Below are 144,179 nucleotides of genomic sequence, written 5' to 3' on the forward strand. Positions count from 1 at the left end.
ATTTTGATAGTGGAGTCAGAAATCACTGGTTGAAAGAAATCTCCCTAACAAACAGTTTTGTAACAAAATATCCAGTGAAATCACTTTCTTAAGAGTTGGAGTTGGGGCCGGTGCTGTGGTGTAGTGGGTAAGGCCACCGCCTGCAGTGCCGGCATCCCATGTGGGCGCTGGTTCAAGTCCTGGCTGTCCCACCTCCAATCCAGTTCTCTGCTGTGCCCTGGGAAAGCAGTAGAAGATGGCCCAAGGGAAGCCACGCAAAGCTCCTGGCTCCTGGCTTTGGATCTGCGCAGCTCCGGCCGCTGTGGCCAATTGGGGAGTGAACCTGCAGATGGAAGACCTCTCTCTCTCTGCCCCTCCTTCTCTCTGTGTAACTATGACTTTCAAATAAATAAATAAATAAATCTTTTTTTTAAAGAGTTGGAGTGGCCAGCATTGTGGCATAATTTGCTAAGCCACTGCCTGCAACACTGGAATCCCATATAGGCACTGGTTTGAGTACCAGCTGCTTCATTTCTGACCCAACTCCCTGCTAATGCACCTGGGAAAGCAGTGGAAGATGGCTCAAGTGCTTGGGCCCCTGCACCCATGTGGGAGACCTAGAGGAAGCTCTTGGTTCCTGGCTTCAGTCTGGCCTGGCCTTGGCCATTGCAGCCATTTGGGGAGTAAACTAGTGGATGGAAGATCACTCTCACACTCTCTCTCCCTCTCCCTCTTGCTGTCTCTCCCTTGGTAACTTTGTCTTTCAAAAAATTAAATCTTAAAAAAAAAATTGGAGCCAATTACAACTATTGTAGGGCACGGATGTCAATCCAACCTCAGATGTAGCAATTAACACATCCCTCCGCTTGAGACTATAGTATCAATGAGTGAGCTATTTTGTACAAATAGTAAAGCAATTACAAAGATTATCTTGAGAAAAGCTGTAACCCGTCCCTTCGTATCATTTTTATGTGAGAAACATGGGAGATGCTGGCTGTTGAACTTCATCTTTTAGCTCAGATATATTTGATGTTTAAATCAAACCCTCTTCCAAAAATAATAGGGTTACCACGAAAAGTCGAACTTGCAGCACTGGAGCTATGAGCACACAACTTTCAGCACATAAACACCATTGCTGCTAAGGAGACTAGAGGAAAAAAGAGACCTGTTACTGCTTTTCAGGGACATTTTAGTAAGCATTTCTCCCTGGTCAACAGAGCCCCAAATGCACTGAAATGCATAACCCATTAGGAAGGGTTAATCTCTGGCAAGACCTTTCGAATGAAGCCATAGGCAAACCACACACAGGCGGAACAGGTTAGACACACTGCCCAGCACCTGGATACACCAGATCATTTGCACAACATGTTCTTATCAACAGCCTTCTCCAGTTCATCCTTGTCCTACTTTCAGTTCTCCTGGAAGCTGCTTTTGAGTAGGATCTGTCTTTTTATACTCCACCTCACTGTCGTTAGAAAGAGATTGAAGATTTCTGTTAAGGGAAAAGTAAGGCAGTGATAAGGAACATCTATTAATTGTATGCACCAAAAGATGATCCCACCGCCACAAGTTTTTCTCACTCTTTAGAAAAGTTAGGGGGAATGCCAGGATTTCCACATCCAAGCAAGGCCTACCTTGAATTCTCTTCCTCGTAGTTCCAGGTCTTCTGAAAAGAAATGGGAGTCTTGAATTTTTACACGGGAATGTCTAAGACAATCCAAATACTAAAAATATCTGATATTCAGTCTGCACACCTCACCCTGGCTCTTATGCCAGCCTAATCTGGGCCCCAGATTTGTAGCTTACAGGGGCCATGCACAGCTGAATAAAGAATGAGGCGAGGCCAAGAGTAAAAGGCATGAGCTAGCAGAACACTAAGGAGTGACTTTTGTACTGGACATCAGTTGAGACTGTTCCTAATGGACTTCATTCAACTCTTGGAAAGGGAGTTTATGTGCATGTTTACGTAGGTCTGAGAGACAATAAGGCTTGAAAAAGATCAACCAAGAATTTTCCCATGTCTCCATTTCCACTTTCTCTTCACCCTTGTGGCAATCCAGAATGCATTATAAATTATAACTAACATTTGTTCACTTTAGTCTGGTATGTTTTATACCTTGACTGTAATGTCAACCAAAAGCAGAGGTCAAATCTTAGAATAACCTGATTAAAACACATAAGATTATGCCATTCCAGTTTATTGAAATGAGTAAGTTCATAGCTTTATTTGCATACAGAAAAGTGCACAAGAAAATAGGTATTTACAAAACAGTTGTGTGGCTGATCATCACTTTAAAAAATTCAGATACCTAGAAATAGTTCCCTTCAGTTTTGCACGTTTGGGTGTTTGGACATTTAATGTACTATTTCAAGTCTGTGTTTGTAATGACTGAAGAGGAAATCAGATGGGAAAATATGCCCTCTGTGATAGACTAACACAAAACCACAGGACTTCCGCTTGGACTACTTGGGGCTAACCAACAGAGAGGCTCATGAGGCCACCATCTTGTTTAGGTCCTGAGCCGTCATCCTCTTCTTCCACTTAAAGGTAACATTGTATGTGATTAACACCCACAAGAAACCTGAGCATTAAGGGTCAAGACACAACACTAAAAAACCCAACATAAACAAAACAAAACTCAATTTGGCAAGAACAAACCCTTCAGAACTGTGCTAATAATAGAACTAAAAATGAATTGGGAAGGGTTCCAAGGTTATAAGGAAAAAAAATTGCAGTCATCAGATTTTTCAATGATAACCTCAAATCTTTGTTCTTTAGCTCCCCTCCCCCCATTTATCTTCCTATTAACAATGAGATTGTGGCTTCAAGAAAGTTTTCCAGTTACTTGATAAAGGTCTAACATGATCCCCAAATAAGCACCCATTGTGTTTGGCACAATCACATTCAGCTGTGTGACAAGTTACTCTTCAGAATACAGTCTTCATTGCTGAGTTGAGTTCAATTTCTCTTCAACATTAACTGCTTTTCTAGAACTTCAACTTAAAAAAAAGATGGTGTCCTATTCCATAGGAAGGATTCGGGTTGTGCCCATTTGTAATTCTGGTTTCTGGGACTAGCAGTTACTAAAATGGAGAGAAGCTCCAGATCTGTGACTCCTTAGACAGTTTTGCCCATGAAAGTCTGTTGCTTGTGGAAGGGTCCAAAGGCTACATGAGCGCAGGAGCAAAACTGACTGAAAAGAGAGAGGGAGAAGGAGAGGAGAAACGAATAATGCTTTTGCCTCATTTGCAATAGCTAGAAAGGCTGGAGAGGGGATAATCGTGGCGTTGGGGGGAAAGAGAGGTGGCTTTCAGAAAGAGAAATAGCACCTTTAAGAAGGTTTACAGTTGTATTAGATTCCAAAGTGTCCCAAAAGTTGGACTCGCTTTAGTTTTAAAATTTTCTGTAAGTGATGGTCTGATGCAACATTTCTTTTAAAAAGGTACTTTGTTTGACTATAATCTTTAAGTTTATGCTCTAAAATAGAATGGCCATATACCTTTGAACAGTAAAGACTTGAAAATTTACTCAAAACAGTATGATGTAAGGGGGTGTGATGACTGTATCTTCCAATTAGAAGATAGAAGGTAGAGTGTTCTAGAACGTTTTAGGGATATAGGAGGCAAAGGTTCAGTGGGGAAACTACCTCATTTACTTTTAAGCTAGAGCATTTAGGATCTTAATTTGTTTAAAGCCATAGATTCAGTTTATCTTTAACCTAGACAGAAAGTGAAAGGCATTTTACAAGTGGAAGAGGCAACAAGAAATAAGGCAACAGATAATATGCCAAAGCTGGAACAATGACAGACAGGACAATCTGGCCATTAGCTTTGTCCTTGATTCCTAAGGCCAACCCTTTTGTTCCTCTGGATAGTCAGCATATCAAGTTCCTAGAAAAGCATGGAGAAAAAAAAATCTGATGTTAGAACTTCCAGATTGAATATCAAGTCATTATCAAAAATGTCCGTGACAGTATTTCCTATTGCTGACGTGAGGATTGAATCAGCAATCAAAGTAGGACATGTAATGAAGTGATTAATAAAGTACTCAATAATTTTAGCCATTTTCTCCTATGATCATTCTTCACACTCCATCTATTAATTTAACAAGTTGACCTAAACTATCCCTTCATGACCCACAAAAGACAAGGCCTCCAAAGAGAAGTCCAGTTAATTTAGTGTGAGCAATCCTTCGGGACTCCAAGTGTAGTTCATTCTTTCCTGTTCAGTTATGTCTCCCAAATGAGAATGAGCCTTTGCTAAGATTTCTAGTAGTATCTACTACATTGCTTCATTACCATTAGAGTCACCCGTATTCTTGTTAAAGAATGCTTCTTCCCAGCCACAGAGGGGAATTTGTATTTTTAATTATTTCATCCAGTTCTCTGAAGCAGAATTTACGGAATAGGTACTTGTAAGAAATATTGTCATTGTGAATGGAGGTGCAGGAGAATGATCCAATTGCACGTTGCAGGTCACCCTGAGCAGCAGGATGAAATCTCATGGCATCATGGGCTATGGTCTACTAAACTCCCCAGAACATAAGTCATCCTTTTGTATAACATCCACATTGTATATGCTCCCTGGCTGCTAGTCACTTAAAAGGCATCTCTGTTATTAGATCAACTAGGGTAGACTTGTATTAAGTAACCCTTCTTTTACCTAATAATGGCCCCAATGTGCAAGTATAGCAATGTTGGCTATTCAGATTATGCCACAAAAAAGTCATAAAGTGCCTCCTTTAAGGAAAAAAGATTCCCAACAACAACAACAACAACAAATTCATGCGCTAAAGTGCTCTATTCTTTGGTAAGAACAAATCTTCCATTTGTGAAATTGTGAAGAAGGACAAAGACATTCATGTCAGTTTTGCTGTTACACCTCAAACCATAAAAGTTTCAGCTATACTGTGTGAGGAGTACTCAGGGAAGATGGAAACGTGGGTAGAAAAGAGAGGGCATGTTCTGACTCCAGCAACATATTGCATCAGAACACACTGAGCCTATACAAAGAATTCAGTAAGAAATCCCCTCCAGTCAATGGCATTCGGTCACTGTAAGTAAAGGACAGTTACACAAATTCAGGAATAGGTTAGGACTAAAAAATATAAAAATTACTAGAGAGGCTGCCTTTACCTATGAAAAAGTTGCTGCCACATTTCTAGATGAGTTTATAAGTTAAAATGAAAGGCCACTATTCCAGGCAATTTCAATTTTAATAAAACTAGGCTCTTCTGGGAAAAGACACCCAGTTGAACCTGAGTTCATGAAAATTCAGAACACAACATACGGGAGGATGGATTCCCAGTGGTACTATGTGGCAACATTGCAGGGCAGATTCCCAGTGATACGATGTGGCAACACTGCAGGGCATATGATAAAGCCAGGCACAGAGTAGTGTGAAGAATCCACACATCCCCAATAATGAAAATACAAATAGTCTGCCTGTGCTCTGAGAACTTAATCGGAAAGTATGGGTGACAGCCATGACGGAATGGTTGCACCAAAGCTGCATCCCAGAAGTGAAGCAATGCTTGGAATACAAGAGGGTTGGAATCTGAAGAAGGCTAGGAGGTTCTGTTAATAGTAGAAAAAGGACTTGCACTACATCATAATTGCTACGTCACTCACCTCACTTCACCTCATAATGTAGGGATTGTATCACTTCACACATTCCAAGAAGCGTGGGACCACACTCATGTAACTTTTATATAGTATAATTACTCTATTTGTTGTTAATCTCTTACCTAACTTACATATTTAAATTTATCATATGTATGTATGTATTAGAAAAAACAGGGGGGCTGGCGCTTTGGTGTAGTGGGCTAAGCCTCTGCCTGTGCCACAGGCATTCAATATGGCTGCTGGTTCAATCCTGGATGCTCCTCTTCCAATCCAGCTCTCTGCTAATGGCCTGGGAAAGCAGTGGAAGATGGCCCATGTGCCTGGGCCCCTGCACCCACAAGGGAGACCTGGAAGAAGCTCCTGACTCTTGGCTTTGGGTCGGCCCAGTTCTTGCTATTGTGGCCACTTGGGGAGTGAATCAGTGGATAGAAGGTTTTTTCTCTCTGTCTCTCTCTTTCTCTCTGTCTGTCTGTAACTCTACCTCTCAAGCAAATAAATAAAATCTCTAAAAAAAAAAAAAAAAGAAAAAAAACACAGGATACAGAGGGTTGCACTTTTAGATGCCCACTGTGGGTACTGGAATGTATCCCACACAGCTAAGGATGGATTACTATCAATTCAGTCTATGTCACATTAATATATTTATCTATTTAAAATTAAAATGATAGAATGGGTCAAGGCATAGTTTAGTAGTCTTAATAGTCCTGCTTGGATGAAGGAAGACTGAAAAAACTGGGTTTGGGTTCTTTTCATTCTTTCTATTGTTCTAACCCTACCAACTGTGCCCCATTTTCTCTAACATGGAGATAAATCTCCCTGTCCTGTACTTCAATCTTTTAAGATCGGAACAGAGTTGCTACCACTTACTTTTGAGAAAGAACAGGCTACTCTGAGCCCTTACAGGGTCTACTCATCTAGGATTTATCCATTAGAAAAAGAAGAAACAATATTCAGAATGATTTTGAACTTCTAAGACTTATGAAGACAATATTATTTATAGCTTCCACCACTTTTAGATTTAAAACCATCAGGTTTGATAAGAGTGTGCACAAAGCAATAAATGGCAGAAGGCTTGTGATCAACAACTGTAACTGATTTGTTGGTATCTGCTGGAGGTTTTCAGAATTTGAAACTTTATAGGAAATCAAGTAATAAATAGGATATTTGCAATCACTTAACTATGAAGATAAAAAAGCTAGAAAGCAGTTATATATTACATTGACATTTATTCCCATAAAAAAACATGGGATAAGATAGAAGCCCATATCCCCATGGAGGTATTACTATTTTAGCTAAGTATAGATTTTCCCTTCTTTTATTCCTAAATTAGAGAAATTTAACCTCTTCCCAACTCTAAAATTAAAATTTCACCTTTTACCCTTTGAGCCACCCTTTTTCACCAAACCACCAACCACCCAAGGTAAGCTTAATAGGATCCCCTACTTACCGAAATTAGGCAAAAGGATTTCCAAAAGGATCCCTATATTTATCAGATGTAGCTTGTGAAGAAGCCATCTAAGGAGATAAAACCATCAAGTTAACAAATATAACTATAGTCATCAAACATTTTATATTGAAGTCTTCTCACATTCTGTTAAGAAGCACTTAGTTCATAGACCAATAAGACCTGTGTGGGTCTTTAATCATTTGTGCCTACCTATTAGTAGATTGTGGGTACATCACTGACATCAAAATCAAGATTCAGATAAATTACATTTGCCTCCCCAAAATGGGAAGTGTTATTTTTACTAGCTATAGAACCATGAATGGGAAATTAAGAACTTAAATCTTCGAAAGAATTTTTTAAGACAGTATTCAACTCAATTTTCTCCCAAAATAGGTTCATAAGCTCTGTTAAGTGAGCTATGAAGGACATTTTATATCTGATATCATTTTAATTCAGGAGATAATAGTTCCTGTAAATTCCCCAGTTTGAAGGAATGTTTATAGTGTGAAGGTTCTCAATGATAAATCTTTGTCCAACATATTTTACCATAAAATATTACTATAAAAGCAAGGTTAACTCAGGAAGAGGGAGTTCTATGTGGAATGTATTTTGCAGAAACAGCTTCTAGCAGTTGATACTTACAGGGGGTTGTGATGAACTGAAGGAATCTTTAGAGAAAGGGTTCTCAAATGCACCATCAATAGCTTTGGTACCTGGCCGGATACCTTGTCTGGGAACTGGCTTTGGTGGTTCTAGAAGATGAAAAACCCAAGCAGTCAGTAGACAGGCTTTTGAAACTTAGTTCCATATTTCCTAAATTCACCTCAGTGGAACAAAAATCACAACCAAATACTAGGGCACAGCCATGCCTTCTCCGGAGAGAAGTCAATATGTGTATTTATCTGAAGTGGGTGAGATTCAGAAATCCCTCATTGAGAGTCATGAGGCTTTGGTATACAGTCCCCAAATGCCATCACCCAGCATATTCCAATAGCTCTTGGCAACCCTTTTAAGAATTGTCACTAGAGGGCAGCATTGGGTTAGTGCTTGTTACCAGTGAAAAGTAAATGGAGAAGTCTCAACCAGTGCCAATTTACAAGAAGCAAGAGCAAGACTATTGGTGGATGGGAGAGGGTTCTTCTGAGGGACCCTCTGGGACCAACTGACAGTGGAACTATTACTATTGTATTATAGTGGTACGGTAGGCAGAGAGTAGCTTACCGTTGATCTTGCTCAACAGTTGATTAGCATCAAAATCATCGTGGTCTGCATTCTCTTGAGGAATGCCAACTTTGCTGTTGAAGTAACTGGAGAAGGCACTGGAAGTCCCAGAAGCAGGTTGCTCTCCCTTCCTTGCGGGAACAGCAGGTGGCTGCCGCAGTTGGAAGTCCTTAAACATTTCTTTCACCTCCTTGACTTCTGTATCTCCAAGTGGATCTAAGGCAGTAAAAGCATCACTTGGGATGTCCTTTGCAGGGCCAGTTCTGGGAGGTGGTTGAGGAGGAGTGGCCACAAGAGAGGACAGCACAGGTGGGGATTGAGTGGACATGGTAGGAGCTGGAAAAATATTGCTCTGAAAAGGGTTCCCCAAAGGGCTTGATGATGACCAAGTACTGGGTGCCACAGATGCAGAAGCACCCCAAATGGCAGGGGCTGGAGGAGAATTTGAAACTGCAAAATTTGAAGGCTGGTTCCAACTTGGAATAGCTGGGCTTGTACCAAAAATGATCGGATGAGAGAAACCTGAAGGTTGAGCACCCATGATGGCTCCTGGGACCACTGAACTGGACTGATTGAAGACCACGCATGTTGGGTTCCATGGTCCTGCCTGAGGGGGTGTAACCGGCACACCACCTGATGGAAGAGGGAGAAAGTGCCTATCAGGAGCTAGGTTTGAGCAGGATTCCTGAATTTCAGAAAGTACAACTCTCCAGCGAGTATGTACAGGGCAAACACACTCATTAAGCCTTAAGGCTGACATAGACATCAAGGCTCTGTGAGATTAAATCACTCTAAAGGTTAATTAACAATTATGTGCAAGGGCTCATTGCATCCTGAAGCTCTTCTCCCTTCTTTTACACTTTCTTCACTTTCCTCATTAGAAGGTAATACCATTAATGAAAAATATGAGCTCTTCGTGTATGTGTATGTATGATTTATTTATTTGAAAGGTAAGGAGAGAAAGAGAGAGAGAGAGAGAGAGAGAGAGAGAGAGAGAGAGAGAGAATCTTCCATCTGTCTGCCAAGTCACTCCCCAAATGGCCACAACAACCCAACCAGGGTTGGCCATGCTAAAGCCAGGAGCCTGGAACCCCATCCAGGTTTCCAACATGGGCCATCCTCTACTGCTTTCCCAATGACTTTAGCAGGAAGCTGAATCATAAGTAGAGCAGTGGGACTTGAACCAGTGCTCCAAAATGGGATGCCAATATCATGGTGGCAGCTTAGCTTTCTGTGCCACAATGCTGGCCAAGGGAACATATTCACATACATGAGCCACAGAGAACATGAAGCAGCTAATTAAGATCATTCATTGGACTCTCTGTATGATTTGATCTTTGCATTTGGTAGTTGGCTCAGGCCTGGAGACTTACTGGAAAGCAGCTATCTTAAGTGTGCATAAGGACTCAACACACTTGTATCCTAAAGGAATCATTTCATTTTTCTTGCTTTTTAATGTTGCCAAGGTTGACATAGCTCTATAAAGGGAAGATATAATTTGGCTAATGCCAAAATAGTTTTAGACTTTTCTATATAAAAATGGAAAGAAGGCTGTTGTCCTGTGAGACCTATTTCAAATAAAAGTGCTTCCTGTTATGTGTCACTCACTAAACTTTGCCAGAAGTGAGAACAGAGGATTTAAAAGAGGAAGGATAGAAAGAAAACAACAGGAAACAACCCCCTTCCAAGGTAACTAATGGCCTGTGTCAGGGCATCCGATCTTTGTGAGTGAATGGCTCTACCTTGTGCATCCTTGCCACGTTCATCAGCAGTCAAAGCATGAAAATCCAGGACTCTCCAATGACTGTCCCCACGCCCCCAACCCCTGCTTGTGTGGTTCCTTCCAGCATCTTGTTCTAATACACAGGGCATGTCCTGCCCTGCCTCTTTCCAAGTGTACTAATGATTTAGTGAAACTGTCACCACCTACAATAAATCTAAATTCCTCTTCATACTTATTCAGGGATGATGCTCTGTTCTCAAAACCTACTCGCCTTGAGTCTTGGGGCACAACATTCCTTAGTGATGAATTTTTATAATCCAACTAAGAAAAAGTCTTCAAATTGAGGCTAGAAATGTTTTTGTCACCAGAGTGAGAAATACTTTGAAAATGAATTGAAGGGCTGATAGGACAAGATATTCTATCCTAGATCTTCTTACAATGAGAGCTTGGTGTGATTTGGTCCTATCCATTATCATGAATGCTAGCTGTTTGATGCTGACTACAGACAGTGCAGTCACAGAGGGTACTGAGTTGCAGAAAGAGCTATCTTTCTGTTTGTGACAGTAGAGACTGAAATGCAGGTGCATCGGCTCTACACCTGGCACATGTCCTTCCATTCTGCCTCCTTGGCAGCAAGCTACAGGGCTTTCCCATGGTATGCTAATTTGAATACTTATTTCACAGATACAGAAATTAGCTGCCATTTGCATTAAAAATATACTCATTTCATAATAAATAGAGGGGAAAGTTCTTTCAGATTCTCTGAAGTTACTTCAAAAAGAGTATGGAAAGATGGAATTAGAAGACTCTGGTGTGGGGCCGGTGCTGTGGCATAGTGGGCTAATCCTCTGCCTGGAGCACCAGTTCATGTCCCAGCTGCTCCTCTTCTGATCCAACTCTCTGTTTATGGCCTGGGAAAGCAGTGGAAGATTGCTCAAATGTTTGGGCTCTTGCACATGCAAAGGAGACCTGGAAGAAGCTTCTGGCTTCTGGCTTTGGATCAGGTCAGCTCCAGCCATTGTGGCCATTTGGGGTGTGAACCAGCACATGGAAGATCTCTCTCTCTCTCTGTCTCTCCCTCTCTCTATCTGTAGCTATACCTCTCAAATAAACAAATAAAATCTTAAAAAAAATTTAGTTCAAAACAAAAGAAATGAAAATCCATGCAGAGTTTTTTCACAACATGCACTTCCTGTGAACTTTTAAAAGACTCTTCACAAAATATTTGGACTAAATTATTGCTAGCATGAAAGCAAATATATTTAAATTATATTATTGAATCAGGGCCACTCACTAATAATTTACACCAACTGGATATGCACAAAGAGGGTAAAATTGTATAATTACTCATGTGGAATGACATGCCTTCCCTTAGGAAAATGCATGGCTTTTCTCGTAGATTCAATTAGTGGGAGTGGTGTTTGTAGAAGAGAAAAATAATCTTTTTGCCAGGAATTCAAAGCTTTCCCAGTGTGTACAGATGCCAGCTTTCATTCTCACCCACCAGATTCTGCTCGCTGTGTCTCTAAGACACTGCAAGCCAGCTGGACAATGTAGGGGTAAGGACTAAGGGACAAGGCAATGTGGGCAGAAAACAGTGATTTTATTACCTTCAGAAGCTACATCAAAATACAGGGAAGCAGGTCAAAGCCGAGGACTCTGTTTTTTCTGCAACCCCCTGTGCCCACACCACAGCTCCAGAGGAGACAGTGCCCCAGCTGGGTCCGGCGGAAGCCAGACCTAGCACCTTCCATGGTTTGGCTGAAGCCCCTGCTCGTGGACAGGGGCTATACTGTAGAGCTCCGTTTGAGCTCCATGTCCAAAGTTGGAAGCATCATCAGTATTCTGAAGTTGTATACCCCAAGGCCTCAACAGGGGCATGAAGCCAACAAGCTTCCCTTCGTCTGCATAAATTAACAGTTATAGGGTCCAGCTGTATTTTCAGGCTGACTTGTTAAATATTGGCTGCAAAAATTCCTCAGGGCATTGATATGAGGCTACAAAGCCCTGTGATGTGATCTAGTCACAGATGCTGTAGCAAGTCCGCTGCCCTTCTGTGAGGGAAAGACGCCCACCAGCTCCACTTGACAGTGCAGGAAAAAGAGCAATGGAGGAAGCAGACGCCCACGAGGGACATGAAGTGTCTAGGCGAGTTTCTTGGTGGTGTCAATGCAAGCAGAGACCTGGGACTTACTGGCTTCTCACAACCCCATGAATTTAACATCCATCGCCCCTGCCTTGCCTCCCTACTCAAGATATGATTGAATAGATTTATTATAACAGAACCAAAATATTTTCCCTTGCAAGAAAACAGCAGAGAGAGAAAAAAAAATGGGATCCTGGTGACTGACTCCGGAGGCTGAGAAAGCTAAGATTCCTGGTCAAGGTTTAGCAAAGAGAGAAGAGAGTCCTCCTTCATCTGTCATCCCACCCCTCCCAGGCCAAATCTATTTGGAGTCCATAGAGAGGCCAAGAAACAGAGAAACAATGAGAGTCCGCAGCAGGACAGCAAAGACTATCATCATGGTTTCTGAGAACTGTACCATGGAGGCCAAGAGAACGGGAGGCTGTGGACAGCAGCAGCAGGCAGGCCTCTGTCCAGCGGTCTTCATCCAGCTATGGGAGACCCGGGACTCCCATGAGTGAATGACACACCTGGGTATCTGCTAAAAATTCTGTCTCTTATACCTCTGTGTCCTCTAACTTCAGCTTCCCAGTGCTTATCATCTAATTCCATCAAGACACTCAGCGAGCCAAAATATCGTCAAGGAGCTGCTAAGGCATGAGTGTTCAGAGATAGATCAGGACACATGCCTGCCCCACCATTACCATGAGCCTAGGAACATTGCTGGGCTCAGAACCTTGGACTTCCACTCCATTTACACTTGCTCCTTGGGCTTAACTGATAGCCCTCTTGAAGTTTATTTCCCTTGCAAGAGGGATGTAAGTGTTGATAGGGGATAGGCCTTCAACTTAGTTATAGCAAATGACATAGAAGCTATGCATGGTGCAACTTTTTGCAACCCAGATGACAAACGAGGCTCTCGTATCTCAAACCCTTTTCACCACGGAAGCAGGTCGAGCTTCAGAATCCCTTACACCTGCCTTTCAGGAAGCCATTGACAGGTGGCTCAGGTATGTGCCATGTTAAACATAGATTTCTTACTGCACGCCAACTTAAGGAGCCAAATTTCAGTTACAAGTCAAGAGTACCAAATGGGGTGGGATTGCACAGGAGTACAAGTGGAGGAAGGATGCTTAGGACGTTAAGGTTTTATGCCCATGGAACCCTCAGGGAATAGGAAGTGCCTTCCTCTTATGCATCATTGTTTTACCAGCAAAAGCAGCAGAGCCATTCATTGCCATGTCTCCAGGCACCTACCTAGACCCGCAAGGGGCCCAACCGGGGGAGACGCACTTGCTTTGAAGAGATCCAGAGGGTTGGTCTGTAGGGTTGCAGATTGTCCTGTGGGTGACGTCTGCCTGGGAGGTTCTGAGGCGGGAGGAGCAAAGATGTCTGATGCGAGCAAGTCATTTGCTGGAGACTGACAGGACAGGGAGCGAGGGAGAAGCGTTACTCAGCAGCAGGGAAATATGGCATCGCTCTGTCTCCTACTCCTCCCCCGAATTAGAAAGTCACAGAAAGAAAAGCATTTTCCTATTACTGGTAAATAACAACAACAACAATAATAATTTTAAGAAAACCCAAACAAAACAAAGCCAAATGGCAAAAATAAGAAAAAGACACAAATCTCTGCCATGAACAGACTATTGGGTCTTAGTGACTGATACATCCTCAGACTTGCACAGTGACATTTATTTTGCTTATTCACACATTTGCATCCATCTTGTCTGGTTATTGGCTAAAAGCTTGAAGCTGAGAAAGAAAGGGCAACTATACATAAGTAGGCTGAAATTCTTAATCATCCCATTGCATTTAATCAGTCTCCATATAGTTGATATAACTTTTTAATCATTAAGCAAGCCCACATATATTCCTCTTGGAGTTTTTAAAAGATGCCTTTAGAAGCTGCGTTTTAAATTGCTTTTGAATAAAGCTTGTGATATGTAAGTTTCTTCTAAGACAATGAATTATTAAGTTAGCACTTCCAAGTGGAGACAAGCTTGAGAATTTTACACCACCACCTTGGACATTAAGGCAGCAGGATGGGTGTGCAGGGTGTGTGTTAGTGTGGCGAAAGTACAAAGGAATCACAAGAACCCCGACCCTCCCATCCCGGAACATGACAATTAGACTTACCCGAGAGGTACAGAAGCATAGCAGCATTAAAAATGGAAAAACTTGTGTTTAGTATAATAAGCTTCAAGACATGCAAACGGGCAGCAGGGTGCAATAAATACAACAGAAGAACTTTAAAAGGGTAGAGATCAGAGGAAACTATTCCTGGAGAGCCAATGTGCCTCGTCCCTCCTAGCTCACAGCCACACAGCAAACTACAAGAGCGGCAGCAAAGAGAGCTTGCATCACACAACCCTTTGGTACCGCACATGCACTCTGCTAACGGATATGTGGAGAAGACAATTCACCTTAGCAGTCCTTCTGCCTCTTCCTGGTTTGGTACTTTGTGGAGGTGGGATAATGGCTATGGAGTCATGTGGTGAGGACTGGACAGGGCTTTCCAAGTCCTGCTTTACGCCATTCTGTACGGATTGTCCTTGGGGAGGGCTTCCCACAAAAGGGTTCGGGGAGGATTGGATATGGAAGCCGTTCTGTTCTTTTTCAGATACCCCATTGTGAGTTCCCACTGCTGGCTGGGTTTGCGTACTCGAAAAGGGCCATGGGCCTGCCTGAGATTCCTGTTTGCCAGTCCGGTTAGAGATCTGGTCGAATTGCTGACCAAAGTAATCAACATCGCCATTCAGGGGCCCGTTACTCAGGGGAGCAGGCAAGCTACTCAAATTCTCTTTCTTCTGATCTGGAGGTCTGAGAGAATCAAACGAAGAGGGTGTCGATTGGTCGGACTGTGCAAAAGGATCATCACGGAAAGGATCAGGATTAGGGGTGGGAAAGAAGTTGAGATTGGCAGAAAAGGCATTTTCAGGCAAAAAGGTTGCCTGAGGCTTTGGTCGAGGAAGAGAGCAGGAGGTGATGCCATTTGTTAAGAATGGATTTTCTCTTAAAGAATTCTGATTGGTGTCGATTTCAGAGTTTAGATCCACTAACAGGATATCTTTGCTTTCCTATCACATTTGGAAAGAAAAAAAAAAAAAAAGAAAGTGTTAGTTCATGTTATGACTTCAAACAAGAAAACTATTTTAAGATGACCAGGGCTATCAAAATTCCCAGAATTTGGTTGTGACAAACTGGTTGACCATTACCTCCTCCCATCAACCTGCTGAGTGCATTTACCAGCCATAGACCTGGTCTCCCCCAGCCCCTTTCTTGCTTGATTAAGTCTCATTTTTATTAAACCTCAGCTTTCCGGCCCTTTATTGAGTGAAATCTTACTGTTGTTTCCTTCGATGTCTCTGCTTACTCTGGTCCACATATACAGACTGGCTGAGTTTGTTATCAGCATTGTTTTAATTCTTGCCTTTTAAAGTCTTAAAGGGACTGGATTGTGAGTTGCTCTAGGTATGGTAAGCTTGAAAATAAGAAGTAACCTGAGCAGCCTGGCCTAGTTTCCTGTCTGATGTATACATCTTCCTATTGTAACCTCACAGTCTGCTGTACCATTGCCTCACTAATTGAGAGAATTCGTTGGTTAATACATTCATATTTTATAGTTCTGAAGTTTAAGATCAAGTACATTTCCCTGTAACTCTTCCAGTTCTTCCCTCTAAGAAAAACAGTATGATTATCCTTTCATACCTACAGGTAAACCTCTTTAAAGATCTCAGACTCCAAGGGAATGTGTTAGCCAAGCTGGATCTCTCATTCTTATCGCCTGAGTCTCTCCTCTGGACACATCCTTTTAGTCTACGTCCTTCTATCAGATCGACACAAAATACTAGTCTAATCCAGCAGACATCAACCTCTCCCATGTGTGCACTTTCTTCATAACAGAGCTTAGAATGGCCTGTGTTTTGACAGTAATATCATCTACTTAGTGGCTAAAGTCGAAGAATCACTAATCTTTATATATGTTAGAAACGTGGCTGTAAAAGTGTATTGGAAAGATAAATCAAATGTTTAACTACCAGTCCTGTTCCATCTCTAGTATTTCTTTGGTGTGTTAATTGGCTTCTCAACTGTTAGATAAAAAAATCCTTAGCATAAAAGCAACCAATATGATGAATCTGGCATGTCATGATTCCTAATTATGACGTAACTCAGTATGACTCATCGAGGGATAGAGTTCTCATACTCACAAATGCTCCTTCTGACTTTGAGCCATTAACTATTCAATTAAGCTCAGCATAGAAGAATATAGACAACAAAAACTCCCTACTGGAAGTAGAATCTAGACTAGACATTTGACATTACCCCTTGCAGAGTAACACATATTTTGATCACTGGGAGAAAACGAACCTCAAGAAAAGAGGAGATTCTCAAAACAGGTAAATACAACAAAGGGCTCAAACAGGCCGCCTCAGCTTTTAGAGAAAATAATACTTTTGGTTTAGAAAGTTTGTGGCCCATAGAAGAAACTGCAAAAATCAGAACTAATTGTATTACATTTTTGTGCTTCCTTTATTGTGAGGCATAGAAACACATTCTTAAAAGCCAGTTTTTCTCTTTATAACAAGAAGAATTTGTCACTAGGAAGAGTTTATAATTTAAACTTTTTTTTTTAAATCAAAGACAGGGATTGGAAGACCTCTTAATGCATATATCTTTATACAATCTTACAAAAGCTTGTGATTTCAATATTTATTCCTTTGTTATGAGCCACCTCTGGGTTAGAACCGTTGGGTGTTCACAGCTGGTAGAGTTCTCCTTTTCAAACACTTGAGAAGAAGTTCTTAGGACACCAAACAGGAGGCACAATGTTAGACTTCTGAATAGTCACCCTATAAGTAAAATGTATAAGGCTCTCCTCAGGTTGGGTTTGTTGGTAGTCAAGACTAAGAGTCTACTTCACAGGCTGCAACTGCAAGATGTGAGACCCTCCGCACCTTTCCCCTTGACCAGAGCTTCATGGATTCCTTATTGGACTGTCAATCCTTGCATCTACTTGGCCACCCTTTGGACACCTGAGAGACAGGCACTGGAGACTGGAAAGTGAAAGACTCTACTCTTGAGGAGTTGTCCTAGGGGGTACAGGAGGCAATAGCATGTGCCACACTGACTTCCACAGCTAGCTCTTCTCTGGGTAGCCAGTCTCTACTAACCAATCAAAGCCTGTGAAATCTGACTCTTCCCTCCTCAAAGCCTTTGATGGCTTCCTGCTTCTCCTTATATGAAAACAAGCTTCATTAGGCCAACTTCCAAAATGATTCACAATAGAACCCAAGTTGTTTCTAGCTTAATTACTGTCTGATTTCATACACCCTTCAAAGACCCAACTCAAATTCAGATTCTTTACACAATCTTTTCTCATTGATCTTTCAACTTCACCTGTTCCCATTCCATGGCGTCTTATGGAGTATATACGAGTGCACACAATGTTTGAACTTTGTGCTCTGATCCCATCCCTTGTACCAGATTTAATCTCATGCATCACACTGTTTTCTCATAGTAACTGCGCTCTCACATGGTGAAGGTTCATAGGTAGAGATTAGGTCTTTTTCTCCCTTCTCCCTTCCCTCTTTTCTTTTCTTAGACTGTCTCCCTCTCTTCCTTCCTCCTTTCTTCTCCTCTTTCATTCTTGGTACGATGTGGAAGGATAATGTCCAAACATTTTTCCAATAAAAGTTATGTTCTAAGGGATGTCACTTAGTTTGCAATATGAGCATTATTTAAAAGGTGTGAAACTTTCCTGTATAAAGGTGAGGGGAGTGACAGCCATCTGGAACCACTAATAGCACCTGGGTGATTTAGAGTTCTCTTTCTCATCACATCTTCCAAAGCAGTTGTTATGAGTTGAATATTTCTGAACATGCTGATTTTACTAAGAAAAGATAAATATCTACTTGTGACCTTTGAATATGTAACATATTGTCAAAGTCTCAAGACCACCGAATTAGCCCTGTTAGCTTTCTCTTTCTTATCAGATAATACATATTTTGATATTTACTACTTTAAACGTATTAAACTAAAACATGAATTTCTATAAAGCCATGTTTTAGACTATGTGAAGTGTAATCAAAATGAGACTCAAGATTATTCATGTTGTTTTTCATTTCCTTTTTTCAGAGTTTTCTGAAGTGTACAAAAGCAGATTAAACAGTTTTTCTTGTCCATTTCTCTGGAATTCCACTTTATATCTTGAGTGCTTTGCTCTTTCAAGGCACTTGCTTGAATGTCAGTCAGATATCAATTCACTTTGGTGAGAGGGTTACTAATGGAGGGAGGGCAAAGTTGTCTAGAAATAAAAAGGATCTCAAGCAGAATGAAATTTTCAGTCATCTGATCTGGTATTTCAAGTTATCCTTTTTTTTTTTTTAATAAAAAGGTAATGAACATGATGAATAATGAAAAGTCTTATACACAAGTGAGTTAGGGAACAGGCTTCTCTATTGCAGGTCTTGAAGATGCTCCTGGGTCCTGTGATTTGCCTGTGGTTGGGGGCGGGGAAAGGTGCATGTAAGCCACTGCTTCTCCCCATTGCTTTTGATCCAGAGGTGTGCTATGCGTGGAGGTGTTACTGGCCTGGTATTCTCGGCAGTCTCCTGGGAAGTAAGAATCTAACCTGTCTTTGACCTGCTGCTTGAATACCTATGAACTTCTTGGTCTTGTATACTTGCTTCAGAATTCCCTGATACAAGAAATTCCTAGCTAGACATTTCTTTCATTATTACAGTATTTTTTTTTTTTTTTGTCTAGCTATTGCATTCTTATGTTTCAAGTATAGGAACTCAGGACCTCAGAAACACTATCTGAATCTGTAAACTTGAAAAACACCCTGTAATTATTGACAATTGATAGCCTTTGTGACCAATTTTAATGCTGGTTTATGTTCTCGACAATAAACTTGATATTATTGATATTATACATCTTATGCTGTACCTTGCAAATAGGGACAGTTAAGTAAATAAGAGAAGTTGCAAGAAGTCATTCAAAATTACACAACTATTTCCATTTGAGGCCTGTTTTAGAAAGGCATGAAGACTTGGGCACAAGCCTTGAGTATAAATGTTTTTCCAGGGTACATGAAGGTTTTTTCTGAACTATCAGTTTCTTGTCTACAAAGGAAAATATTGCTCCATTTCCACAGGGTTGCTATAGATCAATCGATATTGAGAATACTCAATTTACTACAATAGCTTGTATAAAATAAGCAATATTCTAACAGGGGCAGGCTTTAATTGAAGATAACTGAGCCTCCTACTTGAAATCATACTTCATGCCAATCTGCTAAACTGTAACGGAAAGGGTGGGGAAAAGATGAAGAGGCTAGGAAAATTTGATTAATCACCTAACAATTATACTTTCTTCAAGTACACTTATGCAAAAGAATATTATTCAGCCCCTTCTTCTGGATCTAAGTAATAGCAAGAAAAACTACAATGCCTGACCTCTTGCTCAGATTAAACTTCTAAGCAATATTAATATAGCAATTGGGTTCCCATGGTGACTTAAAATTCAGTTTTATTCTAGCTGCCATTTATTCTTTATCTGGAAAAATCAGCAGTCACCTTCCAAGTTTCAATGAAATGCTCAAGACTTCTGGTTAATTTCAATTTGATTTACAGATGTCATTTCCATTACATTGCAAATTTAAAAACAAACACTTACTGTTGGACTATTTAGGTCAGGAGGTGTAGACATGTCCCCAAACAAATCCATCTGGTCAACACCCTTAAAAAAGTATTTGGATTAGATTCAGATGGTCTACTAAAAGATTATTTTGTTGTAGTTGTTTGATTTCTAATATTCAGGAAAATAGTTGTCACAATTGGATTTTCATTATTAACCAATACAGATTTGATATTAAACTATTTAGTTCAGGAAGTGTAGACATGTCCCCAGATAAATTCATCTAGACTATCATTAAAAAGTATTTGTATTTGATTCAGTTGTGTCTACTAAAAAAAGCTTACTTGGTATATTGACATGTTACACTAGGAAAATAGTTGTCACAATCAAATTTTTACACAAATTTGGTATTCTCAACAACTACAGGAAGTAGAGAACATGGTCAGGCAAGGAAGAATCATAAAATATCACACACATACCAATTTCAATTTGTTAGCTTGCTCATCAAAATTCAGTAGGGTTTCAGTCCCATTCTGAAAAGATGGTAAATATTTAAAGGATTAGTTGATGGATTTTGCCTACAGAATTTGTTTTCCTACACTATTGGTTTGCTAAACCATTATGATTTTGGCATTGATCCTTTAACTACATATCTTCCATGACCAGAGAGATCATAAATACACGTAATGAGTTAGTTGAGGAGAGTGCTTGGGCTGGTGACAAACAAGGGCATATACACATCTCACACACAATTCACAAGAAGTATAGATGCAATTTTACCTCTACTGCTTTGTTGGCTTCTTCTGTCTAAAAAGAAAGACACAAATTCAATGATCTTGTATTTGTAGGTAAAGGGAGTTCAATAATATAACACAAACATTTATTAGTTCACAAACATATGTCTGCTGCACATTCACCTCCCCTTTCCATATCAATACCAGATTAAATAGTTACTGAATTTAAACTTGGTTGCCCTATAAAGTTCCTATGAAGCTTTTAGGGAGAATAGATAAGATATAGGGGACTGGAAATTAGAAGTTTCTAATCATAACATCCATCCTTTGCCCTATGGAGAGAAACAGGCAATAAATACATTTCTGTACTTTATATACTTTGCAGAGTCACATAGAAGCCAACTCCCCAGGCAGGCCATATACAAATAAAAATATTAAACATTGTCCTGAATAGAGTTTACATTCAATAGGTCTTTTATCAGACTGTACTTGCCTTTTTCTTTTCTTCTTCCTTTTTCTTTACATTATATATCACTTGAAAGAGATCTTTAAGATCAACAACTAATGGCTCAGCCTGGACAAGAGAAAGCAGCATTGTCAGAATTTTAATCTTAATTTTTCTTCCCTTTGTCTCTCCCAACCCCGTGAATTCTACTGGCTTCTTTTTTTCTCTTACTACCCACCCCTGGCTTGTAGGGGATCACCCCAACCCCTGTCCACATCTCAGGATACATAAGAAGAGGGTTAATAAATATTTAGATAAAACAAGAGGTACCACAACTAGTGTTGAAGTGCCTTTGAGTTCCTGAGAATAATTTCTTACTGGTCTAAATTCAGCACTGACCTTCTAAGAAAGTCTGTCTCACAGTTCTTTCACCACACACATTCTATAAGTGCTACTAACATTTGAAAAAGATTCCTTAGACCAGTGATGAGAGTTACTCTAGGAATCATTTAGCCCTCCTATATTCAATTCTTTCCAGGAAATTTTCCAGTTGAGTGACAGACACTTGTGTTCTCAGAGGACAAGACCCTGGGTATACCATGAGGCTTTGGGCTGACACTTGTGTTCTCAGAGGACAAGACCCTGGGTATACCATGAGGCTTTGGGCTTACCTGTTGCCCTGTTTTTATGGCAAAAAACTGATGCTGGCCTTCTCCTCCACAGACATAACCAAAGGCCCGGTTGTCAGTCACATCACGGGCAATGAAAGAAATCTTATTTACTGGATGTTCATGCTCTATTACCTGGAAAAGGAACACAATGAATGATTTATTGAGAAAACTAGAACCAATTTTAGATGATCACAAGTGAGCATCAGACACATATAAGAAAGCATATTGAAGAAGGTAAAGCATCTCAATGAAGACTTCTCTAGTCTGTTTGAAAGCTAGAGCTATATTTATCCTCTCCAGACAGAGCTCCACAGGAAAAGAAGAATAGAAGCAAATGAAAGAATGTTCCGTCTTAAAAAGTTGGTATTTGCTTCTCCCTACTCCAATGATATGATGTCACATAGCAAGGAAAGGCCAAGGATCAGGAGAATGAGGATTTCTAAAGCAAAGGAATCCAAATTGATCCAAGTAGACCTACTTTCCTGACTAGAGACACACTTCAGTGAACAGTGTAGCTAAGCTTTGGGAGCAAGCGTTCCTAGGAATCCTTTGATGATGGTTCAGAGTGATCCAGGAATCATCCTCTATATTATTATAGCAGGTGTTCTAGTACATTCTGGAGGTTACCGAATGATGCCATCAATCATTTCTCAACATTACCAAGATGGTTACCGCAGTTTGAATGGGAAATTGATGGTACCAAGAGACTGGAAACTATCCAATTATAGTCTTTAAGATTTGGGCCTAGTGGGAAGCCATTAGGTTATTGGAGACATGCCCTTGGAATGTATTTCTCAGGAGAGGGTTGGTTATAAAGGCTTGAATTGGGGCTGTCGCTGTGGTGCAGTGGGTTTGGGTCCTGGCTGCTCCACTTCTGATCCAGTACCTTGCTATTGTGCCTGGGAAAGCAACAGAAGATGGCCTAAGTCCTGGGGCCCTTGCCACTCATGTGGGAGACCCGGAAGAAGCCCGCTGCTCCTGGCTTTGGTTTGGTCCAGCCTCAGTTGTTGTGACCATTTGGGAAGTGAACCAGTGGATGGAAGATTTCTCTCTCTCCCTCTGTCTCTCCTCTCTCTGGAACTTTGACTTTCAAATAAATAAATAAATCTTAAAAAAAAATAAAGGCTGGGTCAAGCCCAGTCACTCTCCCTGTGTCCTGTTTTGCCAGGTGATCCTTCATCTCCACTCTATTCCCTGTCACCAAGTGGCTCGTGCCACTTGGGACTCTGGCAGAAAGAATGCCACTACCAGATTCTAAAACAACAGAGCAGCCCAATCTTGTACTGTGAATCTACAAAATTGTTGGTAGAAATAAATGACTCTCCTTTAGAGCTTATCCTAGGTATTTCATTATAGTAACAAAACAGTTGACCAATACAATGGTCATGTCATTAATCAACAGTTACATGGAGCAGAGAGCTTACTAACTTTCTAGTGCCTCCCCTTCTACTTTTCTCCCCTTCTTTTGAGCCTTTAAAGGAACAACATTCAACTTTTTTTAGAGAATTATGTTTTATTTATTTATATTTATTTATTTGAAAAGCAGAGAGAAAGAGATAAAGAGAAAGAGAGAGTAAGATTGAGAACAAGAGTCAGAGACATCAAAAGATCAAGGATTTCCCATGTTGGTTCACTCACTAAATGCCTGCAACAGTTGAGGCAGGGTGAGGCTAAAGCCAGTAGCACAGATCTCAACCTGGGTCTTCCAAGTGAGCGGCAGAGACTCAACTACTTGATCCATCACCTGTTGCCTCGCAGGATGTGCAGTAGCAGGAAGGTGGACTGGAAGCAGAAGTGAGACTCAAACCTAGGCACTTTGATATGGGATACAGGGTGTCCCAGGCGGCATCTTTAACTTCAATGCCAAATGCCTGAACCAGTGTTCAATTCTTCAGGGATATCTGTTAGTGGCAGAAAGTGTCTTGGACTTTTGTTCCCCAATGCCTCACTTTCCTGAAAAGTTTATATTGAGTATCTTAAAAGATTTGCTGAGTGAGAATGCTAGTTGGAGAAAACTGCCACTATTCTCAGACAGACTTGGGCAAGCGAAGTTCAGAGATGAGGGAGAAAGATAGCACCAGTGGTGTCTGTGGATCTGAGAACCAGTAAGCTGAGCAAGTTTGCACTGAGGTGCCTGCATCCTAAGATAACGGGTATCTCTAGAAAAGGATGGATACCAACTGGAGGTCTCCCCATAGCGTTTTGATTATATTGTTTCATAGCAATGAAAAAGAGCTGCAATCAACATTAAGTGGATAAATCTTATGATGTATTGGGTAGATAAAGAAAGGACCAAAAGACTCAAAATATGCTAACTTTTAGATAAGGCTCAAAAACAACAAAAAAAGAAAGGGTGTCCATATGTGATAGAAAACAGCAACCACACAAATATGAATAAGGATACATCTATAGGGTGAGGGGGCAGGGAAAAGAAATGAAAAAAAAAAATGCTAGCTTGAGGTTAACTGGTAAGTTCACATATAAATATATTAAAATAAAAGCAACCCATAAAGCTATGAGAGCATCACAAGAAGGAGCAAGGAGAAACCTAGTTTTGTAGATTCAAGGTCCAATGAAGAAATACCAAGTGAAATGTATAGCATACCTGTGTTTAGTCTCAGACTCACATCTCTTACAGGAAAGGAACTTCAAAACAAAATCTCTTGATTCCTTACCTTCTCTTCTGCCTACTACTTCTGGAGAAGTAATGTTTGCGTATGCTATTTCTGTTTTGTTTTCACACAGAACTTCAAGAAGGAGTAAAGGAAGGTGAAATTGGAATAGCAAATTGTCAGTCAGACTCAGGTAGTCAAATAGGTGTCAGCAAATGTGAATTCTTACCCCGGTTTTCTCATCAATTATTTTTATCCCAGAAAGTGAAATGTTGACCCAGATCCTTTGTTTGTGTTGTCCCTGAGACCGGCCCGCTGCTGCCATTCCCTGAGAGGTTGAAGAGGCAGGAAAAAAAAAAAATCTTAATTTTAAAAAGTACCCTATATGCTTGCAAGACTTAAAAGTTTTCAAAGACAGGTAACTGTACTTTCAGCTTGATTTAGCATTTATGAAAGGATTGGACCCCTTTCACAAGGCGACAGTAGGATGGACTAGAAGACACTGGCCAGGGACATCTCTCAGTTGTGCTAACTGTAAGTATACCAAGCTGGACAAGTCACTGTAATTCTGCTGGCCTCAGAACAGTCACTGGTAAAGCCAAGAGGACTGGATGAGAAGATCTTTAAAGAGGTTCTTCTAAGCTTTGTATTACCTAACAATTATTACGTATTTAATTAGCTTCCCATACTAACACAGTACTAAACTTTAAACATTTAAAAAAATAATGAAGAGCTAACACAATTAACATAAATTTCCAACTAGAGCTGTGAATTTTACTTGAGTACTACCCAGATCTAAAATAAGGTACAAAGTAGGGCAAAAATGCACATATCTGTGCATAGCTTTTATAATCACTGAATGATAGACATAGGCTTGGTTCATTCAAATGCTGAGTCTGTCAGATGGAAAAAGCTTCCAGAGTCCTGCTGTGCTTGATTAAATGAGGTCTCTAGAACACTCCTGGAGGGAAGCAAAACCCTGGCTTCTCGGAAATGAGCCTCTACTGGATCAACCCCATGATTAGATCCATTTTTCAAATGACTGAGAGACAGGTAAATAAGTGTTCCTAATACAATGGCATTAGACGTTAGATTCAGAGACACAGAGAGCATTCTTCTCCCTTTTACCTTTAGTTTCATCATAGAATCCTGGCTCATTTTATCCCCTCTTGCGTCTGGCACATCATCAATACCAATCAGCTTGGCCTTGTATTTTACACCGTCACCTTTGAACCTGGCCAAGAGATACTCATCTGTCTTTTCAGAGCCTGAGAAGAGAAACAGAGGATAAACTTTGTATTCAGTACCAGACGGAGGTATGACAACACGTGCTCCAGCATCCCCATTGGAGAAACACAAATGTCAATATACTATAATTACCATATATGTAATATTCTACCCTCTCTGTTCTTGGTTCCTTTGAGCAAAATCACACTCCAGTGTGTATGGGACTGGAGTGAAGAGAAAACTCTTAGAAGTGAAAATCTGACTGAATTATGGCAAATTTATGGGCTGTAGGAAGTGAGAGTTGGGAGATTCTTCATCATAAGTGACTATACAATTTACTATCAATAAAGCAGAAGGGAATTACAGATTAAGTAAATTTCCTTGAAAATCACTAACATAACTAATCTTTATAACTTCTTATGAGTGTGGTAGTAAAAGGCAAGAAAGTCACAGCATATTCTCAAACTATGAATAACAAAGGACCCTTCCAGTGGTTCCTCCTGGTAGAACTTCACAGGAGGTTCTAATAAAATACAAGCTTGGGGGCCGGCGCTGTAGCATAGTGGGTAAGGCCACTGCCTGCAGTGCTGGCATCTCATATGGGTGCAGGTTCAAGACTCGGCTGCTCCACTTCCAATCCAGCTCTCCGCTATGGTCTGGGATAGCAGTGGAAGATAGTCCAAGTCCTTGGGCCGCTGAACCCGTATGGGAGACCCGGAAGAAGCTTCTGGATCCTGACTTCTGATCAACACAGCTCTGGCCATCACGGCCAACTGGGGAGTGAACCAGCGGATGGAAGACCTCTCTCTCCCTCTTTCTCTCTCTCTCTCTCTGCCTCTCCTTCTCTCTCTGTGTAGTTCTGACTTTCAATTAAATAAATAAATCTTTAAAAAAAAGTAAAATCTTGACTTTTAAAAATCACCAACTTCAGTGAAGCAAAGTGGTACACACAGATTACTGGAAGACAACCTTGGAGTAATTGATGGTTCTGTTACCACCTGAAGCTCGAGGCTGAGCTGAGCTGGAAGGCAGGCAGGAGCCAGCTCTGACTTTACCTTCACCCAGACCTCACATTTCTGCAGAGGAATCTACGTCTGGCTCTCTTCCTGGTCTCCAGAGGATTTCTCCATACCTTTCTTCTTCTCCTTCTTTGACGGTGCTTTCGGAGCAGCCTGCTGATCAGGCTGACCATTGCTTGCACTTGTTTCTACTTCGTTAGACATGGCAGGAGGGCAGACAGGAAACCCCAGCACCAGAGACACTTGTGACACCAGGCGATCCCCGATGGAGAAGTTCTCAAATAAACATAACCTGGGACAGATACCTGCAGACAGAGTTTATAGGCATAATGGGATCAGAACATAGCAAACCCAGACTTTGTACCATAACAGCCTACAACTAGTGATTGTCTTGTGTAGTTCCTGGGACTCGTTTTGTTCCTTCTCCTCTATTAGACTGAACTCTGAAAGCAGGGAGTGGGTAGGACTGTTTCCTTTGTAGTTTCCAAAATGGAAAGAGTGTGCTTAATAGATTTTTCTTTAAGCACTTGCTATCTGATAACATGTAATGATTATCTAGCTAGGCAGTTTAATATTGGCACTTTGGCATAAAAATCTAGTATTTAAGATAAGGATCAAAATCTTGCTAGCTTTCATTGCAAAATAGTTATAAATTGAATGCTGAGCATTGTAAAATTGCAACTGGCCTCTGAAATTGGGCATTATAAATATCAGTTTTTTATATTTTATTTTATTTTTTAAGATTTATGGGGCCAGTGCTGTGGCATAGCAGGTAAGGTCACTGCCTGTAGCGCTGGCATCCCATTTGGGTGCCAGTTCAAGTCCTGGTTGCTACACTTCCAGTCCAGCTCTTTGCTATGGCTTGGGAATGCAGAAGATGGCCCAAGTCTTTGGGCCCCTGCACCCGCATGGAAGAAGCTCCTGGCTCCTGGCTTCGGATCAGCACAGCACCGGCCGTTGTGGCCACTGGGGAGTGAACCAGTGAATGGAAGATCTCTCTATCTCTCTCTGTCTCCGTCTCTCTGTAACTCTGCCTTTCAAATAAATAAACAAATCTTTAAAAAAAAACAATAAAAAAGATTTATTTATTTTCTTTCAAGAGTTACGGAGAGACAGAGAGAACCATCTACTGGTTCATTCCCTAGATGGCCTCAATAGGCAGGGCAGGGCTTGGCCAGGCTGAAGCCAGGAGCCAGGAGTCAGGACCCAGGAGCTTCTTCCAAGTCTCCCACACAGGTGACAGGGGCCAAACAACCCAGGCTATTTTCTATTTCTTTTCCCATGCCATTAGCAGGGAGCTGGATCAGAAGTGGGGCAGCTGGGACTTGAATCTGTGCTCATATGGGATGCCAGAGTTGCAGGTGGTAGCTTTACCTGCTATGCACAATGCTGGTCTGAAGTCTTTAAGATTTTACTGTCAGCTAAAACTGCATTTAGCTTGCTTCATCAACGTGGACACGATTTCCTGGAGGCCAGTCCTCAATGCCTCCCACTATGAATTTTTAAACAGTCTTAATAGTCCTTTTATTGTCTTAACAGCCTTTAAATACATACATATGTATGTGCAATCTATGTCTGATTAATGTTACTTGAATTGTTTCCAGGGAGACTTAGGAATAAATTTTGCTCAAAGATACCTGACTGTAGGCAGCCAGGGAGACAGTCTGTTTACAGAGGAAGTCTTGCACCATAGAAGTTTCTAAACCATACTGAACTCAGGACTTAGCTGGGATCAGGCACTATTAGTCTTGCACTTATATTCACTGTAACAAAATTCATAGTAGCCCTGTGAGTACCATGATACAGCAATATTTCATGTTCCTGAGAAAATGCCAAGGCAGAGGTTTGACCACTTATAAAGGTGCAGAACCAGGTTTCTAACCCAGAATATCTGGCTCAAAGCCAGAGCTCCTCAACAGCTCAAGAATCAATCTCACCTAAAAAGCTACATTCCAGCTATAAAGATGTTTTATTATACACCTGTAGTGATACTTCCATTCGCTGCCCCCAACTATGCTCCAGTCCTAACCCCTTGAACTTTTGAATGTAACCTTCTGTGGGGAAAGAGTCTTTGTGGTTACAATCAAGCTAAGGATTGTGAGATAAGATCATCATGAATTTAGGACAGATGTCCTGATAAAAAGAAAGCAGAATGACATGAGAGACAGAGATAGATACACAGAAGTAAAGTGATATGAAGACGAAGGCAGGATAGACTGCATTGATGCACCTGTAAACCAAAGAAAGCCAACACCTTCGAGAAAGGCAGGAGACAAGCTTCCAGAAGGAACCACCCCTGTGACATCCCAATTTTGGACTTCTTGCTTTCAGGACTGTGAGAGAGTAAATTCCTCTTGCTTTAGTCCACCTTGGTTGTGATAATCTGTTGCACTCCAGTTACCTGTTTGTCCCTGAAGTAAGACCTCTCCCTGCACCTTCCCCTTCTACCTTTCAGAATACCCAGGGCCACCGCATGGCCTTCACACAAGCCCCTTTACTGTCTGTGCACCAACCGGATAGACCTACACCCTGGAAAGTAGGAGACTTCTCGGTGTGCAGCCTAAGGAAGTCATTCGTGTGAATGGTAATGAAGGCTGTTGCATAGTTTCATCCTCGCATGTTTTGTGCATAACTTTGTATACATTACCAATTTTCTTACCTCTCTATCGTCCCTTTTAACTGGAATTTAAATATACAATTTCTAAAAAGATTTGTGCATTAATTTAAAATGAAGAGTGACCGAGAAGGAGTGGAGAGAGAGAGAGAGAGAGAGACAGAGACAGAGAGAGAGAGAGAGAGAGAGAGAGATCTCTTCTATCCACTGGTTCATTGCCCAGTTGTCCACAACAGCTGAGGTTGGGCCTGGCCAAAGTCAGGAGTCACCAACTACATCCATGTTTCACACGTGAATGGCATGGACCCAAATACTTGAGCCATTATCTATTGCCTTCCAAGGTGCATTAGCACGAAGTTGAATTGAAAGCGTGGAGTAGCTGGGTCTCAATTTGGGATGCAGGTATCCCAAGCACAACCTAACCCACTGCACCACATTGCCTGTCCCTGTGCAATTTTGTGTTTAGGCAGGAGATTATTTATATGGGACTGCGCATGCATTCTAGGGCAGCTAACAGAGCCCAAAGACACTGTTTTCCTGCAATGGGTGCTATACCTATTGGGGCTTTGCAGCTTCCCAGCTGGAAGAGAGAACATCTTCCTTTGAATGAAGAACGGTTGCATCTCAGAAGCTGGAAACACTTGCTTTGTGGTACAGGAACGGCAAAATGCACAGAAGGGGTATGTGGATGGTGAGCAGCTAACGGGATGCTCTGTGCCAGTGGTTGGGCCGTCAGCTTCAACACCACCCTCCTATGTCTGACTTGTGATGCTGCGTGGGACTCAGGGAAGATTTCTGCGCTTCCGGTTGGCTGTACATTAGGTCTGCCAACAGGGGGTGCTCAAGGGAGCCTGCCAAGCTGCAGAAGGGGCTGTTTGCCTCACGTGCACTTCCACGTGAGCGTGACTCACCAGCACTTCTTCACCCCAGCAGCAAAAGTTCCTTCCTACAAGAGCAGCTGAATCCTGTTGTCAGTGTTTTCTGCACTTGCTGAGCCAGCTTCACCGTGTTCCCTTTGGAGATGCCAGCCCAAGTCCCCTGGTGCTCCTTCTCAATTCCCAGGTCTCCGAAACACAGGGGAACCAGCCTGAACGGAGCAGCACCCCTTTCTCAGAGGTCTGATCCCAACTCCTTCTCTTTGGCCCCTCAGCCCTCAGAGAAGCAGCTCTTCTGGAGGTGCTTCCCTGTGATGATTTGCTCTTTTCCCTTTACTCTCCCAGTTTTCAAGCTAGAAAATTTATATTTGTTTAAAGCCAAACATTATGGACTTTTTTTTTTTTTTTTTTTTTTTTTTTACTTTTTGACAGGCAGAGTGGACAGTGAGAGAGACAGAGAGAAAGGTCTTCCTTTGCCGTTGGTTCACCCCCCAATGGCCGCCGCGGCTGGCGCGCTGCGGCCGGCGCACCGCGCTGATCCGAAGCCAGGAGCCAGGTGCTTCTCCTGGTCTCCCATGGGGTGCAGGGCCCAAGGACTTGGGCCATCCTCCACTGCCTTCCCGGGCCATAGCAGAGAGCTGGCCTGGAAGAGGGGCAACCAGGACAGAATCCGGCACCCCGACTGGGACTAGAACCCGGTGTGCTGGCGCCAATAGGTGGAGGATTAGCCTGTTGAGCCACAGCGCCGGCCACATTATGGACTTTTAAAATAACTAATGTGGACTCAATGCCAACCAATAACACTAATCTGTTGCAATTTCATGGTTTAAAGAACTGTCCTTTAGGCAAACCTTAAATGTAACACTCCTAAGTTTCATTTAAACATGTATCCTCATGTCTTTTAAAACTATACTGCTGGGTTGGGCATTCGGTACAGTGGTGAATACAATGCATGGAATATCTGCACCCCAGATCTGACTGCCCAAGTTCTTGTCCTGGCTTGGTTCCCAACTCCAGCTTCTTGCTAGTGTGCACCTGAGAGGCAGCAAGCAATGGCTTGACAACTGGGGTCCCTGACACCCATGTGGAAGACCTAGATTGAATTCCCTGCTCCTGGCTTCAAGAAAGCCTAACCACAGCTTTCACAGGCATTTGGGGAGTGACTCAGCAGGTGAGAGATCGCTGCCTCGGATTAATTTAATTAAAACTATATTGTTTTGGCTTTCAAAGTTAAATTTATGTACCTTCATATATCCACCTTTAATTTCTTCCTCCAAGCACATTAAGAATGTATTCTAGGCCGGCGCTGTGACTTAACAGGCTAATCCTCTGTCTTGCAGCGCTGGCACACCGGGTTCTAGTCCCGGTTGGGGCGCCGGATTCTATCCCCGTTGCCCCTCTTCCAGGCCAGCTCTCTGCTATGGCCCGGGAAGGCAGTGGAGGATGGCCCAAGTGCTTAGGCCCTGCACCCGCATGGGAGACCAGGAGAAGCACCTGGCTCCTGGCTTCGGATCAGCACAATGTGCTGGCCGCAGCGGCCATTGGAGGGTGAACCAACAGCAAAGGAAGACCTTTCTCTCTGTCTCTCTCTCACACTATCTTCTCTGCCTGTCAAAAAAAAAAAAAAAGAAAAAAAAAAAAGAAAAAAAAAAAAGAAAAAAAAGAAAAAAAAAAAAAGAATATGTTTTATGGGAGGCGCCCAGAGTGTTTGTGTGGCTATACCTGCAAGCCATTGCTGAGATCATATGAGATGGAGTTCAATAATGCATGTACTGATAGTTTTAGCAAGATGATGCAGAATTGGGTGCGGTTATTGGCTGAAAAATGTAACCTGGACAGAGGAGTTCATTGCCCATCTTTTTTTAAAAAAAGTATTTATTTGTTTATTTATTTTCATCTATTTGAAAGGCAGAGTGAGAACATGAGTAAGAGAGAGACCTTCCATCAGCTGGTTCAGTCCTCAAATATCCACCACAGCTAGGGCTGGGACAGGCCAAAGTAAGGAGCCCAGAACACAATCTGTTCTCCCATGTGGGTAGTAGGGGCTCACAATGATTTGATCATCTGCTGCCTCCCAGGATGCATAAGCAGGAACCAGACTGGAAATGGAGTAGCCAAGACTTGAACCAATACTTTGATATGGGATATGAGTATCACAAGTGGTGGCTTAACCTGTTGCATCCCAACACTTGCCCAGCTTGGAAGCCTGACAACTAGCTTTCCTCCAAGTTATTGTTTCTGACAAGAAAAGACTTACCTCATTAAAATTTGGCAATTCTTATTCTAATGTGAGAATATTTTAAAGGAAGGTGAGAATGCCAGCTTGGGGAGAGAATGGTGGTAGGTTTAGACATGAAAGTAAAATAATTCCTTACAACCTCACAACTCAAGTGCAGGTATCCAATCTCATGTTGGCAGGGAAAGCCCAATGGAAGGGTTCTAAGGTAAGAGGTATTACCATGCTATAAGATTTTATAAGAAAAAAAAAAAAACTCTCTCCAGACACCTAACTACAACTTTTCACAGCATTAGAACTGTTTTAAAGATACTTAGTTTTCTTTGACTATATCCTTAAACTATTGGGGAATGAGCAGCTAGAAGGAACAAGGGAGAACAAAGAAGAAAAAATTTCTTTAGCATAAATTCTGTGAAGAAAATAGATGCATATTGAATGGCAATGCTCAAGTGCAGGTCTCCATTGCAGGCCTTACAACTGAAATTGTATCTATTGAAAATGTGATTTCTGGGGCTGCCGCTATGGTAAAGCTACTGCCTACAATGCTGGCATCCCATAAGGGTGCCGGTTCAATTCTCAGCTGTTCCACTTTCAACCCAGCACCCTGTTAGTGGCCTGGAAAAACAGCAGAGAATGGCCCAAGCTCTGGGCTCCTGCACCCACATGGGTGGCTCCTGGCTTCAGCCTGGCCCAACTCCAGCTGTTGTGGCCATTTAGGGAGTGAACCAGAGGATGAAAGATCTCCTTCATGCTCTCTCTCTGCCTCTGCCTCTGCTTCCCTATAATTTCATCTTTCAAATAAACAAATCTTACAAAAAAAAAAAAAAAAGAAAGAAACTGTGATTTCCTAAAATGATCAAAAAGATTGAGTATGCCCATGGGTCGCAAGACTCAAAGGAAAAATTCTTCACAAAAGAAATGTTCAAGGCTTACTGAAAGTTTTTAACAAACACGTACATCAGTTACGCATATACCAAAGTGGTAAACATTTGCCTGTGTCTCAGGGTTCAAAGAACAAGTCCCTCATCACAGACTCTCAAATGCTCAAGTCACCACTCACCAGGCAGTGGATGGAGGAAGCTTTCCTCCAGACCTAGCCCTCTGTAGAGAACAAGCAACACAAATCCAACAGCCAACAGTCAAGAGATGCCCAATCCTACCAGCCAGGTCACACAACTGTCACTTGTACCCATTAAACCTTTAGAAGTTCTTATAATACATTGATTTTTAGAAAGCGATCGGGCCTAGAAAGAGATCTGAGGGCCTTTACAAATTAAGGCATTGGTGAAGAAAGTGACTAGAGTTTGTTCAGCTATGGGCTCTGCTGCAAAGCTCTGGCATGGTAAGTTTCTTACCAAGGGAACAAGTGCATGGAAGATCAGGAGGACGTATACACATTCTCTTTGTTGGGTTTAGTCCTGGGACCCTTCTAGCCATGGAGCACAGAATTCATTAGGAAACATGCATAAGAGCTATGTGTTATCATGAGAAGATTATAAATTAAAGCTCAAAAATATATATTGGGGTCACATATCCCATAGTCCCTCATCTAATCACAGCTGGTTTGTTATTCTGGTTCTCAAGAACCAGGAAAGAGGAGTCAGTGGGTTAAGCCACTGCCTACAAAGCCAGAATCCTGTAAATGAGTGCCAGTTTGGGTCCTGGCTGCTCCACTTCCAATCCAGCCTCCTGCAAATGCACCTGGGAAGGCAGTGGAGGATGGCCCAAGTGCTTGGGCCCCTGCACCCACTTGGGAGACCTGCACAGAGCTCCAGGCTCCTGGCTTCAGCCTGGACCATCCCCCATCCTTTTGGCTCCCTGGGGAGTGAGCCAGTGGATGGAAGATCTCTTTTTCTCTCCCTCTCTCTGTCATTTTGCCTTTCAAATATATAAAACAAATCTTTAAAAACAAAAAAAAATGAAAATAAAAATAAGATGTCACATCTGGAAACATAAAAGATTCTCAAGTTTTCTTATAGTCCTCTTTCCTCCTTCCTCCCTCAGGTAGAACAGCAAATCATAAATGAAACTTGGCTAAATCAAGGAAAATCAGCTTCCTTTTGAGTGAAGATATCTAACTTGGACTTTGGACTTAATAAGAAACCTCTCTGAAAGAATGTGGGGAGTTCCCCATTCCGTGGTACTAGAATCAGATGACTAGGAGAGATTCTGGAGCTTGCAACATCTTTCTTGGTTTCTGAGAAGGGTCTGGGAGATGGACTCACATACGGGAAAAGTTCATGAGTCATCCCAGAATGACCAAGTCCTCCACACTAACAAAGTCAGCTATAATTGCTTAATTCTTAAAGTGATTCATGAATGTTATCTGGTATTTTGAACCCTAGAAAAGCCAGCGTGGGGGACAGTGATCAGTCTAGGCTCTACAGGAAAAAAACACCAACAACTGTCTGGCGCCTTCCTATGCCTGCTGACACTTTCCACCAGTAGGAAAGAATTCCAGGGTACTAAAGCAGTGCTGGGACAAACATCCAGCTAACCTTTTGCCTCCAGCTCCCAAGATTACCTTCTTACCTAAATATACACAACAGGTAGGTATTTGTATGCTCGGTCTTAAAATATTGGTAAAGGAATAATCTGGATTAAGGACTTAACAGTAGCACCATTGCACAAATGGCAGAGAACCTGCTTCTAGTGGTACGGGATAGGGGACAAGCAAGTGACGTATTTGGCCCTCTATAGTCAAGGGATCTGCAGCCATACTTCCAACCAACTACAGATGGGAAACTTGAAAAAGAAATTATATCTACATGCAACATGTACGGACTTTTTTGTTGTTCAATATAGTGTATAATAAATTGAAAATCAGCCCTTGGAACAAGGATTCGTAAAAGGAAATAGAGATAGGGAAAAATAAGGAAATATGATATATTTACATAGCTTTCACATTGAACAAGGTATTATAAGTGATCTAGACATGATTTAAGATACATGGAGAGATATTTGAAGGTTCAGTGCAATACTGTGCCATTTAGTATAAGGAACTTGTGTATCCTCAGAATTTGGTTATTTGCAATGGTGTCCTGAAACCAATCCTCTGTGGATACAGAGGGACAACTGTATACCAAGCACTTAAAACATTTATCCTGTATGCCTTATGTAAACAGATGTGTCTGCTTTATGAATAAAATGGCCTCAGCAACACCAGTGCAACCTCTAACAAGCTGCTGAGTTCTAAACTGGGCCAGTATGGACTCCTATTTCTATTAGATGTTCTCTTTCTCACTGACTAAACTTGCATTTAAAAAGCTGCTTTCAGAAAAGCCACTTTCATTGACTTGGCCGTAGCAGTTAATTTTTCAGAAAAAGCCATATGAGATAGACACAGGGGAGAGAATTCAGGAGCTGCAAGAACACAGCAATGTAAACGTCTTTGCTCAGAGGGTCCAGGACTTTGTCCTGGACAGAGAATGTGCTTCCTTGTCCTTTGAAATGTTATGCCTGCCTCAGCTGAAGCGCTGAGTTAGGACACGTGAAATATTAACCTCTAAGACAGACTTTAGGTCCAAGGGGGCAGCAAGCAGCCTTCACCACTATCTTCAAAGCAGCCTTTGGAGGATCAAGGACTTTGCAAGAGATGCTGCAGCTAATTCAGGCTGTTTCTGAGACTGTACGCAAAGCCCTGTTCCCTCAAGTGTTTGGATTCCTGCACTTTTCCGAAGGCTATTCGACCCTGCAAAGGTCAAACTGAGCAGACAGTAAGATCTGCACAGCCTGGTTACCTGGGGAATGAGACTGCAAGTGCCTCCTGGAAAAGGGTTGCCAGACAATTTTCTTGTAAGTGCTGACACCGCACGAGGGACCATAGTAACAGAACATACCCAGGTCGATCACTATACACAAGGTAGGCATTTACAGCACGCACGTACACCACTTTACCCACTGGGATAGATGCTACAGGACCCAGAGGACAAATCAAACCCTGACTCAAGGTTCTTTCCCCTATTTGTGGAGCCAAGTCAAACCAGAGTTAAGAGTTCCCCAATTCTTTAGGGTAGGAGGTAAAGAACAGCTGTGAGTATAGACCTGGAAGTCCCAGACACACGGACTGGCCATTTAATGCCTCTATGGCTTGTTGGAATTTAGAGTCAATGCTCACTTCTTTGTTGGTAAAATGAAACTACAGTTTGCTGACCTATTGGGGAAAAATCAGTGAAGACTTATGTGTATTCTACATGAATGTCAAAATATTTTGCACCAAAAGAAACTTATTTTCAATTCCCACGAACTTTTTGAATGACCATCATAAGTGGCAAACAGTCGTGCGTTCCAAGCAAGTTTTTAAAGCACTTTCAGAACAACAAAGAGCGATAACTATATGACCAGAAAGCAGAAACATGGGGAGACACAGTCATTTCCTTAGTAAAGCCTAGGTGAAAACATGAGAGGGTTTGCAATGGTGGCGTCACTTCCTCCCCAACTCTGGCCTCTGAGCCTACAGAGGGCAGGTGCTGATGGGAACAGGACTCTGTGGACCAAATCTACTCAAAGCTACCCAGAGAGGCATGCTGTAATGGATCCTGAATCAAATCCACGCAGACATCATTACCATGGACAGTCTAGAAGATCTACTGCACATCACCCAGCAGACTTTTACTGAAGGGCTCTTTTAGCAATGTCCACACACACCCAGATCCATTAAATCAGAACTTCTGAGGGAACAGACTCGGGCTCCAGTATACTTGAAAGATTTCCAGATGATTCTAATATACTGACAAAGTCTAAGGCCCAGTGGTCTACCTTAATAGCAGCCCTTTATCCCTGTGGACAAACGCCAAGTGGGTTAGACTACTGAGATGGAAGAAATCAAGGGAATTACTTGGCCATATCCTTTCACTACAAAGATTAGGAAAGTGAGGTCAAGAAAGAGTGCATGGTATGTGTAACTGTTCAATATCTGGTTGAGGTGGCACTGGTGCCAGGAAAGTTCTAGACAACAGAATGAGACTCTACCTCCCTAGTCCTGGAGATTCCACATTAGATCTATTTTTTTTTTTTTAAGATTTTATTTATTTATTTGAAAGGTAGAGTTACAGACAGTGAGAGGGAGAGACAGACAGAAAGGTCTTCCTTCCATTGGTTCACTCCCCAAATGGCCGCCACAGCTGGTGCTACACCGGTCCGAAGCCAGGAGCCAGGTGCTTCCTCCTGGTCTCCCATGTGGGTGCAGGGGCCCAAGCACTTGGGCCATCCTCCACTGCCCTCCCGGGCCACAGCAGAGAGCTGGACTGGAAGAAGAGCAGCCAGGACTAGAACCCGGCACCCATATGGGATGCCGGCACCACAGGCAGAGGATTAACCAAGTGAGCCATGGTGCCAGCCCCTCCACATTAGATCTTTAAACTACTTTTTAAACAAGCTGTACAAAGCCCATTACATGCACAAAATATTTTTTTGAAGATTTTGTTTATTCATTTGAGATGTAGAGTTACAGACAGTGAGAGGGAGAGACAGAGAGAAAGGTCTTCCTTCCGTTGGATCACTCCCCAAATGGCTGCAATAGCCGGAGCTGCGCCAATCTGAAGCCAGGAGCCAGAAGCTTCTTCCTGGTCTCCCACGCGGGTGCAGGAGCCCAAGGCCTTGGGCCATCTTCTACTGCTTTCCCAGGCCATAGCAGAGAGCTGGATTGGAAGAGGGGCAGCTGGACTAGAACAGGCGCCCATATGGGATGCCAGCACTGCAGTTGGAGGATTAACCCACTGTGACACAGTGCCAGCCCCATGCACAAAGTATTACACGAACAAAGTATTTTCTCCATTTAGTAGAAAGAGCAAGCAAAAGGGTAAGAAGATAGTCTATCAGAGAAATTTGAACCTGGTTATTTATAGATATTTTCTGTACCAAAGCAGAAAAAAATGATTTTACATGGTCTATGTAGACATCATCACTGGATTCTCTTTTTGCCTGCACAGCAGGAACCATAGCTGGCCTAACTGGCTTATTAATATTAATTGGGCTGCTTTGGCTAGATCTGAGATTCAACTCACAGATCAAAGAATTTGAATCTATTTCGGTACATTCTCTACTATTCAGTGCTTGACCTTTTAGTTTTGGTTGAAGTCTGAGTTCTTGGGTTAGAAACTGTCAATATTCTAAACTCATTATGACCTCTTGTAGTTTTGTGCCCACCCCCACCCATTTTGTTTCTAAAATAATTTTTTATTAGGAATATCTCCTATTACAGCTTCAGAAACAGTCACCATCCTGGAGTGGAACCAGACTAAGTTTTAAAGAAGCTTTATGCATCCGAATAAGGGCCCACTCTTCACACAGCGCAGCGTTACCCAATTCCCTGAAAGTGTCACAAGCTGAACTGGAATACTAAGTTTCTGATCAGTTTTGTAATCGTAGTTTTACTCAATTGCTTCAGGGCAATGGCTATTAGTTTCAACACTTGACTCTACTAGAGGAGGAAAAAAGAGAGAGTATGGTCTTCATAATCAAAGTATGTTCTAGCTTCTGGGCAAAATTGCATAAAAGTTAATACCTTTGTGTGAACAAAGACACACATGGAAGCTTGATTCTAGAATCCTTCCCTATGCTGACACGGGTTCCAAGAACAGGGTAGTGCTGCGATATCCCAGTAGTCTTTTGATCATAGGAAATTTTTGTGCACGTGGACACGTTGAGACTCAGCTTTCACACTGCTGCCAACCATTTGTGGGAGAAGAAACTTGTATTTCTCCTGAGTTCTTGAGTAGTGAATAGAAGAGGAAAACTGGAATCCAAATTTCTTATTTAACCCTTCCACAGGGGAAGCAAGTATCTTTCAAACTTTGACTTATGGGAACTATGCAAGTTCAAGAATCACATTTCTGTCATTGCTTTACACTGCTGGTATGGGATCATCTGTGTTACATTCTGCCATGGCTACCCTTATACTGGGGCCCACCTGGTTATGGTCCCACAAGGCTATGCAGCAAGTGCTCAGTGAGCTGGACAGAGTAATGTAGCAGGTGCAAGTCGACATGGAAGGGAGAAGGAGGAATTTCTGACCTAGTGTTCTACTGTATGTTTCAACGCAGCTTTGCCAGAGCTCTGCATGTAAGGGTTACTGGGCACTGATCCCCCAAATGCTGATGTCTGTTTCCTTGTCTGCTGTTGTCTCTTTTGTGCCATGCTAGGAAGACAGATCAACTACACCCTTGAGCCCCAGGTCATAATATTAAGTGCCATCTTGAATCATCATCTCAATGGTTTCTTTTTCTATTTACAGAGAAATCAAATTACCTATGAAAGCAGCCATGGGTGGTTGCTATTCATTTTGAGGAAAGGCTATAAGGAACACATAATTTGGGGAGAAAAGATAGTACGGCTATCAATTTTTTTGGGGTCATCTATCCCAGGAGGTGCTTGAGAAAATCTGCCTTTCCTTTTATATTTTAGGCCTCATAGTTCAAAGTTGGCTGGAAACCTAGTGAGCAGGTTTGTATAGTGAGTCAAGGCAGTTCTGAGAAATGGCCAAGGGGCTGAAGTGTCTGATATGGGAGTGGGGGTCCAGGGAAAACCCCTCATGGGCAGAAGTTGAGCAATGCAGACCAAACATCAGCTGGGCTCATACGCCAGTGCTGCCATCTAGCCCAGCCAAGAAGAGCACTTCTCCCTGACTCCTGGGACACAGCTGCAGGACCAGTGAGGGTGGCAGCTGCCTTGATCACCTGAGCACTTTCTTCAGTGGGTGAAGCTCTCCCATTTTAGTGGCAGCAGTCACCTGCGCTGGGCACCCATGACAAAGCAGGAGACGCCATGCCACAGTGAGTGTCAGAAGGTGACGTGCATAGGGTCTGGTATTTCTAGTTTTGAAGTGATAGCAGCCAGAAAGTATAACAAAAAAGCACATGGAAGGACGACTGGATTTTAAAAAGCTAAATATCCGGGCCGGCGCCGTGGCTCAATAGGCTAATCCTCTGCCTGCGGCGCCGGCACACCGGGTTCTGGTCCCGGTCCAGGCGCCGGATTCTATCCTGGTTGCCCCTCTTCCAGGCCAGCTCTCTGCTGTGGCCAGGGAGTGCAGTGGAGGATGGCCCAAGTGCTTGGGCCCTGCACCCCATAGGAGACCAGGAGAAGCACCTGGCTCCTGGTTTCGGATCAGCGCGGTGTGCTGGCCGTGGTGCGCTGGCTGCGGCGGCCATTGGAGGGTGAACCAACGGCAAAAGGAAGACCTTTCTCTCTGTCTCTCTCTCACACTGTCCACTCTGCCTGTCAAAAATAATAATAATAATTAAAAAAGCTAAATGTCCATCAGTAACTGGAATTAGTGAACATAATAAACCAGTTTTAAAATGTGAATTTAGATTAACTCTAAATTGAACTGTATGGCGGTTTCCATACAGATGAGCCCTGACTTATGATAGTTTGACTTAAAATTGTTCAACTTTATGGCATGAAAGCAACACACAGAACTAAACTTCAGCTTAGCTAGCCACATGCAGTATAACATACTCCTTTGGTCCTGGGAAGCAATAGCAGCAGTAGCAGCAGCAGCAACTCCATGCATAGTTTTTTATAACACACATTTCAATGAACTTTTTCAAGACTGCTTATATTACATGCATTTTGGATTTACAGTTTTCAGTTTATTATGGGTTCATCTGGACATATTCCCATCATAAGTCAAACAAGATCTGGATTTCTTTCTATTTTTCCCCTCATCTTGAATTCCAGAGAAGAAAGTATTCTAAAGGATGAATAATTAATATTTAATACTTATAGCTTTTGAAAATATTTTTTTTTTTACACAGGCAGAGTGGACAGTGAGAGAGAGACAGAGAGAAAGGTCTTCCTTTGCCGTTGGTTCACCCTCCAATGGCCGCTGTGGCCAGCACGCTGTGGCCCGCGCACCGCGCTGATCCAAAGGCAGGAGCCAGGTGCTTCTCCTGGTCTCCCATGGGGTGCAGGGCCCAAGCACTTGGGCTATCCTCCACTGCACTCCCGGGCCATAGCAGAGAGCTGGCCTGGAAGAGGGGCAACCAGGACAGAATCCGGCACCCCAACCAGGACAGAATCCGGCACCCTGACCGGGACTAGAACCCGGTGTGCCGGTGCTGCAAGGCGGAGGATTAGCCTAGTAAGCCACGGTGCCGGCCCGAAAATATTTTTAATGATAGAAGCCTCTAAAATTTTTCTAGTGCAAAGTCTTTGGAGCAGTTATTTGAGGAGAAGCGCTGTGGTAGCCATACAAAAACACAGTGAACACATGAGTTTGCCTTAAATTTGGCCTCCAAATGTATAGTGGATAAAAATACATGATCATTGAAGGAAAAGATCGTCAAAAGCTAAGGAGTGATGGTAAAAAAAAAAAAAGGCTTCATTATTTTTCCATTTACTTCCTAGGCCAATATACTGACCTTATTCTTCCTTTTCCAACAATCCTCCCACATTTTTTTTTGTATAGTTACTCAAATTGACTAGCAAGTAGTTTATTACTTTTAAGTCTATCCTTCCTACATTAAGTTGGCCACTTCCACCAAAACCAACTCCTTTTCTAAGTACCAAGCTAGTATTTATATGAAGTCACATAAATAAATCTTAGCTATTTGTTTCCTAAAATACACATCAAATTGTGCTTTCTCATCCCCCTATGAAATGGTATTGAGTTGAGTCAACATGGATATGCAGCACATCTACCACTGAACTTCAGGATACAATCATTTATTGATGTGAGTCCCTCTGTGGCTTCACCTCTGATGTGAATGCACATAAATTCTAATTGTTAAAGACTTCCCACTTTCTACTCAAGCACCATGACAGCAGTTATTGCGTAAGTCTATGTGATGTTAGAGGAATTAAAGAAAGCACATCATTTAGAAACATGTGCGTTTTGAACATCTGCTATGAGTGAAGAGCTACATATACCAGGAGAAGTATTTTATGATACTACATCAGGTTGCTCTAAAAGCAGGCAGGTAACCTTAAACTTTTCCTCCTCCAAAAGCCAGTGCAAGAAATACTGCCTGATATTTGGTTTCTTCTTTAATAGCCTGGCTGAATTATATAAAATCCCAGTGTAGTTTTTCTTCTGGGCAGAGCCCCACATTTATATAATCCTCAAAGCCATTGCTTCAGTGTTGCTGTACCTTTCTGCAACTCATGTTTCAGAGACACAATGTGTTTCAAAGAATTTAAAGAAGGAAGAACCCAGCTGCCTTGTAACATCAGCACAGGAAAGTCAAACTGGGGTGTAGATGGCAAGTGTATGACAGACAAGTGGAACTTATTTATTATTTCATGTCTATATATAGACCACAACCATGATAAAATTATTATACTTATACAGACTCAACACAAGATAAGCTGCAGTTACCTGATTGTAATATATTGTCTCCGCATCCTAGTTGGCCTTTTGGTAGAATACACCCTTTGTTTTGGTGTTCAATCTACCCTTTAGGGTTGGCATTAACCATCCATGAGACACTTGCCATTGGTTCACATTTCCGTGTCTGATAAGATCTAGTCTAGTTGGGCAAGACATACACAGCCAAGAGGACATTTAGGCTTCATCTCCAAGAATACTTGGTGACCCTAATGACCCCAATAGTTAAAAATTATTATTTTAAAACTTACTTGATATTTCCTATTATCTTGTATGCTCAGTATATGAATTATCATGGATAACTGATGATTAATGGATGGTTCTTCATGATTTAGCTGCTTTCCCTAGGAGTAGACTTCAATGCTTTCAAATAAGATAGAGGAAAAGGAATCATTTAAAAATATCAAGGGACATTCTATTTATTTGTTGAAGTTAGCTTTATAGAAAACCAGTAGAATAGCCCTCTCTCTTTCCAATACCAATGTTCTAGAATGTTGAAACTTAGCAAGTTTCCAGAATGCTATCTAAAAGGCTAGGGCAGCCTTTCCAGAAGAAATAAGAATATAAAGCTCATTTGCTTACCCTGGTCTCGGGCCAAATTAGATAGCTTGATAGGTAAGAAATCCCTAGTGAGGATGAGACAGATTTCAGATTTTTATATACAAGGGAAAACGGTGACTCTGCACACTTATTTTGCTTCCTAAGGTAAAATATTAATTTGTTCAAGTCTGAAAAATGTAGAAGATTCCAAAAAGATCCTGAAATAGTTATCCTACTTGCTTTGAAATTGTGTTTATAATTATGAAATAAACTCTGAAGAAGTTCCTGCAGTGGTAAGTGCAAGATGAGCAATGCCGGCAAACACACAGAATCAAGGAGGAATAACTCAAGAAATCGGGCAGGTAGTAGAGATTTCAGCAAAGAGCCACTCCTGTTCGATCCCAAACACCAAACATTGCTCCTAACCTAAAGAAATTTTCAGGAAGTCAATTTCTATACTGCTTCTGGCAAGGCATCTGTGACCTCCACAAGGAGGATTAACATGGAGGATGGTGCTTCAGGGCATTACGACTTTGGAATATACAGCTCGCCAGACTTTTCTTGATTGTAATAAACCAAGAACAAAAGATCTCAGGTATCTCTTTAATCTGTACAGATTTTGAAAAGTTTATTCAGAATTTAAAGAGTGGCTTTGTAGATCTTTTAAGATAGAGCTTCCATTGGATTGCTTTCGTAAGTCGACTCTTCCCGCATTATAAGTATTCCAGGGTTGGGAAGAGAAAAACAAAAATTTTACTAGCTGCACAAAAACAAGATGTCCAGGAAAACAGTCCTGGCTATGTTCTTAGAAGCATTTTAAGAAGCTCGAGTCTTGACTATTTCATATGCCCCTCCCTTTTTAAGATAAGCGTCTGAGAGTATTAACCAACAACTTTGAGGATCCTAGAAAAATACTAGTTTTCTTCCTCAATTTCAACATAATGTTAACTTTTGACCTAGATACCATTTCTATAAGACTGAAGTAATGAGTGCTTTCAGTTTATATTAATATTAAATAATATTCCATGAAACACGTTTCTTCTTATAAACCTTTTAACTACTAGCCATGTAAGTCAGTTTGGATATTTTAAAAGGTGATACATTAACTAAACAAATCGTCACATCATAAGACATCAAGTGAACTGGCTAATCTCACTTGATATGATAAATTTATATACTAAGACAATCTGGTTTTTCTGGCTTTCTAGACTATAAAGATACAATTACTGGGTCTAAGAGTCTTTTAAAATGTGTTATTCAGAATCATCTCAGGTTACAGTCGTTAATTTCTTCCCAAAGATTCATTTTATTTATGTGAAAGAGTTAGAGAGAGAGAGAGAGAGGTTTTCCATCAGCTGGTTCAGTCTGCAAATGGCCACAAAGCCAGGAGCCACTAGCTTCTTCTAGGTTGCAGACATTCTGAAAGTAAATCTAGGGCCAGCATTGTGGCTTAGCAGGGAAAGTTACCATCTGGGATGCCAGCATCCTACATGGGTGCCAGTTTGTGTCCCGGCTTCTCCACTTCTGATACAGCTCCTGCTGATGGCCTGGGAAAAGCGTGGAAGAAGGCCCAAGTTTGGGTCCCTGTTACCCATGTGAGAAACCTGGAAGAATTTCCTGGCTTCAGCCTGGTCCAGTATTGGCTTTTGAGGCCAACTGGGGAGTGAACCAGCAGATGGAAGATCTCTCTGTCTCTGTCTCTCCCTCTCTCTCTCTCTCTCTGAAACTTTGACATTCAAATAAATAAATAAATCTTGAAAAAAAATAATCATGTGAATATAATACTGGGTAAACTCTAAAGAAAATAAAACAAAAATGGGGTAGGTGTTTGACCCTGCAGTAAGACTGGTTGGAACACTCACAACTAGTAGCGAGGAGCCTGGACTTGACTCCCTGCTCTGCTCCTGATTTCAGCTTCTTTTTAATGCAAACCCCAGGAGGTGGCAGGTGCTGGCCCAAGTAGTTGGATTCTGGGCATCCAGATGGGAGACCTGGATTGAGTAATGGGCCTTTGAGAAGTGACCCAGCGGATGAGATCTCTTTGTGCTCTCTCTCTCTCTCTCTCTCTCTCTCTCTGCCTCTCAAATAAATAAATAAAAGTTTTTCAAAAACACTTATGATCTATATTCTATTTTCTAGTTCCAGAACACTAGCTAATTTTCCTAAGTTACCCTGTATACACCTGACTTGTCTGGCACTCAAGAGTTTACACAAAGCATTTAAATGGTCAAGGCTTGACTCCAGGTCAAGGGTTTGGTCAAAAATCTGTCTTAACCCTGGAAGGCTTTTCTAGAGGAAGCAGAATAGAAGGGATGAGGGTCCTCTCTTCTTTAGGCCTGTGGAATACATAGCACTTTTTTCATTACATTTCATTGTCTTTGTAAGACGACTGATGATGGGGGTGCCACTCTGGGATCTATAAGGTTCTAGCATGCAATAAACTAATGAGAACTGATCCTCACTGAATGCCACTTTGCTGGGCTTCCACTGAGATTTCTTGGCCCTTTACCACATAGCCCTATTCATACTGCACCACAAAAGGCTTCTGGTTAGATTGCACAGGATTGTCAACATCGGTGACTCCCTACAAAGGATGTTTCCTTGGTTCATAAAAACGTAATATTTAAGCAATTTGTTTCATTAGATTTTATGTTCTTTCAGAGAAATCTCCTCTACTCTGGACCACTAATGACCTGTTGCAAAATCCTGTCTCTGCTAAGCAACGGGCACCCTAACACTTAAGGAAAACAGGGATGGACACAAGTGATTAGATAAGGGCATTATTTGTAGCCTGTCTTTATGATCCCTGTTCCAGTCATTGAATAAAAGTAGCTTGAATTTGTTCCTGAAGCTTTAGAAGGATTCACTCCATGGTGACTCTACTATTTTCCAGTCCTATTATGTAGGGATTTTTAGCATTAGAAAATGCAATTAGATCATTTGTTTCCTTAACTGAACTCTATAGCCCTATACAGAGACAAGTCTTCTTTGAAAGCCACTATTAAGTTCCTAATCCAATCTTTATTAAAAAGACTCAATATTGCAGACAAGAAGGTTAAGACTAATCCCCAAAAAGTAGTGATCAAGCTCTTCCACACCACACAGCGGCATTACATTACAGCAAAACTTGAAGCCGGGAAAATATTGACAGTTGCAGTGTTTTTTTTTTTTTTTAAACTTAGCAATGTTTTCCTTAACTCATACACAATAAAAACATGTAAATAATTAGTTTCACCAAGAAAAACAAAGAGAAAAACAATATAAGTTTACTTAATCCCTTTAAAACAAGCAAAGACCCACTTTTAAGTCTAATTATTAGATGTGAGATGTGAATAAAGTTCTTTTCTCAGAGGCATCGAGAGTCCCTACCATAACTTCCATTCTTTTTTTCTTTAATTTAATTTATTTGTTTGAAAGGCAGAGTGACAGAGGGAGAGAGACAGAGACAGAGCTGATTCACTCCCCAAGTGCCTGCAACAGCGGAGGCCAGGCCAGAGTGAAGCTAGGTGCCAGGAATTCAATCCAGGTCTCCCACGTGGGTGGCAGGGATTCAAGTCCCTGAGCCATCACCTGCTGCTTCCATGGTGCTCATTAATAGAAAGCTGGAATTGGAAGTGGAGTCAGGACTCGAACCCAGGCACTTCAACATGGGGTGCAGGCATCTGGAGTGGCGTCTTAACTGCTGTGCCAAACATCTGCCCCAGCCCCAACCCCAACCCAAGCCCCTAATTTCATTCTCTATTTGCACCTCCATCTAAGACATTCTTTTAATACCACCCCCCTTGATTAATAAGAGCTTGTCATCTACTTTATACTGTGCCTAGCCAGAATGACTCTGCATTAAGTCATTAGCTTAAAGTCACTGGGTAAGCCATTAGCAAGCTACCCTGTTTGTTCCAAGCCTATGAGTATCAGAAAGCTAAACAGGTCTTCAATTACTGATGGTCTTTTTTGGTTCAGTGCACATAGGGTCTTGCGATTGATTCCTGCTCGAAGCCATTATGATTAAAGATGGAACACAAATTTTATCCTTGAGTGCCAGTGATCTGTACCAGCAAATGAAATCGTGCAATAAACCTGGGTTCATGCTATGTACCTGTCATCCTTCTAGAGCTTGGGATGTATCACTGAGAAAAACCAAGATCGATTTTCTTACAGGGTTTAAATTCGTGCAGGGAGAAAAACATAAATGGATCATAGTCTTCTGGAAGATGAGAAATCTCTGGGGGAGAAGAGGGGAGCAGAGTCAGTTAGATTTGAAAGTGCAGGCTTGGACAGACTCCCGAGAGACTGTCCTTAGATGATATTTGTAAAAGGTAAATTTGCTGAACATGTATCATCCCCAGGTAGGATGAGAAGACTCTCATGTAATTCTCCGGGAAAGGTGACATCATTCCTGTGGCAGAAGCTGAAGTCAAGCACCCTTCTGCATCTCACACGGGTCCAAGGTCTGTGCCTGCCCTCGCTGCTTTATAACAACACAGGCCAAACCAAAAATGAGCTAGTTTTTAAAAGAAGGGAGGGATAGGCACTAGCCAGAAAATATATTTGGGAAACAGGAAGACCTAGCAATGCATAAAGGTTATTCGTGTCGATTTGGCTAGAATACAGAGGCTGTGGCAGGTTACACCAGGCGAAAGGGTTGAAAGGTGGGTCAGGCTGGACTAGGGTGTGTTCACAGCACTGCCTTGAGTCTAGACGGCCCTGGGAGGGAGAGTGGGAGGTTTCAGGCCATGGTGTGGAGGCTGGGGTGGTGGCAAGCCTGGGCACAGGGACATGGCACCCGAGTGTCACAGAGCTTGTAGTTACAGGGACTGGCCATGTTGAGTGACTCAATACCGCTGGTTTCTGTCGTCTAAATACTTGGCTAATCTTCTGGAAATGCATCCTTTTAATTGAAAGGTTAAGGTCTAACAATCTCAAATGTCAGGTCCAAGGTTTTCCCATCTTGCCAAGCTAGGATGCTCAATGACCCTCAAACTTCAAGTAAACAAAGTGTCTTATACATGTTTTTTTTTAAAAAAAAAAAAATCAAAGACCATTCTATCTTACACATTTCATTCTAAGATCCACTTCATCCTAAAAGAAAAAGACTATCCTAATGTCAGTTTCATAAATATTTATATAAATAATTTATAGTACATAAATAATTTATATAAGTGATATAAATATTTCACATAAATATATAAAATAATATAAACAGTTTATAATATATTATGCAAATATAATTGTAATATATTATGACAAATAATTTATAATATAATGTGTTACATAAATATTTATATAATTATTTTATAAATAAAATTATATTTTAACATGTAAGTATCTTAAAATAATGCTAGAAAAATTCTTTTGTAAAAGGCAGGTAACTATTTTTTAAGATTTATTTTATTTATTTGAAAGAGTTACAGGGAGAGAGAGGGCAAGACAGAGATATCTTCCATCTGGTGGTTCACTTCCTAAATGGCCACAAGGGCCAGTGCTGGGCCAGGCCAAAACCAGGAGCCAGAAGCTTCTTCTGGGTCTCCCAGGTGGGTGCAGGGGCCCAAGCACTTAGACCATCTCCACTGCTTTCCCAGGTGCATCAGAAGGGTAATGGATCAGAAGTGGAACACCTGGGACATGAACTGGCACCCAAACGGCATGCTGGCATTGCAGAGGGCAGCTTTACCTGCTCACCACAGTGCCAGCTCCAGCAGCTAATGATGGACTTTAATAATGTCAACACAGTTTCTTTTTTGAAGCAGAATAGATAGCAGTTTCCCATTTTATGTTTCTTCACATACTTAGAATCTAGAAAGATAGTGCCAAGGAAATGCTGATTAAGCAGGGTGGTGGCAGGATGAGAGACCAATTTCTGCTTATACATTTAGAATAACTGATAGTAGGGTGACACGTGCCTTGCTTTATTCTAAAAATTGAATTATCAGATTTAAGTGGAAATTGTGGCACAGCTGGTTAAGTCACAACGTGGTATGCCCCAGCTTCTGGTCCAGCTTCTTGCTAACACACCTTGGGAGGCAGCAGGTGATGGTCCAAGTACTTGATTCCTTGCCATTCACATGGAACACCTGGCTGGATTTCCAGGCTCCTGGCTTCAGCCTGGTCCAGTCCCAGCTGTTGAGAGCATTTAGAGAGTAAACCAGCAGACAGAAGATGGATCTCTCTCTGCCTTTCAAGTAAGTTAATTAATTAACGGTAACAATTAAATTCCTTAGAGACATGCTAGTTTGTCAGTAACTATTTAAAGTATAGGTAAATCTATAGTCTAACCTGGGCTAAAGATAGAATCATGAAAATACTCAGATTCATTCAAGTTCATTTAAACTCTACAGTTAAGGGAACCTACAAGGAGAGCAGGCATGTATAGGGTTGGAGTTGGTGTTAGGAGTTGAGTTTGGGATAAGGTCCCTAGTGAGTCTTCAGTACAACTCTCTTAGACATCATTAACATACTTAACCATCCAGTGTTGTCAAAAGAAGCTCTTACTAAACACCCAATAGTTGTGCTGTTGCCATGGCTCAGTGGGTTAAGCCATGACCTGTAGCACCAGCATCACTTCAAGTCTCAGTTGCTCCACTTCTGATCCAGCTCCCTGCTAAAAGATCTGGGAAAGCAGCAGAAAGTTGCACAAGTCCCTGGACCCCTGCACCCATGTGAGAGACCTAGAAGAAGCTCCTGGATCCTGGTTTTGGATCTGCCCAGCTCCAGCCATTGCAGCCGTCTGGGGAGTAAACCAGAGGATGGAAGACTCTCTCCTTTTCTCTGCAACTCTGCCTTTCAAATAAGCAAGCAAATAAGTCTTTTTATAAAAAACTCAATAGTAAGCTTTAAAACGAATGACAGCTAGGATTGGAAAGAACTTTTATGTTACATTTTGAAAGCTGGTCGGGGTATGACCCATCTTCCAGCCTGGGGTACAGTGCCACGCTGGGGTCTGCATACACAGAAATGAATTAACAACCTAATTTCAGTATTTTAAAGAGTGCAAAGGATATCACATATTTTTAAGCTCTACTTACTTGAAAGACAGTGTTACAGAGAGGGTGAGAGAGAGAGGGAGAGAGAGATCTATCCAATCATTCACTCCCCAAATGGCTGCAATGAACAGAGTTGGGCCGAATGGAAGCCAGGCACTTCATTCAAGTCCCTCATGTGGGTGCAGGGACCCAAGCACTTGGGCCATCTTCTACTGCTTTCCCAGGTGCATTAGCAGGGAGCTGGATCAGAAATAGAGCAGCTGGGACTCAAATCAGTGCCCACATGGGATGCCGGCATCACGAGTAATAGCTTCACCCACTATGCCACAACACTGGTCCCGGATATCACATTTGAATCCATAATATAACTTCACAGTCAAATTTAACAAGCAGGTGTCTTCGATTTGGGCAGAAACTGTTAAGTTTGACCATCCAGCCTGAGCCCAAAGATCTCATCTATTTTCTCAAATTTTATTTGTTACTTGAGAAACAGTTTGGTGAATACTTTTACAAGGAAAAGCAGAAGAAAAACAGGAAGTTATCCTTGGATGAAATATTAGGTTGAAAACGATGCTGAAATAGTAGGCTGAAACTAATTATAGTTAGCTAGTTGATTACAGCTCTCAGATAGATGTATGAGCAACAGCTTCTCGAGTGGTAGAAGTTAAACCAATGACTTGGATAGACCACACCATCTGGAGAATTTCAGTAACAGCTTGTCTGCCATTCTCAGGCCCTGAGCAGATATAAACTCCAAGAACATATGGATATGGCTCATTATATAGAAGCTTAAAGCTAAAAGGGGGAGGTAGGGCAGGGACTCAGAACTGTTTTACTTACAGCAACATTTGATAAGGCAAGCTGAAGTTTTCTGTCCTGTTCTCTCTATAATAAGTTACAATTAATATTGTAAATGAGGGTGGCTTGTGCTACTCATTCACCTGGCCGTCTGGTTATTGCTTATTGAACACCTACTATGTACCACACACTGACTTATGCTATGTCTACAATGATCTCTACTCTCAGGGGGTATACAGTCTAGTCAGGGGAAAAAGAAGAAGCAGGTACTAGAACCGATGCTAAATGTCTTGAAGGAAATATTTCTATTAGGGTAGAAAGCTTTATTGTCATTAATAGTATTTAGTAAGAGAAAGCACAGTTAGTACTATTTTAAGAAAGTCTATATAAATTGCTTTGGGTACCACGCATAGAACAATGCAAATTCTGTTTTAAAGGAATGATTAGGCTTTTCAACATTTTTTATAAACGATTTACTTATTTGAAAGGCAGAGTTACTGAGAGAGAAAGGAGAGACAGATCTTCCATTTGCTGGTTTACTCCCCAAATGGCTGCAATGGTCAGGCCGAAGCCAGGAGCCAGGGTCTCCCACGTGGGTGCCAGGGGCCTAAGCACTTGGCTCACCCTCTGCTGCTTTCCCAGGCGCGTTAGCAGGGAGCTGGATCAGAAGTACAGCAGTTGGATCTCCAACTGACAGCCATATGGGATGCCGGTGCTGCAGGTCCCAGCTTAAACCTGCTGAGCCACAGAGTGGGACCCTCTTCAACAGTTTAAAATGATGACATTGGCCGGCGCCATGGCTTAACAGGCTAATCCTCCACCTTGCGGCGCCGGCACACCGGGTTCTAGTCCCGGTTGGGGCACCGGATTCTATCCCGGTTGCCCCTCTTCCAGGCCAGCTCTCTGCTGTGGCCCGGGAAGGCAGTGGAGGATGGCCCAAGTGCTTGGGCCCTGCACCCGCATGGGAGACCAGGAGAAGCACCTGGCTCCTGCCTTCGGATCAGCGAGATGCGCCGGCCGCAGCGGCCATTGGAGGGTGAACCAACGGCAAAAAGGAAGACCTTTCTCTCTGTCTCTCTCTCTCTCACTATCCACTCTGCCTGTCAAAAAAAAAAAAATTAAAAAAAATTAAAATGATGACATACACTTAAACTATTAGTGGGATGAGGGATGTTTATGTTTAATGTTTCCAAGTCTCTTGTAACCATATTGCAATGTGGAAGAGCATTTTCGTGACTGTTCCAGGGGAAGGGAAGAATTGTGTAACACATGAAGTCATTAAAGAGTATCACTGATGTTTCCTGCAAGGCTATCTTAAAATCCAAAGTTCTGAATCAACGCTCTCTTCATAAACACCAGAAGGAAACACTAGGCTCATCTGGCGTCTAGTTTCGCCCCTGCAGAACAGCAAGCAATTCCAAGGGGACATGGATGTCTATATTCTGGAACCAAACAAGGTCTGGTGTGCTCTAAATTACTCGATTTTATATGAATACAATAAGATCACTTTCAGATCAGGCCAAACTACTGAATCTCAGATTTCAATGAAACAATCTTATGAAAATGCAACCAGGGGCCTCCGCAGCTGGCTTTGGTTAAAGAGCACTACCTAGTAACAAGAGTATTAACAGGGGAATAGCAGGTAGCACTTGGTTAATGTCAACCTTCATCAAGAAAATGGACTTGATCATCATCCCACATAGTTACAGCCCTCCACCACTGTTGGTTGCAGGAAGCATGAGTTCAGATCCTTTAACAGACCATGGTTGTGTCCATTGTTTCTATGAAAGAGTTCTTGTGTAAAAGCTAGACATCTGCTTGCTATACAGTAACTAGGAAAAGAATTAGAGAATTTATTTTGTAATGGATATGCCTAAAAGACCCACAACAGTACTGTCTGTAGCTTAGCTTGAAGCTAAGGTTTCCTCCTAGCTTATTCACAAGTCTGCTGAATCTGGCCAAACCTCTATTTTTTCATAACTACCCTTTATTTTCATGCCTCTCCTCCCTCCCCTCTATGTTCGGACTGAGTTCCAGCATTTCTCCCAGCCTAGCCTCATTGCGGCCCCACATTCCTCCCCTCCGCAGAAAGCTATACCAACCTCATATACACTGTCCCTAACAATTTGCCCACCCATATTATAGTGGTTTTTGGATCTTGTCTACACACATACCATAGTTACTCCTTAATATAGTTAAAATGCTTGCAGTGAAAAACCCTTTTTTGGAGGGTGGGGGCTAGCATTGTGGCTCAGTGGGTTAAGCCACTGCATGCCATGTCGGCATTTCCGTATCAGAGTCCTGGCTACTCTGCTTTCCATCTAGCTTCCTGCTAATGTGCCTGGAAAGGCAGAGTAAGACATCCCAAGTGTTGGAGGCCCTTTCACTCATACAGGAGACCAAGATGGAGCTCCTGGCTCTTGGCTTCAGCCTGGCCCAGCCCTGGCTGTTGTGCCATTTGGAAAGTAAACTAGCAGATAGAAGATTCTCTCTGCTCTGTCTCCACCTCCCCATCGCTTTTCCTTTTAAGTAAATAAATAAGTAAATCTTAGAAAAAAAAAAACTTATTTGTGGGAAAAATTCTTCCTCCCATCTTCTTGAATCAGTCCAGGGAGAATATAATCTGTGAGGCACTGCATCATACATTGTAACTGACCTGCCTTGATGGCTCAATTTTTCATGATCAAGGTATCTCCCCTGCCAGGTAAGTATTATGGCTGATTTTTTAATAAAATTTTCCTCCTGGCCTCCCAGCATTCTTTTTTTTAAGATTTATTTATTTATTTGAAAGTCAGAGTTACACAGAAAGGAGAGGCAGAAAGAGAGAGAGAGAGAGAGAGAGAGAGAGAGAGAGAGGCCCTCCATCTGGTTCACTCCCCAGATGGCTGCAATGCCAGAGTTGCGCCGATCCAAAGCCAGGAGGCTTTGGGGCCCAAGGATTTGGGCCATCTTTCATTACTTTCCCAGGCCTTAGCAGAGAGCTGGATTGGAAGTGGAATAGGCGGGACTTGAACTGGCTTCCATATGAGATGCCAGCACTGTACACAGTGGCTTTACCCATTACACCACAGCACTGGCCCCTTCCCAGCATTCATAATTTTGAATAAAATCAGGCATCAGTGTCCAGTTCCTGCATCCACACTAAGCTGTTTCGAAGCCCTTCCTAAACAGGCTGCAGACTCTACAAACACATGTCCACCACTTAAGCTGCAGAGGAGTTGGTCAGATGCATGGACACACCACGTCTTCTGGGTGTTGTCACCCTAGCCCGCAGAACCTACTATGGTCTCCTACTTGCATTCCTACCTCTCATTCAAAATGCACTCAACAGGTGTGTTCTCAAGGAAGTCGCCACCAGCCTCACACCCAGTCAGACCATTTCCCCACATTTGCCATGAATGACTGTTGCCCTGTGATCCGTACGGAACTCTGCTCAGCTTAATAAAGCTCTGAGGTCAGGAAATTTTGCCTGACATTTCAAGGCTCTATATTGTCTGCTAAAAAAAAGCACTGTACTTAAAACATTAGGGATAATATATATTTCCCCTCTGCTTCTTCATGTTAGGCTAGAGAAATGTTGCTCTACTCATTAATGATTTCTAAAAATTTTATTTATTTTTCTATTGATTGACAGAGAAAGAGTGAAAGAGGGAGAGAAAGAGAGTACACTCTCACACACTAATTCACTCCTCAAATACTAGAAATGGCCAGGGCTGGCCTGGAACACATTTTGTCCCCGACATGGGTGGTAGGAGCCCAGTTAAGTAAGCCATCAGCACTGCCTCCCAGGGTTTGCATTTGCAGGAAGCTGGAGTCAGGAGCTGGAGCTGGGAATCAAACCCAGGTACTCTCTTGTGGGTTGTGGGTATCGCAATCACTAGGCTAAGCACTCTATTCTACTTTGGTGATTTTAATGAAGTACAGATTTTCTTCAACTGCCATGCAATCTCTACTCAAATTCATCCTGCCAGTATGGACAAGTTAACTTATCTGAGTGAACATTTTGTTTTGTTTTCCTGCTTTAAGGAAGAGATCTACTTAGAAAATAAACATCTAAGTTCTTGACCTGCTATCCATCTCTCCTTTCCAAACTTTCACCTCTTAGCTCTCTGCCACCTGCACCCCCTTCTTGGAGAAACTGGCCACTGTATTCTTTGGCCTGTCTTATACTTAGCCATGTGCACGATTTGCTTATGAGCTTCTACTTAGAATGTATTTCTCTTCCTGCTTTTGCTTATCTGACTTCCATTGTTCTTTAAAGACCAACTCCAGGGGGCCAGTGCTGTGGTGAGGCAGGTAAAGGGGCACCGGCAGTGCATACGGGCATTGATAATAAAAGTCCCAGCTGCTCCAGTTCCAATCCAGCTCCCTGCTAACACTCCTGGGGAAGCAGCAGAGGATGACCCAAGTGCTTGAGCCCCTGCATGCACTTGGTAGACCCTGAGGAAGCTCCTGGTTCCTGGCTTCAGACTGTCCCAGCTCCAACCGTTATGGCCAACTGGGGAGAGAACAAGTGGAAATGGAAATTTCTCTCTCTCTCTCTGTCTTTCCCTCCCTCCCACTCTCTGTAACTCTGCCTTTCAAGTAAATATATATATATATTATATTATGTATATTATGTTATATATTATACAATATAATATATATATTATATGTATTATATATTATATTATATATATATAAAGACCTATTCCGTTATCATACTAGTATCTTATTCTTTCTCTGGAACTATTATAATAAAATGGTATATTAGTTGAATAGTTGTCCTTTTCTCTAAATTTCTTTTTTTTAATTTTTATTTATTTATTTATTTTTTGACAGGCAGAGTGGACAGTGAGAGAGAGAGAGAGACAGAGAGAAAGGTCTTCCTTTTGCCGTTGGTTCACCCTCCAATGGCCACTGCGGTTGGCGCACTGTGGTCGGCGCACCGTGCTGATCCGATGGCAGGAGCCAGGTGCTTCTCCTGGTCTCCCATGGGGTGCAGGGCCCAAGGACTTGGGCCATCCTCCACTGCACTCCCTGGCCACAGCAGAGAGCTGGCCTGGAAGAGGGGCAACCAGGACAGAATCGGTGCCCTGACTGGGACTAGAACCCGGTGTGCCGGTGCCGCAAGGCGGAGGATTAGCCTGTTGAGCCACGGCGCCGGCCCTAAATTTCTTTTTTTTAAAGAAAAGATTTATTAATTTATTTGAAAGTCAGAGTTACATAGAAAGGAGAGGCAGAAAGAGGGAGAGAGAGAGAGAGGTCTTCCATCCGCTGGTTTACACCCCAACTGGCCTCAAAGGCCAGAGCTGCACTGATCCAAAGCTAGGAGCCAGGAGCTTCTTCCTGGTCTCCCACACAGGTGCAGGGGCCCAAGGACTTGGGCCATCTTCTGCTGCTTTCCCAGGCCATAGCAGAGAGCTGGATCAGAAACAGAGCAGCCGGGACTCAAACTGGCGCCCATATGGGATGCCGGCGCTGCAGGCAGTGGCTTTACCTGCTCTGCCACAGCGCCAGCCCCTCTAAATTTCTTATATGCAGTGATTGACATCTATCTCCTAGCAGGTGGTCAGTAACTACTTCCATGCAACTTTCAGTTACAACTTTTAATCATTGGGAACTTTAGACAGCCAAATCAGATCTCAAAGAACAAGTGATCAGGCAATTAAGCAAGTATCCCTGTATCAAGATAGGCTTAAGAAGACAACTTGCACATTAAATAAAATTATCTGTCATTTCAATGCATATACAAAAATGCTTGTTAAAAGAGCGTTAGCTATAGTTGAAGCTTGTAGGCAGAAATCAATATTGTCCTTATCCTCAACTAACCATTGATGGAATAGCCTGTTCTATCAACTAAATATTTGTTTTCTATTTTAAAACTAGAATTGCATTTCAGATATTTCACTTTAGCATTAAGGAAAGTGGTGACACCCAAAACCAAATAACAACATAACCTAATGCTGGTGAAACTAAAAAATAGCTTAGCATTTCCTGTAAAGAATAAACATTTGAGCATCTTTCAGGTCTAACCACTGTAATTCTGATCCTCTGACATACAGGATGATTTTACACGGGCACTTCAAAAAATTTGTGGAAAATAGAATGAAGAGATAACTATAATTTGGTGCAAAAATCTTTAAATCGCATTTTTCCATAAAATGCACTTTCCATGAACTTTCCTTGTACATTTCCCTGGGAGATGAACTGCACTGCACAGCCAAACAGACTCAGTCTTCATGTTACATATGTTCAAGCACTTTTGGTTTATTGCTGCTCTACTAAACGGTAACAAATGGCACTTTGGCATGTGAGTGACTTATTACAGAAGAACAGAACAGGTCTTGATCCCCTAAGCAGATATTTAAAATATGAAAAATAAGTGAAGTCTTTTGGATGACATACTTAGAGCAGGAAGGGCAGTTGTGTTCAGTATGGACATAATTAGGGAATAAATTACGGTTTACTTCCTAGTTCTTTGCACAGGGGCTAACTTTAGACCTTAAGAGGACTCCACTGTCCTATTCAGATGAGAAGTAAGCGGTACCTTAACAATTAACATTTGCGACCAGCATTGTGGTACAGCCGACGAAGCCGCTACAGCCGCTGCCCATGATGCCCATCCCACAGAAGTGCCACTGCAAGCCTTAGTTGCTCTGTTTCTGATCCAGTTCCCTGTGATACTCCTGGCAAGACAATGGAGGGTGGTCCAGATACTTGGGCCCTCTGCACCCATGGGAGACCCAGATGAAGTGCTTGGCTTTGGCCTGACCCAGACCCCACTGTTGTGGCCATTTGGGGAGTAAACTAGCAGAGGGACAATCTGTCTCTGTCTCTCCCTCTCTTTCTGTAACTAGGTCTTTCAAATAAATAAATCTTGTTTTAATAGTTAACATTTGTGTCTCTCTACTGTCACATTTTTCTCTTTGATCCTCACATTTGATAGTTTCAAGGTATACAGGGATGCCAGTCTTTTAATTTTCAGCCTGAATGTGTTCACCTCTACACTTCAGCTTGCCTAAAGTCACACACAATGAGAGCATGACCCTTTAGCAAATGTCAGCTTAGCTACTGCACTGAGAATTATAGTTCTAAAACAGCTACACTGCTTAAGTAGGTGCTGCACTGAGAAAGATTTTTTTTTTTTAAGCCTTCTCCTTTAACTTTTTGGTGATGGGGAAAATGAGGCTCAGATGTTATACATTTTTTCTTATATGACAAAGCTGGGTTGTGGACACAGTCATGTGTAGTTTAGAGTCCAAGCTCTTAACCACCATCCTATGTTGCTTCTTCCTACATCAAGCCCTTGCAGTTTTCAGCCTGAGATGTGATTTCTGGAGCCGGCACTATGGTGTAGTAGGTTAAGTCACAACTTGCAATGCTGGCATCCCATATTGGAGTGCCAGTTTAACTTCCAGCTGCCCCGCTTCTGATCCAGCTTCTTGCTAACGTGTCTCCCAGGGCAGCAGAAGATGGCCCAAGAGCTTATGCCCCTTCCACCCACATGGAAGACCCAGATGGAGTTCCCAGCTTTGGCCTGAATCAAAACTGGCTGCTGCAGCCACCTAAGGAGTGAACCAGTAAAGAGTTGATCTCTCTAGCTCTGTTTCTCTGTTTCTCTCTCTTTCTGCCTCTTTGCCTTTCAAATAAATAAATCTTTTTTTTTTTTTAATGTGTGATCTGTGCTATGCACCAGCCATTCCTAGGATTGTTTGCAAAGTGGGTGTAGTAACTATGGATCAGAGACATTGAATAGCATGCCTAAGATACAGCAGAGCAGCCATTCCAATGCAGGTCAGGTTAACTCTACATTCTATGTTCTCGCCTCACATGAATTGGTTTCTACTCACTGGGAATTTTTCCATTGCCAACTTAGCACCACAATTCACCTATAGATACTTAGTACATATTCAGATAAACATCAAGCTTCAAATCGTAAAGATTCCTGCATGAATCTGGCTCTCCCACTTGGTGATATGACCTTGAGTAAGCTAATAACTCCTGATCTTATGGGGACTAAGGAATAGATATCTTTTCTATCACAAATTACTTAACATGAAAGTCAAATGGGAGAATAGAACAGTGCTTTGTAAGACATAAAGCTCAATAAAAACTAAGTGCAGTAGATTCATTTATGGAAAGACCTTCATCTGTACCTCTGGACATGGCGTGAAAGACAAAATAAAAGGTTTTATAGGTAAGAGGAAACCATCTGGTTCAAGGATAATGATCAATTTTACTGGAAGCTGTTTTTCTAAAGTAACTGAGACAGTCTCCTAATAAGTGGAGATTACTTAGACTCTGTAAAACCCCAGTAGAGGGAAAATGATTTGGGAGGGAGGTGAAAAGATAAAAGGAAAGAGAGCACTGGTATTCCTGGGGTAGAGAAAGCAATACTCAAAGTAATGGGGGAAGTGTCTGAGGCCTATGCATCTTCATGATATGAACTGTATTTAAGTGTGCTTGCCTTACTGTTTCCATGACTATGGGGATTAAAAAAAAATCTTGTTATGCTTTCCAATGAACAACTGAGTTAAAAAAGCAGCTGAGCTGGGAACGTTGCTCTTGGGTCAGTGGAGGGCTTGTTGAAATGCAGATGCCTAGGCCCTCCTGCTAAAGTTGGGTACAGCAGGTGTGGGATGGGGAGGAGGACTTGGTGATCTGACAAGCCCCCAGGTGACACCATGTGCTGCTCCAGGGACTGCACTCAAAGAACCACTGTCTGCCTGGATTTCTTGCCAGCCTTGAAGGACACAGCACGGCCACAAATGCCCAGTCATGAAGGACTGAATTCGTGCAGTGCAAACCTACCTGAAGCAGTTCATGTATCACACAGAGACCTAAATCTGTTTCTGAGTAACACTTTGCAGGAAGAAACAGGGAGGTGTTTTTGCTAAGAGAAAGCCTTCACCCTATATCATTTGGATTTTTTTTACAAGTTGAACAGTGCTTCAGACTCAGTTTTCTGGGACCTCTTGATTTACCTCTTCCCTTTGCTCTGCCGTTACCTGAAAACCCAGCTGCACAGCCCTCATCCATGCTGCTCCCTAGCAACTCCACACCACGCCATCCTCAGCGTGCCCCAGGAATCAGACTTCTTGCCAGCTGAATGCAGTTGAAGGCAGCTGAAGGTCACTTGCCTCTAGTTAGCTTGTAGAAGCAGTGATCGTAGTTAAAAACTCCCAAGCTGCTTCTAGACTGTGGCAGGTACTTTTATGTTCCTGGGATTTTATATGCCTTGAGGTTTTGCTATCTACCGGATGCAAAAACTAGCAAGGACTAGAAAACTAAATATTGGGGTTAAAACAAGTTTGGAGGATGTAAAAAGGGCAACGTAAGTAGAGAAGAGGTTCTATTTGGCTAGTAACTTCCATTTTTAAACCAGGAAGCACTTTGTTCCGATTCTGCCTGTCCCAGAGCGGCAGGCTTCCTTCCAGGGTAGGAGAAGGATGCGGGGAGGGAAGTAGCCATGGCAACACGCCCAGCTTTGTGGGCAAGGATAGTAGGGGGTCCGCACCCGCACGCACTTTGAAGAGTTTGTATTTCCAGCCTGGTGGCTCAGTGTAGTCCGGGTGGTCCCTCCCTTCCCACTTCCTCCTGCTAGAATGCTGACTTCAGGGAGAACCAGCGCTCCTTCTCTCTGCAGGGCGTCTCAGAGGGTGTGGGGAAGACTTCCACCAGACCAGCGGAGGTCATTCTGACCAAACCAAACAGCAGGCTTCCAGGCTGGGAACAGAGAGTAACTCCCTGTCTGTTCTAGCATGAAAACAAGCAAACACACCGGCTTTGTTATTATTAAGTGCTTGAATGATTAGCATTTTTCAGGTAGGTAAATGCTATCCAATTTTGATGAAGAAATTCTCCATTTGCCTTGAGTTTTGACAAAAACACAAGGTTCAAAAGAGAAGCAAAAGTTCCCTAATCAGATAAAGTTTTCTAAATATATGAGATTAACTGTCTTCTCAATAACCTTAGGCTAGGTACTGTTATTCTCCCCAGATAAGAGAGTTGCAGTCCAGAGTGATTATGTAACTGCTCAAGGTCATGCAGCCAGCTCTTAGGTAGCTGCGACTTGAGCTTAAGCAATGGGACTGCAGAACCCACCCTCTTTAACTGCTACCCCATTGTGCTAGGTGGTAGGCAGCAAGGAGATGTGAGCTGTATCCACACCCAGCATCACTGGGCCCCCTCGTCAGGAACGGGCCTGTTTGCTTTCTCCAGGAGACTTGGTAGCCTGCTTTCCTTCTGACTCACAGGATTAATCCGGTCAGGATACATTATTAGGTGTTAGGTTGCCTTCACTGTACCTATTCGATGTTAAAGCCATTTCATCTCAATGTGATTTGGGCCAACCTCTGTGCAAATCCGTGGGGCAGCTTCAGCTTCAGAATGAACACACCAACACAGCAGGCAGAATTGTAAATACCAGCTCCTGTTACCCAGGTGTTTCACGTTGCCAATCTGGTTCCACTTCTGGTTCTGTCCGAAGGGTAGAACATCTTGTGTGTTTGGTCAGTTAGCTAACCTTTCCTGGCCGGCCGGCTTTCAAGCCTTCCTAGCAGGACAGGTATCAGGGCAACTTGAAGGCCAGGCAAGCCCTCAGTCGTCAGCTTCTCTCCCAAATATTTCAGTATCTTAGCTTTGGCGTAAGGTGATGATTCAGTGCCCAAGTGAAGAGAATGAGGAAGAGTTATCCCAGTAAGGAAAGAGTGACAGAAAAATCAGGCTCATGAGCATAGGGGCAGAAATGGAAATGAAGCAGCATGCATGGCACTACTTCAAAACGTCCATTGGAAATGGAATTAAGAGTTTATCTTGATGTAAAAAAAACTTTGAAATCCAAGTATACATGGGATCTTCCATAAGTTCATGGAAAATGCTCAATATTTAAAAAACTATGCATAGATTTCAAAAAATTTTTGTGCACAAAAACAAGTGTATCTTTTAATCCTTTTTTTTTTTTCTTTTCACAAACTTTTTGCCCTCTTTTATTCAGGATACCACCAGAAGCCCCTGTCCCTCCAGAACCTCCGGGTGGCCAGGAGCCACTCAGCACGGCATATGTCTTCAGGTAATTGAGATCTGGCTGAGCACAATAAATATCTCCCCTTTCGTCCCCCTCCCCGCCCCCCATAACCACTAACCAGAAGTCCCTGTCCCACAATCATGCCTTAAAAGCAATGGTCTTCAACCTCAACAAGGCACCCGAAATCCATGCAACCTTTGGAGCTAGAGCCCAAAGAGGCCTCGCGCGCAGGAATTCAGACTTGCAGTTTAATCTAAAATCATGAAGCCTGTAGTAGAAACACAAACTCCAGCTTTTGTACCTCATAAAGTAGGTGAGGCTTTTCACAAGTGCGGGGCTTCCTTCCCTCACTCACATCCTCCAGTGAGGATCAGCCATGGCCGAGATCACCAGAATGGCCAAGACATGCACGCGTGTTGGGGCTCAGAGATGGGAGACAGCTCTCTACCTTTCGCTTACTGGGTTCACATGGTGAACTGCAGGAGGCTAGGCTTAGGAAGCACTGGGGGTTCTGGGGCAGTATTTGGATCAGAGAGGAATGAGCTGGGAGTGGGAAGGGAAGGGAGAAGTCAGGTCATTCACCAGCAACAGGAGAATGAATACAGTCAGCCTTAGGAAGAAACTGATGAGGAATTTGGAAGAAGCGCTCTGTCCCAGAAATACATGTTGGAAAAGCCCACCAAGACCCCTTCTGTGCTAGCTCCAGATGCTTTCCACATCGTACTCTCACACCGTGTTGTGCTCTTATTTATGTAACCAGCACTGTGGCAGAATAGATGCTTCCCCAAGATTAAGAAGAGCTCATAACCTCAAAGCTCCTGAATTCTCAAGGCAATAATCCTTTCCTACAGGTATCACGGAGGCCCACCTCCCTTAACTGAGGGGAGCAATGGGAGAGAGGGTGACGAGGAGGACACCACCGGCCCAGAGAAGCGCAGGGTAACTAAGGCTGGCTGCTGGGGTCGGAGGCAAGCAGAGGGACCCCATCATTTGGTAGCTCCCGTGGTTAGTCTCCTGTCCGCTGCTAGTTCCCCCCTTCCCAACAAACAGCCAGAAGATGCTTCTGTGTGGGCAGCCATGTGAAGATTGTAAGAAAGATCAATTATGCATCTCCTCAAAGCCATTCCGGGAGCCCTTATGAGACATCTCCAAGGCTTCTCTGCGGTTCTCTGCTTTCCTCTGCCTTGGCTCCTGTTGGAGTGGCAGTACCTCTTACCTCCTTCTCCCCCACTCCCTTGCTTGCCCTGATTAGAGCCAGAAGTATTTTCATTAAGTCGCTTTATAGAGCAATAGCAACATTTACTATTCATGAAGCCGCCCCTCCGTGATGTTTAAGTCTTTCCATGTGTCTGGAAGCTTGTTTCTGTTCTCCTTTTACAGAGCGTCTCTCTTCCTTCCAAACACAAGCTCAAAAGAAAGAGGGAAGGCGGAGGGGGGTGCATGTGCCGGAGATAGCCTCCAGATTCTTCTAAGTGTTTCTAATCCAGTTAAATTTCCCTTTAGATTCAAACAGCTCCCTGCTGAAATCGACAGCCGACCTGAATTCCAGGCTAAGAATTAAGTCAAAAAGGAAAGGCGGCACAGACAAGTAACAGAGTCAGCTCTATGCTATGAAAACCGCTATGTTGACTGGGGCTCCCTGGATTTAACCCATTCATCTTCCCCTTGCTTCTCTAGGATTCTGACTTGATCTCTTCTAGCCGGCTAAGGGCAGGCAGGCGAGCAACTATTATTTACACACCACTCCTTGCTTTGGGGATAGAAAACAAGTTTGTTAAGTCCCTTGGGCAGACACCTCGTGAGGAATGCTGGTGTAACACAAAGTTCACATTTCAATGCCATATGTTGTCAGCCACCAGGGAAAGTCTTCTCTCTTGTGGGCACAAACCAGGTCCCCCCGGCTTTGTCACAGGGAAAAAATAAACATCATTTGAGGAGTTAATTAGGCGGTGGGTCGGCAGCCACAACAGAGCCCCACCAGGGCTGTCCACAGAGCCCTTAAGAGCACCACACACACACACACACACACACACACGGAGACGGCTGTTAAATGTCACAAGCCGGGCGTCTGGAGTCCGACCCCCAAAAGTAACTGCATTCCGAGAAGGCATTCCACAGATGTCAGGTCACACAAACGCGGGTCTCCCCCCCCCCCCCCCAAGCACCCTGTCTCATTTCTGAGATGTCCCGCAGCCCAAGGTCTGAACCCAAAAAGAGGAGGGGGTCGGTCGGGTGGAAGGGGAGGGTGGTGGGGAGCAAAGGAGGGGAGGAGGTCGCCAAAAAAAAAAAAAAAAAAAAGAAGCCAAAGCCAAAGGGGAGAAGGCTCGCGAAGCTACTCACGGGCTAGGAGCTAGCGCCTCCGCGAAGCCAGCATGCCTCCCCGTGCCCGGAGCCTCCAGGCGGCAGCGCAGCCGAGTCGGCGGGACCGGCTTAAATAGCCGCGGGCCGGGAGCCTCGGAGCCGCGCGGCCACTCCCGGCCAGAGATATGGTTCTAATCAGATGCTGGCAGCGGAGGACTCCTCAGGAATGTGCCGGGATGTTTTTGCTGCCTGGGCTTGGTAACTCCCCCTCAACGTGTCTGCTGAGTCTTCCAAACTTAACTGTTTATTAACTCGCGCCGCAGCCGCGCAGAGCGCCCGGCCAGCGGGGGGCGATCGCTGGGCGCCGCGGGCCAGGGGCGGGCGGAGGCCAAGCCCAGGCGGCGCGGGGCAGGGGACGCGGGAGCGGGTGATGGGGTGGGGGGTGGGGGTGGGGGCCGGGAAGGGTGCACATCAGGACAGGAAAGGGAAACTCTGCAGGAAAGGGGAGGGCCCCGCCGAGCCTCGTTCCCTGGCCTGCCACTTGGGGTGATGTGGCACCCGTGGGGGCCTGCGAACAAAGGGCCGCCTTCACCGCGGCGGGGCTGAGCGCCGAGCTGCTGTCCTGCAAAGTAGGACGGCGATGCCCCGGCGGGGAAGCCAGGCGCCTTCGCTGCGGATGTGGATGCGCGCTTCAGCTGGCGGGAGATGGGTGTCTAGGTGTTTGTGTATGAAATGTCACCCTGCGTAGACAGACATAAAAGCAGCATCTCTGTGCAACCAATAGAAGAAAACAGGTTCACGCCTCAATCACGCCTGTCAGTGGGCCCCGTTTTGAGTTAGAGATTGTGTATTGGCTTCCCTCCCGGCGTATTCTTGCGTCCATTGAATCTATCCTCTCCTTAGCGCTTCCTGTATCTCTATGGGAAACATGAGATGGGTGGAATGAAATAACTTAAAATACTCACATGCATTGCTCCCTGGAAGCCACTCTGCATGTCCTAGAGACCATGACCAAACTGGGACTTCATTGTCTCCATATTTTAAAAACAGGAACAATTGGAAAACATCCGGAGAAGTTCTGTCGCTTTTTACGAATTATGAAGTTGTTACTCTTTTGAAAGGCATGTTTCTTTTATTAAAGTCGGAGGCAAGGTGCGCTGAATGTGAAAATGCGAACTTGCGCCTCCGAAGCTGGGGGGAGGGTTATTGATTTTATTGAGGAAGGGACACAAGGGATTTGCGTTTTCTCTCTGGAAACTGAGGGTTCAAATCCGGCTTATGGGACACCGAGGATGTATTTTGTGGTCCCTGCCTAGCCCTCACTGCGAAGCCACTGTGTAATTTAGGGGAGCGCAACGTGAGTGGCAGTCACTGCTCTCAAGTAGGTCAGGCTTGGAACAGGCAGCGTGCAGGGGACCCTGGGGGGCGCCGGGACACTGCCTCTGCCAGCCTCTAGTGTTTCTGCCAGGCTCATGCCCCCACACCTGGGGGTGCTGACAGCTTTCAAAGTTGCTCTGAGGTAACTTGTTATTATTTGAGAAAAAAAAAACTAAAGACTTTATGTGAATGACAAGAGGCGTCACAAAATGTTAGCCCTAGATTGGTGTTTATGCATTGAGGCAGAGGACTTGAATTCTGGCACATCTGAGGATGTGGTGCTTGGCTTCTAAAACCTCAAGTCCCGAGGGGATAGTTTGACTTGTAAAGGTTAAGCAGCTGCAAAAGGGCAGCCGATGTGAGGCTCATGGAGGCAAAGAAACACGTGTCTCTGCACTTCGCCATGTCTTACTGTGGCAACTCAGAAGGGCCCACTCAAGCCTATGTTTTGAAACTGGAAGATTTTTTTTTTTTTAAATAACCTTTATTTTCTCAAAGCTAATAAGTGCATTGCAGGAAACTTAAAAACACAAGAAGCAAAGAACAAAGTCATCTGCAATCACCAGCAGTTAAGTTCAACGTGTCCTTCTGGGTCCCTGCGGACACACACAACATCACAACATCTGCTTTTATGTGCCTGAGCTAGGGAATGTATGGATCATACTTTTTCGCACTTCATGAATATTTGCCAATTCAAAGTCCCAAAGCTGTCTGAGTACTTTGATAACCAAAAATATACTACATCAACTCAATCTGTTAGGAAAAAATGTAATTGATTTTCTTGGGAATAAAAATTTTGTAAAAAACAAAAATAGCAGCAGGCCTCTAAATACAAATTTTGGCTGAGTTAACAATTAATATGCTGTATTCCCTTACATTGACACACAGCAACGGTGCATACTAAGTGTTCTGTTTCTAAGAGAATTCATGATCAGATTGGGATTATCAAAATATTAGCAAGAAGGCATGTTTGCTCTCACTTACTTAAGATTTTCCTACAGCCCAGCCAAAAGAAATGCACATCCACCAGTGGCTATCATCAACATGTAGATAGGACAGCTCTGGCTTTGTACTTCCTTCTGCCCCTCTGCTGCCGGCCCAGTGAGGACGTTCTGATACACGCTGACTGCTCAGAGGTGGTTTAAGGATTCCAGGTCCAGGATGCATCTTTTCTTTCAACTCTAACAAAAAGATACAAACTGCCTAATTCACCAGCTCTGCTTTTTATCCTGCATTGCCACCCAAGACATCTATAAAGCATAGCTGTTGTAAAGAATGAACTTTGTCCACAAAAAACATGGATATTTACAAAAAACGCACATACACATCTACTGGTCTAATCTAAAAGCATTTTCTAGCTATGGAAATACTAGTAATGAGCCCTTCCCTTCACCCTCCCCTTCCACCATTTCAGTGACCAAGCCCAGGACCGGGACATCTCCCTCCCAGGAGGGCTAGCAAGGGTCACTCCCAGCAGATAGCCCTTCCTAAAAACTACCAAAAGGGGCATTTATATAGGGATTATCTTATTACCTCTACTTTTTTTTTTTTTAATTTGACAGTTAGGCAGTGAGAGAGAGAGACAGAGAGAAAGGTCTTCCTTCCGTTGGTTCACCCCCCAAATGGCCGCCACGGCTGGAGCTACGCCGATCCGAAGCTAGGAGCCAGGTGCTTCCTCCTGGTCTCCCTTGTGGGTGCAAGTGCCCAAGCACTTGGGCCATCCTCCACTGCCCTCCCGGGCCACAGCAGAGAGCTGGACTGGAAGAGGAGCAACCGGGACTAGAACCCGGTGCCCATATGGGATGCCAGCGCTGCAGGCGGAGGATTAACCAAGTGAGCCAGGGTGCCAGCCCTATTACCTCTACTTTTAATATACTTTGGGCATTAGGACTTATTTATCTTTAATACACAGCAATATTAACTAAAATGCACATATATAACAATGGATAGACAATTGGAACAATATAACAGGAAGGTAACCCTTCTGTGCATACTTCCCCACAACCCACCCCACCACCACCACCCAGTGACTTCAGCTTTCTGTCCTAGACCTCAATTTTAACGCCATTCTCCAAATGTAACCACTCCTATGAAACAACCAACTACTTAAACGGGTGTTACTTTTAAACACCTAGAGAGCAGCTGTTTCCAGTAAGGACTTCAGAACGGGAAGATTCTAACTAAGAAGTGCTCTGTGACACTCGCGCTTGCCCACCAAATGGGAAGGATTTGTCTAAGAAACGAAGGGCGGCAAGTGATTTCATGTGCTAGGAGCTGTAGCTTGAAGAGTGGAATTGGGTGAAAACAGTTGGGCTCTGAGCGGTGGGCTCCCACATACAGCTGAAAACGGGCAGTGCTTGTTTTACACAGAAATCTTCAGAGTTGACAGCCGAGAATTCTGGTTTCAAGTATATTTTTATATCTCTGGGGCTCTGATATTGCTTCTGGCAGTAATTCAATGTCCTGCTCACGTTAACAAAAAAAGGAATGAAAATGGATTTAACTCTTTTTATCCCACACAATACTGTGGGCTGTCACAGCTGAACTCTTTGTTTTCAGTAGGTCTACAAGGAACAACCTTGCATCTTAAGAATCACATTCAAGTCCACCCACGTGTTCACCTTGGCCTAAATCATGTTTTTTTTTTTTTTTTTTTTTTTTTTAAATCATACCAAAATTTATGTTTAGGAAATTTTAGGTAAGGAAAATTCAATGCAATGCCTGACAAACTGTAGTCCTTACATGACAATTGTCCCTTGCACAAAACCTGCCTGTGAGGGAGAAGGAAAAAATAAATAAAACCGACGCCTGTGCTCCTAGCCTAGGAAAGGGGTAGTTAATCCCGTGATGGCTTGCTGAAGAATGCATGGTTTATTATTAAAGTAATCTCTTAAGATTTTCCTGGAATGTGCTTCCACAGCAACTCTGCCTGGGCGAGCGATCCTATGTGTGTGTCTTTTCTTCCATAATTAAACTGTTTTTTCTTCTGCTGCTCACAGACCTAACAGCCTCTCTCCTTCTCCAGTTCTTCCATCCTCTTCTCCACTGCTCTTGTCCTCCTTAAACTTTCCATTTTGAACCTGGCCAGTTCCTTGGCCGTAAGGTAAGCGTACCTTGATGCCTTGCTGAACAGCCAGAGATGTTCAAATCAAATCAAAGATTGGCTGAAGTGACTTTTTGCCCCTCCTGTGTATCATTATTAAAAAAATGAAGAGAATGGCTATTGTTCCCAGAATATGTTCTTTGACCTTGACTGGTCTTGTATAGTTAACATCACAGAAAAACTGACTCTATCAGGTTTGGTTGCTGGCAAGACCCAAAACTGGAAGGTTGTTTTTTTTTTTTTTTTTTTTCCCCATATATGTATCTATCTACCTACCTATTAAATCTAAAATATTAAGAGGTTAGTGTTGCTGTTGGTGGTTTTCCTGCTTCCACCCCTTTAGCCCCTTGCAGTGCCGCATGTTTTTGCTTGTGGTGTGCAATTTTAGTGAAACTCAGATGGTACAGAACCATAGTTCCTGGACAAATGGGAACATTCTGAAACAGAGGACATTTGAGAGTCAATATTATAAATGTATGCAACTAACTACACTTTCCTGAAAATATAAATTTTTATAATGAGGATAGCTGTAAAGGGAAAAAGTGTTCATATGTAAATTATTGTCAAAATAAATACTGTCGGGGCCACTGCTGTGGCATAGTGGGTTGAGCCCACTGCCTGCAGTGCTGGCATGCCATAGGGGCGCTGGTTCAACTCCCAACTGTTCCACTTCTAATTCAGCTCCCTGCTAATGTAACTGGAAAGCAGTGGAAGATAGCCCTGTTCCTGGCTCCTGGCTTCAACCTGGCCCAACCCCAGCTGTTGCAGCCATTCGGGGAGTGAACCAGCAGATGGAAGAACTCTTTCTCTCTGTTTCTCCTTTTCTCTTTCTGTAACTCAGCCTTTCAAATAAATAAAATAAATATTTAATAAGTAAATATTGTCTTATTTGGAAAAGCAACTGGCAAGAGTTATCAAAAATGAAAGTACAGGCCGGTGCCGCGGCTCACTAGGCTAATCCTCCGCCTTGCAGCGCCGGCACACTGGGTTCTAGTCCCGGTCGGGGCACCGATCCTGTCCTGGTTGCCCCTCTTCCAGGCCAGCTCTCTGCTGTGGCCCGGGAGTGCAGTGGAGGATGGCCCAAGTCCTTGGGCCCTGCACCTCATGGGAGACCAGGATAAGCACCTGGCTCCTGCCATCGGATCAGCGCGGTGCGCAGGCCGCAGCGCGCCTACTGCGGTGGCCATTGGAGGGTGAACCAACGGCAAAGGAAGACCTTTCTCTCTGTCTCTCTCTCACTGTCCACTCTGCCTGTAAAAAAAAAAAAAAAAAAAAAAAAAAAAAAGAAAGTACATACAGCCCTGTAAATATATTATGTGTTATTATAGAAAACACCTATACAGTTCTGTAACCTATGAATAAGAATCTATCCCTTAGAAATAAAGCACATATCATAATATGCAAGAATGTTAACTGCTCCACTGCTCATAACAGCAGGGACCTTGGAGCATAGTATGCCCAATAGTGGGCAATGATTGAATAAATTATGATTCAGGTGCACTGATAAATCATATGCAACCATTTAAAAGAAAAAACTGGAATTAAACTTCATAATATGAAGTATTTTATTAGGTTTTGATGAGTGAGAAAAGCAAGATACAGAAAAGAAGGACAGTATGTTTATTTTAAGAATATAAAAACAATGCCTACTCATGTTTGTTGGGGCTATGGGGAGGTATATGTTCATGATTATAAAGGAGACTCCAGACTAGGTTGTAATATGTATTACCAGGGGCCTGGTAGAGATGAGAGACAAGAGGAGAGAAAGGGTCAGAGAGCCGAGCCATGCAAAAGTGAAAAGGCTATTGACAGCCATAGATCACACTTATGCATTGAAATACAATGGTATATGCAGGGCTGGTGCTGTGGCACAGCTGGTTAAAGCCCCGGCCTGCAGCACTGGCATCCCACATGGGTGAGGGTTTGATTCCTGGCTGCTCCACTTCCAATCTAGCTCCCTGCTCATGCTCCTGGGAAAGCACCGGAGGATGGCCTGAGTCCTTGGGCCCCTGCATCCGCGTGGGAGACCCGGAGGAAGCTCCTGGTTCCTGGCCTCAGATTGGCTTGGCTCTGTCTGTTGCAGCCATTTGGGGAGGGAACCAGCAGATGGAGGACCCCACCCTCCCTCCCTCTCTATCACCCCCCCCCCACTTCTTTCTCTGTATCTTTGCCTTTCAAATAAATAAATAAATCTTTAAAAAAATAATTTAGAAACAGAAAGGCATGGACTCCCCACCCCACTTGACTACCTGCTGTTTACACTCGCTGGTTCCCAGTGCTGCCCTGAGCCCTCGGCTTTCCAGGCTCCTTGTCCTCCTCTTTCCACTTTGGCTTGAATTTCAGCTCCTGCTGTTCTTCCCTTCTCCCTGCATCCGTGGTTTTGTTTGGATCCATTTTGTCTGGCTTTGAAGGTGACCCCAGAACCCTTGTGCAGCCATGGCTGGCATCTGGACTTGGACTGTAAGGAAAACATGTTCTGTCTGTGTGCCTGGTTCTGGCCCTGATTGGACCAATGGTTGGTGTGGGAGAGAGGAAAAAACAGACGGTTACCTGTTACAGCTGAGCATGGCCACTGAGAGAGAAGTGTTTACCCGAGAAAGGCTTTAAGAGAGTTTTGGCGGAAGTGGAGACGGTAGCAGATATGTTGTGCGTGTGTGTTTGTGTTAGTTCAAGAGATAAGCTTCTGTCGGGAAGAAACACAGGTAGAAGATACTAGTTGTGGGGGTAATCCAAAATAACCCTTGACCTTTATCCAATGTCTACCTAGCTTGCAGACATACCACCACCTCCAGGAGACCACTCTGACTTCTCCTAATGGCAAGGAAATCATACTGATACAGTGGAGATTCAGACCAAGTCTCCGCTGAGTCTCTCTTGGTGGAAGGATGTTATTCCAGGCCAGCCCAGGGAATGAGACCTCACCACTCCCAAGAACCACGGGCTGAGTCTCTGCTGCCTTGCTGTCCCCCAGTCTTCTGGGGGAAGAGTTGAGCTCCCCAAACTTGCCTCTGCTGAAGAAACCACCGGGGAAGCTGTGGTAGAGGTGGGTTTGGGAGGGGAGAAAATGAGTCTAGAATTCTCCAAGCCACTGCTGAAAATGCTTAAGTCCTGCAGCTCTTTCACTGAGCATCCAGAAAAGGTTTAAGCCAACCTTTGAGATGTCTTTATCCGACAAGGAGACAAGTTGTGTTGTTATGGCTTCAAGCAAATATCCTGCAGTTTAGAAACTGACATTCCACATCAGCCACGCCCAGCATGTTGCTAATAACCTTTATCCCCTCTTCCTGTCTCTCCCCATGCCCCTTGTCTCTCCACCTCCTCTAGTACCTTTGTATTTTATTGTGATTCAGTTTGAGTTATAGGCAATAACAGTCTGGTCAACTAGATTTCTGAATTAAAAAAAAAAAAACAACAACCCTCATTTGCTGTGTATGCTGATTTCTTTGTGGCAAAAATCTTCCACTGTGGTTTATTTCAAGCTATCATGTGACAAGACCGAATTACTGTCTCTCACATGGATTACTGAAATAGCCTGTACTGGCTTGTGCTCTTGCCCTTCCCACGGTCTACAGTCGACAGCATGGACAGTGAGCCCCATGAATATTTCTAATAACATCACACTTGTGTTCAGAACTCTTCCTAATACCCATCTCCATCAGAGTCTAAGTCCCTACCAATCGCCTCCAAGGCCGTACTGATCAGCTCTTCAGCCCCTACTCTAACTTTTCTGTTTTCAAAGATGTATTTATTGCGGCTGGCACTGTGGCGTAGTGGGTAAAGCCGCCACCTGCAGTGCCGGCATCCCATATGGGTGCTGGTTCGAGTCCCAGCTACTCCATTTCTGATCCCGCTCTCTGCTATGGCCTGGGAAAACAGTAGAAGATGGCCCAAGTGCTTAGGCCTCTGTCACCCATGTGGGAGACCTGGAAGATGCTCCTGGCTCCTGGCTTCGGATCAACTCAGTTCTGGCTATTGTGGCCATTTGGGGAGTGAACCACTGGATAGAAGACTTTCTCTCTCTCTCTCTGCCTCTGCCTTTCAAATAAAATAAATGCTCTTTTACAAAAAAAATTTATTTATTTATTTGAAAGAGATATATAGAGAGGGAGACAGAAAGGGGGGTGGGGAGAGAGAGAGAGATCCTCCATCCACTGGTTTACTCCCTAAGTGGTCTCAATGGCCAGGGCTGGGCCAGGCCAAAGCCAGGAGCCAGGAGCTTCATCCAGGCCTCCTACATGGATGACAGGGGCCCAAGCTCTTGGGCCATCCTCTGCTGCTTTCCTAGGCACATTAACAGGGAGTTTGACCAGAAGTGGAGCAGCTGGAATGGAACTGACACCCATATGGGATCCTGCTGTGCCACAATACTGGCCCCCACCCGAACTCTTTAGCATCTGCTCATACTGATCTCATCACTTGCCTCCCTCCAGACACATGGCCTTCTTGCTGTTCTCTGAGCACACCTGACCATTCATATCTCTGACCCTCACACTTGATTTTTGTCTGGACTGCTTTCCTTCAGACTCGTGACAGGCTAGGTCCCTTAGCTACTTTAGATATGTAGATATTTGCTTAAATGTCACCTTCTCAAGGAGAGTATCTTTTTGATCATTGTACTGGGTCAAGTGATGACCTCCAAATTTTCTACCCAGAACCAGTGAATGTGGCTTTATTTGGAAATGGGATGCTTGCAGATGGAATCAAGTTAAGATGAGGCCGTAATGGATTTGGACAGGCCCTAAATTCTATCACCAGTGGCCTTATAAGAAAAAAGAAAATTTGGACATAGACACACAAGGAAGAAGGTGATATGATGGAGGTAGAGATTGGAGTGAGGTAGTTATGACCCAAAGAACACCTAGGACTGCTGGAAGCCCCCAGGCATGAGGGGAGAATCATAGAACAGATGCTTCCCTAGGCCCTTTGGAGGGAGTTTGGCCTTGATTGTATCTTGATTTTGAGCTTCTTGTCTCTAGAGCTGTGAGAATAAGTTTGTTTTAAACTACTCGGGGTTTGGTCATTTAGTATGGCAGCCCTGGAAGGCTAATCCAACCATCATATTTAAGTTGCTGCCCTAGTAGCTCCTTCCTCTTCTCTGACCTGCATTTTCTCCATTGCATCTATCACCGACAAAGCAAAGAATCCCTAAGGTTTTACTGCGCACGACTGTCAGCAAATCACTCTAGTCCTCACACATTACAACTTAACCTTCTCTACTCACTTACTCTTCTAGGTCAGAAATGTTTATCCACATGGGTGACATTCCTCCTCTGTTAAAGGCAATATCAACTGAACTGGCCCAACTTGTGCTGTCCCTCTTGTCCTTGGTTTGATAATAGTAACACATGGTCTGTTATTGTACTAATATAGATCCATTAAAACAACAACTCCCCCCCCCCAACACACAAAGAATACATGTTGTTTAATTTGAAGACCTGATTTCTAGTAGGTCTAGAGTATAGACCTGTTATATTCCATACTGGCATAGAGAGAGACCAAATTGATTCTGGTTGCTCAATACTTTAAAAAATATTTATTTATATATTTATTTTTATTTGGGAGAGTGACAGCAAGAGCGAGAGATCTCCCAGCCACTGGTTCAGAGTCCAAGTCTCTACAACAGCTGGCAATAGGCCAGGTCAGAGTCAGGAGCTGGGTGCTCAGTCTGCATCTCCCACATGGGTGACGGGGAGCCAGCACCTGTGGCCTCTCCAAGTACACATCAACAGGTGGCTGGAATTGGAGGCATCGCCAGGACTCGAGCCTCATCACTCTGATACAGGATATGGCCATCCCGGGCAGCACCCTAACTGCTAGGTCAAACACCTGCCCTGATTCAGTGCTTTCTTAAGAGATCACTTCTGTGGAACGCAGTAGGAAGCAAACTATGAAGTCAACTTGAAGTATGTCACATCTGATGAAACCCCCGAGATATACCTGCCAGGTTAGAGCAAATACACAGTTGAGAATCAAATCAAATGACACGACCAGGGATGTCAGCAAATTCAGAACCTGGCATATTTTATAGCACAGATGACCTGCTAAGGCCAACAATTGAGTGGTCTTAGCAAAATGCAGTGGGGTGTGGCGGGAAGGGTTCTGATATGCAAATTTGTGAATCTTGAGGATACAGAGTCCAACAAATCAGTTGTTAAGAGTTTTTTTTTTTTTTTTGAGACAGAAATTAGAATTTTGGAAGACATTAGGAATTATTTTTTTTGTCAAGGGTGTGAATTCATTATATATATATATGTTACAGAAGTATCATGAAGTAATTATGGGTGAAATTATATGATATCTTGGACTTTTCCTTTCTACAACTATTTTTTTTTAAAGATTTATTTATTTATTTGAAAGGTAGAGTCACAGAGAGGCAGAGGCAGAGAGTGAGAGAGGTCTTCCATCCACTGGTTCACTCCCCAAATGGCCGGAGCTGAGCCAATCCAGAGCTAGGAGCCAAAAGTTTCTTTTGGGTCTTCCATTGGGTGCAGTGATCCAAGCACCTGGGCCATGTTCTAATGATTTCCTAGTCCATAGCAGAGAGCTAGATCGGAAGTGGAGCAGCTGGATCTTGAACGGGCACCCCAAGGGATGCCAGCACTGTAGGTGGAGGCCTTACCTGGTACAACACAGCACCAGCCCCTCCACAACTATTCATAACAACTTTATTTGTAATAGCTCCAAACTAGAAATATACAAATATGCTTTGCTAAGTGAATAGTTAGACAAACTGTGGTATATTCTCATAACAGAATACCACTCATTAATACAAAGAAACAAACTACTGATAAATACAACAATTTGAATAGAACACAAGAACATTAACTTGAGTGGCGAAACAATAGAGATGATGTGGTTGTCAGGGGTTAGGGATTGTGGACAGGGTGGGTGCCGTGGTGGGGGAGGCATAACTATAAAAGCATAGCATGAGGGAGAATTTTGTGAGGTCTAAATAGTTCTTTTTTTTTTATTTTTTATTTTTTTTATTTTTGACAGGCAGAGTGGACAGTGAGAGAGAGATAGAGAGAAAGGTCTTCCTTTTGCGTTGGTTCACCCTCCAATGGCCGCCGCAGTAGCGCGCTGCGGCCAGCGCACCGCGCTGTTCCGATGGCAGGAGCCAGGTGCTTCTCCTGGTCTCCCATGGGGTGCAGGGCCCAAGGACTTGGGCCATCCTCCACTGCACTCCCTGGCCACAGCAGAGAGCTGGCCTGGAAGAGGGGCAACCGGGACAGGATCGGTGCCCCGACCGGGACTAGAACCCGGTGTGCTGGCGCCGCAAGGCGGAGGATTAGCCTGTTGAGCCACGGCACCGGCCAGGTCTAAATAGTTCTAAGAGATAGCATTGTGGCTCAGTGGGTTAAGCCAACGCTTGTGATACCGCCATCTCACATAGGTGCTGGTTTGAGTTTCAGCTGCTCTACTTCCTGTCCAGCTCCCTGCTAATGTGCCTGGGAAAACAGCAGAAGGTGGCCCAAGTGCTTAGACCCATGCAACCCATGTGGAAGAATCAGATGAAGTTCCAGGCTGCTGACTTTGGCTTGCTCAGCCCTGGCCATTGTGGCCTTTTGGGGGTGAACCAGCAGATGGAAGATTTCTCTCTCTCCTTCTCTCTAACTCTACCTTTCTAATAAATAAGCAATTTTTTTTTTTTTTTTAAAGAAAGAGTGGTGGAGCCACCACTGTGGTGTAGTGGCTAAAGCTGCTGCCTGCAGTGCTCACATCCCATATGGGCGCCAGTTCAAGACCCGGCTGCTACACTTCTGATCCAGCTCTCTGCCATGGCCTGGGAAAGCAGTAGAGGATGGCCCAAGTCCTTGGGCCCCTGCACCCATGTGGGAGACCTGGAAGAAGCTCCTGGCTCCTGGCTTCAGATCAGCTCCGCTCAGCTGTTGCAGCCATCTGGGGAGTGAACCAGTGGATAAAAGATTTTCTCTCTCTCTGCCTCTTTGTAACTATGCCTTTCAAATAAATAAATGAATCTTTAAAAAAAAAGAAATAGTGGTATATATTGATTTTAGCAGTAGTAACATTATTCTATACATGTGGTAAAATGGCATAGAATTGCACATGCATCTTTCTGTGTGTGATAGTGTTTAATATTGACTTTGTACTATAATTACACAGGGTTTGACACTGTAGTATAATTATGTAGAATGTAACCATTAAGGGAAACTGGTATACAGGACAATTTTAGACTGTCTTTGCAACCTCATGTTATAATCTATAATTAATTCAAAACAAAAAGTTAATAATTATTAGATAATACACAATAAACTTTTTTTTTTTTTGACAGGCAGAGTGGATAGTGAGAGAGAGAGAGACAGAGAGAAAGGTCTTCCTTTTTGCCATTGGTTCACCCTCCAATGGCCGCTGCGGCCGGTGCATCATGCTGATCCGAAGCCAGGAGCCAGGTGCTTCTCCTGGTCTCCCATGTGGGTGCAGGGCCCAAGGACTTGGGCCATCCTCCACTGCCTTCCCGGGCCATAACAGAGAGCTGGCCTGGAAGAGGGGCAACCGGGATAGAATCCGGCGCCCTAACCGGGACTAGAACCTGGTGTGCCGGCACCGCAAGGTGGAGGATTAGCCTGTTAAGCCACGGCGCCGGCCACAATAAACTTTAAAATAAATCTTTCAGGAAGAAAATTCATCTGTTAGATACACATGACTTGAAAGTTTTCTCTGTAATTTCTCTTTTTTGGTTTAGGGAAGGAAATGGGTTTTGAAAATACCTAGCTGATGTTTACATTTTCCAGTTGAAGAATTGTGTCATAACCACTGGCATTACATTGAAAGTAGATTGTGTTGCTTTGAGAAGGAATTTAAAAGTTAAAATTAGTATTCAAGGTGCATCTAGATTTGATTGAATTTCATTTTTCTTCAGAGATTGAATTAGTTCTGTAGTTAACTATGGCTAAATCCAAACACACACAAAGTTAATTCTAAGAAGTACATGTCTTCAAGCTTTGTTCTGTGACATTTCATTTTAGATATATAAAGTATACTGCAACAGCAACGATACAGAATAAGAACACAGGGGCCGGTGTTGTGGTGTAGAGGGTAAAGATGCCACCTGCCATACAAGCATCCCGTATGAGAACCGTTTGAGTCCAGACTGCCCTACGTTCAGTCCAGCTCCCTGCTAGTGCACCAGGGAAAGTAGCAGAAGATGGCTCAAGTGTTTGGGCCTCTGTACCCACATGGGAGACCTGGATGAAGTTCCTGGCTCCTGGTTTTTACCTGGTCCAGTGCTGGCTATTGTGGCTGTCTGAGGAGTGAACCAAAAGAGGGAGGATCTCTCTCTCTCTTTGTGTCTCTCCCTCACCCTTTGTAACTAGGATCTTCAAAATATTATTATTTGAAAGGCAGAGTTATAGAAAAGCAGAGGCAGAGAGCACGCAAGCGAGGTGGGGGAGAGGGAGAGGGAGAGGGAGAGGGAGAGGGAGAGGGAGAGGGAGAGGGAGAGGGAGAGGGAGAGGGAGAGGGAGGTCATCTCTTTGCTGGTTCACTCCCCAAGTGGCCGCAGTGGCTGGAGTTGGGCCAATCCAAAGCTAGGAGCCAGGAACTTCTTTTGGGTCTCCCATACAGGTGCTGGAGCCCAAGCACTTGGCCATCTTCTACTGCTTTCCCAGGCCTAAGCAGAGAGCTGGATCGGAAGTGGAGCAGCCAGGACTCCAGTTGGCACCCATATGGGATGCTAGCACTGTAGGCAGTGGCTTTACTTGCTATGCCACAGCGCCAGCCCCAATAAATAAATCTTTAAAAAAGAAGTAAAATGAGCTAGATGCCACTTAAAATGACTAAAGCATAATTTTTAAAAAATCAAATGGTCTAGTGTCTATACTTGAGATAGTTCAATGATAGCAAGAAATTCCCTTAATTATCCAACATTTTCTTTTTTTTTCTTTTCTTTTTTTTTTTTTTTTGACAGGCAGAGTGGACAGTGAGAGAGAGAGAGAGACAGAGAGAAAGGTCTTCCTTTGCCGTTGGTTCACCCTCTAATGGCCGCCGCGGTAGCGCGCTGCGGCCAGCGCACCGCGCTGTTCCGATGGCAGGAGCCAGGTGCTTCTCCTGGTCTCCCATGGGGTGCAGAGCCCAAGGACTTGGGCCATCCTCCACTGCACTCCCTGGCCACAGCAGAGAGCTGGCCTGGAAGAGGGGCAACCGGGACAGGATCGGTGCCCCGACCGGGACTAGAACCCGGTGTGCCGGCGCCGCAAGGCGGAGGATTAGCCTGTTGAGCCACGGCGCCGGCCTAATTATCCAACATTTTACTAATTCAGAATATCAAATGATCCATAAAAAGTGATTTTATGACCTGTTACCACTTAAAATAAGGGATTGTATTTGAAGCCACTTCTTTGACTTTTTAAAAAAATTTATTAGTATAAAGAGAACAGAGTTCATGTATTTCCTAGGTACAATTCTAAGATAACCATGTTTTCCTTCCCCTCTCCCTCCCTCAATCGCCTTCCTTCCTTTCTTTTTAATTTTTGCAAAAACATAATTTCAGTCCACTCTAGGATCAAGGCTCAACGCCCCACTAACCGTAACGTTCAACCAGCGGCTTCTGACCTCTGCTCTTCTGCAGAGGGACCTTTGCAGCAGCCAGGATGGGATCCTTGGATCCTTGTTAATGGCTGTGCATGTCTTCACATCAGCATGTATCCTGGGCTCTCCGCTAATCCATGGGTAAACAAGAAGCAGTTCAGATGAACCAGCAAGTCACCAGGCCAAGGAAGGCGAGGCTTACGCGACTTAGGAAGCTGTGGGGAGCCTGCTTCTTTATTTGCTTCCTCTAGGAGATTGTGTTGGCCAGCGCCATCCTGTCCCTCAGGGAGCAGCCACCTTGGCTTCCAAGGTCTCCTCGCCCCGTGTCTGCTCCCCACTCCCCAAACAAACAAGTTCACATCCGCAGGGGCAGCGGATACAACCCGGCCTTTCTCATGCCTCAAGTCCCTGAGACCCTGGTCAGAAGTGTCCAGGTCTTCACAACGATGCAGCCCACCCCTGAAACTGATGGGGAATAGACAAAACATCAGGCAAGCAGTGATGGGTATATGTAGGCTCCATATACAATTCTGTCTGTTCTTGTGAGTGTCTGGAAATCTCCATCACGAATCCCTGAAGATCGGTGCTACCGTGGCGTTCATTCCTTCATTTCTTCACTCCGCCTCTTCCGTGTGCCTGTGACTCTGGGTGCTGGACTTCAGTCACAGCTTCACTATGGCATTTCTGTGCTGTTCCCTCTCTGACAATTTCCTACACTGAGATTTTCTTTTTTTTTTTTTAATAGAAAATCTCCATATTCGTTCAATATTTGGAAACTCAGAATTCAGATTCCAGGTACCATATAGCGCCCCATGGCTGAGACACTGTTTGGCTTTATTTTCCCAGTTCCCCTCCGCAGGTGGAGCCGAACATCTGTGTGTGCCAGAGGTGCCTCCTGGGGTCAAGGACCCACTGAGTCATGTTAATGACCCTCTGCCGCACACCAGGCCTTATCAGAAGGCCCAGGCCAGGGCCCCTCGCCATGCTCCCAGCTCTCCCAGCTCTCCGAGTGCTTCCCCCTCTTGGGTTACTGATTCAGGGCTGCGGTCAGATGATTTACAAAATGACCCCTCATCTTTCCTGTCTGCTTCACACCGCGGGAGCCAGGAGAACAAATAGGTACAAAGTCTGTTTGGCTTCAGGGCCCTAGAAAGAGGCCTGCATTGCTGTCATGTGCTCCTTTAATGAGATGTCCCGGAGCCTGTTTGTCTTTTTCCTAGCTTCAGGGAGTTGGGAAACCAACCTACAGAGCTCTGAGGAGGTGTTCTTTCAGAGCAGATTTGGTGTCTCAGGACCGGGCTGCAAAAGGCAATTCTACATTACACTGCACGTAACTGAGAGTCTTGTATCCTCCTGTGGGAGTAGCACCTTCAACAGGGAGCCGAACCAGAAAGGGGATAGTTTGGAAACAACTTTCATCTTGATGAAGATGGTGCTGAGTGTGTGTCATGTGCATGCTTTATTATTTTTTAAAAATATTTTTACTTGTTTACTTTGTATTTATTTGAAAGGCAGATACACACACACACACACACACAGAGAGAGAGAGAGAGAGAGAGAGAGAGAGAGAGAGAGAGAGAGAGAGAGAATCTTTCCTAACCTGGCTCATTCTCCCCCAGTACCTACAACAGCTGGAGCGGAGCCAGACCAAAGCAGAGAGCCAGGAAATCAATACCCAGGTCTCTCCTGTGAGAAGCAGGAATGCAACTACTTGGGTCATTGCCCTCTGCCTTCCAGGGTATGCTGGACAGGAAGCTGGTACCCAAAGTGCAGCCAGGACATGAACCCAGGCACTCTGATAGGGGGTGCAGGCCGGGAATTCTCCTAAGTTTTATTACCCTGGCCAAGGACTTTTCAACTATTCTGTGTGACACAATCTCTTAAACATTTGATGAAGGAGAAAGAGGAAGGATACAAATATTAGAGTTTTAAAATTATCAATGATGTCTGCATTGGCACAGCTGCTTGCAATTTAGCTTTATTTTTTCCCTAGATGTATATATTTTTAAAAATATCTAAGTATCTTTGAAGATGAAAATGTAAAATCATAATGCTTTCTGTTTGTCTTTTGCCTAAATTATTTTAATGGGGCCGGAAAATATTTGGTACCCTATGTAGCACACAACTCAGCCCTTTGTCTTCATCTTTTGCTTTAGGGTGTCTTCCCTGCCCAAAAAGTTGATTTCTTGAGCCATAAAAGTAGGATCCCTATGACGTATGCCTGCCAGCAAGATTGGACAACCGCCCTTTGTTCCCATTCGTGGAGACTCTCAAAGCAGCACTGAGCTAGCCTCCTCTTGCGCTGTGAAGCAGGATCACCCAGAAGAGATGCGACGGGGAAGATTAAAGTCTGCGTGACCATCTGGTTTTTCTTAGCTGAGGAAGGCCCACCGGTCACAGCAGCTCTGAGCAAGACTCGTGGAGACACAGCCTTCCACCCAAGCATGGAAAAAAAATGTGAGGGAACAGAACAGGGCTGGTAAGGAATGCTGCTTACAGAAAGGTTAAAACCTGATAGGAATCTAATGCAAAACTTGCCCTTTAGATTGGAAAACATTGTGGGCTGAAACAGTGTTTTTGGAGAATTCGTACTGTTCATTTTTATTAGAGTCTCCAGGCTGAACTTCCATGTAAGTCAGAACATGGCATACATTCCAGGATTTGGGGAGGTGACACAGGGGTTAAGACACCCATTGGGGTGCTGGTATCCCTTATCACAGTACCTGGTTTGAGTCCTGGCTCCTCCACTTCTCACCCAGCTGCCCGGCAATGTGCACACTGGGAGGCAGCAGATGATGACTCAACTATTGGAGTTCCTGCAACCCATGCGGCAGAGCTGAATTCAGGTTTGGGCTCCTGACTTCAACCTGGCCCTGTCGTGGCTTGTTGTGGGCATTTGGGGAGTGAACCAGTGGATGGAAGATCTCTTTCTCTCTGTCTCTGTCTCTCTCTCTCTCTCTCTCTCTCCTTCTTTCCCTGTGTCTCTCTGCCTTTCAAATAAATTGAAAATAAATAAATAAAAAGTTTTGAAAAGGAATTTTGGAAATACAAAGTATATTAACTAAGGACGTGGAGACTTGTCTTTTACATAAATGGTTATTCTGGTTTTTTTTTTAAGATTTATTTTTTATTTATTTGAAAGGCAGAGTTACAGAGAGAGAGAAAGACAGAGTGGGAGAGAAAGAGAGAGAGATCGTTTAGCCTCTGGTTCCCTCCCTAAATGGCTGCAATGGCCAGGGCTGGGTCAGACCAAAACCAGGAGCCAGGAGCTTCTTTCAGGTCTCCCATGTGAGTGCAAGGGTCCAAGCACTTGGGCTATCCTCCACTGCTTTTCCAGGCACATTAGCAGGGAGCTGGATCAGGAGCGGAGTAGCTGGAACTTGAACTGGTGGCCATATGGGATGCTGGTATTGCAGGTAGAGGCTTTTTAGCTGCTACGCCACAGTGCTAGTCCTTTAAATGGATCTTCTTAAAATATGTATAATGGGAGATACTTACTCTAAAGAACATAAAAGCTAGTAAGAAAATACAATCATAATGAGGGAGGCTAAAGTTTATTAGAAAAGAGAGAGGGTGTACCCAGACTGGGGTGTAGTTTGCTGAATGTTTAATTTTATGATACGTTAGAAGAATAGCATTCTTTACATTTAAAAAATACCTGTCCTACATATCATTATAAAGGTGGTAAAATCAACCATGACAGAGATGTTATATAAAATACTTCCATATCTGAAAGAGCTATCACTACACATTTTTGTTACGGAATACATGTTTGCTCCCAATTGATTACATAAATCATAAATCGTTTTAAGCTAGACATGCTTTGATAATGTACTGGTTACAGATCTTAATTTTCAGGGTGCTTAGAACAGTTCATGTTTCTTAATCCTACTGAAAATCACAAATACAAGACCAGGTAGAGGAAGATGTCATCATTGCATCAATGATACAGTATGTCTGTAGAGGTAGAACAAATGCCTCCCCTTAAAGCAACTACCATTGAAAATAGAGTATCACCTGTTTAGCAAGCATGTTAGAAGATTCATTTAGGTCTTGAAACAACTAAATAAAATGTTTAGGTAAGAGAGTGTTCTAAATATGACTTTACTAAATAATAATTATAATAATATTATATAATATTATATTATATTATATTATAATAATAATTAAGATGCCATTGGGATGCCTGCATCCCATATTAGAGTGTCTGGGTTCAAGTTCTGACTCTGCTCCCAATTCTAGCTTCCTAATAATGTGTACCCTGGGAGGCAGCAGGTGCTGGCTCAAGGATTTGGATCCTTTCCTCCCACATAGGAGACCAGGATTGAGTTCCTGCCTTCAGGCTGGCCCAGTCCCAGCTGTTGTGAGCATTTGTGGGAGTGAACCAGTGGATTGGGGATCTCTCTGTCTCTGTTTCTCACTTTCTCTCACTCTCATATCTCTTTTCTTTCTGCCTTTCAAATTAAATAAATGAATAAAAAAATTTTAAAATCCTGACTTACTATGAAAAAAAAAACCATTCTGCTTCTTGGGAATACTTTTGGGAACTAATTAAATACTATCAAGTGTTTCAGGAATTTTTGTTCTAAATACCAGGATTTACTTTCAGCTTTATAATTTTGGGAGGAGGGTAGGGTGGGGAAAAATGATCCCTATAAAAGTTACTAAAGCAATACAACATGCTATTAAAGCTCTAAACATTAATTATGGCTTGGAAGGTGACACTCTGTGAAAATATTTCAGTCATTCTGAAAAACACTGGAGACAACGTCCCTGCAACATTTAACTCTGTGTAAAAGCTGGAAACTTGGGCTTCCCAAGAATGCTGCCTCTATTAGAAAGCAAGGCTCAGATGAAAGAGAAATCATATTGACTTTCATTTCCCTCCCTTTGAGCAAAACCTATCTGGACCTATTCCGAGAAATGTTGACTGCGTATGTGTTCGTGTTGATATTTGCATGGGTGTGCATGTATGTTAGATTTCAGTGAGAGCCTATTTTCTCCATCTCCATAGTTTCTACACCAGCTTGAAACTAAATAGTATTTAATTACTTCCATAAAAATGCCAAAATAGCAAAAACATGCGTGAAAAAAGGAAGCAATAAGAAGAAAGCCTGCTATATATGTTATATCTGACCACAGACGTCATTGACAAAGCACGTGGCCTAACCAGGAATTCTTTTCCAAGCGCTTTTTTTGGGAGAAGTTAACTCCCATACGGAGAGCTTCAAAATAGAAGAAAATGACAGGTTAGTAGGGACCCTTTTTACTGATTTATCCCTAAAATAAAGTCTCCATCTTGAATTAAAATGCAAGTCCCTAGAGGTTGTATATGAAAAAGCATCCTAAATGCAAACAATAACTTAGCAAGGAGACCCTCTCCACAGAAAAGAAAAAAGTCAGGCCCCACTGACAGACCCCACTCTCCCAGCTCGGCCTCTCTGTCCTGGTTGTGAAGCTTCTCCACGTTGGATTCTCTTCACGTCTCTTTCTGGTGTTTTTAGAGAGCGACAGCGTTGCTCCAACAGGAAATACTGGAATAGATTTTGCAAGACTTCCATTCCCTGGTCACTGGCTTGAACAGGCATAGGGAACCACCATGTGGTGTTGACCAGAGCTTTGAGGCATTCTATTCTCAATCAGCTTTGTTTCAGTCACATTAGTGCAAAACTGAAATGTTCTGGGTCGGCTGTGCTCCTAGAAGCAAGGCCTTTTGGGATTTCCTAGAACTCAGGGGGCAACTCGCCCAGCCTCCCCTCAAGGCCTTACACTGCTTTATCCATATTTCTCCCTGCCCCCAAGGGCTGTTCAACTTACCCCAGAAGACACTCAGCGAAGGGGGCTGTCGGGAGGCATAGACCGCGTCCTCACTTGGTTGAGTGCCTTTTCTGTTGGGTCCTCTTCAAAAGCCTCTACGCCATAAAATTCCACCTCCTTCAGCCAGCGACAGGTTTTGCTTGCATTTTTTGAAGGCTCAGAGACATTGCATAAAACTAACCCAGATGTCAGCCGATGTACTCGGAACTCAGAGTGGGAACCCGGAGTTCCTTCCTGCCTCTGAGGATTCTCAAGAAGAGATGATTTGCAGTTTTCCTGGGCAATGCTTGCTTGGGGCTTTTGTTTCTGCTGGTTATTTTTTTTTCCAGCTTATGGTTTGCTCCTTTGTCATCTCTGTTTTGCACTGTGTCGAGCTCCACATCCTTCCTTAATCAGTTCACTCCATACCCACATGAAACCCACTGAACCCAAGACCGTTATGACTGAAGCAGTCTTGTGTGTGTGGAAATGAACAGGATTTATTTTGACCTTGCTCTAGACATTCACATGTATTTATTATATTTATATGGTGTATTTTTATATTAAAATGCATATATTTATTTTATTCCCCAGAAGACCACATCAGACAGTCTGGACCAGGCTGAAGCCAAGAGCCAGGAACTCCATCCTGGTCTCCCACATTGATGGCAGGGACCCAAGTACTTGGACCACATTTTGCTGCTTTCCCAGGAGGATTAGCAGGAAGCTGGATCAGAAGTGGTGAGACTTGAACCAGTGTTCCAATATGCATTATTGGCCTTGTGAGCTGAAGCTTAACCTGCTGAGCCGCAACATTGGCATCAAAATGCATATATTTATTTTGATGTTAGTTTAAATATCAGACATTCCTATAATCACTGCTTTGTGACAGGGGTCCCATAAAATTACAATGGAACTGAACATTTTCTATTTGTCCAGAGACATGGGAGCTGCTGTACATCCTGGTGCAATGCACAGCTCATGTGTTTATGGCGATGCTGGTGTAAACCACTCTACTGCACTGCCTGCTATGTGAAAGTGTAGCACCCAGAACGACACACAACACATAATACAGCCTATTGCTAGTAAATGGCTATTTTGCTGGATTGTGGATGTATTCTACCGTAATCATTATTTTAGAGAGTACTTCTTCTACTTATAAGAGAAATACGGTTAGCATAAAACATGCACGATGCTATCCCAGCAGTGGCCTCATACACATACATCGTGTGCTCTACACATCGCTTTTGATTGCATCATCTCTCCTGTGCTTGATTTAATCTTGTCTTGTTTTGTCCAGTTTGGCTCTAAGAGCTCCAGGCTACACCATGTAGCCTATATGCACAGCAGCCTCCACCATCTCGAGATTTGTGTGTGTGTGCACTCTCTGATAATCCAACAACCTCGACATCCCCTCAGGGTGCATTTATCAGAACATACTGTTGTCATTAAGCAACATGTGGTTGTAAACATCTTCTTCTTTGCTTCCTTGCCTGGCCATACTCTTTTCCTATTCCCAGATTCCTATTCTCTTCCTATATAAAGTAATCTAAAAGTCTCTTTTCTCTCCTTTCCCTGTATTTGCCAGCTGTCACATCCTTGTGGTGACCTGCTTATACCTCCTGCTCACTTTCACCTGAGGCCTCTTCATGCCCTCAGGTTCTTACCATCCACCCCAATGGTTGATCAAGAGATATAAAATAAAACCTGTTTCTTCCTTGGGGAGGATACATGGTATGTATATAAACACTTTTGGTGTTTGACAATCTTTTCCGCTTACCCCATTTGTAGCAAATTTGCTTCGAAAATTTACAGGGAAAAGGAAGAATACAAACAACTGAAGAAAGAAGAAATAGTGAGCATGGGTTTAAAGAACTGAGACAAACACAAAGTGAAAACTTTGTGCAGTGGTAAATATGCAAAAAGTAAAAAGAAATGTCCTCCTGAGCTAAGAGTGAAAATTTCACCTTGATGTAGGCTAAAACTTTGATTGAATTAGAAATTTTACAAAGAAACCCCTTGAAGTATTGGCGGAAGTACTTCGGAGAGACCGAATGAGGAAGCTGGAATCAGGAGTGAGAGTTTCATGGGTTCAACATTTCTGATATATTAGCATTCCATGTCAGCTTATGACTTTGGAAAATTTAAGGTCACAAATATAAAATAATGGAAAGCAGACAATAGACGTTGGGTAGGAATTATAGCCATATAGTCCTGTTTTGTTTTTTTTTTTTTTCCGGATAATTCCAACTTCAAATGTTCTGTTTTTATGTCTCTCATACTGTTCATATCATGTATATTAATTTATGGTTCAGACAATATCTTTATCCCATACATGAGCCTAAGGAATTACTTGAGCTAAAACTGCAAATCTAAATTGCAAATATATAGTGCTCAGTTAGAGAAGAGAGGCTGAGCTCACATGTTTACCCTCTCTCTCTTCTGAACCCCAAAAGTGTTAGTAAGTGAGTAAAAGACTATAAATGCAGGACAAAGAGAACACAGGAGAGGCTTCAGTGGGCAAATTATTTGAGTCTCTTTGTATAAATACTGAATGATGGAATGTAGATGCAGGTGCAGACCTTGGTTTGTGAGTGTGCAGAGGATCCAAGCTCATGCCCACGCAGGGAGAGTACCACCTGTAGCCAGGCAGTTTGTTCTGCTGAGCCACAGAAATAGCTGGTTGGGTGGATGAAACAGGTGAGGAAAGTGGCTGTAACAGAGAGTGAATGGCAAAGTTATATAAGCTGACCCTCTCTCCAAGGAGCGGAACGCTGTTAACAAGGCCCTTCCAACTCCCTAAAGCCCGCTGCGAACAGAACATCAATGTCTCTAACACGCTCCTCTTTCCCCATTGCTATCACAGGAGGCCAGAGCTTTGTTTATTCACTGAAGAAATTGAATGAGAGTAAGTGGGGATTAAAAAACACTCATTGTAGTGCAGGGTGAAGGTGAGACTCAGAGCTCAACTCGAGGAAACCAATACAAATTTGCTTTTATTAGATACTGTTAGAAGAGTTGAATACCCATGGTTCCTCTTGCCATCCCAGGCACAGAACACTGTAACAAGGAAGCTGGTAACAAGGAAAGAAGGCTATTTATCTAGAAAAAAACTGAATCACTCAGAAGAAAGACTTCTACCTACCTGTAGCTGGGGGACTTTGGATGGAATGGCCAGGTTCCTATAATATCTCCAGGACAGGGAGTCAGCTAACCCTGGCCATGGGCACTGAGCTTTCAACCAATTTCTCAAGCGTCATGCTTGAATATAAAGGAACAACTTTGGATCATCAGGAAAGGGACATTCTTGCCATGGAAGAGAGAGGCCAGAGTAGGCAAGGTAAAAGCAAGGAATGAGAAGAAATTGGAGATGATGCAAGGATAATGAATACTAATATTCCTGGGGAGATTTGAAAAGCACATAAACCCATCATTAGTGATAGATTGCTGTGACAAAAAAATAGGTTTTTTGGAAGTTACAAATAATATAGATCTATTTCTCCCATAAAAAATGGAAAGTAGGGTTGGACTATAAATTCTAGGAATGCCCCTAGAAGTGGAGATGGAAAATTTGAATGTTACAAATCTTAAAGGATCAGTCTAGGAAACCCAATGCCTGATTAAGGAGAGTTTCAGAAACAGATGTAGAGGGAGAAAATCATAGAGTACTCAAGAAAATTTACCCAAATTGATGGATAGGCTTCTAGATGGAAAAGATGAAACAGAGTATTCAGTACAATGAATGAAAAAGACTTGCACTGAAACTCATCAAAAACTGTGACCGTGGGAAAGATCCGATACACTTCCAGAGAGAGAAAGAGATTAACACTCAAAGAATAAAATTTAGAAATGAAATCACACTCCCAAACATTAAAACCAGATGTTAGAAAATGAGGAGATACTCTCAATATTGTGAAAGAAAATTATTGCAACCTAGAGTTTTGTAACCAAGCCAAATTGGAACTAGTTTGGCCAAACTCAGACACATGGAGACTAATTGAAGTGACTAGAATAAAGAAATTTTCAGAAAATTTATGTCTGTTAATTTAGGAAGGTATTAAAAAATACACTTCAGGAGGAAAAAAAAAAAGAAAAGAAAAAACAAAAAGGTACTAAGGATTCAAGAAGGAGTGTTTTCAATGTAGGAGAGGGACAAAGGGAAATCCCAGGATGGAGGCCTGTGTAAGGTCTTGAGATCAGCTCTCACATGATTGAGAACAAGGAAGGAGGGGTCTCTGAGGAGGACAGTCAGGAAACACATGGAGAGGGGATTGCAGCAAAATATTCACTCATTTTTTTTACAAAAATACTATTATAGGGGTATATATTTGAGAGGCAGAGAGACAGGGAGAGACATGCAGGTGGAGAGAGCTCCCATCTGCTGGTTCACTCCCCTCTATGTCTGAGACTGAGCCAGAGATCCCACATGGGAGGTAAAAACCCAGTTCCTTGAGCCATCACTGCTGCCTCCCAGAGTCTTTATTAAATGGTAGGAAGTTGGTGTCAGGAGCTGGACCCAGAAATGGAACCCAGGGACTCTAAAGTGAGACATGAGTTGTGTTAACTACTAGGTGGGATGCTCACTCCCACAAAGTATTCCTGGTGAGGTAACTGGCCAGGGGAGGAAACAAAAAGAAGATGGTGCATCCAATGGAGCATTTCCGTACAATAAAGAACACTACTGATGTAGTTGGAGATGGTGATGTAGCTGGAGATGGTGATGCAGCCGGAGCCGGTGCTTTCACAGTCCTAAGAGCATCAATGGGGAGAAGTGAAGGTGGTATAAAGGTGGTACAAAGGAAGAGAGCCGAAATCACTGGATAATACCTGAAACTGTGCTTTGGAAAGCAGCAGCATGACTCGATTCTATCACTAGGAATTACAATAATAGTAATAGTAGTAAACAGGATGAAAAACATTTTGTTAAAATTCCAAGTTCTCTGCTATTTTTTGCTTTCTTTTTGAAGGTGCATTTTTTGTTACTATTGGCTCCATTGCCCTAATTAGTACTAAAATGTTCAAAGAAGAAGTTTCAGGACTTTATTGGGTCAAAAAGAATCAGCAGCATTGCTTAAAAATTAATAAGGAGAAGACTCCAAGAAAAAACAACTGAAAGAATTAATGACAGTTTCTAATCAGGATCAGAGATGGAAAGTACAGTGGCCTGTGCAGGAAATTAATGTTTTTCATGATGAGCTTTTTCTTACTATTCAAATTTTTAATATATGTGATTAATTTGATTCTTACAAAACCAAGGTAAACCAAATTATAATTAAGGGCTGAATCGATCTTGTCGCTTTGTGCTGAAGACTTTCACTGATCCACCAGTGTCTACAGAATCAATTTTGGATTCCTCTGCACAGTGTGCAAAGCCACTCATGAACCAGTACAAGTTCACCTCACGTCCTCCTGTCCTGCAGTATTGCGCATGTCTTTGCATTTGCCAGAAAATAGTGCTAATGTTTCTCCTGCTACCTCCTGTTTCCTTTACCTCGTATATTGATCACTCAAGGACAAACGTGATCTGCCTTGTCCCTGTGAGTGGTTAATCCTTCCCACTAGAGATCTTGATTTGGACACTGCCTCCTGGGCAGCTCTCCACAACCCCTGCGGACTGAGTGAGGTCCTCATCCATGGATAATCATGCTATTGTAATTTTCTAGTCAATTATTGTATTCAATGCGCCTCAAATGAAAGTTCCTCTAGGGGCCAGCGCCATGGCTCACTTGGTTAATCCTCCGCCTGCAGCGCCGATATCCCATATGGGCACTGGGTTCTAGTCCTGGTTGCTCCTCTTCCAGTCCAGCTCTCTGCTGTGGCCCAGGAAGGCAGTAGAAGATGGCCCAAGTGCTTGGGCCCTGCACCCGCATGGGAGACCAGGAGGAAGCACCTGGCTCCTGGCTTTGGACTGGCGTAGTTCCAGCTGTAGTGGCCATTTGGGGGGTGAACCAACAGAAGGAAGACCTTTCTCTCTGTCTCTCTCTCTCACTGCTAACTCTATCTGTCAAATTAAAAAAAAAAAAGTTCCTCCAGCACAAAGACTGTCCCTTGCTTGGTGTGTATCCCTAGCATCTGTGGGACCTAATACACTGTAGGCATCATTGTGTTTGAATGAAGATATTAAGTGAAGGAAGAGATAGGCAGGACTGTAGATAAACTATAAATCAAAATGGGAAACAGGGCAAGCACTGGATGAGCAGTTAAGCTGCTGGTCAGGAGGCCTCCATCCCATATCAGAGTGCCTGAATTGAAGTTCTTGGTTCCTGACCCAGCTTCCTGCTAATGAGGGCTTCAGTAGGCAGTAGTGATGGCTCAAGTAGTTGGGTCCCTATTGTCTCTGTGGGAGATCTGGATTGGGTTTCCAGCTTCTGGCCTTGGCCATTGTGAATATTTGGGGAGTGAGTTTCTTGGTTGGAAGGGAAAGGAGGGAACAGCACCATGGAAGATGAATAGCAGCAGTGCATGGATGTCATGGTTTCTTTTCCAAATTAATAAGAGAGGCTGCAGGTTGATAAAGCTCCTCACTGCAATACATTTACCAAAGTTTATGGCAAAGTAAGTTGTAAAGGCAAAGGTTAGTTTGACTCATTGGTAGCATTAAAATAACATATTTTAGCTAGATCTCACAGGCCACCCTGCCAGAAAGAGGAAAAAAAATTATTGAAAAGAAAAACATGGACTCTTGTTTCAGGATGCGTCACCAGTCAGTTAAGAAAACTTGGAAAGTGGAGCCTTTCGATGTTCTTATAGGCCATGGCGCCAAAACCCAAACCCAAATGAACCATTGTTGGGCAAAACCCCTGATTTTGCAAAACCCAGTTCTAAACCAACTCTGGTTGGGTACAATCAAGCAAGGGACAATATTTAGAAAGTAGTTTTTAGAAGAATAGCAGAGTGTCTAATCCAAAGAGAAGAAAACCTTACTCTTGAAATCACTAGTGAACATTAGGGAGAGCAGGTTGTCATAAGATTAGAGGCCTGGTATGCTAACCAATATTGTTTTGGCAATTTCTGAGCAAATTGATAGGAAATATTTGTAGGTAAGTGCATTTCTGTCAGTGACCTCTTGCATGCACTAAATGGGACACATGGATAAACAGAAGGCTCAACCCACAACAGAATTTAACTGATAGCCTGATTGCTTATTGTAGGGACTTCATAGAGTTCGCTAAAAATGGAGCTACAAGTTTACCGATTATTTATAAGGTAGTACAAAAAATTAAAATCCATGTATAGTATTTTCGTAATGCACATTTTCGACAAACTTTTTGAAGGTGACTCTTATATATGATTTAAAAAATCTTTTTGCAACAATTTTTTTTAAATTATATTTTTGCCACAAACTTTCTGAAGTACTTTCATACTCCCACATTCATCTTTCTTTCATTAAAATTTCTAGTCTTAATTCTCTTCGTATTTGATTTTCTCTAGGTTTCGTTAACATGAACAGCCATGAGGAAACTTTGGGAAATCATCATAAAAGCAGAAAAGTAATCAACAAACCATTTTAAAATGTGAATTCTAGAAAGAACTAAGTAATAATATCTCCTACCAATGTTGAGTAAACTGATCTTTAGCAATAAACTGCTCATCTCCAGGAACTGATTCAAGTGTTTCCTGGTAAGAAAAGCCCATTTAAGTATACCAGAAGAAGTCCATGACTGAGTATGGTTTGTCCAGAGCAACATATCATTAAGATGCGCTCAGATTGTCTAATCATTCATTTTTATCACATCAGTCATGGATATTGTTATAAAAGTCGTATTTTTAAATTTTAAGTAATTATTTTTTGCACTTTTTGTGAACTATTTCTAGGACTTAAATATCATGGGAGATTTTTTTCAAATCATAGAGATAATAAAGGAATATTTTCCTTTACAACCTGAAAGAAGGAAATGAGGCTGGCGCCGTGGCTCAACAGGCTAATCCTCTGCCTTGCAGTGCCAGCACACCGGGTTCTAGTCCCGGACAGGGCGCCGGATTCTATCCCGGTTGCCCCTCTTCCAGGCCAGCTCTCTGCTGTGGCCCGGGAAGGCAGTGGAGGATGGCCCAAGTCCTTGGGCCCTGCACCTGTATTGGAGACCAGGAGAAGCACCTGGCTCCTGGCTTTGGATCAGCGCAATGCGCTGGCTGCAGCGGCCATTGGAGGGTGAACCAGCGGCAAAAAGGAAGACCTTTCTCTCTGTCTCTCTCTGTCTCACTATCCACTCTGCCTGTCCAAAAAAAAAAAAAAAAAAAAAAAAAAAGAAGGAAATGAGAGAAATTTGGACCTTCTCTTCTCTTTTTTGATCCCCCTCACTACACAGTTGGGTAGCAAAGTACTTTTATGCTGCGTTCAGTCTGTCTGTTAGAACTTCATCCTTACAATACATTTGGCTTGGTTTCTCTGACAGCTGCTAACAGTCCAAGAGACTCATGATCACACTGAAAGCTACAATTCTGAGAGACCTAGAGATGCTCATATTTCCAAAGAGGCATTGTTGTTGTTTTTGCCCAGGTATAAAGAGTTTTTGTGAATTGGTGCTGCAAGCAAGCAACACATATCTACAAACTGAATGTTTCTTAGACAAAGATGGCCATTGTAGCCCAGTGCAAGCCTATTTGTTTGGGTGAAGGGAGTGTTTTGTGAGGGAATGACAGGCTGACACATATTAATGAATGCCTCTCATACTGTGTGTAAAATCTTGCAGAGTAACTATGAATGGAACAATTTGTCACAATTTTATGGAACCCTTGCACATACAGAATCCATGTCATTATTCAAGCTACTCAGAACACTTAAGTTTTCTGAAAGATTTTTTTTGGGCAAAATTCCCACAAAGTTTCCCCTGTTATTTTCAAGGCTTTGAGTTCTTCTTTACAGAAATGAAACATTTCTCCCTGTTAAAACATTTTTTCCCAGGAGAATATATCTTTTGGAACTTTCTGGAAAGAAGGCTTGAGTTTTCAAATAAAAATTGTAGAACTTGAATTTATATTGGGTATTTTCTTATAGAAAAATGTTAAGGTTGATTTACTTATTTGAAAGGTGGAGTTATAAAGGTAGAAGGAAAAGGAGAAAGAGAGAGAGAGAGAGAGAAAGGGAGAGAGAGAGAGGGAGAGAGAATGAATATCTTCTATCCCCTGGTTCACTCCAAAAGGATGTGATGTCTGAGGTTGGGCCAAATGGAGGCCAGGAGCCTGGAAATCCATCTGGGTCTCCCACATGGGTGGCAGGGGCCCAAGCACTCAGGGCATCTTCTGCTGATTTTCCAGGAGCATTAGCAGGGAGCTGGGTTGGAAATGGAGCAGCTGGGACTCAAAACCAGTTCCCATAGGGGATGCCATTGTTGCAGGTAGCAGCTGAAGCAGCTGTGCCACAAGCTGGCCTCCTAAGATTGTTAATTAATTACATGATGAGCATTTTCTGGTGACAAATATATATTAAAAAATCAATATGGATGAGAATGTGGCTACTTGTTCCTTTTTTCAGACAGTTGACTACTCTTGCAGAACAAATGCATCAAATAGTGCTTTCATTTTGGCTTCTGCTGGCCTCACTACTTTCCCCTTGTTTAGTTATTACCCCATCAATTTGAATTTTTGGTACTTACATCTATCATAAGTCAGATTCTCCTGCCGCTCATGTAAGACAGAATCTGAAAGGTGTCCCCAAATGTTTCAGCCATTGGAAAGTTAAATATATATGTAAATATACATATAAATATATATATAAATAATAAATATAAATTATATATATATAAATGATCTTCAAGATGTTCATGGAAAGTGCATATTTGTATATAGGGATTTCAATTTTTTTGCACCAAAATAAATTTAGCCTTTATTCCATTTGTCCATGTATGGTTTGAAGTACTATCATGTTTGTTTATGTGTGTGTGTGCACGTGTGTGTGTACTTACACACACACACACACATATATGCATGTATATACATTTATTTACATCTGTGGGGCTCAGGCAGTTGACCAAAGACATATTGGTGGAACTTTCAGGGAGACCAAATTTGGTTCAGGGTCTGCTTTCCAAGCATCAGGACAGCCCTGCTGTGGAAAGCATTGATTCAGGGAGCTGTGGCTTTTTCATTCTTAGAGGTTTTCAAGTAGTAACTAGCCTCTTGTTGGAGGTACTCTTAAAATGTTGAAGGCATAGACTGAAAATGGTCTCTAAGGGCCCTATCAAATAAGGGGCTCCATGGAATAAAAATATCATTTAAGAGAAACTGGGTTTTAACTCCATGCTATTTTGAACCAAAAGGAAGTCTTCTGAGTTGGGGAGAGAAACATCGTTAAAATTAATTGAATGCCAAATGTTGAGATTTGGAAATCAGTTTATACAGCATGGATTTGTTCTCCAAATGTTTGTATTCCAAGGGATAAGGACCATAAATAACATTTAGTCATGCCTGGATTACTTAATTCATAGTCTATTAACTAATTTTTAGTTTTTTTTTCCAAAACCAGAATAGCTGTATCCTTTTGTTAAAAGGTGAACTGTGGATCTCACCCCACCTCCCCAAAGAGATGTAGTTGTATCCCTAAGTACCTAGGAATGTGACAGCATTTGGAAGCGGGTTGTTGTAGATATAATTAAGATGAACTCATATGGAGCATGGTGGGCTCCTAATTCATTATGATTGCCGTACTTATAAAAAGACAGTTCTGTGAAGACACAGAGACAGAGAACGCCATGTGAAGGTGGAGGTAGGCTGAGTTCCTGGCTCTGGGCTTTGGCCTCACTCAGCTCCAGCCTTTACAGGCATTTGGAGAGTGGATCAGCAAAAGGGATTTCTCTCTCTCTCTCTCTCTCTCTCTCTCTCTCTCTCTCTCTCCCTTCCTCTCTCTCTCTCTCTCCCTCCCTCTCTCTCTCAAAACAAATCAATCAAATAGAAAAAGTAGAAAACTTACTGTTACTTAAGATTTTAAAACTCAGCTTACCAATCTTTTTCTATTTGTTATCTTAAATAATTTGAGCAACCAACTGCCTAACTACAAAGCTTTTCCAAGTGCTAAATGTTTTTTATAACTTTAAAGGAATAAGCACATAAACATAGTGTAGCATAATCTTCTTTCAAATTCTGGAGATTTTGTAAACATTGCCTATGAGTTAAAATCACAACCCCATGTCGGATATTTCCATTATGCATTTTACATTGGAATGCCTTTGCTCATCCCTCATTTATTTTTCCTAATTCCCAAACAGCACTAATGTTTACAATGACAAAACATGGATATATCACTTGCCCAGAACCATTAATAAAGTTATTTTGATTCTCTTAAGCATTTTTACACTAAATTCAATTTCTTTTCTAGGATTGAATGGTGATTAGCTACTAAAGAAATTATGTCATCCAATTTCATTTTTGGAGTTGCTTTCTCGGTTTTCTTGAGGTTCTATAATAACTAAAAATTTAGGTCAAGGAATTCACTGGATTCTGATAGAATGTAGTGAGCCCTATTTATGGGTTTGTAACAGGGACATCAGATTTTGAAGGCTGGTCTGTTAGTCCTCTTATCCCAAGTAACCAAAGTCCAAGACCTGCTGCCATATTTTGTGTCCCCCATCCAGTTCAATCACCTGCCAAGTTGAGCTTTTCCTTTAGGATAGAAAAAATTTTTTCCATATAACTTCAAAGGTCAAACTTGATGACATCCTTCAAATTTTAAATAGATGGTACTTTCAAACTCAATGCTGTTAGATATTTAATCAGTCAAATGTGCATACTTTCTCCCGGCTTTCCATTAGTATTTAGTTATAACTTCAAAGGACACTCTGCCAACAAGAATGGCTCACATTGGTTTTAGTCCCTATGTATCCCGAAGACCTCTGGCTAATCACTTATGATTGGAATGAAAGGCCTCATGTACCTTGAGGATATGCCCAACAACTGAAGGCCATCTCATAGACACATACTCAAATGTATGCATGAACACGTTATTTTTAAGAATGCCCATTGCGGGGCCAGCGCTGTGGCACAGCTGGTTAAAGCCCTGGCCTGATGCACTGGCATCCTTTATGGGCGCCGGTTCTAGTCCCGGCTGCTCCTCTTCTGATCCGGCTCTCTGCTATGGACTGGGATAGCAGAAATGGCCCAAGTCCTTGGGCCCCTGCACACGCATGGGAGACCTGGAAGAAGCTCCTGGCTCCTGGCTTTGGACCTTGAGGGCGTGTTTGGAGGGAGCAGGGGAGCGCAGCTACTCGTATACCCTTGACCGAAAACTAGTCCTCCTCTAGCAGGGAAATTCGTCCTCTTCGACCGAGCCTGCAGCTTCGGGAGGGGCGCACATGGAGCGGTGAGGGAGGAGGGGGACACCCGCCGAGCCAGCCAGGTCAGCCGAATCAACCCTGGTGATCCATGGGGTGACAGATGTCACAGCCAGATCGCTCTCACATCCCTGGCTCCTGGCTTTGGATCAGCACAGCTCTGGCCTTTGAGGCCATCTGGGGAGTGAACCATCAGATGGAAGACCTCTCCCTCTGTCTCTACCTCTCTGTGTAACTCTGACTTTCAAGCAAAATAAATAAATCTTTTTTTAAAAAAAGAATGCCCATTGCAATATGGCTTGTATTTAAAAGACTGGAAAAAAATCTAAATGTCCATCTGTAGAAAATAGGTTATATTATCTTTTAAAAAGCCCTAGGGATTTTATTTCATATTTTATGTGATTGAAAATGACATAGGTTGGGGATCTGAGCCATTAGTTTCAGTATCATTCCTCATTACACCTCATAATCATTGATTTGCAGAGAAATAACCTGAACTCCTTTTGTGGCACCAGCAAGGGACAAAATATATTTAGGTGGGAGCAGAGTCATCCTAATAATTCATTGCTCCTCTTTTAGTGTGTTCACCTGATCTCCTTTTCCAAAGTGTGATGTAATCAAAGATTATATTGTACTGGGGAAGGGGTAGATTTGAATGTCCATTTGCCATAATGAGTAAGTCACTAGAGCATATTTCACTACAGACATACTTTAAAACTTGGAGCCACCGAGATTCCAGGCACAGCTTCTGCTATTAGCATCTCCTGGTCACAAAAAGGAGCATTTACCTATTCTAGCAGCACTTTGTGATCTATGACATGAAATGTTAGAGCTGGAAGAACTCCTGAAGTTAATTGTTGAGTTTCCTCCTGACATAAATAAGACAGGATTGGGGAGGATGAACGATGTGCTCCAGATTCCATATTAGTGGTAGAACTGTGAGTGGTAGGTCCTAAGAATCTTGAACTTAAGAATAGACTACCCATTGTGGTACCATTCTCAGGTTGAGGGAAAGGATGAATTCCATATTTTTCTGAATCACAGGTCAGAATTCAACCAGCATTGCTTTTCAATAACACACAGATGTTTAAATGAAAATCTGGAACCTGTAGCAAAAGGATTAAAAATGTAGTATTTTTTTTCTAAAAATCACAATATAAATGAGGTAGCACTTTAAGAATTAATTGGTAAGAACAACATGCATTGGAAGCATAGTTTTAAGGACTGAATTCCAGGGTGCTCTATTTCCCAAAATACAGCACGTTTCCCAAAGCACGTACAATACAACTGGGATTCTTGGCACAGGAGATAAATGAAACCCATGAAACCCTAGTGAAGATTTTCATTTAAGTGCATGCGTGTGTCTTTGTATTAGACAGAAGATCTACAATTTTAATAAGAGTTTCAAAATTTCATGAAACTAGGAACAGTTAGGAATCACTAATTATTCCTCCTGCGCACCAGGGCTAGCATTCTCTGCTTGCTGGAATAGGCCAACAATAGGAAGCCACTACTGTCAGGTTGGTCACTGGGTCTCGAATAGGTATCCACAAGCCACTCAATGCTTTCTTCTTTCCCCTACAATGATTGTAGCTTGTCGACAAAAATAAATATTTCAATAAGGATAATTATAAACTTTGCAAGCTACAAACACACGTGAAATACCAGACATGAGAATAGTTGCATTGGAAACTAATTTCTCCCAATGAATTTATTATGAATCAGTGTCTATGTAATCTGAATGGCAGTGGGGTCATCTCTAAGATTTGAATAAACAGTGAATCTCTCCCTCAGTCATCCCATACTCATTGTTCTTCCAAATACATCCAGGAATTGAGTATGGCTGGGAGACTCTTTGTTTTCCCTCCTGTCTCATCTCTTGAAGTTCCTCCTTTCTATCTGCTCTAGGCTGTTCCAAGCTTGAATAAAGACATCGTTGCATGGCCAACCTTGGCCAATGCTGGGCAATGCGAGGAGTTCCTATGGCAGCACTACACAAGCAGACAGCTTTGCACTGGAGATTCCTATCGCAGCACTACACAGACTACGACGCACTGAGGGTGCACACTGCTGCTCCCAGATGACCCTGGCCACCCACCACTGGACTCTCCTGCGCCCTGCTGCTGGGAGCTCTGCTGCTTGCCACGGCTCCCTCTTTCCCTCTTACCACTCTCACTTCTTTCTTTCCTTTCTCTCTGTCCTTACCCTAAACACCGAATAACTGTTAGTTTTGTGTGAAGAACAGCTTACCTAACCCTTTAAAAAACTCATTTTATACACACTGCTTTGGAAGGGCATCTTGTTTTTTCTGCTGAAAGCACTCTTTCAAGTTATTTTCCTAAACAAAGGGGGTTTGTATCTTTAAGAGAAACTCTGGTGCCCACAGAACATTAAAATAATGTATCTTTTTTTTCCATCATGCTACACTTAACTCTCCTCTGCAGGGCTGGAGACACTTAGTCTCACCAGGTGGTGAGTATTCAGCTGCAATGCACCCATGTTGTACTGGCACCCTTGGTTTTATCTGATGTTTGTTTTGTGATCTCTTTGTGATTTTTCCCTGTTATTTTCCAGTTCTCAAAATTGATATTTCCCATTCAGAAACAGAGTTGCTTTATGGTCTTTGGGAAGCTTGTATTTTTTTTTAAGATTTATTTATTGACTTGAGAGGCAGAGTTCTGAGAGAGAGAGAGAGAGAGAGAGAGAGAGAGAAAGAAAGAAGGAGATTGAGATACACAGAGAGAGACATCTTCCATCTACTGGTTCACTCCCCAAATAGCCAAAATGGCTGGAGCTCAACCAATCTGAAGCCAGGAGCTGGGAGCTTCTCTTCCAGGTCTCCCACGTGGGTGCAGGTGTCCAAGCACTCAGCTTTCAAGCCATAGCAGATAGGAGGTGGAGCAGCCAGGACTCAACCAGTGTGCATATGGGATGCTGGCGCCACAGGCATATGCTTAACCTACTACGCCACAGCATCAGCTCTGAAGTCTTGTATTCATCTCTTCTCCACACTTACTAAGCCTTAATATTTTCTCTTTCTTATGATCAGAAGAGTAGAGGCAACAAATTCCAGACTCAGGTAAGGGGATTGTCTCAGTGTTAAGACACTACTTAGGAGGCCTTCATCTCATATTGGAGTACAGGGGTTCAAGTCCCAGCTCTGCTTCTGATTCCAGTTTCCTGCTAATGTGCAAGGAGGCAACCGTTGATGGCTCACATACGTGGGTGACACTCATGTGCAAAATGGTTACTGGCTTTGGGCTGGCCTAGACCTGGCTGTTGTGGGCATTTGGGGAGTTAACTGGTGGATGGAAGATATGTCTTTGTGTGTCTGTCTCTGTCTGTGTCTTGCTGCCTTTGAAATAAATAAAAATAAATTAATTTAAAAAATCCCCTTCTCTGTTTTAGCGAGAGTCATCCTCCAATCCCGAGATGCTTTCTTTCCCATTAGGAGGCAGGAGCTGATAAACAGACTCTCTCATTCAGTTTACCTCCCACTTCCTATCATTTTCCAAAACTCAGTTTGCAATAAAGCCTCCTATGTAATTCTAAATGTTAAAAATTAACTTTGGTGTTTACAGAACTAAAACTCTGAATTTCTAAAAACATATTTAGAAAAATCACTGGGAATCTATTTTAAGCTGAACCTGTGGTATCCTAGATAGAGTAGCTAGTTGAAGGTTTGGAGATGGTGAAGAGATGGGATTCTAAACAAGGCAGTGTGGGATGCTCTTCTGGAGGACTAAGCATGTCATTTGAAATGTATTAGAGTGAGTCAGAAAGCCACTGTAGTGTTTCCAGGTAATGGGACAAGTTGCTACTTTGTGAGTGGTGGTGAGGGCACACTTGACGGGGATGGTATTGGGAAAGGGGTTGCCACAGGGGGAGGGGGTCTGGATGAGAGAAGCTGAGTATCACAGAGCTGGAACCACCATGGTAGGAATAAAGAAAGAGTGCATGCATGCCACATGAAGCTGATGTTCTGTTTGGTCATGTCACTGAGCAGGGAATGTCAAAGACAGTAAGAGATGCAAGATTTCTCAGTGTCTATGCTCAGGTTATCTGCGAGAATATTCTGAGAGTAATTATCATGATTTGCTCAGGTAGGGATATAGGAAATGGAAGATAAATCAGTAAATCTTAGTGATATTCAGGGTAAATTGATATTTGCTCATTTATTTCCGATAGTGCATCAAATACGATTGAGTTCCTGGGAAAATTTATGTCTCCCAAGGAAAAGAGTTTCTAATTAGCATCTGTTTCACTTAGAACATGTAAGTGGCAAAGACCATTCAGGCAATCTGTCACGTTCCCTACATTATTTGAAAAGCTGTCTACATTAATCAAATTAACTGTATAGAGCTAGCCTTTGGGTTCACAGGCTATTTTTCTTTTTTAACATATGGGCATGCAAAAATGTTTCTACTTGTTCTTTTAAAAGACTCAGCGCGGTGCACCGGCCGCAGCGCGCCTACTGCGGCGGCCATTGGAGGGTGAACCAACGGCAAAAGGAAGCCCTTTCTCTCTGTCTCTCTCTCACTGTCCACTCTGCCTGTCAGAAATTTTTTAAAAAAAAGACTATTTCTTAAAAATTGTGGTTATTGTGCTTGCTTCAGCAGCGCATATACTAAAAATTGGAACGGAAAATTGTGGTTATTATCTAATGACTTTTCTGCTTTAAAGATTGTGTGTTTAGAACAATCACTGATGGCTTGTAAGGAACCACTTTCAATTTCACTCTTTTCTTAGGTAATGTTATCAAAATCCATGATTTTATATGCCAACAATTCCTTAATTTATATTGCTAGCCCTAAGCTCTCCCCTGAACGTGAGACTCCTACACAATGTGTCTTAGACATCCCTACTGAGATACCTAAGAGGCTTTCAACTATCAGGCCCCAAACAGAACTCATTATTTTCTCCATTTCCCATCGACTTATACCCTCATTCTTCCCTCTTCTTTCAGTTGATGGTGCCAGAATTCACTTAGTAGCTTGACAAAAATTCAAGAGTCATCCTTGATCATTTTCTTTTTCTCATCCCTGACATTGACACTACTAGGAAGTTGGGTCAACTCAATAAAACTCTTTGTGAATCTGCCCACTTCTTTTCATCTCCTGAACTACTACCCTGGACTACCTTCTTGCCTGTTATCAAATCCATTATTTACAAAGCAACCAGAATAGTAATTGAAAAACTTAAAGCAAAGCATGTCCCTTCCCTTCATACCTAGATGTGACCCTGTATTGTATGCATCTATGGTTCTGGTTTTAAGTCTGACCACTCTCCCCTTCTTGCATCATGCTGTAGCCACACTGGCCTGCTTTATGCTCCTGGAAGAGCCCAAGGTTATTCCTGTCTTCTAGACTTTGACCTTGATTTTCCTGGACTGTCTTCCTTCCAGGGTATCTCACGACTGTAACCTTTTATTCTCTAGCTCTTATCTTAAATCTCACTCTTATAGTTAAGCCTTACTGGTTAAGTCAGGGTCCAACCAGGAAAATGGAATCACTCGTAAGCATTTAAAGCAGAGGAAATGTCATATATTGCATTGGCTATGCATGTGGTTGACAAAGTAAGAAGCCAAACAGAGGACGGTAAAATAACCCAGAGTTTTGCAACAGCAGAAAACCACTAACCTTAGGCTGGAGGGACAAAAAATGAAGATGAGTTTATTGGCGCTCAGAGACCAGAACAGAAGATAGAAGCACACCAGGCTTATCCGTTGCGAGCCAGGGAGGAACTGCAACCTCTGCTGACACCATCCGAGGCACGGAGATGGCTTCTCCTTCCCTCCAGCTCAGCCTCTAACTCCAGTCTCACATCAGTGCTTCCACTGGTGCAACCCAGCCTCAGGTTAGTCCTAACTTAGTGAACACAGGAGATTGTGAGATAGAACCTGCAAAGGTTAACCCCACTGTGGTGCAGAGGAGAGCAGGGCATGGGAGAGCAACTAACCTGCATGGAACCCGGCCAAGGATGGGCCAGACACATCCTAGCCCATCATTCGACTTTTACCACACCATGTGTCATCGTTGCATGGCTTCTTGTTGGCTTATTTTTGTTGTTTGTCTCTCTCAAGGTCACAACCTACACAGCAGCTGCTCAATAAATGATTATCAAATGAGTAGAGAAGTAGGAAATTTTCTCTACTAAGGTCACAGTAGGGGAGTAACATAAAGCATTCCTTTAATAATTTCCCAAGTTTGTGCACATTATAACTAGAAGTAAAACCTATGTTAGTCATTAAGTCAGTACTAGACAAACATTTCTTATAGATTCTCTACCTTATAAAAGTTAGCCTGGCTCAAGAGAGTAGGGGTGGGAGGACATGTATATCATTATATTGTTTTTCTGAAGAGATGACTATAACACTTTCAAAATAAATACTGTTGGGGCCAGCTCTGTGGAGCAGCGGGTGAAAATCCTGGCCTGAAGCGTCAGCATCCCATATGGGCACCAGTTTTAGTCCCGGCTGCTCCTCTTCCGATCCAGCTCTCTGCTAAGGCCTGGGATAGCAGTAGAAGATGGTCCAAGTGCTTGGGCCCCTGCACCCACATGGGAGACCCAGAGGAAACTCCTGGCTCCTGGCTTTGAATGGGCATAGCTCCTGCTGTTGTGACCATCTAGGGAGTGAACCAACAGATGGAAGACCTCTCTCTCTGTCTCTACCTCTCTCTGGAACTCTGTCTTTCAAATAAATAAAATAAATCTTTAAAAAAAAAAACAACATAAATACTTGTTGATTTGATTTTACATTTGCATTTTCAATTCTTTGGTCAACACTACTCTGTAATGACAACTTAACTGAAACAGTGTACCATGCTTAAGGATACAAAATGGTTTTGGTCACAGGTAAATATTTCTAAAATCAAAAGTGTCAGCAGGCCCAGTATTGTGGTATAGTGAGTTAAGCCACCATCTGGGACGCCGGCATCCCATATGGGCACAGGTTCAAGTCCTGGCTGCTGCATATCCAAGCCAGCTCCCTGTTAATGTGCCTGGGAAAGCAGTAGAAGATGGGTCAAGTGCTTGGGCCCCTGCACCCACGTGGGAGACCTGGAAGAAACCTGTGATTCCTGGCTTTGGCCTGGCCCAGCTCTGACAGTTGCAGCTATTTGGGTAGTGAAATAGCAGACGGAAGATCTCTCTCTTTCTGTCTCTTGCTGTAACTCTGATTTGCAAATAAACAGATAAATAAATCTTTTACAAATCAAGAACTGTTAGGAATAATTTAAATATCTAAAGATTTAAATTAACCATTTTAAAATTAATTTTATTATAACTAGATTTCAGAGTTCCTCCTTTTCTTTCAAGTCATCAATTTCCCTATCTAGTGACAAATGCTGTTGATAATACCTTCAGCACAAAGATCTCAAAACACTGCAGGTATGATTTATCGCTGTCTCTCTCTCATTTCAGTGAAGAAACATGAGATTTAGGAATATCAAGAACTGTCTCTCAGAGTTACAGCATCAGAGGACCCAAGGAGCCCTAGAAAGGTAATAAAATCTACTCTCTTTGCCTCCAAGGTATTCACTGAATTATTGAGGTAAAAAGGATTATAGCTAAATCTGTATTTGTTGAATGCTCTTGGGAAAGGAGACTGTAATGGCCTCATTTCAGTAGCATTTACTGTTCATAAATGTTTCCTGATATTTATGCCACATCTTTCACGCTACAACTTAAGCCTATTTGATCTCACTCCTTCCTGACCTCCCATAATCCCCTCAATTTTCTACTGCCCTTTAATTTCTTCATATATAAAATATCCTGTCTTTACAAGATAATCTAGGAGAATCACATTGCTTTACATTGTTCCAGGTTCAGGGATTCTCCAACTAGCTGAAGAATGCAGTTCATAAATTTACAGGTTTTGGAAAAGCAAAACTTCTGCAAAAGAACATCAGGTTTTAGTTCACTTTGAAACTTCACATTTGCCAAAAGACTGCAGACATCTATAATTTCTCAATTTTCAGCAAGACTTTTCCCCCCACAATAACTAGAAAGACTAAGTGGTAATGCACTATTTTTTCATGCTTCAGATTGCATTAACATGACACACAGAAACACATATGTGTAGAAATACTCAAGCACCTAGTCAAATGACGATGATAAAGTTTGTAATCGTGGAATCCATTTTGAGTAAAGAAATGCAATTAACCATCGAGTGATATACACATGAAATCTGCATGATATGACATACAATTAAAAACAATAGGCCAAACTTTAATGAGTCATTGTTATGTGCCACTTTCTTACAAGTCTCTTTACACCAAATAACTGTGAAAAGAAGACTCTGTGGGTTTGGTACTATTATTATCCCGTTCTACACAAAGGAAAGCTGAATCAGACAAGGTAAATTGTCCAAGAGCCTGCAGTTGGTAAAACGCAATGCTGATGTTCAAGTCTCGGAACCTGTGCTCCTAACCACTACATTGCAGCTTCTGTGGTGAGAGGAAGGGAACTTTAACATTGAATAGGAAGTGTCCAGGAAGCGGCATATGTGGTTCTGGTTTCAGTTCTCACTACAAGAAGAAGTGACTGTTGCTTGCTACAGCAGACAGAAGACCACTGCTCTCCCAGAGGAAATGCAGCTGCTGAGGAAAAGGACAGACATGGCAAAGTCATGGTCAGCAGTTGAGTGACCTATGGGAGGAAAGTAGAAGTTGGTGAAGAATTCAATCTATAAAGAAAAATCTCTGAGCCAGCAATGACAGGATCAGAGATCCAGACTCTGAAACAAGAAATGGATGCTGTAGCCCAAGTCAGGCCTCATGGTATGCACATCACTGTGGCCATGTGGAAGAACATCAGACAGGTTAGACCTTTTCCCACAGCCCATGGTCATCCAGATAAGGTATTATGACTGCTTAGTTAAGGATCTTTTCTAGATCATGGCTTACACCTAGCAAAATCAAGCGCCTACAATTCTCTTTCAAGAGTGTGGATGTAGTCATTGTTAATAAACCCTTTCATCATCTTCTGAACATTTCTGAAGTCAAAGAAATCCTTCTATAGTTTACTCACTATGAATTCATGGATGGAAGAATAGGTGAACACGTACTCTGACTCCAGAATTCTTTTAGTTTTTATAAGATTTGGGAGCTACATGCTGCAAATACTTACATGTCACCTCGTATCATTAAAAATGGAAATGCTAATAATTTTCCCAGCTAACAAATAAATGCACTTATAGTTATATATCTAGCCATAGATACATTTGCATACTTATTCCTTGAAAATATTGCCCTTTCCTCTTTCAGTATTTCTAGTTGATTTTCAAAATCTCCCAATAATCCTGCCCTATCATAATGATGGGTATTATTTAATGATGGGTATTATTTTCCAATTCTCTATTACTTTCTGTAGACAAAAAAAAAAAAAATCATTCCAAGTCCTTTTTCCCCTCCAATCCTGTTGCCTTTGTCGCTTCTGCAAGGAATTAAATTCCTGCATTTCTTGATTTATCCAAATCTAGTGGGTTACTCTTCGAGGCCCACAGCAAGTGCAACTTCCTCAGCCGATGTGCTCCACTCCACCCTGATCACTCCCATCTTTATCCGCCCTTGGCACTTCCTGCTCACGCCACTTTGGCAGTCAGTCACATGCTGCCCTGCGCATTGCTGCATTTCATGTGTGTACGACTTGTCTGAAAAGTCAGTTATAGACTTCTCAGGGCTAGGAACTGACTCTTAAACTTCTTGTAGAACTTGCACAATGTCCAGGATAATGTTGAAACATAGAGTTGGCTTTTAATGAACAATCATTTGGAATAACATGAATGGAAAGCACTTAATTGTTTTACTTCAGACTTTGATGTCAATCACTACATTATTTTTGAAGGATTCTTTTCCCTTGGGTTCCAGAAGCATCCATGGGTACATTGCATATCAGAGTCAGGGCTCCCCTGAATGTTCAGTGAGGGCAACTGAGTATATCCTCTTGCCTTCATGTGTTTTTTAATTTGGCTAATGTATGCATCGCTAATGTTTGACAAAAAAAATCTCTTTGGGAGCATACAATAATTCAAGTCATTTAAACAGAATTTATAATAGTCCAGCAACTGAAGTTTTTCTATATCAATTTAAGCACTCTGTGTCCAAAAAATGGTACAATTCAGCTTTATTGCCATTGCCATTTGGGTAGGCAGCTATTAAAGGGACTAAGGAGAAATTATGTTAATAAAATACAAAATCTAAATAATGAGCTAAACCCAGGCATTATACAGAATGGTGACAGGCCTAAACTTCAATCATTCTTTAAAAGATGACATATTTTCATTTCACAGTATAGCAAAAGGCTTAATGCTCCAATACATAAAGAGTTCAACAACCAAAAAGCAAAAAGATCATGGTTCAGCAGGAATACAGGCAGGAACCATAAACAACCAATTGAACAGATGTCAACTTTACCAATATATGTTAAACATTAAGATAGGCAGCTTCAATCACTGTACTCTATCTTGATAACTTCAATACTTTTGGATTCGCCAGCTATGGAATTACTTAAAATCTTACGCGGCTTACTCTTTCAGTCTTGGCTACCTCCTGGAATGCTGACTTCAATAACTCTAATAAGATTAGCTATTAGTATTTAGCAAATACTTCCGACATGTTCATAATTATCACAATGAATCCTCACGACAACCTGTGGAGATGGTACTGTAATTACGGAAATGAGGAAATTGAGGCTCACTGAGGTTAAGTTGCTTGGTCAAGTGGACACAGATCATAAGTGGGGGAACTAGAAGTCAGTGCTCTTCTGATCCCACAGGCAGGCTAATCTAAGCCTTCACCATGGCCGGCATCACTAGCAGCTTATTAAAGATACAGAATTTCAGGGTCCACCCCAGAACTACTGAACTATAATTTGCATTTCAATAATTTCTCCAGGTGATTCATACCCACATTAAAGTTTGAGAAGCACCACACTGAACCACCAGATAGTTCTGCCTCTTTTCTTCACTCTTGCCGTCCAGATTCTATCTCCTTTATTATTTGTTATGAATTTACCTCTTCAACCTTCAGAAAGGTGTCACAGACCAACTTGTAAATATACATTCGGTGGTTCTTTGGACTGATCTTTTCTTTCCTTGGCTTTCAGTTTTCTTAGTGTAATTGTAGAGGCTCTCTTTTAATACTCAACAGTGCATGGCTTAGTTATTCTACAGCGCTTCTTAAAAGGAATGTTACCAAACCACATTACGAAGAGTCTTCAAAAAGTTCACAGAAAACAAATGTTTTATGAAATGCTATGCATGGGTTTCAAAATTTTTTGCATTGTAATAAACTTATCTTTTAATTCCATTTTACTTTTCTTAAAAATTGTGTTTTCTATGAACTATTTTTTTTAAAGATTTATTTGTGAGCCTGAGCTACAGAGAAAGACAGAGAGAAAGACACACACACACAGAGATCTTCAATCTGTTGATTCACTCCCCAGATGGCTGCAATGGTCAGGGCTGGGCCAGGCATGAGGCAGGAGCCAGGAACTTCTTCCAAGTCTCTCATGTGTGTGGTAGGGGCCTGAGCACTTGGGCCATTGTCCACTGCTTTTCCCAGGCCATTAGCGGGAACTAGATCACAGTGGAGCAGCTGGGACCCAAACCAGCACCCATATGGGTTGCTGGCATTGCAGGTGGCAGTTTTACCTGTTATGCCACAATGTAGGTCTATAATTCCATTTTCCACAAGCTTTTTGTAGATCCTTTGTATCTTCTAGATAGAGATATAATTTGTCTTTGTACAGGGAAAGTATAGTGAGCCCTAAAATTGTTTCTCATATGCCTAGCACTCTGTTGGCTTTCTATCCTCTACCCCTCTCCTGCAGGAACAACTTACAGAGTGGTTATGGGGCAATGGCGACCATGTTCTTGGCTAATCATATCATATCATGCTTACTAGTCATATCTGAAGTTAGGAAGAATGAATGCAAATGAATAGTGTTTTTAAAACTCTTTTAAAAATATTTATTTATATTTGAAAGGCAGAGTTACAGAGAAGGAGAGAACAGAGAGAGAGCTTCCATCTGCTGGTACACTCCCCAAAGGGCCGCAACAGCTGGAGCTGTGCTGATCCAAAGCCAGGAGCTCCTTCTGGGTCTCCCACCTGGGTGCAGGGCCCCAAGGACTTGGATCATCTTCAGCTACTTTTCCCAGGCCATAGCAGGGAGCTGGATTGGAAGTGGAGCAGCTGGGACATGAACCACCACCCATATGGGATGCTGGTGCTGCAGGTAGAGGCTTAACCTACTACGCCACAATGCTGGCCCCAAATGAATAGTTTCTGATGCTTTTTACCAAGCCCTAATTTGTCCTTAACCACCATTTACATATATATGTAATATACACATACATATAAAATTGTATTATAGTATATATAATATACACATATAGTATATATAATATATACTCATATATACATATAGTATATGTACATTATATATATATATATATATATATACACATATATATAAAACTGAATTCCAAATCGCTGTTCTATCCAGACCCCAAGAGGTCACTGCTTATATAGTGGTAGCATACCATCTGTCCAGTTATGCAATGGAAATCTAGGATCTGGCCTTGATTCTCTTTTTCTGTTCACTATCTCGTCTCCACTTCACCTCGACCACAATAGTGCAGGTCAGCATCACCAGCTCTGACTTACACTGTGGCAGCAGCTTTCCAGTAGTGCCTTTGTATTTCCTTTTGCTTCTCCTCTACCTCAGCTCTAACTTTAAACACAAATCGGATTATGTTATTCTTCTGTTCGGCTTAAAGTACTCAGTGGTTTCCCTTTAATATGAAAATAAGACCCCTGATCAGGTCTCACAGGACCAGTCTTGCCTCTGCTTGACTCCCCACCTGGTGCTGTATTGATGACTCCATCGCCTCCCTATGACAACCCTGCCACCTCCAGGCCTTCTTGCTTTTCCCTAGATAGGCCATGATTCCCCTGGTAATGCATTCCTTGGCATAATCTATCTTTCTTTCTTCAAATGATAAGGATCCTTCAGAAGTCAGCTTTATTTAGGGATCTTCTCCACTTATATCTCTATGTCAGATCCTCCTACCCTATACTCTCATCCATTCATTCATTTATTTATGCAATCATTGAACCAGTTCAACAAATATCCATTGAGTAACTTTGTGCCAGGCTCCATGCCAAACACTTGGGCTATAACAGTGAACAAAGTATGCATGGTTCCTGACCTCATTGTCAAATCACAAGTCTCTCCCCTTTCCCAGGATTTATTCTATGCACAATTGACATTCATTTTCATTATTATTAGATTAATATATATTTTCCATATAGACATCAAGTTCCATGAAGATAATGGCTTTTTCCACTCTTTTGTTTCTAGAAGCCAAAACCATAACTGGCAATATAATAAACAATAAATATATATTAGCTGAAAGGATTTTACATATTTCAACCTAAATGTCCTTACTAAAATTTATCTGCCACATATAAATTCATTAGATATTAAAATGCTTATTTTCTTCTAGTCTAGTCACTTCATATATCATAGTCACAAATGTAGATTTTTAAAATTTATTCCACAATATTTATGTATTGCTCATTCATCAATGCTCTCTCATTCCTTTCTATAATTTCTCCAGCTATTAATGAGAACTGTTTGGAGGGCCTGACCCACTTATTAATCATATTGAGTTTTCTATTTTTAAACCTCATTCAGAATTTCTTATTCACATCTAAATATTGCTCTCAATCTCTCAGTGATTAAAGTTCTAAAATGGATTTGATAATAGCTTTGAAATTCTAAATATGTTACTCATGCTTGTTATTCCCTTCCCCCATTTCCTTGAAAAAAAATTGTATTTCTCAATTTGTGTTCAAAGGATTCTGTAGTCAAATCCTACTGGGAAACACTGGCTCTGACACAGCAAAAGGAATTTCTTGTTGCAGTATTCTGAGTCTTCTAACCTCTTATTTCACACTGTGACTGCCCAAGTGTGGAGGGAAATTGCATAATCGCAAGGTTTCAACACATTTGATAGTGGAACTCTATTTTCCAAGGTCACTTGTCCAGATACTTTGGGAAGTGTTACTTTTACATCAGCCTACTCTAGGTGTGGGATAAAGTAACCATCGTTCTCTATTCTCGTTATTTTTAAAACAAACTGTTAAGGTTTTCTCTAGAACTCAGAAATAACATGTGTCAAACCCAGCTCAGCAAATGGTTATCCAAGAGGATGCTATAACCCTCTAGTGCTGGCATCTTTCTTGACAAAGTGACTATAACATAGTACCCAGTTCTGAGATGTGGGGAAGAGAAGATGCTGATCCTTAGTCCCTGTAATGTTCCCAGTTACTATAACGTAGTACCCAGTTCTGAGAAGTGGGGAAGAGAAGGTGCTTGACCCTTAGTCCCTGTAATGTTCCTGGCCTGGCCCAACGCTCCACACAGCACCTCCACATGGTGAGAAGACAAGGATGTTCAAGGTCATGCTCAGGGGTCACACAGCAGGTGGGAGAGCTTAAGTGTGCAATCCATGACTCACCATCTCGGGTGAGAAATTCACTAAAAGCAATGTGAATATTACATAAATAAATAGGAGTAAAAATCCTGCAGCAATCATCAGTGTTGTTTGCTGTTTCAAACAGATGGTATTCTTTTCCTTCCCCAAACTGGGTTTCCACCCAGAACCCAGTTGCAGACTGTTTTGGAGAATACACAGATGGAAAACCGCCTGCCTCCACCACCCTGGCTTCTTGAGGTAAGTTACGAAATTTCCACTAATGCAGAAGTAGAACTACTGTTCAGCAGAAATTCATAACTGGTGCTTGTGGTTTATATTGGTGGCAGATGCGATTTCTGTCACAAATATCTCGGACCTGGAAGGAAGTGTTGAGATTTCATAAGTTCCCATGTAGGCACGGCCAAGGCGGCTGAAGCTTGTAAAGAGTTAATGAATCATTTATCTAGAATCCCATTGGAAATAATAATACAAGTAAATATTACTGATAATGTCAAAATTGTAACTTTTTATTGAGACTCTACTAGATAATATTGCCTTTATAACACATTTGTATATTACACATTATCTCTGTTATCAGATGGAGTATCTGAGGCTCACACAGATGAAGTATCTAAGCAAATTATCCAAAGCAACATATCTTACTGGTGGCAGATCCAGGGTTCAAATAAAGGGAATTGGACACTAAAGCTCAGGTTCATTCACAAGCTACTCTGTTTCTTTCTTTTTTTTTTTTAAGATTTATTTATTTATTTGAATGTCAGAGTTACATAGAGAGAGGACTTCCATCTGTTGGTTCACTCCCCAATTGGCCGTAACGGCCGGAGCTGCGCCAATCGGAAGCCAGGAGCCAGGATCTTCTTCTGGGTCTCCCACGTGGGTACAGGGGCCCAAGGACTTGAACCATCTTCTACTGCTCTCCTAGGCCATAGCAGAGAGCTGGATAGGAAGTGGAGCAGCCGGGATTAAAACCAGTGCCCATATGGGATGCCGGTGCTTCAGGCCAGGGCGTTAACCTGCTGAGCCACAGCACCGGCCCTGCTACTCCGTTTCTATAATCAAGACAAGCATAAACAGTAATTCACTCTAATCTCCCTCAACCCCAAGTCAGATGGAAATTTTTGGGTCCAAGAAAGCTTTGAAATTACATCACTTATATAAGATATGATTGAATACAGTGCGCCTGGATTTTGAGGGGTGTTCCCTTCAATACTCATCATAAGAGGTGGATTTATTTCAGTGATGATGTCAGAGCCTGAAATCATTTGGGGCTTTCTTATTTTGGGGTTACTTTTATAACCTATGGTTTGTTCATTTGAATAATAATGGTAAAATACTTTCCTTTGAGAGCAGATTAGTTGGCTCACATTATTTGCAATCTAGTTTGGGGGATGAGTGATGGCAACTACAGTCTGGATCATGTCTTGAGATCTGTTTCTTTGAGTGACTTGGCACACAGACTCAGTGATTCCTTTGCCCAACAGAGGTGTCAGTAGAATTCAAAACTTAACCAGATTTGCATGGAATCTGACAGACCTTCGAGACTCACCTATGTGTGCTGCATGAAGGTAAAATAATTTAAAATACCCGCATAGGGATAAGCACATTTTGTATTGCTCTTTTTTTTTTTTTTTTTAAAGGGAAAGGGTTTATTGGGGAAAACCCAGCAGACTGGAGGGAAGGGGCAAAGAGGGAAAAAGAGAAAGAGAGAAAGAGGAGAGGAGAGAGGGGAGTGAGAGAGAGAGAAGAGGAGCAGAGAACACAGAGAGTGAGTGGGCAAGAGAGAGACGAGAGGAGAGAGACAGGAGAGAGTGCTCTTTATTTTAAATGAATGTTTGATTATGGTGAGAGTTAAAAAAATCACTTAATTAATTTTCATAGTATAATGAGTTTCTGGGGGTAATCATTTGGCACAGTAATTAAAATGCTTTTTGGAATACCCAAGTCCAATATCAAAGTGCCTGGTTAGAGTCCTGGCTCTGCTTCCAATCCAGCTTCCTGCTATGCCTACCCTGGGAGGCAACAGGTGATGGCTCAACTACTTGAGTCCCTGCTACCCATGTGGGAGACCCGAATGGAGGTTTCCACTTCTGGGTTGGGCCTGGCCCACCTCTGGCTTGTTAGAGGCATTTGAGGAGTGAACCAGTGGATGGAAGAGTTCTCTCTTTGTCTCTCTGATTCTCTGCCTTGCAAATAAAATTTAAAAAAAATTATTATTTAAATAGCTCCGTATTTTGAAATCTTACCTGTTTGGGGACCCAGCTGAATCCCACTGAGTCCACCACAGCATCCCATCAGAAACAGTCTGAATTATTTCAATACTTGCTTAGATTTCTTAGAACCTAATCAGGTCCTACTTTGTATCTTAATTTCATCTTTCATGATGTCTCTTATTTTCCTAAAGGATTCATTAGCTTCTTCATTTAGCTTTTTAAAATATAAAAATTTAGTTGACACATAATAATTGTATTTATTTTTATTTATGTTATACAGGGGCTGGTGCTGTGGCGAAGCGGGTTAAAGCCCTGGTCTGGGATGCTGGCAACCCATATGGGTGCCGGTTCGAGTCTCGGCTGCTCCTCTGCCAATCCAGCTCTCTGCTATGGCCTGGGAAAGCAGTGGAAAATAGTCCAAGTCCTTGGGCCCCTGCACCCGCGTGGGAGACCCAGAAGAGACTCCTGGCTTCGGATCGGTGCAACTCCGGCTGTTGCGGCCAACTGGGGAGTGAACCATCGGGTGGAAGACCTCTTTCTCTCTCTTTCTCTCTCTCTGCCTCTCCTCTCTCTGTGTAACTCTGACTTGCAAATAAATAAATAAATCTTTAAAAAAAATGATGGTATACAATGTTATACGTAACTAATATTTTTAAGGGAAAAAACAACCTAAAAGTTTTAAGTGCTTTGTTCCTTTTTTTTCCTTCTTAGCTCTGTCATGATCGACGGTAAAATGAATGCTTTTAAAATGTGATGATTCTCTCAATCACTTGCTCATTTTTGCACATTTGTTCTCTATGACCATAAATTGAGTTTCTGGGAGATTGTCAGTGACTCAGCATCTTTGTCTATCTGAAGTTATTCACTTCCACCTTCATTTCCCCTGAAATGTTCTATTTGCCAACAATTATGCTTTTTAAAAAATATTTATTTGAAATATTTATTTATTATTTATTTATTTATCACAAAAATAACAGAGAGAGAGAGAAGGAGAAAGAGAGAGAGACAATGATCTTCCATCCATTGGTTCACTCCCCGAATGGTCACAATAGCCAGGTCTGGGCCAGGCTGAAGTCAGGAGCCAGGAGTTTCTTCCAGGTCTCCCATGTGGGGTGCAAGGACCCAAGCACTGGGGCCAACTTCTGTTGCTTTCCCAGGCACATTAGCAGGGAGCTGGATCAGAAGTGGAGCACTTGGGACTTGAACTGATGTCCATATGGGATGTCAGCACTGCAGGTGGAAGCTTAATCTTCTACACCACAATGCTGGTCCCAAAAATTATTCTTTATATGAGGAGATTGCAATGACAATGGTCTTTTTTTTTTTTTTAAGATTTATTTATTTGAAAGTGAGAGTTACACAGAGAGAGAAGGAGAGACAGAGAGGGAGGTCTTCCATCTGCTGGTTCACTCCCCAATTGGCCGTAATGGCTAGAGCTGCACCGATCAGAAGCCAGGAGCCAGGAGCCAGGAGCCAGGAGCTTCCTCAGGATCTCCCATGCAGGTGCAGGGGCCCAAGGACTTGGGCCATCCTCCACTGCTTTCCCAGGCCACAACAAAGAGCTGGATCAGAAGTGAAGCATCCGGGACTCTAACTGGCACCCATATGTGATGCTGGCACTTCAGGTGGCGGCTTTACCCACTACACCACAGCACCAGCCCTGACAATGGTCTTATGCAGTTGCTGATTAAATGTAAAGTTGAACCATGTCATGTATTTTTGGTCCATGTAGATAGCCTTCATTACTAATTTAGGCCCAAACATCTTTTAAGTTTGGATATTAAAAAACAGAGAAGTTGTATATTTAGCTGGGTCTGATAAAATTTCTATACTACTGAGGTAAGATGCAAGTCTTTTTTGAGTTAATGTTCTAAGAACTCTTTTTTTTTTTTAAAAAAGATTTATTTATTTATTTGAAAGTCAGAGTTATACAGAGAGAGGAGAGGCAGAGAGAGAGAAGTTTCCATCCAATGGTTCACTCCCCAAATGGCTGCAACAGCCGGAGCTGCGCTGATCCGAAGTCAGGAGCCAGGAGTCATGAGCTTCCTCTGGATCTCCCATGCAGGTACAGGGGCCCAAGGACTTGGGCCATCTTCCACTGCTTTCCCAGGCCATAGCAGAGAGCTGGATCGGAAGTGGAGCAGCCAGGTCTTGAACCCGTGCCCATATGGGATGCTGGCACTTCAGGCCAGGGCGTTAACCCACTGCGCCACTGTGCCGGCCCTAAGAACTCTTGATACCAAATTATCTTGTTGCTATCTGATAAAACTGAGATCAAATTAAAGATATTTACTGAAGTGTGTTTTTAGAATACCTACTTTCTACCAGCCCAGAGAGAGGCAGATCTCAGTATTGAACTGTGTACCACCAAAATTGCTTTATAAAGTCTTATACTTCAACTTCTTTCAGTACTGGTAGATTGGCTGATGGATGCAGTTGCATTTTGGAAGAGTCCCAAAACAAAACAAGGCAGTATGAATCAGTACCAAATCCTAGAGTTTAAATCTGTCAGCTGCAGGCAGAGGAGTCAGTGGTGGGTGGAAATGGGAGTTTTTTGTTGTTGGGGGAGAAACTCCCACTCACCAGGAAGCGTGCTCTGCCTTGGAATGGACTAGAGAAAAATGCAGGGGCTGTGTCTTTTCTTTTATCACTGTGTAGGAAGCATGCATCAAGACATCTACAACCAGTACATCTGGAAATCAGGAAATCAACCCGCTATTCCAGTGGTGCTGTCCGTGAGTGGTGCCCCAACTTTGGGCGTCTGTTTGGAGAGAAAGGTGTCTCCAATACCTGCCAATGGGATGTTCTTTAGAGTTGGTCCAAGGAAAGGGACTAGAAAGGGGGGTGGTAAAGAATGGTAAGGCTTGCCGGTGCCGTGGCTTACTTGGCTAATCCTCCGCCTGCAGCGCCGGCACCCCGGGTTGTAGTCCCAGTCGGGGCACCGGATTCTGTCCCGGTTGCTCCTCTTCCAGTCCAGCTCTCTGCTGTGGCCTGGGAGTGCAGTGGAGGATGGCCCAAGTGCTTGGGCCCTGCACCCACATGGGAGACCAGGAGGAAGTGCCTGGCTCCTGGCTTCGGGTCGGCGCAGCGCGCCAACCGCAACACACCAGCCATAGCGGCCACTTGAGGGGCGAACTAACGGAAAAAGGAAGACCTTTCTCTCTCTCTCTCTCTCACTGTCTAACTCTGCCTGTAAAAAAAAATAATAATAATGGTAAGGCTTGACGAGTCCATCTATCATGGAGCTCAGTTTAAAAATTGAGTGTCCTTGTGATCTTCCTGGTTAGTGAATACCCATGTGTGAGCATTCACCAGGCATGTCTAGGGAAGAATTCCAAAATCCCAACAAAGTCACATCTTTATCAAAGCAGTCTCATGTCTTGTAAATTTGACAGCAAAAAGCCATTTGTAAAACTAACTTGAGGAGCCAGAGTTGTGGAGCAGGTAAAGGGCTGCTTGCATGGGCATCCCATACGGGCAAGATGTGGTGGTGGTATGGGGTGTGGCCCCACTTCTGATCCAGCGCCCTGCTAATGTGCCTGGGAAAGCAGCAGAAGATGGCCCAAGCACTTGGTCCCCTGCAACCATGTGGGAGACCTGGAAAAAATTCCTGGCTCCTGGCTTCAGATTAGCCTAGCTCAGGCCATTACGGCCACGTGGGGAGTGAACCAGCAATGGAAGATTTCTCTCTCTCTTTCTCTCTCTCTCTCTTTGTAACTCTACTTTTCAAATAAATAAATAGATCTTTAGAAAAAAAAACTTGAGTTGTTTCACATCAAGATCAAGTAGGTAATATGGTCAACAGGGATGACAGCAGTCTGGAATCCAGTATCTGAGCTGGTTGATGACTCTCTTTAGCAAATCAGAACACGAAGGGTCAGGACTGTTCTTTGAAATCAGATGGTCATAAGAAATGCTTTTACACAGGTGCTCTTAAAAAATACAGATTTCTGCTCCACACCACTATCATCAACACCCTCCTCCACTCAGTCCCTCTCTGCTTAAGAATCTATGTTGTCAACAGCATTTATCAGCCGTGTTTGGGAACCTTGGTGAAGGGAACCAATCAGGATAATTCAGGCTGGTGGATCTCCACGTTGATGGCTTGATGGATCACTTGCTGAGGACTATTGTTGGATCCTCCCAGAGGATCTCATTTAATTCATTTGTCGTATGAATTTCTAAAAAGTTCTCTACTCAGTTCTAACATGGAACCAAGATGAAGAACTACTGACTTAAGCCAAATCAGACCCAAAATGTCCTTTCTGAGTTTTTCTGACCTGGAACATTTGACTTTTGAAATAGTAACATACCGCTTTTAAAATGTTCATATATTGTTATTCTTGATTTGATAAAAAAATCCCAAACTGCCACAAAGTATGCATTTATATTTTAACATTAAAATTCATTTTGTTTTCATGACTGTTGTTCTTCCTTGGGTAATTATTGTTTAGCTGAAGTAGCAACAATACTGGGAAAATCTTTGACACATAAGCCCCATTTCCCCAAATGTTTAACATTCTCTTACATGTTCTTTAAGAGAATGAACCAGTCAAATGGTAGGTACAATGAGAAGACTGCAGATGGATGGGAAATCCTCTACAACCAAAAGGCTATTCTAGGAGTTAGATCATGCAATTATCCTAACACAAAAGCAACAGAAGACTTCTAGAAATTGTAGCACAATAATGATTGGAGCAAACCATGTCCTACTGTCCTAACCATTGTGTGTTGGCTGACTCATTTGATGGAAGCCCTCTGTGCTACTCTGTTACCGTCCAGACACTATCTCAGCCTCTGCACATAAAGTGTTTGCATTTTCTGTATCGCATCTGAGTCCTTGAGTTCCCAGATGTTGCCACTCTCGTGAGTACCCAATCCCTCACCATTTTATTGATCTCTACAGAACTGATGTTGATGACCTGAAGAGCATAACCTGCTTGTAGCACTGGCCAATGGACACAGCGTTTTACAGTGTGTTCTTGTCGTCGGAAGCTTGTGGAAAGCATACTGTGAACGGAACAGTTTGGATGCACACCTTTTGGCAAGCAGAACCTTCAAAAGTGTTCTAGGAAAGGGAGGGTATGGGAAGGGAAGACAGTATTAAACTATCCCAGAATAGCTGGTTTATGGCTACAGGAAGAAGATAAAAATGGGGCATGTTAGTCACATTTCCTTAGCTATTATTATACCAAAATTATCCAGTGAAATGCAATTTTATTTGTGTTGCTATTGAGACTTCTTAAATTCAAATTGTGTCTGCAAATGGAGTAGAACAACAAATACAATCAAAACCAAAGCACAAGACTTCCTAGCAGTGAGGGACTGGGGCCAGTAATTTGTATTTGGTTGTTTTGTTGCTTTTGTTGTTGGCAGGAAGTCCAGCACTGTTCCTCTAAGCTATTTGGTTTACTCCAAGGGTGCATGGCTGACAATAAAACCAAATCTTGGGCTTCTTATCATGCTTCAATATTCTTTGCCATTCACATACACCTACTTCCAATTGATCCTTACAATCTTCAACTCAGATGGTCACTTATTAACGTATTCACTCAACATATGTTAATCCTTTATCTTAAGCCACCACTGGCTGTTCTATTGTTTGACTTGATGTCACTTCATGCATAGGGATGACTCAGACCTATACAATAGTGCTGTCTCCAGCTTCCATTTTGCTTCTGTTTGCCTAGCACCATACAAATAATAGCTAAAATATACTCAATGGTGTTTACCTTGGGCAAGACACTGTTCCAAGTGCTTTACATAGATATATGAATTTTTTGATCCTTAAGAGAATCCCATGAAGAAGGTCTCATTTTTATCCCTGTCTTCCAGGGGAGTGATCTGAGGTCCAGTGTAGCAGATAAATACCTAATAGTTTCTCTGAGTATAACACAGCTAGTGAGTGGTGGAATTTGAATTTGAACCTGGGAAGTCTGGCACCAGAGGTCATATTACTAATTAGCATGGTATCTCTGGTTATGTCTATAAACTTTCCACTAGTGGGCAGGTCTCTGGTCTTTGCTTTGACCTAGCACTTTTCAGAAGTGCTCCCATCTGGTTCATTCCAGACTATCAGAAAGGACTCAGAAAAAACATTCAGATTTCAGGACTTGTCTACAGCAAAATTTTAGCCTTAGTTTTAAAGACAGTTCTTACAGAAACATTTTCATTAATTTTTTTTACATTGCTAATTTTTTTTCTTAATAGTGTTAGGGCACTTGCTTTTCCTCAAATGGAGACTATGTCTTCTTCAGTGTGGAGATATCATATGTTTTCATCCTAGTTAATTCTAAGATTATTTGTTTCTCTAGTGTCAAGTGTTTTTTTAAAATGAGGTCTTTCTGTGGACTTGGTTTTTCTTGGCTAATGCTTAGCATAATTAGGTGCAGATGAAAAGGGGCAAAGTTTTAATTCAAGGTAGAAGCCTTCAGGAACACAGTGCAGTTAGGGTAGATGGCTCCCCTTTGGGCAGGAGTCATGCTGTTCAGTTCATAATCGAAAGATGGTGGATGGCCAGCATCCAGTGACACATGAGTCATTTGTCATCACCTCTTATTCCTTTTTGACACTTTCTTGATTTTTCATTGAATTTCTCTAGGATTCACCAAGATTTATCATTACCCCCCCCCCCCATCAAATTATAGTGATTCAGACTACTTCTAGCTTTTGACTTAGAGACCCACTGGGAGCTGAACAAATGATGGAAAGGTCCTTATAGAGAAATCGATTAAAAGTGAAGGAACTCCTTTCCCACATTATATAACAACAAGCAGTTCCACAATATCCAGAAAATGGTCACAGAAACAATCTAGAAAAAGAAGGAAACTCACAAGAACTCTTGAGACCTCACTGGGAAGTGAGAGGGAGGAATGAGGATCCCGCCCGAGAAGCCCTCACTATGCACATCCAATGCTGAGAGACCATGAGGGACAGGAATCCCATCTCCATAAATACACATGTGTCTCAGTTGCCTTCTCCTGGCTTTTTAATGAAGCCAGCTGCCTCCTCTCCTCTCTGCAATGGGTAGAAGAGCAGGCATTTAATTTAAAATGACAGACATACTGAAGAAATCTTCTACAGGCACTGATGTGGACATGAGCAAAATGCCTTCCCTGGGTAGGCAGCTCTTACCCAGGTAGCAAGCCACAAGGTGCCTTCCTGGTCTCAGCTTTGGCTCACTGATCTCTAGAGAAGATAAGCTGAATAATTCAAATTGAAGAAAAAAGTCACTCTGAGAGCTGAGTCATCTAGTTTTTAATCTCTCATTGATCGAATTAACTGGACAAGTGCCAAATTCCCATTTTATTTGAGACTGTGAATGCTTTTTTTGTTAGTATGCATTGTGAAAGTGCTTTGTGGGTTCCTGGGGGAAAGGCACCCCGTGGTACTATAAGCAGTTTTTCTCTTTCTGACTTGTTATGATAACAACTTTTGTTTTTACAGTCAACATTTAGAAATTCAGGATAATGTGAAACACTCTCAACTTATGACCCAATTTTTCTGGAACTATCATGATTTGAAATATTTCCCTTTCTCATCTCCATAAACCACTGTCTTAGAAAAGTGGCGCTGACAAAAAATGCTATGTTTGGATTTGGCTGGATGGAGACTTGAATCACAGCTCTGCCACCTACTAGGCTGAGTGGCTTTAGGCAAGATGGTTTATATTTCGAAGTCTCAATTTTTAAAAAATGTATTCTTCCCTTTAAAGGAGAAAATAAGATTATCCATGCAAATCTGTAGCATGATGCCTTGTATATAAAGAATATCCATAAAATGTAGCCAGTAATTCTATTTAATTCAGATATTTTTGTGACATGTGGCTTATTCTAAACTACCTTTCATACAGAGAAACTCCTTAGAAATTATTTATGAAATCCAATAGTTTTTATTAGTAAAATATGATGTTTATATGTATGTAAATATATATATATATATTAGTGTTTGTATTTATTTATTTTACTTATGTTAGAAAGGAAGAGGGAGGGAGAAAGGAGGGAGGAGGGAGAGAGAGAGAGAACACAAACTGGGCCAGGCAGAAACCACATCTGAAACACCATTCACATCTCCCATGAGGGTAGCAAGGACCCCAACACTTGACTCATCATCTGTTGCCTCCCAGAGAGTACCCGAGCAGGAAGTGGGAATTAGAAGCAGAGCTGGGACTCAGACCCAGGCACTCTGATACGGAAGCATGCTGGCTTCCTAAGTGAGCATCCTAAGTAGCTTTGTAAATGTTATGGCAAATATCTGCCTCTTTGTCTGTTATGTTAGTATTTTGAATTCTCTTCCTCTCAATGACAAAGAAATGTATAGGTCACAAAACTTATTTAAAATTTACTTTTATTTCTACTTTTGTTGTTGGTGTTTTGTGAAATTTCTAAGTGACACAGGGCAGGAACAGGAAAGATGAAGCAAATGGCATCCATAGCAAATTGTGTAATTGTTTCCCAATGAACTCAGATAAAGCAGAGCACTTACATTAAAGTGTTGGAATGAATTCCCACTTGCTTTAATTGTAACCCTGTGACCCATTACAAGGGGAGAATGATCAGTCCATTTCAGAGAAATGGAAACTGAGTTCCAGAAGTTTGGGTAGTAAATTCCCAGAACCTTGGCCCGTTGTTCCTTGCTCACTCATGGGCTGCTTCGTCCAGTCAGCGAAACACACTGTCTATTGTCCACTTCAACCATTTGTCTGTTCATCAACAGATACTGTCTGAGCACCTGCTATGTGCTGAGCACTGTTCTACATGCTAGAGATTCAGCAGTTAACAAAGCAGACATATAACCCTGTCCCTGTGGAGCTAATGTGCTGTGGGTAAAAATAAGCAATAAATAAAACAAATAAACCATGTGTCATATTATGTGCTGACAAGTACTACAGAGCCAACTAGAGCAGAGAAGTGGATGGGGAGTAGGTAGGGATACAGTTTCAGTAGGGTGGAGGTTGGGAATGTGTTCACTGGTAAGGTGATTTTTGAGTCCAGAAGGTGAGACAGCTATGTATGGATCTGAGAGATTTACTACCCAGGCAAAGGGAACAGCACCTGTAAAGACTCTTGGCAGGAGGGTCTATGGTTTGTTGAATAACTGAGGAGTGGGAGATGGAGGGTTTTTCAGGGCCTTGTGGTGACTCTGGCATTGACTGGGACCACATCAGGAGGGTACTGGGAGGCATCTGGACTGAGAAATGAGATGATCTACCTTCAGTTTTATTGGGATCACTGCACGCTGTTTGGAGAAAAGGTGGGGGTATGGGAGTGAAGCAGGAAGCCAGTTAGAGAGTGGAATAATCTGCTTCAGCAGAGTTGGTGGTGAGAAGTAGTAAGAGCTGACACAAACGCCAACAGAATTGGCTGAACCCAGTGGATGAGGTTTGTGAGAGAAAGCAAAGAGCCCAGAATGACTCCAGGGTTTTTGGCCTGAGAAACTGGAAGAGTTGAGTGGCCACCACTATATAGTTGGCTCAATAATGCAATATCTAGGTTCCAGAAATAAAGCTGCAAATTCAATCAGTGGTAAAATCATTTTATTTGCACCCTGCTCATTTGGAATGTGTCAAAACAGACTATCTAAAGAAATAAATCATAGAAACTAGGATACAGAGGATCTTTAGATTAGAATTTGCCAGATTTTTAAGCAAATACATTCTCTTGGATCCATCACAGACTTAAAGAAAGATCATTGAAAATGTGGTTCCTAGGTTTGTGAGTGGAAAAAAAAAATCTCCCTTTTTTATTCCAGTGTGTAAGCCTTCAGTCCTTAGCCTCATCTTCCTTGGGCTCTCTCTTCCCTCAGTTTGCTGAGAACTATTATATGATGAAGCTAACTTATGTTTTCAGTACTTGCAAAGCAACTTGCAAATGGTTTCTATAGTATAAAACATACACAGGTTATATTTTTGCATTTCGTAAAGGGGTTTCCTAAGGATCTTTATTAGTAAATTGAAATTATAGTGCTAAAAGAAATGTTGAAATCATGTAGTCCTATAAATAGGCTTAGTATTGTGTGCCAAGGTTGCCAGATTGATGGATGTTTCTTGAAACTCTGTGTTAAGAAACCTTCTGAGGCTGCTTCTGGATCTCACTTGCACATATGAGCAAAATCAGCTGTGGAATGGGACAGAAAGTGACTCTAAGGACACAACAGACCTGACATTCCATGCTAGTCCTGGCCTCTTGATACAAGGAACATTGCCCTAGGCACTGTGGACTGTCAGCTGGCCCCGGAGTCCCTGTCTCAAATCCAGGGCTCTTCCAGCACACTGTGCACCCTTCAAAAAAAAAACAAAAAACAAAAAACACCCCCCGAACAAACAAACAAAATTCTCATGCAGGCATACACTCAGATTCCTAAATATGATGAAAACTTCAATGTTGACCTTCCATGGCCTGTCACTAATATAGACAGATCTGAGTTTTTATTATAGAGGAAGGGAAAGACTCTAGAGCTTACAAGAGCCTTTTTGTTATTTTTGTTTGTTTCTCTTTATTTAATTTTATGGTTTGGCATGAAGTAGAAACTATGATATAAAAACTGTAATTTATAAACTATGATGGAGGAGATTTACAGCTAACACTATGATCCACAAAAACTGTCAAAAGGAATTTATTCTTTGTGTCTCCAGGGTCATGGAATGCAAAGGAAATGGCTGAGCAGCAGCTGTGAACAATTACTAAGCATTTTCAATGGTCTTGAGCAATGCCACAAATGCAGAGCCTGCCTTCCGAAGCCCCAGCTTGTGTCCCTCTGAAGAAATGCATGGCCATTGGGTCAGTCCCATAACCTGTGTCTCCTTGGCAAGGTGTCCAGCCCAAAATCTTACAGGGATTCTGTCTTCCAACATCTTGATCGCCAAGGTTCGCCCTTCTTCTTCCTGACTCCCCTCTCTCCTTACCTGACTTTCAGTCCATCTTCCAGAATATATTTCTGGTTCCTTTACTTTTTGCACATCACAACTCATAAATGCAAATGCTGGCCACTGGAGAACCACAACCCCATTCTGCATGTGCAAGAGGAAATTTTCCTTTAGGCTCAGAAAGCATAGTCCAGTCCAACGCAAGTGAGCCAACTGCAAAATGCTGCCCTCATGTACTGTGCTATTATTGCACTGGGGATTCCTGAGCTGTAGTTGATTCAGAAAAAGGTTTTTCTGAAGCAAGTTAACTCTTTAGCCTAATATGGGAAACCCATGACAGAAACTGCAACTAAAATATGCACAGTGAGTGAGCACTGCTTATGTTCTGAGAGAAAATGCTCTGAGTGATTGTGAGTGTTGAGTTGGAGATCCCAACAATGATAGAACTGATGGCCTTCCAGTCCTGTTCAAAAACATCACAATGGGCTCTTGATTACACAGTGGCCACAAACCACATCAGAGAGATCAGAGAATGTCAGCAATTGTGGACTCACCTGGGTTTTGTTGCCAATTTACCTTTCTGTCATTGCCACAGAGAAAAAAATCACTTTATATTGTAATTACTCAAATAAACCAGACCAGGATATGCAGAGACATTAGGAAAGATGCTTTTTTCTTCTATGTATTAAAAAGAATAAATAATCGGGATGGAATATATACATTTCTCTGAGTGCCACACACTCAGGTGTCCTATGTATAGGAAATAGGTCAGGTAAGGGTTGGCTTCGTGTATAGAAGAAAGAGGAAGGCCAGGTGTTTAGACCAACAGTTAAGATGCTGGTCATGATGCTGCATTCTACCTCAATGCCTCGCTCCGGCTCCTGACTCCAGCTTCTTGTTCTTGCAGACATTGGGAGGTGGCAGGGATGACTTAAGGCAGTTGAATTCCTGCCACCCACAAGGGAGGCCTGGATTGAATTCTTGGCTCTTGGCTTTGCCCCAGCTCAGCCCCTGCTGTTGTAGGTTTTTGGACAATGAACCAGAAGATGCAAGAGTTCTGTCTATATACCCATCTCTCTGCTTCTCAAATAAATAAACATTTACATTTTGTTAAAAAAATAAGAAAAAGAGAATAATTTCTGGGCTCTATTTTACCTGCCAGGTTATAGCAACAGTGTGCGCCCACCACAGTTATCACATAAGGACTGAAAGAATGACAGGAATGGAACATGTCCCTTTCAGGCCTCCTTCCCACCCCACACCTCTCCGCTCCTGGCATCTCATCCATCTGGCCCAGAAACTCCCATCCAACTGTGGAAGACAACTTGCAGAGAAGCACCTAGAGATACCAAAGCTTTGGAATCTTGGTTACGTTAACACTAAGCATTTTCAGATCTCAGAGTTCTGATTCCAGGTTAAGAATAACAAGTCTGATGTATTTCCTTTTCTCTGTGAGTAAGCAAAATGAATTTTCTGGCAATCTGTCCCCAAGTATGGAAAATACTCATGATGATGTCATTTTAAGAATTGTTCAAACAAACAGGTGCTGGATTGTGAAGTGTCAAAGTGAAACATCAGGATGCAACTGAGAAAGAGGAATGGAAGAGTTTAAACCAGATAGTGGAAAACGTGTACTTACAAGTGAGATGTAGGATGAGAAAGAATAATATCTCTATAACTTTGCAATGAATTATTAGGAAACACAAACACTTTAAATGGCAAACATCTGAAGCAAAGTTCTACTATTTGATTCCTCCTCCTATTCGTCTGCCCTTTATCCCCCGTAAAGAAAAGGTGTTTGTGTCTACACATACGTTACATTCCAGCAGGCCATGCAATGGGAACATCACTCTCTTACGCAGCAAGATTACCTGCAGAATGCACAGACAAACCTACTCTCATGTCAGGAGTTTTGGTAAAGAACTAACTCTGGATTTTTTTATAATGTAATTTTTTTAAGATGTAGTTTACATCCTAAATTTAATATGCAACCCTTTTTAGGATAAAAAGAAATATCTGTACTAATTTATAGACATAAAAATTGGAAGAAAATGAACAAAAAAACAATTGGAGAAATACAAGATGTCCTATGACTATTGAGATTCACTAGATACCTGCCAAAAACTGGAACTACTTAATCTCAAGTAACCTAGGCTGAGGATACTGCATTATTTTGATACTATATTATTTAGATAATCCTACGTTATCTAATTCTTGTCCATTTCCATCTTCTGTGAAGACAGATCAGATTAAATAGAAGCATAAAAGATACTGTAAACTATGCAAAATAACTGCTGATAAAATAAGACAAAAATAAATCATAAAGGAGGGTTGAAGATAAATATTCATTTCAGTGATTCATACATTGGAATGGAAGAGTCTTGCACTTTTCTAAGACCCGTTCAGTTTTCCTGTGTTGTTACTGGCTTCACAGACATTTTCAGAGAATTTCTTTTTAATATCAAACTATATAAAATTTTTAAACCATTTTAAGCAGGGTGAATGGATTATTGTCAATGTAGTTGTGAACAGCTCCAACTTTTAATCTCTGAATTCCTTTTCAAGGAAAGTAAAATTATAACAAAATAAAAGAAGTATTTTTGGCTCAGAGTTTGCCTTATTCTGGGAAATAAATACTCTCCCAATCTTAGTAGTTGGTTTCCTAATTTTGAAATTTTCTTACATTAGATCCTTGACTTCCAAATGTCTTTTTCTTTTTAGGGTGCAAGGTTTTGCTTCCACAACATAAATTCTAATTTTCATACCTCAGCATGTTAGTCTTTTAGACATGTAACAAATATACTATCAGAAAGGCAAAGACAACCTAAAGTTAGTGCTTAACCAAGCAGTTATAAGGAGAACATCCATGTCACTTTTAGGATAAGAAATATGACATACTAACCAGCTCAGAGCCCCCTGTGTGTTCTTTCCTTGTCACAACAGCATCTTTCTCCCAGTGTAATGACTTTTATGGTATTCCTATTTTCAAACTGTATCAAGGGAATTCTACTACAAAATTCATTTGTGTCTGCCTTCTTTGCCTCAGTATTGTATCTCACCTACGTTATTGGTTAGCTGTATCTTTTTAATTGCCTTGTTTTATAGCATCCCATTGTATAAAGACACTCATGCTGGAGTTCATTGATATTTGCGTTGTTTTTCTATGGTGGCTCTCAAGAACATGCTATGAGCATTCTTGTTCATGTGCTTTGGAATACATGTCATGCATTTCTCTGGGGTTTACCCCCTGTAGTATAAGTGTATCGTGTTGCAATGACTGGGGTTGGGCCAGGCCAAAACCTGGACCATAAATGCCATCCAGATCTCTCCTGCGAGTGCAGGGGCCCAAACAGGTCATTTTCCAGTGGTCTCCCAGGTGCATTAGCAGGGAGTTGGATTGGAAGTGGAGCAGCTGAGTCTTACAGCAGTGCTCTTATTGGTTGCAGGCCAACCCATTGTGCCCCTCAATTTTACTATTTGATGTTACTCTGTTTTTCAGAGTTGTTATACAAATTGGGCTTCCTACCTATTGGGTGTGAATGTTTCCATGTTTCTCTGTCTCCTTACCATTGGTTGACAACGTGATACTCTCCTTCAGCTATGCTAATCTACATATTGCTTCATTGTGGTTTCAATTTATATTTCCCAGATTACCAAAGAGGTTGGGCATCTTTTTATATTGGCCATTTAGTTGTGCTTTTTTGATGTGTGATATGACTCCTCAAGTCTCTCCACCATTTTTCTATAAGGTTGTCTTCTTTTCTTTGATGATATGTAGATGTCCTTTACATGTCCTGAAGTCTATTGTTTTGATGTAGACATAAATGTAATCATACATGTGATTTTATATACTTTAAATACAGAAATCTTTTAGAAATGGTATATAAGTCTTTTACATGTGTATTAATCCTTTCTTCAGTGAGGATTAGGAAAGGGATGGTGCATAATGACTGATATAATTTATAGGACAAAACAATGCCTAGGATGAGACAATATCAAGATTTACAACTGCTTGCTGTTAACATTGTGTCATCTTTTTTTTTTTTTTTACTAGCATACTGTCCAATTCAGGTAATATGAAATCATTAGCAAAAGAGTATTGAGCCTCAGCAGAACAAAAGAAGATTGAAAACCCAGGAAGGATCCTAAACAGTAAAACAGCCTATCCAAAAGTCCATCTTACAGATCATAAATGTGACTCAGCTATGGATCATCAAGTGCCCAGGGACTCCCAGGGAACCATAGGTCTTGCCCTCCCCTCTACACATTTCCTCCCACAGTTCCAGCTAGTGCATGTTTCTTCTTGGGGTCCAGCTCCACAGAAATGTTTTTTAAATTATTTATTTATTTGAAAGAGAGAGAGAGAGAGAGAGAGAGAGAGCGATTTTCCATTTGCTGGTTTGCTCCCCAAATGCCTGCAGCAGCTAGGGTTAGGCACGGCCAAAGCTGGTCTCCCAAATGACTGGAGCCATCTCCTGTTGCCACCCAGCATGTGCATTAGCAGGAAGCTGAAATCGGGAGCAGAGCCAGGACTCAAACTCAGGCACTCCAATAAGGGATGCAGGCGTCCCAGTTGGTGACTTAACCACTGTGCCAAATGCCCATCCCCCTGGAAACTGTGTTTAATGTTAGTAAATAATCAGAAGTTCAAGGAGATGGCAGCAAATTTAGCTGTTGTGCTACTTCTTCAAACAGGAAATACTTAAGGAGACAATGTCCCTTAGTTATTTCCCACAGAACAGGTTTTTTTTTTTTTTTTTTTTTTTTTTTTTTTTTTTTTTTTTTTTTTTTAAGTTTTCCTGATCATGCTTCCTGCCCAGAGGCCTGAGAGTCTCAATTCCAGAAGTCTGCATTGCCACTCTGATCCAGAATCCATCTGTGGTTGATGGCTGCTGGAAACCTAAGTGCTCCTGATCCATGCAAGCATCTTTCCTTCCTGAATCCCAGCACTCCGGGTGGTATATTTATTCAGGGTTTTGGCATTTATGTTTGCTCGGCACATTTAGTGAAATGGAATCTTTAATGGCCATTCCAACTGCTCAGTGCCAATTTCAAAGCTGGGCCTCAGAGGAGATCAGTAGGGAAAAGAAACAGAGCTTGGGAGAGAAGGCTTGGAGAAACTGTAATTTTTCCTTTTCCATTTCATTTTATTCTTTCAGTAGTTACTCTGTTCTCATGCTGGCCTGGATATAATGCTTGGTGTCTTATGCATATGGGTCTTTATAAACACTTTTTTGTTTGCTATTGAGTGAAATAGGATAATAAAATGAATTTTAAAGTTGCTATATCTCTCTGGAGTGTGAAAAAGATCTGGCAAGAATAAGTGAAGTCAAAATTTATCATGACAAAATGGTAAAGCTGTGTCATTTAAAAAAAGCAAGCTTTCTATTGGGACACATAAATAGACTTAAAACGGCAGTCCCCAAAGTGTGGTTTGATGACCACTGGTGGGTTTTTGAGGTCCTCCAGGTGGCCTATGGGCTGGTCTATTGTAATTTTAGCATTTAAACACAACCACATTTATATTTTCTTTGTAGTTTCAAATAAATCAGTTTATAGCTCTCATTAATGTCTCTTTAAAAACAGCAAGTCTCAATAGTTTTGGGCAGAATATGTGGTCTATGATACTCTGTGCCGTATGGAAATGATCTGTGAGCCAGGAATATTTATGAAACCCTAGAATCACATGTTTAGACACTTTAAGTAAGAAGTTAACGTTTATTACAGACACGTGATGTGCCAGGCACCACACCAGCCAGTCCTAGAGAAAGACTTATTGGCTCCATCTACTTCTTTTGCTTTCTCCTGGTCCCCCCAAAATTGAGTCAGGTAGGAGATTCCAAGATGGCAGATTAGGGAACAACATACTTCAACAGGCTAGGGATATAGTAAAAAAAAAAAAAAAAAGTGTAGGAAGTGGACTCTCAGGGGAGATTTGGAGAGAAAACTGAGCTGGAAATTCTACAAGAGGAAGAGGAACACTCTAGACCTGTGTGGAGTGTGCATACAGTACATGCAGCAACTGGCTGAGACAGGCCGCCATCTTCTCAGCAGTACTGGTGGCAGTGGGGGCTAGAGAGCAACATTCAGCCAGTGGCTCTTGTGTATGTCTGTGATCCAGAGATTCTAGTAGAGGGAAAAGTCCTCAGCCCCCACTGACTTTGAACCTGCCTGGGAGGTGGCTGGGCACCCATGTAGGACAGTAAGGTGCACCCAGTGTCCCAGGATGCAGACACCCAGGTGGAGCTGGCTCCGGGAACATCTGCCTCTCTGTTGATTGGACAGACTGGCAGGGCAGAGTGAATTCTCTGCAACCAGCAACTGTGGGATACTTGTGTGCTAAGACGATGGGGACTTGTGGTTACATGAGAAGGTGCAGGGTGTAGCTGGAGCTCTGGGAAATCACTGGGTGCAGCTCCACATGCTCCTTGGTTACCTAGAGCAGGTCATTGCAGTGGGAATTGTACTCACAGTGAGGACTGTGCAGATCATCTGTGTGGTTCATAGGGTGGCACAGATGAGTGTTGAACACACTGGGGGCTAACACCTGAGCATTCCTCAGCTTGAAGAAGAGGAGATGAGGGGGTGATCACACCAACAGAGATGACATTCCCTGGAATCAGTTAATAAGAGATGTACCACTCACAATGTGGGTATTACCCTGGATACTTGCTCCACCTTGAAGCACTGACCAGAGCTCCCTGGCCACACCCACCACACACCTCTTGGTATTCACTGAAAGTACAGACATTCCACTAAGCCACAGAGGAATAGCTCAAAGATAAAAACCACCAGAGGAAAGAAAATAAATTCCACAAAAGCCTGAAAATAAATGCAGAAATTCAAGAAAAAAGAATAAGGAAGACATCATGATCCTCCCCACTCCAAAAGGAATACAACAACACTTCAATACTAGTATGTGAAGATGAAGAGACTGAGGAAATGCCAGAAACAGAATTAAAAAATTAATCATAGGATTACTCAAAAGCAATCAGAAGCAAATCCACAAATTAAAGAAAACCATACATGACATGAATGAAAATTTTTTCCCATGAATTTGAGACTTTAAAGAGAAATCAAAAGGAAATATTAGAAATGAAAAATTCAATATCAAATAAAAAATGTGGAGGAAAGCCTTAACAGCAGACTTGGCAAGGCAGAAGAAAGAATATCTGAACTAGAAGAAAAATCTTTGGAAATCATTCAGTTAGACCAAAAAAAAAAAAAAAAAAAGAAATAAAATTAGAAAATTTAAAATCAGTGTTGGAGAGTTATGGGATGCTACCAAACGGCCCAATATATGGGTCTTAGGAGTTCCTGAAGGAGTGGAAAGAGAGAATGTATTAGAAGGCCTATTTAGTGAAATAATTACAGAAAACTTCCCCAATTTGGAGAAAGAAAGGGACATACAAGTAAAGGAAGCACATACAACTCCTAATAGACCAGAAAAGATCTTCACCATGACACATTGTGGTCAAATTTTGCACAGTAAAACATAAAGAAAAGATTCTAAAATGTGAACGAGGGAAATGTCAGATTACTTTAAGAGGATCTCCAATTAGACTCACAGTGGACTTCTCATCAGAAATACCACAGTCTAGAAGACAATGGTGAGATATAGTCCAAGTATTAAGGGAAAAAAACTGTCAACTGATAATTCTGTACCCTCTAAAGCTCTCATTTAGGAATGAAGGTGAAATAAAGATCTTTCATAACAAACAGAAATTGAAAGAATTTTTTGCCACTCATCCAGCCTTAAAAAAGATGCTTAAGGATGTACTACACAAAGAAACATAGAAAGATAGCCATCATTATGAAAGAATGTAAAGGCAGAAAATCCCCCAGTAAAAGTACAAAAGAAATCCGAAGTAAACAATAGGAATTTATGGAAAAATGGCAGAGCCAAGTCATTACTTATAAATAGTTACCTTGAATGTAAATAGCCTCAACTCTCCAGTTAAAAGATACAGACTGGCTGAATGGATTAAAGCATAAGAATCATCTATTTGCTGCCTACAAGAGGCATATCTCACCAACAAAGATACATGCAGACTGAAAGTGAAAGGATAGAAAAAGATATTCCATGGCAACAGAAAGCAAAAAGGGCAGGTGTAGCCAACTTAATTTCAGACAAAATAGACTTTAACATAAAAACTGTGAAAAGAGATGAAGAAGGGTAGTATGTAATGATTAAGGGATCAATTCAACAGGGACATGTGACTATAATAAATGTATATGTACCCAGTTACAGGGTTCCTGGCTATTTAAAATAAATATTAATAGATCAAAAGGGAGACATAGACTTCAATACAATAGTAATGGGGGACTTCAACACCCCACTTTTATCAATGGACAGATCAACCAGGCAGAAAAATCAACAAAGAAAAAACAGAGGTAATCAATACTGTGGACCAAATGAACCTTACTGATAGTTACAAAGCTTTTCACCCCAAAGTTGCAGAATCCACATTATCATCAGTGCATGGAACTTTCTCTAGGATAGGCGAGGCTATAAAGGAAGTTTCAGCAAATTCAAAATAATTGAAATCATACCATGTATCTTCTTTGACCACAGTGGAATGTAGCTGAAAATCAACAACTCAAGAATCACTAGATCATATGCAAACACATGGAGACTGAACAACATGTTCCTGAATGAACAGTGGGTCATAGAAGAAGTCAAAAGGGAAAACGGGGCTGGTGTTGTGGTGTAAAGCCACTGATTGCAGTGCTGGCATCTCATATGAGCGCTGGTTCAAGTCCCAGCTGCTCCACTTCCAATCCAGTTCTCTGCTATGTCCTGGAAAAGCAGTGGAGGATGGCCCAAGTCCTTAGGACCCTGTATCCATGTGGGAGACCTGGAGGAAGCTCCTGGCTTTGGATTGGCCCAGCTCTGCCATTTAGACCTTTTGGGGAGTGAACCAGCAGATGGAAGACCTCTCTCTCTCTCTCTCTCTCTCTCTCTATCTGCCTCTGCCTCTCTGTAACTCTACTTTCAAATAAATAAACAACTATTAATAAAAAGAAATAAAAAAATTTCTGGGAATGAATGAAGATGACAATACATCATATCAAAACTTATTGGATACAGCAAAAGCAGTGTTAAGAGAGAAGTTCATAGCAATAGGTGCCTACATATAGAAATTGGAAAGGTATCAAATAAATGAACTATCAATGCATCTCAAGGACTTAGAAAAAACAACAAACCAAACCCCAAAATTGTAGGAAGAAAGAAATAATTAAAACTAGAGAATAAGCAACGAAAGAAAAAAAATACAAAAGATCAGTGAAATGAAGAGTGAACTTTTTGAAAAAATAAGGAAGTTTGATACACCATTGGCACTACTAATGAAAAAAAAAGAGGGAGGAGACACAAATCAATAAAATCAGAGATGAAAAAGGAAATGTGACAACAGTTATAACAGAAATAAAAGAATCATAAGGAACTACTACAAGGAGCTGTATGCCAACAAACTGGGAAAACTAGAAGAAATGGATAGATCTCTAGACACATACAATATACCAAAATTGAGTCATGAAAACATAGAAAACCTAAACAGACCAACAACCAAGATGGAAACTGAATCAGTAATAAAGACCTCCCAATAAAAAAAAGCCCAGGACCAGACAGTTTCACGGCTGAATTCTACCAGATATTTAAATAACTAATTCCAATTCTTTTCAAGCTATTCAAAACAACTGAAAAGGAGGGAATCCTCCCAAACTCCTTCTATAAAGACTACATCACCTTAATTCCTAAGCCAGAAAAATATACAACAGAGAAAGAACTATAGACCAATATTCCTGAAGAACATAGATGCAAAAATCCTCAACAAAACATTAGCTAATCGAATGCAACAACACATCTAAAAGATCATTCTCCTGGACCAAGTGGGATTTATCCTTGGTATGCAGAGATGGTTCAATATTCGCAAATCAATAAATGTGATACATCCCATTAATGAACTAAAGAACAAAACCCATAAAGTTATCTCATTAGATGCAGAGAAAACATTTGATAAAATACAATATTCTTCCATGATAAAAACCTTAAGCAAATTGAGTATAGAAGGAACATTGCTCAACACAATCAGGGCAATTTATGATAAATCCACCGCCAGCATTCTATCAAATGGGGAGAAGCTCAAAGCATTCCCTCTAAGATCCAGAACCAAGCAAGGATGCCCACTCTCACCATGGCTATTCAATATAGTCCTGAAAGTTTTAGCCAGAGCCATTAGACAAGAAAAGGAAATCAAAGGTATACAAGTTGGGAAGGAGGAAGTCAAGTATCCCTATTTGCAGATGACATTATTCTATATATAGGGGCTACCAAAGACTCCACTGAGAGATTATTGGAATGCATAAAAGACTTTGGTATATTTGCAAGATATAAAATCAACACAGAAGAATCAATAGCTTTTGTATACACAGACAATGCCATGGCTGAGAAAGAACTTTTAAGATCAGTACCATTCACAATAACTCCAAAAAGAATTAAATAACTTGGAATAAATTTAACCAAGGATGTCAAAGATGTCTGTGATGAGAATTACAAAACATTAAAGCAAGAAATAGAAGATGACATTAAAAAATTTAAAAATATTTCAGGTTCATGGATTGGAAGAATCAACATCATCAAAATGTCCATAGTACCAATAGCAATGTACAGATTCAATGGAATCCATATTAAAAGCACCAATGACATTCTTTGCAGATATAGAAAAAATGATTTTAAAATCCATATGGAAACAAAAGAGACCTGAATAGTTAAAGCAATCTTATACAATAAAAACAAAGCTGGAGGCATCACAATATCAGATATTAAGACATACTATAGGTTAGTTATAAACAAAGCAGCCTGGTATTGGCACAAAAACAGATGGGTAGACCAATGGAACAGAATAGAAACTCCAGAAATCAACCCATGTATCTACAACCAACTTATCTTTGACAAAAGATCTAAAATCAATCCCTCGAGCAAGGACAGTCTCTTCAACAAATGGTGCTGGGAAAACTATATCTCTGCATGTGGAAGTATGAAGCAAGACCCCTACCTTACACCTTACACAAAAATCCACTCAAAATGGAGTGGAGTCCTAAATCTACAACCCGATATCATCAAATTACTAGAGAAACTCTGTATTACTGGGGAAACTCTGTAAGACCTTGGCATATACTTCTTTGAAAAGACCCCAGAAGCACAGGCAATCAAAGCCAGAATTGACAAATGGGATTACATCAAGCTGAGAAGCTTCTGCACTGCAACAGAAACTCTTAGGAAAGTGAAGAGGCAACTGACAGAATGGGAGAAAATGTTTGCCAACTACACAACTGATAAAGGGCTAACATCCAAAGTCCATGAAGAGCTCAAGAAATTCAACAACAACAAAACAAACTAGGTAAGAAACAGACAGAGGACTTAAACAGGCATTTTTCCAAGAGAGGAAATTTAAATGGCCAACAGATACTTGAAAAAACTCTCATGATCCCCAGCCTTCAGGGAAATGCAAATCAAAGCCATAATGAGGTTTCACCTCATCCCTGTTAGAGTGGCTTTCACACAGAAATCAACAATCAAGAAATGCTGGTGAGGATGTGGGGGAAAAGGTACCTTAGTCTACTGTTGGTGGGAATGTAAACTGGTATAGTTACTGTGGAAGACAGTTTGGAGATACCTCAGAAATCGGAATATGGACCTACCATATGACCCAGTCATCCTACTCCTGGGAATTTACCCAAACCAGAAGAAATCAGCATATGAAAGAGTTATCTGTACCCTCATGTTCATTGTAGCACAATTCACAATAGGTAAAATATGGAATCAACCCAGATGCCCATCAACCATTGACTGGATAAAGTAATTATGGTATATATACACTATTGTATACTACTCAGCTATAAAAAAAAAACAAAAAACTGTCTTTCACAACCAAATGGATGCAATTGGAAACCATTAGACTTAGTGAAATAATGCAGTCCCAAAAGGATACCATCTGTTTTCCCTGATCTGAGGTAACTAATAGAGTACCTATAATGTAATTTTTAGGGGTGAAAGAAACATTTTGAAATTGATGATTGTTTATAGCTCTTGTCTCTTCCACTGAGGAAAGATGATTTTTTTCTTCATACTATTTGTTGAATTCTTTTACTTAGTGTAGAGTTAACTATATGAATGTTAAGTAAACTGAAAATAGATCTTTGTAAAAATTAAGAGTGGAAATGGGAGAGGGAGGAGGAAGAAGAGTTGGAGCATGGGCGGGAGGTATGGTAGAGTGGGAGGTATCACTATGTTACTAAATCTGTATATATGAAACACATCAAACTTGTGTAACTTAAATAACATTTTAAAAAAATTGAGTCAGATAGCAGAAGGCTCTTGACCTAGAAATGCACCTATCCCAAGGGCTGAGAAGTAGCTGTGGTAATGTTCAGTGCAGCAAAAGAAATCAATTTGAAGAGACAACTTAGGAATGGAAAGAAGTAGGTACACAGAGAAAACCAGGGATGAGTTTGGGAGGGGGAAGAAAATGATCAGCAGCTTTGGTTCTTGATGACATTGTCATTCCTGGATCCATCCTCTTCAGCTTAGGTGCCATTTATATCCTTGAGCTCTTCCCTTTTCCTGTCTGTGCTCAGCCAGAGTATGGTGGCGTCTGTTTTGCACAACCAGGTGATTTCTTTCTGAGTCCATAGTATAGTCAGAGGAACAGGCACTCATGCAGACATTTACAATTAGGGATCATTGCTATAATAAGTAGCTTAATGAAATACTGTGGGAGCACAGAGGTTGCTGTCACTGAGCCTGGAGCAGCAAAGTAGGTTTCACAAAGGGAAGCCTTGAGAAATGGGCAGTGAGGGACTGAGTTAGCAAAGCGTACGTTAGCTTAGGAATAAAATGAGAAAAACGATGTTCCAACTGAAAAAGTGTGTTGGAGCCAAATTATAATGCAATCAAATTGCTATTTATCCTGGATGGCAGACTTAGAAATTTGTTTCTTATGTTTTAGAAAATGGGAGTGATGACAACTGGGAGGATGCGCTCTTTGCCTCTTAATATTTGTCTTTTAATCTGTTAGATTAAAAACCTAATACTTGGCCGGCGCCGTGGCTCAACAGGCTAATCCCTGCCTAGCGGCACCGGCACACTGGGTTCTAGTCCCGGTCGCTCCTCTTCCAGGCCAGCTCTCTGCTGTGGCCTGGGAGTGCAGTGGAGGATGGCCCAAGTGCTTGGGCCCTGCACCTGCATGGGAGACCAGGAGAAGCACCTGGCTCCTGGCTTCTGATCAGCACGGTGCGCCGGTGGCAGTGCACCAGCTGTGGCGGCCATTGGAGGGTGAACCAACGGCAAAGGAAGACCTTTCTCTCTGTCTCTCTCTCTCACTGTCCACTCTGCCTGTCAAAAATTAAAAAACAAAAAACAAAAACCTAATACTTGTTACAGCCTTAAAACACTGCACCTATCCATGGTTTCCTTTTTAAATAGAAATATGGATTACATGGAATAGGTTCATTGGTTCACCAAGATGAAATAAGTGCTTAAAAAATCCAACTTGTCAAGGAAAACTAATGATTTAAAATGATCTTTCTGGGAGTTGGCAAGTGCAAGAGAAGATGTGTATTAGTGTCTGTAAAGATTAGGAAGAAGAGTGATATTAACCCTGAGGCTTGTAGCCAGTGCTTAACATGGTATTCCACAGAAAATAAAACATTCAACAAATATTTGTGAATGTTGTTGTTGAAATTCTTTGAGCATGATCTCATTTTTATTTAGGATTTTAGAGCCCTCCACATGTAGGTACAAAGTAATAAATAATTTAACTTCAAAAGATGGCAACTTGGTCTGAAAGAAAATAAGAAAAAGAACCTCTTAAACTAGGTTAAAAATCAAATAATTCTGTGGGCAAAAATATTTGAAACATAAATAACAGATAAATTCTAGGTTTTTTTTTTTTTTAAAGATTTACTGAAAAAGCAGAGAGAGAAGAAAAGACAGAGAGATCTTTCATCCACTGCTTCACTCTCTAAATGGCCACAATGGCCTGGCCTGGGCCAGGCTGAAGCCAGGAACCAGGAGCTTCTTCCAGGTCTCCCATGTGGATGGCAGGGGCCCAAGGACTTGGGCCATCTTCTACTGCTTTCCCAGGTGCATAAGCAGGGATCTGGATTGGAAGTGGAACAGCTGAGACTCAAATCAGTGCCGAAAGGGATGCTGGCACTACAGGCAGTAGCTTAATCTGTTGTGTCACAGTGCTGTCCCCGAGATAAATTTATAATTTGATAATATTTCCTATAAGTAAAGGGCCAAGAAATGTCCCACACAGGTAGAAGCTTCTGAAGAGAATTTTGAATGAGCAAATCAAAATGTATGTAGTTATATGAAAGAGATTCCACCAGAAAATTGAAAATCAACCAATGATAGAAAATGAATTTTGCCAATGATTTTGGTAATTGTTTTCCAAAGTTGGGTGATATTTTATACAGGTAAGAGAATAATAATACAGCCTTTTGTAGGGTAATGGGTCAGGATCTTCTGAAACAAAATGGAAGCACTCTCTCTGAATCTGATGTTCCAGTTTAGTTCTTTACCTTTGTGCACTAATGTTCATTGTATCACTGTAATAGCAACCTAAATGTCTATCAGTGGCAAAGATTAGAAAATGCCATATCTGTTTAGTGAGCATGGTTATGATGGAAAGGCTTTAGGATGATTGGGAATATGTAATTTTATTTTATTTTAGTTGAGTATTTCAACTTTTTTAGAAAGTATGTATTTATTACTTACAATACATTTTTGAACAATAGAATGCTATTTAAAATCACTTGAGTATTTAGCCAGTGCGGTTGCCGTTCTAAAGCCTTAAACACATTTATTCTAATTTTTGAAAACTACTGAATTTGGTGCTTTTATCCCTGCCCTCTTCATTTTGTAGGGAGCAGTTTCTCCAGGTCACACAGTTTCTAAGTCATGGAGTCAGGACTGAATTTCAAGTGGTCTTGACTGCAGAACCTCAGAATCAGCTGAAACTTTGTACTGATTTGGTTCTCTAAAGATTTTATATTTGGAGGAAAATATCAGAAGTACAGAAACTAAAACAAAAATCAATCTTTACAAACGTCAAAGTCTAACCTAGTGAGACCTGGATTCAGGAAAGTCTGTGCAGTCAGTGATGTCACACTCTCCCAGGTCCATTTTCACACCAGACCATGTGTCTAAAAGCTTGCATCAAAATAGCACCCTGACATGGCTACGTGAGAATGCCTTCCCTGAAAGTATACTCCAGGGCTCCAACCAACTGTTGGCAGATGAGAGGCATTTTAAAGTACTGGGAGGGAGCCATGTCATGGGCAAAGGAACCAGAGGGTAGAGGAGCAACAGAGGTGCGAGCACAGCTTGGGAGAAAACAGACAGGCCACTCAAGGGCTGTGGATCAGAATGGTCCAGCGGGCAGCGAGGTCTCCAATCACTCACCGGGGTTTCACCACGGAAGACTGGGGAGATGGAGTTTAACATAGGGCTTGCCTATTTCTTGGGATTCCGCCCACTGCCCCTGACCTCTTAGGTGGCCAGCAATCCACCTATGCCAGTCTTTCAGCTTAGTATCCTTAGTAGGAAGGGTTTTTAGGAACCTAGGAGCATCTATAGTCCCTGTTTACAGGAATTCCTAGATGCAATAACAATTTTCTCAATCATCCTTGAGTGGCAAAACAAAGCGTATGTATCTCATTAGGAAACTTTCATAACATGCTGTGAGAACTATGGATATTTGCAGGAATGAGAATTAATTTTATAAATACTTGCTTTGATTCTTGTTTTAAAGATATATTTATTTTTTATGGCCGATATTGTTGCATAATGGGTAAAGCTACCAACTACAACACTGGCATTTCATACGGGTGCTGGTTCATATCCTGGCTGCTTTACTTATCCAGTTCCCTGCTGATATGCCTGACAAAGAAGCAGAAGATGGCCCCTGAATCCATGTGGGAGACTTGATAAAGCTCCTGGCTCTTGGCTTTGGCCTAGCCTAGTCCTAGCCACTGTGGCCATTTGGTGGGTGAACCAGCAGGTGGAAGATATCTCTGTCTCTTCATCTCTCTGTGTAATTCTGACTTTCAAATAATTATTTATTTACTTACTTATGTGAAAGGTAGAATGACAACAGAGAGAGGGAGAGACAGAGACAGAGACAGGGAGGACGGCAGGGAGAGAGCGAGAGAAAGATATTCCATCATTGGTTCACTCCTCAGATGCCGAAACAGCCAAGGCTGGGCCAGGCTGAAGCCAGGAACAAAAAAAAAAAAAAAAAAAAAAAACCATCTTGATCTCCCACATGGGTGGCAAGGGCCCAAGTACTTGGGCCATCCTCTGTTACCTTCCCAGGAATCAAATCAGCATTCTGCTATGGAATGGCACCATCACGAGAGGCAGTTAGCCTGCTGTGCCACAATGCCTGCTGTCTTTCTTTCTTGATGAAAATCAGGGAATTATATACTCTAGCAAATAAGAGATTAAATTTGAGATAATAAGACAGCAGGTTGAGATTTCAATAAACAAACCAAACCACAACAAACATTTCTGTCTGGGAGGTGGGCAGAAATAAAAAAAACTGTAAATGTGGTAGGGAGTGAAGAAGACAAAAGCAAAGGGTGATTCCAGGACTATGTTTGCATTCCAAGCAGAACTGACACACCTGAATCTGTAGGCACTGCCAGGTGAACTGGAGGACATAGTTGGAAATGTGTTCCAGAAGCAAAAGGGACAAAGAGACAGAAATGATTTCAGAAGAGCTTAGATGTGAAAGATATAGAAGACATCCCCAAGATATGAGTCATGTGTGTCCCTGAGGAGGAGATCAGAGTAAATGACAAAAATAATTGGGGGGGGGTGGTATTTAAAGACACATCTAATTCTGTAGGTCACCAGTCTCACACAGTTTCTGACAAAACAAACTCAGGGGTCAGTGCTTTACAGGGTTTCTCTTACTGCTGCCCGGGATGCTTCCCTTCCATTCATTCTGTCTAGAAGGCTCCTTGGTCAGACTCAAGATGGGAAATCAAATAAAAATAGAATCCTAGAGGTGAGCATTTCTCCCAGAAACTAAAATTGGCTATGAGCGACATATAAATACACGGTCCTCCATGTACTTGTGGATATACTAATAATCTAAGCACAAAAATTTATCAGAAGCCTCCATTTAGCCTAGAGAAGAGTATAGAGCATAAACTCAGAGAACTGAGGGTGCAGTCCGGACTCCACTGCTTGGCCAAATGCGTAGTCACACATTTCCACTTAGCCTTGCCTTGTCTTGCTTTCCTCTCCTACAAAGGTGGATGGCAATTAACAGTTGTTCAGTTGACTGCACAATGATGTTAGGAGCACGTGAATAAAACCACAAGCAGTAAAGTTTCACACAAATGTAGATGTTACTGGGAGCACAGGGACCATTATGTCAAACCTGGTCACCGGGTTGCATCCCTCAAACTAGAAGACTGGCACCAGCTGATTTTCTACGGATTTCTTTTAAAAGAAAGATCTCTGCTTGGTGTATAAAATAATTTTTTACTTTGAAGGAAGAAGTATACACTCACCCAAGTGATTGCAATTCCACGGTTCCCAGACACAGCAGATAAAAATCATTAAACATACATCAATCATGTGGAGTACTAGAGACAGTCACAACAGTGGAAAGTTATGATCCAGGGCTCCTGCTTTGAAAATAAACGTGTCAGCTTAGCTTCATCATTTACTTGCCATAATGTTTCTGCTTTGCTTGATCAGTATTCACATCCCAGCAGGAGACTATTATCTTGGAATAAATAATTTATCTCGACACATTCTCTTCATTGCACTTCACAATCATATTTGCTACAGAAACACTTCATGGCAAAACTCAATAGGAGGACAAAGAAACAACGTTCTAGAGAATGTGTCTTTAGACTAGTTTCAAAAGTTTCCTGGAGTATTCCTAGAAAAGTCCCACAGAAACAAAGCTGTAGTGAAGAGAAGAAGGCATACCATGATCTTTCTGGTAGCTAATACTATTGGCTGCATAACAGCAGGCATATTCTTGGAACCTCATATCTTCATACCTATGTTAATATTTTCAAAGAGCTTTGACTCTTCCCCACGGCCAAGCAACAGCTATGGTGTATACCCACCCCTGAAAGTGACCCTGCTGCTCAGGGTGAGAATTCAGGCAACGTCAGGGAATCACTTGCCTTAGGACCAAAGGGCCACCAAAAGAACTTGCTGCTACAGAGAAATAATTTGAGTGCAATATTTTTCTAAAACACAAAAATTCCATAATGAGTCCAATCTAGAGGGAATCAAGCTGCATTCACTGCATCACTATTTTAAATTAAGACAGCACTACAACAGGATTCTATGCCACTGACGTCAGATTACCATGAATGCAGGGTCTGTCTTGGAGACGTTTTAAAGCCAGCAAAGGACAGAACGAGGTGAGTGTGCTGAAGAGGGCAGGAAAACATTTCTGAGTGAGTGACAGCAAAGGAATTTGTAGACTGATTATTGGCTCTTGCACAAGACTTTTTTTTTTTTTTTTTTATCCCCGACTGCTCTGAGCTCTCTGCCTTAGACTGGAGATTGGCTGCTTTCCTGAGCCCCCGTCCAGTAACAAACCAGCGCATTTCACACCCTAGACTTTAAGTGAAGACGGCAAACCAATTTATACATATGCATCTGGACCAGCACTGTGCCCTCCTGTTTGAGGGCTGGAGTGGATATTTAAGTAGATGATCACTCAGAAGGTTAAATGTTTATTCCAGAAGAAGAAAACAGCCCTAAACTATGCTTTCCCCAATCCCCGATACATAATCGCTGGCGGGTGAGCGTGGGTGGAGCAATGTTCCTCTCCAGAGGGTACACTGAGCTCTCTGGAGGTAGCTCCACAGCCACATGCGTGGTTGCTGGCTGAGCTTCAGGCCATTTGGATAATGTATGGGTGGCACGCTGCCACAGCCCAGCAGGTCAGTTGCAAAGTCATGGGGCGGGAGGGAAAGCCATTCTCCCACCCACTACCACCCTAGAACAGTTTTGGTTTCTCTGGCATTCATTCCATCTCATTCCCTCAAAGGAGGAGAGAGGTAGAAAGGAATACAATTAGTAAAAAAATACTCTTCAAGCTGAGAAGTGAATAGGCAGTTCAACCGTCTTCCACATTCTTTCTACTGCTCTCTCATAGTCAACGGGCCAGGCTGCATTTCTATTCTGTTAAATTCAAGCATGGGTTTTAAGCCTTTCTGAGTGGGCAGTCTATTCTTTGGTCAAGGTTTAGCTCTTTTGCATATCTTAGTCCTGGATTACATAAAAGTGCTTTTGAATTAATGTCTAAATATCTA

The 144,179-nt window shown here is 42.1% G+C and overlaps 1 protein-coding gene across 2 annotated transcripts; it reads right to left on the minus strand.

Moving 5' to 3' along the window:
- Nucleotides 1–2,161: 2,161 nt before the first annotated feature.
- Nucleotides 2,162–64,343, minus strand: DAB2 (DAB adaptor protein 2). 2 transcript variants are annotated; one of them, XM_062211707.1, is made up of 15 exons: nt 64,187–64,342; nt 26,579–26,770; nt 25,348–25,487; nt 24,449–24,547; nt 21,608–21,739; nt 20,985–21,065; nt 20,538–20,564; nt 20,237–20,290; nt 19,797–19,859; nt 14,543–15,196; nt 13,377–13,539; nt 8,272–8,904; nt 7,693–7,802; nt 7,051–7,118; nt 2,162–3,870 (listed from the first exon to the last, which is right to left on the minus strand). In XM_062211707.1, the coding sequence occupies exons 2-14, from the start codon at nt 26,667–26,669 to the stop codon at nt 7,056–7,058; spliced, it is 2,310 nt and encodes a 769-aa protein (XP_062067691.1). In that variant the 5' UTR covers nt 26,670–26,770; nt 64,187–64,342; the 3' UTR covers nt 2,162–3,870; nt 7,051–7,055. The 2 variants fall into 2 exon arrangements, with proteins under 2 accessions (XP_062067691.1, XP_062067692.1); XM_062211708.1 differs by lacking the exon at nt 19,797–19,859 and having other exon boundaries at nt 64,187–64,343.
- Nucleotides 64,344–144,179: the final 79,836 nt, after the last annotated feature.

The sequence above is a fragment of the Lepus europaeus genome, chromosome 15 (genome assembly GCF_033115175.1).
Source record: "Lepus europaeus isolate LE1 chromosome 15, mLepTim1.pri, whole genome shotgun sequence".
Lineage (NCBI taxonomy): Eukaryota > Metazoa > Chordata > Mammalia > Lagomorpha > Leporidae > Lepus > Lepus europaeus.

Coding starts and splice junctions, on each gene's coding strand:
- DAB2 (XM_062211707.1), bottom strand. CDS start 26,669: ATGTCTAACGAAGTAGAAACAAGTGCAAGCAATGGTCAGCCTGATCAG. Junction 25,488..26,578: donor AAAGAAGGAGAAGAAGAAAG/GTATGGAGAAAT, acceptor TTCTCTTCTCAG/GCTCTGAAAAGACAGATGAG. Junction 8,905..13,376: donor TGGGCCCCTTGCGGGTCTAG/GTAGGTGCCTGG, acceptor CTCTTCCATCAG/GTGGTGTGCCGGTTACACCC.